Source organism: Liolophura sinensis, chromosome 8 (genome assembly GCF_032854445.1).
Source record: "Liolophura sinensis isolate JHLJ2023 chromosome 8, CUHK_Ljap_v2, whole genome shotgun sequence".
NCBI lineage: Eukaryota > Metazoa > Mollusca > Polyplacophora > Chitonida > Chitonidae > Liolophura > Liolophura sinensis.
The window spans coordinates 57,307,809-57,451,987 of record NC_088302.1 but is presented as its reverse complement, the minus strand read 5'-3'; the positions used below and the strand labels follow the sequence as shown (position 1 = coordinate 57,451,987).

The 144,179-nt window shown below is 42.4% G+C and overlaps 7 protein-coding genes across 8 annotated transcripts in view; 4 read left to right on the top strand and 3 right to left on the bottom strand.

The window, feature by feature from the left end:
* LOC135472659 (NF-X1-type zinc finger protein NFXL1-like) overlaps nucleotides 1-34,275 on the top strand; it is a 48,455-nt gene extending 14,180 nt beyond the window's left edge. Inside the window, 10 exon segments of the mRNA XM_064752264.1 lie at nucleotides 11,361-11,492; nucleotides 13,648-13,738; nucleotides 14,640-14,760; nucleotides 16,863-17,022; nucleotides 17,946-17,991; nucleotides 17,994-18,058; nucleotides 18,278-18,409; nucleotides 23,589-23,825; nucleotides 24,850-25,047; nucleotides 32,154-34,275. Coding sequence (XP_064608334.1) covers nucleotides 11,361-11,492; nucleotides 13,648-13,738; nucleotides 14,640-14,760; nucleotides 16,863-17,022; nucleotides 17,946-17,991; nucleotides 17,994-18,058; nucleotides 18,278-18,409; nucleotides 23,589-23,825; nucleotides 24,850-25,047; nucleotides 32,154-32,384 — 1,413 coding nt within the window. The 3' untranslated portion in view covers nucleotides 32,385-34,275.
* On the bottom strand, nucleotides 662-9,800 carry LOC135472660 (acetylcholinesterase-like). Its single transcript, XM_064752265.1, has 3 exons — nucleotides 9,429-9,800; nucleotides 3,085-4,638; nucleotides 662-1,355 (listed from the first exon to the last, which is right to left on the bottom strand). The coding sequence occupies exons 2-3, from the start codon at nucleotides 4,623-4,625 to the stop codon at nucleotides 1,046-1,048; spliced, it is 1,851 nt and encodes a 616-aa protein (XP_064608335.1). The 5' UTR covers nucleotides 4,626-4,638; nucleotides 9,429-9,800; the 3' UTR covers nucleotides 662-1,045.
* A 14,179-nt stretch (nucleotides 34,276-48,454) lies between the features above and the next one.
* LOC135472667 (N-acetyllactosaminide beta-1,3-N-acetylglucosaminyltransferase 4-like) lies at nucleotides 48,455-76,678 on the top strand. 2 transcript variants are annotated; one of them, XM_064752275.1, is made up of 2 exons: nucleotides 48,455-48,707; nucleotides 73,555-76,678. In XM_064752275.1, the coding sequence occupies exon 2, from the start codon at nucleotides 73,891-73,893 to the stop codon at nucleotides 75,352-75,354; it is 1,464 nt and encodes a 487-aa protein (XP_064608345.1). In that variant the 5' UTR covers nucleotides 48,455-48,707; nucleotides 73,555-73,890; the 3' UTR covers nucleotides 75,355-76,678. The 2 variants fall into 2 exon arrangements, with proteins under 2 accessions (XP_064608345.1, XP_064608344.1); XM_064752274.1 differs by lacking the exon at nucleotides 48,455-48,707 and adding an exon at nucleotides 63,879-64,009.
* LOC135472668 (beta-1,3-galactosyltransferase 1-like) lies at nucleotides 54,560-63,406 on the top strand. The gene is made up of 2 exons (XM_064752276.1): nucleotides 54,560-54,887; nucleotides 61,902-63,406. Exon 2 carries the CDS (start codon nucleotides 62,108-62,110, stop codon nucleotides 63,395-63,397), a length of 1,290 nt encoding a protein of 429 aa, XP_064608346.1. The 5' UTR covers nucleotides 54,560-54,887; nucleotides 61,902-62,107; the 3' UTR covers nucleotides 63,398-63,406.
* Nucleotides 76,679-81,091: 4,413 nt separating the features above from the next.
* LOC135472669 (beta-1,3-galactosyltransferase 1-like) lies at nucleotides 81,092-93,964 on the top strand. The gene is made up of 2 exons (XM_064752277.1): nucleotides 81,092-81,332; nucleotides 91,305-93,964. The coding sequence occupies exon 2, from the start codon at nucleotides 91,453-91,455 to the stop codon at nucleotides 92,680-92,682; it is 1,230 nt and encodes a 409-aa protein (XP_064608347.1). The 5' UTR covers nucleotides 81,092-81,332; nucleotides 91,305-91,452; the 3' UTR covers nucleotides 92,683-93,964.
* A 4,575-nt stretch (nucleotides 93,965-98,539) lies between these two features.
* LOC135472308 (interferon-induced protein 44-like) lies at nucleotides 98,540-121,449 on the bottom strand. Its single transcript, XM_064751756.1, has 7 exons — nucleotides 121,410-121,449; nucleotides 112,818-113,361; nucleotides 111,994-112,040; nucleotides 106,803-107,000; nucleotides 104,389-104,535; nucleotides 103,643-103,814; nucleotides 98,540-100,200 (listed from the first exon to the last, which is right to left on the bottom strand). Exons 2-7 carry the CDS (start codon nucleotides 113,326-113,328, stop codon nucleotides 99,908-99,910), a joined length of 1,368 nt encoding a protein of 455 aa, XP_064607826.1. The 5' UTR covers nucleotides 113,329-113,361; nucleotides 121,410-121,449; the 3' UTR covers nucleotides 98,540-99,907.
* A 4,731-nt stretch (nucleotides 121,450-126,180) lies between these two features.
* On the bottom strand, nucleotides 126,181-135,254 carry LOC135472112 (uncharacterized). Its single transcript, XM_064751469.1, has 4 exons — nucleotides 135,156-135,254; nucleotides 131,686-131,791; nucleotides 128,568-128,696; nucleotides 126,181-126,471 (listed from the first exon to the last, which is right to left on the bottom strand). Exons 1-4 carry the CDS (start codon nucleotides 135,249-135,251, stop codon nucleotides 126,200-126,202), a joined length of 603 nt encoding a protein of 200 aa, XP_064607539.1. The 5' UTR covers nucleotides 135,252-135,254; the 3' UTR covers nucleotides 126,181-126,199.
* Between the last annotated feature and the right edge of the window lie 8,925 nt (nucleotides 135,255-144,179).

Here is a 144,179-nt window from a genome sequence, read left to right as displayed (position 1 = left end):
TAGACTGGATGTATATGCATTATGTATACAACGTTGGTTGCCAGCAGTTTAGCTTACATAGCACTCCTAGACTGGGATGTATATGCATTATGTATACAACGTTGGTTGCCAGCAGTTTAGCTTACATAGCACTCCTAGACTGGGATGTATATGCATTATGTATACAATGTTGGTTGCCAGCAGTTTAGCTTACATAGAACTCCCTAGACTGGGATGTCTATGCATTATGTATACAATGTTGGTTGCTAGCAGTTTAGCTTACATAGCACTCCTGGACTGGGATGTATATGCATTATGTATACAACGTTGGTTGCCAGCAGTTAAGCTTACATAGCACTCCTAGACTGGGATGTATATGCATTATGTATACAACGTTGGTTGCCAGCAGTTTAGCTTACATAGAACTCCTAGACTGGGATGTCTATGCATTATGTGTACAATGTTGGTTGCTAGCAGTTTAGCTTACATAGCACTCCTAGACTGGGATGTGTAAGTATTATCTATAAAAAGGTTCATGTAGTTCAAACGTAAGTAGAGTTAAATCGGAAAACAAGGTATGTACAAGAACATAGAAAACAAGGTATGTACAAGAACATAGAAAACAAGGGTATGTACAAGAACATAGAAAACAAGGTATGTACAAGAACATAGAAAACAAGGTATGTACAAGAACATAGAAAACAAGCAGGTATGGACAGAGAAGATGTTATATTAAAGATCATCAGCTGAGTTACATATAAACAGGATATACAAAACTCTAAGTTTAAACTGTGTTTTAACAATCTGATTGCAAATGTAACTTTATGTAGCTCATTGATTGTCAGGTCTTGTACATTGATAGATTGTAGCAGATGTATAGCCTCATATTTGTATATCATATCTCCACCATGTATTAAATATTACTTTGCTCAGTTGAATTTGGGCACTATTAAAAATAATAATTTTTAATATCATTCATGAAAAACAAGTGAGGTTCCTAGAGGACTTGCAAATCAATCAAGAGGACTTCAGATTGCCTTTGCATGGTAGATAAAGGTATGGGATGCTATCTCCCTTGGAGTGAAGCTACAACGACAAAAGAGATGACCATGGTGAAGAGAGTGGCATGGGTGATGGAGCTTCTTGAAGGCTCCTTCTCACATGAGGGAGCTGGGGCCATCACAGACTTTAGACGTTCCAGTTCTGATGGAAAGTACTCTGTCCAAAAGGCCATACGCCTGGGAAACAGCCTGTGGTCAGCAGAGACATCGCTGGTGGGGATGTCAAGCTGGAGATACGTCTGGTTGTCTAGCTCAAACTGTGGCCATTGGACGAGGGAGGTGGCATTGACTCTGGTCTCGGGTGTGTTGGGATTCCTGTGGGGATAGAGATATGACATAATCCCTGTAGAGTACTTTTCAGTCTTTATCGTAATTATTGTAATGCTTTATTAAAATCGAAAAAATTTACATATTGAATGCAAACAATGTATGTGGAAAAGTCTCTTTTGTTAATGTTCTAGATGCTTTTGTCACCAGACCAGATCAGTGCATGTATGGATAAGAAAAAGATTTAAGATGGATTACAAATCATGACAAAATCATGCCTCTTTGACCCTCACCAGCTGAGAAGAGTGACCATCAGATGGAGCTGGCGTGCAATGAACATATCGTCAGTGTAGGAATGCCTGTTTACAGTTGATGAGTGATATACAGATGTAAGACTGAATGCTTAGATTAATTGGTGGTGGTGTCAGAAATGTGTGGTGAGCTATATCTGGCAACAAATCCCTTTCATGGGTCAGTTTTTTCTTTTAAAGATTTACATCAGAAAAATATATGGGGAAAGCAGGTTTAAAGGATACGTGAAAAAGTAATATAAAACGAAGTGTTTGAGGGAAATGAAAGCAGGCTTAAAGGATAAGGTACTATAAAATGAAGAGTATGGGGAAAAGCAGGCTTAAAGGATAAGGTACTATAAAATGAAGTGTTTGAGGGAATTGAAAGCAGGCTTAAAGGATAAGGTACTATAAAATGAAGTGTTTGAGGGAAATGAAAGCAGGCTTAAAGGATAAGGTACTATAAAATGAAGTGTTTGAGGGAAATGAAAGCAGGCTTAAAGGATAAGGTACTATAAAATGAAGTGTTTGAGGGAAATGAAAGCAGGCTTAAAGGATAAGGTACTATAAAATGAAGTGTTTGAGGGAAATGAAAGCAGGCTTAAAGGATAAGGTACTATAAAATGAAGTGTATGGGGAAAAGCAGGCTTAAAGGATAAGGTACTATAAAATGAAGTGTTTGAGGGAAATGAAAGCAGGCTTAAAGGATAAGGTACTATAAAACGAAGTGTTTGAGGGAAATGAAAGCAGGCTTAAAGGATAAGGTACTATAAAATGAAGTGTTTGAGGGAAATGAAAGCAGGCTTAAAGGATAAGGTACTATAAAATGAAGTGTTTGAGGGAAATGAAAGCAGGCTTAAAGGATAAGGTACTATAAAACGAAGTGTTTGAGGGAAATGAAAGCAGGTTTAAAGGATAAGGTACTATAAAATGAAGTGTATGGGGAAAAGCAGGTTCGAAAGCATGCGTGAAAGGTACTATAAAATGAAGTGTATCGTTTTAAGGAACATGGAAAAATGTGTGCCAAAAAATGAAATTTTTTTTTTCATTTTTGAGGCGTATATTATATTTCTTAATAACCTCTGTATTTTATGAATATTTTCTGTCAGTGGTTGGGAATATGCAGGAAATGAAGTCATTGATGAACTCACTGGCAATGGTGGACCAGCTTAACGCTCCAAATTCAAACTCTACAACCCTACAGAGCTGTTTTGACAGCTATCAACGTTGACGTCGCCTCAGCAGGCTACATAATTTTCGGACTTACTGTAATTTAAAGCCATTTCTACGCGTCAAGAGGACAGGACTTTTTGTAATTTTAATGGTAAGCCACATTATATACTACATATTAAGTAATAAATACCAAGAGTTTCGTGTATCCTTCAGTAAGTGTAGAGAGAGTTATCTATGTGTTGTTCTGTATTACTTAGAATGGATATGTACATGTAGCACAATTTATCACCTGTAACAAAGCTGAAGGAGCTTACCCAGTTTTGACAAAGTTTGTCCAGTACGTCATGATTGTCTGACTGAGAACGACCTCCTGGGCTGTAGCGTTAAGGGATGGGTATTCTATAGGGTTTCCAAAGACCAAGAAGAGGTCATCTCCATGGGCTGCTCCGTATTGCCACGGCGCCTGGGTCATCCACGAGGGACGATGCTGTAGAAGATAGAGATATGCCTGTCCTTTCTCCTCAGCAGGTACCTGGACTCTTGCATGCAGGTGAATATACTTTATCACACTGGTAATGAAGTAGTAATCTCCAAACAAGTCATTTACCTGCCTGGACCTGGCCAGAGTGTTCCCTGGCATCGTCCAGTCTGTATAAAGGAATCTTACGGATGGCAGAAGTTTTTCTATATAATCATAGTTTAGACCAGACATTTGAAGCAGCACTGTGATCATGCTGTCTGCAAGCTTTTGTGATACGCCTCCTTGGTCATCAGTATTGTTGATGGAGAATAGTTCAAACAAGATGCTTCCTTCTTGAGAATTGACCCCAATTAGAATATCGACCTTGGCAAGTCTCTTGGCGACATCAGAGCTCAGCTGGGATGTGTCCAGTTCTTCTTGGGTGTAGGGTATGACCCCACCAGAGCAGGCAGGTGCCCATGTGGTACCCTGGTACATTAACAACTCTTCCCACCTTTTAGACTTTAGGCACTCCACCATCTCCTGACTGGTTTGAGTAGTGCAGTTTACCTTTGCAGCCAGAGCCATGGTAGGTGCTTTGGGATCGGAGAGACAAGACCATGGGGCCTTCAAGCCACTGCTCTCTAGTATGGCTCTCTTAAAAAGCCCCTCAGTTAGAGGTGACGTCATCAGCTGGGCAACACTTGCTGACCCTGCCGACTCACCAGCAATGGTTATCATGTCAGGGTCGCCACCAAAGTGAGCGATGTTGTTGTTGACCCATTGAAGGGCAAGAACCTGATCGCGTAGACCAATGTCCATAACAACCGTGTCATCAGCAGTGTTGAGGAAGCCTAAGGCACCAAGGCGGTAGTTTGTCGTGACCAGGATGACCTCATAATCTGCGGCCAGGACGTGCCCAGAGGAAAGGCGCCCCGCCCCCGCGGTGTATCCTCCTCCATGGATCCAGAACATGACGGGAAGAAGGTTCTTGGGGCTGGCGGACTCGGGGACGTAGATATCAAGGTAGAGGCAGTCCTCTGACACAGTCCTATTGTCACTGACCAGATTCCAGGCCACTCTCTCCAGCTGAGTCAGGTGTATCGTGGACTGAGGACAGACAGTGTAGTCACTCTGCGTCCCATCTATCTTCACAGCTTCTCTTGTCTTCAGCTGGGCAGGTTTGAATCTGAGGTTACCTATCGGAGGTTCAGCATATGGCACCATTTTGAATTCCAGCAGTCGTTTACTCTTGTAGACAAGAGTTTTGCCGGTGACCATCCCACTGGTGGTGTTGACCGGAGACTGGATGCCTTGACCACTGCACAGCATGAACACGGTGGACATGGCAGCGCAGCACAGAAGCGGCATAGCTAGACAGGTTAATGCTGCCATGTCTCTGCTGCACCTGGAAGCAGGAAATGTGAATTAATTGCACAGCATCTCAGAGAGGTGAAGAGAAGTGAAGTGGGCTTTGAGAGTTCTTCAATGATGTACAAAAGAGTCTTGAAAAAAAAAAAATAGCTAAAACTTGGAAAGAAAATACATGTATGTGTATGTATTTCTCTTTTGTAATGGTTTTGGTTATAACTTTATTACTATTTAAATTAATTTTAAGTGTTCTTACAATTTCCAAGAATTGTAGGAAACTGTAATGAAGGTAAATATAAGCTTTTGCTGATTCTGTTTGTAGTATGATAAGATATCCTGCCGTGTACTACAATCTTGAGATTTATCTTGTCGCAGATAACCTTGTCACAGTGTACATGTGCTGCTTCTGGATGTGTGACTCTGATGTTTTCACAGTATACATGTGCTGCTTCTGCATGTGTGACTCTGATGTTTTCACAGTATACATGTGCTGCTTCTGCATGTGTGACTCTGATGTTTTCACAGTGGACATGTGCTGCTCCTGCATGTGTGACTGATGTTTTCACAGTGGACATGTGCTGCTTCTGCATGTGTGACTCTGATGTTTTCACAGTGGACATGTGCTGCTTCTGCATGTGTGACTCACATGCACAGACAAACCTTGTCTTCCGAGAGACTTAAAAGACACCAGAAGTCTTGTCCTAGTTTCTTTGTCTCCAAATCAGAGGATGACTTCATTGTCATGTCTGTTTGGCCATTATGAACATTTTTTTTGCAAAGGTACCTTCAGTGTTTACTCGTAAATAAATAAGAGCTGAATATGTCTTTTGTATTGAGGTTATTGCAGGAAGGATAAAATGATAAGCCTTGTGAAAGTGTTAAGTTTCATATGATCAGTCAAACAGTTGGGAAGCATCCAGTGATCATCTGATCAGTCAAACAGTTGGGAAGCATCCTGTGATCATCTGATCAGTCAAACAGTTGGGAAGCCTCCAGTGATCATCTGATCAGTCAAACAGTTGGGAAGCCTCCAGTGATCATCTGATCAGTCAAACAGTTGGGAAGCCTCCAGTGATCATCTGATCAGTCAAACAGTTGGAAAGCATCCTGTGATCATCTGATCAGTCAAACAGTTGGGAAGCCTCCAGTGATCATCTGATCAGTCAAACAGTTGGGAAGCCTCCAGTGATCATCTGATCAGTCAAACAGTTGGGAAGCCTCCAGTGATCATCTGATCAGTCAAACAGTTGGGAAGCATCCAGTGATCATCTGATCAGTCAAACAGTTGGGAAGCATCCAGTGATCATCTGATCAGTCAAACAGTTGGGAAGCATCCAGTGATCATCTGATCAGTCAAACAGTTGGGAAGCATCCAGTGATCATCTGATCAGTCAAACAGTTGGGAAGCATCCAGTGATCATCTGATCAGTCAAACAGTTGGGAAGCATCCAGTGATCATCTGATCAGTCAAACAGTTGGGAAGCATCCAGTGATCATCTGATCAGTCAAACAGTTGGGAAGCATCCAGTGATCATCTGATCAGTCAAACAGTTGGGAAGCATCCAGTGATCATCTGATCAGTCAAACAGTTGGGAAGCATCCTGTGATCATCTGATCAGTCAAACAGTTGGGAAGCATCCTGTGATCATCTGATCAGTCAAACAGTTGGGAAGCATCCAGTGACCATCTGATCAGTCAAACAGTTGGGAAGCATCCAGTGATCATCTGATCAGTCAAACAGTTGGGAAGCATCCAGTGATCATCTGATCAGTCAAACAGTTGGGAAGCATCCAGTGATCATCTGATCAGTCAAACAGTTGGGGAGCATCCAGTGATCATCTGATCAGTCAAACAGTTGGGAAGCATCCAGTGATCATCTGATCAGTCAAACAGTTGGGAAGCATCCTGTGATCATCTGATCAGTCAAACAGTTGGGAAGCATCCAGTGATCATCTGATCAGTCAAACAGTTGGGAAGCATCCAGTGATCATCTGATCAGTCAAACAGTTGGGAAGCATCCAGTGATGCATTAAACAGGTTGCTCTGTTATATCTCGACACATTCTTGTGTTGTCGTGTCTGTTCTTTGGCCCAAGATTAACACCCACTTTATTGAATGGCCATATACATGTATCTAAATCTACAGTCACATGTACATGACCCTATGGCCTCATCCATATGTATCCATAACAACAGGCACATGTTCTTGTACCGATGGCCTCATCCACATGTATCTGTAACCACAGGCACATGTACATGTATCTGTGGCCTCATCCACATGTATCTATAACCACAGGCACGTGTACATGTACATGTATGGATGGCCTCATCCACATGTATCTATAACCACAGGCACATGTTCTTGTACCGATGGCCTCATCCACATGTATCTATAACTTTAGGCACAGGTACCTATACCTTCATCCACATGTTTCCATAACCACAGGCACATGTACATGTATGGATGGCCTCATCCACATGTGTGTATAACCACAGGCACGTGTACATGTATCTGTGGCCTCATCCACATGTACATGTATCTATAACCACAGGCACGTGTACACGTATGGATGGCCTCATCCACGTGTCTATAACCACAGGCATGTGTAGATGTATGGATGGCCTCATCCACATGTGTGTATAACCACAGGCACGTGTACATGTATCTGTGGCCTCATCCACATGTATCCTCTTACCACAGGCAAATGTACATGTATGGATGGCCTCATCCACATGTGTCTATAACCACAGGCGTGTGTACATGTATCTGTGGCCTCATCCAAATGTGTCTATAACCACAGGCACGTGTACATGTATCTGTGGCCTCATCCCCATGTGTCTATAACCACAGGCATGTGTACATGTATCTGTGGCCTCATCCACGTGTATCTGTTACCACAGCCACATGTACATGTATTGATGGCCTCATCCACATGTGTCTATAACCACAGGCACATGTACAAGTATCTGTGGCCTCATCCACATGTGTCTATAACCACAGGCATGTGTACATGTATCTGTGGCCTCATCCACATGTATCTATAACCACAGGGACGTGTACATGTACATGTATCTGTGGCCTCATCCACATGTATCTGTAACCACAGGCATGTGTACATGTATCTGTGGCCTCATCCACATGTATCTATAACCACAGGCACGTGTACGTGTACATGTATGGATGGCCTCATCCACATGTATCTATAACCACAGGCACGTGTACATGTACATGTATCTGTGGCCTCATCCACGTGTCTATAACCACAGGCACGTGTACATGTACATGTATCTGTGGCTTCATCCACATGTGTCTATAACCACAGGCACATGTACAAGTATCTGTGGCCTCATCCACATGTATCTGTAACCACAGGCACATGTACATGTATGGATGGCCTCATCCACATGTATCTATAACCACAGGCACGTGTACATGTACATGTATCTGTGGCTTCATCCACATGTGTCTATAACCACAGGCACATGTACAAGTATCTGTGGCCTCATCCACATGTATCTGTTACCACAGGCACATGTACATGTATGGATGGCCTCATCCACATGTATCTATAACCACAGGCACGTGTACATGTACATGTATCTGTGGCCTCATCCACATGTATCTGTAACCACAGGCACATGTACATGTATCTGTGGCCTCATCCACATGTATCTATAACCACAGGCATGTGTACATGTACATGTATCTGTGGCCTCATCCACATGTATCTATAACCACAGGCACGTGTACATGTATCTGTGGCCTCATCCACATGTATCTATAACCACAGGCACGTGTACATGTATCTGTGGCCTCATCCACATGTATCTATAACCACAGGCACGTGTACATGTACATGTATCTGTGGCCTCATCCACATGTATCTATAACCACAGGCACGTGTACATGTACATGTATCTGTGGCCTCATCCACATGTATCTGTAACCACAGGCATGTGTACATGTATCTGTGGCCTCATCCACATGTATCTGTAACCACAGGCACATGTACAAGTATCTGTGGCCTCATCCACATGTGTCTATAACCACAGGCATGTGTACATGTATCTTTGGCTTCATCCACATGTATCTATAACCACAGGCACATGTACATGTATGGATGGCCTCATCCACATGTATCTATATCCACAGGCACGTGTACATGTACATGTATCTGTGGCCTCATCCACATGTATCTGTAACCACAGGTACCTGTACCTATAGCTGTACATGTACCTTCACCTATATTGGTAGGGAGTACACATGTACATATTACAGATTTGCAAAGACAGTAAATATTTACTTATGTACATGTAAGTAAAACTGAGTGTACAGTCATAGTTAATAAGGCACTTTGTTATCTTGTTTGCTTTGTAACAGAAATTTCTGTATTAAAGTGAGTGTGGCTGAAGACTGTATGAACTGAATGGTTGAGTAATCAGCATGTGACAGAGACAGTTTCTCCTCTGACCCCTTCCCAGTGCAAAAATGTTGGAGAAAACCACAAGTGGCTTCTCGTAATGCAGTATGTTAAGGTCTACAGCAGTACATCTTGCAGTCCACCTTCTAACAGAGAGTTATTCTGTATAGACCTTGCTCCGATGAAAAGTTGACTTGTTTACAATCATGATATGGTAACCTTTACCTTGCTCAATGGGGACTGCAATATTTTTAATCAGGAAAGCTCAGAACAGATCTGGTCAGACATGACATTAAACTTAAAAACTGCAACCCTTTGCTTGTGTTTTATTTTCTTATTTGTTTGGAATACATGTACCCACAGTGCAATCCACTGAGGCATAATATTATTTCTTGAGAATTACTCACAGTTATTTTGATATAGAGCTGTTCAATAAGCTGTTCAATAGGATGTTCAATAGGCTGTTCGGGTTTCTGCACTCGTGACTGTTCTTCACCCAGGAGGTACTCAAACTGCTCTGCTTTAGCACTATATGTCAGCTTGTTGACCGTGGATTTTTCAGTCTCTAACAGACATTCAGCAGAGTCATGCAGCACCTAGTTTATACGCTTGTCAATATAATAGAGTTTAGCCTACTCTGCTTCTCTACCTGGGGCAAGTGACCTACTTTCTCACACGAGTGTGTCACCCTACTGAGCTACCTGTGGCCAGTGTGGGTGGGGCAGTAGTTGTTGGAGTAGCATGACCATCACATAGTGTCTAGAAAATTAAGGCTACCCACAGTGTTGTGTTTTCAGTACACTTCTTTTCTCATCAAGATTGTTGAGTCTCAGCCAGTGTAGGCTGTCACCATGCTTCTACTGACATTCTGAAATCTAGCTTACAAGGTGGAATTTGTGAAAATACTTGTACGTGTAATGTATAGTGTTTTACTTTCAATATATCTATAGATGAATCCATATAGTTTGATGTTAAGGTCTGCAGCTGAAGTAATCAGTGAATCTCATTGGCCTGGAGATCATGTTGTATATATACTGTCTCTCCACCATATGATGGCCTTCACACACACACACACATACACACATACACACACACCAAGTCATCAGTAATCAGTGACTCTCACGGGCCTGGAGATCATGTTGTATCTATACTGTCTCTCCACCATATGATGGCCTTCACACACACACATACAAATGAAGTCATCAGTAATCAGTGAATCTCACGGGCCTGGAGATCATGTATCTATACTGTCTCTCCACCATATGATGGCCTTCACACACACACATACAAATGAAGTCATCAGTAATCAGTGAATCTCACGGGCCTGGAGATCATGTATCTATACTGTCTCTCCACCATATGATGGCCTTCTCACACACACATACAAACCAAGTCATCAGTAATCAGTGAATCCCCTAGGATTGACGCCACGCCCATTTGCTTTGCTGCCATATTGAGGAAGTTTCGCAAGTAAGCTGGTTCTGTGGTGCCCATCAGACTTGGCAATACTGCATCAGGTTTACTTGGTATGCCTGTATTATTTATTTGATCAGTGTTTTACGTCATGCTCAAAAATATTTCACTTATACGACCGCGGCTAGCAATATGGTGGGAGGAAACCTACAACCATTTGCAGGTTGCTGGAAGACCTTCACACATACGGCCAGCGAGACCACCTGTGTTAAAACCAGGTCACATATGTTAAAGTGAGACATTATCAAATAGCTCATAAAGCACCAATTAGAGCTACATGCATGCATGTACATGAACAACAGGCTGCCTGCTGGGATTGCATGTGGTTACTTAGTTTCTTTTGATTTCTTTTCTGCGTCTTCTCCTTTAATCTGTAACGTACTGTTACTTCAATCATCCTAGTGTGAGCGGTGCTGTGGTAATGGGGTGCTCATTTGGTAAGATTGAATGTACCCATATTGCTACATTTACATGTGCACAAATAAATTTACATTAACATTTTGATGCATTTTATGTATGAATAAAATTGTTTTTGTGAAACCTAAGAGTAGATTTTATTTCTTTTTTGGTTTGCCTGTCACAGTTCCAAATGGCGTTCTCTAACAATACATGTCTCTGCGGCTCAACTGTGAACTTCATAAGCCACAGAGAAACCGCTAGATTAATTCAAATCAAGTATTTTGTTCACTTTTGTCCACTTGTGTATCTTCAGTTTGTGTTGTTCGTTCACTTGTATATCTTTGATTTGTGTTGTTTCATTCACATGTATATCTTTTACTTGTATTGTTTTGTTCACTTGTAATATGTATTTGTTGTTTCCCTGAGAATTTATCTTTAAGTGATAGTCTCTGTGTTTTTTTTTTCAGTGCCGGCAAATGATCACAAAGAAATGTCGCTGTGGCCAGCGCCAGAAAGAAGTTCCATGCTGTAAGGAATTCCTTTGTGAAACAAAATGTACCAAGCAGAAGGATTGTAACAGGCACCAGTGCAAGCGTAAGGTAGGTCTTGCTAATACAATAGGATTAGTACAGGCACCAGTGCAAGCGTAAGATAGGTCTTGCCAATACAGAACGATTGTAACAGGCACCAGTGCAAGCGTAAGGTAGGTCTTGCCAATACAGAAGGATTGTAACAGGCACCAGTGCAAGTGTAAGCTAGGTCTTGCCAGTACAGAAGGATTGTAACAGGCACCAGTGCAAGTGTAAGCTAGGTCTTGCTAATACAGAAGGATTGTTACAGGCACCAGTGCAAGCGTAAGATAGGTCTTGCCAATACAGAAGGATTGTAACAGGCACCAGTGCAAGTGTAAGCTAGGTCTTGCTAATACAGAAGGATTGTTACAGGCAACAGTGCAAGTGTAAGATAGGTCTTGCCAATACATAAGGATTGTTACAGGCACCAGTGCAAGCGTAAGGTAGGTCTTGCTAATACAGAAGGATTGTAACAGGCACCAGTGTAAGATAGGTCTTGCCAGTACAGAAGGATTGTAACAGGCACCAGTGCAAGTGTAAGCTAGGTCTTGCTAATACAGAAGGATTGTTACAGGCAACAGTGGAAGTGTAAGATAGGTCTTGCCAATGCAGAAGGATTGTTACAGGCACCAGTGCAAGTGTAAGCTAGGTCTTGTTAATACAGAAGGATTGTTACAGGCACCAGTGCAAGTGTAACCTAGGTCTTGCTAATACAGAAGGATTGTTACAGGCACCAGTGCAAGTGTAAGCTAGGTCTTGCTAATACAGAAGGATTGTAACAGGCACCAGTGCAAGCGTAAGCTAGGTCTTGCTAATATAGGAGGATTGTTACAGGCACCAGTGCAAGTGTAAGATAGGTCTTGCCAATACAGAAGGATTGTTACAGGCACCAGTGCAAGTGTAAGCTAGGTCTTGCTAATACAGAAGGATTGTTACAGGCACCAGTGCAAGTGTAAGCTAGGTCTTGCTAATACAGAAGGATTGTAGCAGGCACCAGTGCAAGTGTAAGCTAGGTCTTGTTAATACAGAAGGATTGTAGCAGGCACCAGTGCAAGTGTAAGCTAGGTCTTGTTAATACAGAAGGATTGTAGCAGGCACCAGTGCAAGTGTAAGCTAAGTCTTGCTAATACAGAAGGACTGTAACAGGCACCAGTGCAAGTGTAAGCTAGGTCTTGTTAATACAGAAGGATTGTAACAGGCACCAGTGCAAGCGTAAGATCATTGTCGTATAAGTGAAATATTCTTGAGTACAGCATAAAACAACTAATAAATAAATAAATAAAGAGGCATTGGTGCAAGTGAAAGTTAGGTCTGCAGAGAACTGGCCTGTGCAGTCCGTTTCTAAACATTGAAGTTTAATGCAAACTTTATACCATGTAGCTAAATATGGAATTACAATTTCTAAATTGTACGTAAATTTGACTTTTATGAACTCCATTTCATTTGGATCCAGTTAAATATGTCAGATAGATCTACCTTAAACTGTGTATTAGTACTCTTTACTGATATCGGCATGACTGGAGGGGATGATAGAGTTACGCCTTCCCTGTCCATCTGTCAGTCTTTTACTTACCAGTTGTCCAAATGTTTTTTACAGAGCAGTTAATCATATTGAAATAAAACTTGTTAAAGATTTGGTTTGAGTTTTCGAAAAAGAAATTTTCTGTTTTTCTCCTGTTTTTTGGTAATTTATTTCGATTTTAATCTAGGTTCATGGCTTTAACATCAAAAATTAAGATCAGACTTACAGAATGCTTATTTAAGCATAACCTTTTCATTACTTCAGTGCACTTTTATACCCGTGGATTTGCTTCATTTGATTAAAAGTCATTAGTAGCAAAGCTTGTGTCTATTTGCAGGATTTTATTTGCGTTTGGAATGACTGTGAAACTGATTAATTGCATATGTTGTCAGCTTTGCTAGCTCTAGTGGGTATGAAGCTGAGAATTTCCAGTCTGCTGGCTTCTCTTTCCCTTTATTGTAAGACTCTTAGGCAGATGCATAGGATTCCATGAACCAAGAGTGATAAATACATCTCCAGTTTATATTAATATGGGCTTGTTCATAATGCTGAGTAAAATAACATAACATAACAACCCAGTAACATACATGTACAGTGAAAATGAACTTTTTCTTGAAGTTGTTGGCTGGTGTATATAAATGTTGTGTGTATTTGTTGCAGTGTTGCGATGGGAACTGTCCTCCATGTGAACAACAGTGTAACAAAGCCCTGAAATGTCGTAACCACAAGTGTGCCAGCCGCTGTCACAGAGGTAAATTCCTCTATCTTGTCTGCTAATACACCCTATAATGACATCATCCCTGCTCCCAACATTGGTACCCATCCATCATGTTTTCCCAAATTGGCTACAACTTTGCCTTGGCACAGTCACAGATCGCTTAATCCAGTTGTTTTCCACCAAAAGTAGCGTACCTGTTTAGGTGTTGTCTGCAGTTTGTTTATTTCTAAAAAGTCGGATCATTTGGAACCAGTAGGCCTCCAAGTTTAAACAGTGGGCATAGCTTGTGTTAAAGACTACATGCAGAAACCAAGATATGTTTGCAGGTTGCATGATATTTGATTTTAGAGTTAATATTTGAAACACAGTTTATTTGATTTACACCCGTTTAATTGTCCTGGTTGTTTCTCTGGTCTGATTTCAAAAAAAAAAAAGTAAGCAAAAGACAAAGAGTAGATTCTGATGACAGCATTACAATGATTTCAGCCTACATGTCAAATTTATATGTGGATGGAATTTTAAATTGGAAATCAGTTTCAGACTGAAAACCAATCAGAGTTGATGAAAGTTAGTTGAGATAGGTACATGTAAGTGTTCATTGTATTATAGTAGGTTTAGTCTCCTATTTTACTTATTTATTTATTTATTTAATTTATTTGATTGGGGTTTTATGCCATATTCAAAAATATTTCACTAACGCAACGAAAATATACCAGCAATATATTGGGAGGAAACCGGGCAGTCTCCTTCCATCATGAGCTGTTTGTCTGCCACTAAGATAAATAAACTAAACTTATGAGGCCAGCACTGTGTAGCTTTGATACATTTCCTGTTTTCAGCGGAAAATTAAGAGCCTCAAATATTATGTAAAGTTTAGGGTTGAGGAAGTAAATGTTGTTTGAGCTGCTCACAAGATTTTATATGTATGTTTCAGGTCCATGCTATCCATGTACCAACACTGTGGACATATCATGTTTCTGTAAGGCCACCTGCATGACAGTGCCCTGTGGCAGGGAAAAAAACACCAAACCACCTCGCTGTAACCGACCCTGTCAGTAAGTCATACTGTCATCACTCTTGTCTTGTGCCTGTGTCATTTGGCACAGCGTTGTCACATGTCACCTCACTGTAACAGACTTTGTCAGTAAGTGACACTGACACTGTTGTTCCTCCTGTCTTATGCCTGTGTGATTTGGCACAGCATTGTCACATGTCACCTCACTGTAACAGACTTTCTCAGTAAGTGACACTGACACTGTTGTTCCTCCTGTCTTATGCCTGTGTGATTTGGCACAGCGTTGTCACATGTCACCTCACTGTAACAGACTTTGTCAGTAAGTGACACTGACACTATTACTGCTCCTGGCTTGTCCCTGTGTCATTTGGCACAACATTGTCTCATTGTGCTGACCATTTGTGTAGGTACAAGTAGTGCCAGGTGGACTCTGATCGGGATAGGTGTGTTTGTCTGGCATCTGCTATTGTTCCATGACTGACTCTAAACCTTGTCTCTTTTTCACTGGTTCTGCTTTTGTTCCATGCCTGATACTGATCCTGACCCCTTTGTTTTTGTGGCTGCTTTGGTTTGGTTATGATTCTGACAACTGTGATTTTCTTGACTCGTATTATTCTATGGCAGACTTTGATCCTGACTCCTGTGTTTCTCTTGACTGCCTTGGTTTGGTTGCGATTATGACCACTGTGATTTTCTTGACCCGTATTGTTCTATGGCAGACTCTGATCCTGACTCCGGTGTTTCTGTGGATGCTTTGGTTTGGTTATGATTCTGACCACTGTGATTTTCTTGACTCGTATTGTTCTATGGCAGACTCTGATCCCGACTCCAGTGTTTCTCTTGACTGCCTTGGTTTGGTTGTGATTATGACCACTGTGATTTTCTTGACTCGTATTGTTCTATGGAAGACTCTGATTCGGACTCCTGTGTTTCTCTCAACTGCCTTGGTTTGGTTGTGATTATGACCTCTGTGATTTTCTGGACCCGTATTGTTCTATGGCAGACTCTGATCCTGACTCCGGTGCTTCTGTGGCTGCTTTGGTTTGGTTGTGATTATGACCACTGCGATTTTCTTGACTTGTATTGTTCTATGGCAGACTCTGATCGTGACTCCTGTGTTCCTCTTGACTGCCTTGGTTTGGTTGTGATTATGACCACTGTGATTTTCTTGACCCGTATTGTTCTGTGGCAGACTCTGATCCTGACTCCGGTGTTTCTGTGGCTGCTTTGGTTTGGTTGCGATTCTGACAACTGTGATTTTCTTGACCCGTATTGTTCTGTGGCAGACTCTGAACCTGACTCCGGTGTTTCTGTGGCTGCTTTGGTTTGGGTATGATTCTGACAACTGTGATTTTCTTGACTCGTATTGTTCTATGGCGGACTCTGATCCTGACTCCTGTGTTTCTCTTGACTGCCTTGGTTTGGTTATGATTCTGACCACTGGGATTTTCTTGACCCATATTGTTCTATGGCAGACTCTGATCGTGACTCCTGTGTTTCTCTTGACTGCTTTGGTTTGGTTATGATTATGACAACTGTGATTTTCTTGACCCGTATTATTCTATGGCAGACTTTGATCCTGACTCCTGTGTTTCTCTTGACTGCCTTGGTTTGGTTGCGATTATGACCACTGATTTTCTGGACCCGTATTGTTCTATGGCAGACTTTGATCGTGACTCCGGTGTTTCTGTGGCTGCTTTGGTTTGGTTATGATTATGACAACTGTGATTTTCTTGACTCGTATTGTTCTATGGCAGACTCTGATTGTGACTCCTGTGTTTCTCTTGATTGCTTTGGTTTGGTTGTGATTATGACCACTGTGATTTTCTTGACCCCGTATTGTTCCATGGCAGACTCTGATCCTGACTCCTATGTTTTTCTGACTGCTAGTTTTCCATGACTGACTCTGGCTGATCCTGAGTCCTGTGTTTATTTGACTCTGCTATTGTTCTATCACTGACTTTCATCCTGATTCCTGTTTTTCTCTGACTCTGCTATTGCTCCAGGACTCCATGAAAACCTATTGACTTTTACCAACCAACCTAAGAGAACATCGCTGTATTTCAGTGACTCTGCTGTTCCATAACTGACTCTGATTCTGTGTTTCTGCTATTGTTCCACATCTTAACAACTGTGTTTCAGAACACCTCCTGACTGTCACCACCCAGCCCGGGAGAAGCATCGCTGTCACTTTGGGGATTGTCCACCATGTCGGTTTGTCTGTCAGAAGTCTCTAACGGGTTGTCCTCACACCTGCCCATCTGTCTGCCACACAGCTGTTAGGACCAAGGTTCAGGAGAAGGTCAGGCAATAACTGTGTGACAAGACTCACCTAAAGCGGGAACCTTGTTCAAGTTCAGGGCAGACATTCAGCCCGTTGGCCAATGAGGTCGCAGGTTCAAATCCAGCATGCACGGTTTCAGATGCAAATTTAAGTCAGGAGGTTTGTCAGGTAACTGACAATGGTCAGTGGTTTACTTCGGTGACTCTGGTTATTTCCACCGGAAACCTCACTGTCAATATAGATGTATACATGTAAGTGGAAAATTCTTGTGCAAGGAGTTGAACAGACCAGGGAAAATTTAATCTCATAGCTATATAATGTTAATGATGGATTCCAGACATTTGACTCTGAACTTTTTTGAAGATTATTTTCACGTATGGAAGAAATTCTTTGAAATTCACTTGTGTAATATTTACTTGTGTAATATTTACTTGTATTACTTGTGTAATATTTACCTGTATTACTTTATTATGTTTACTTGTTGAAATAAGCTACATGAACATGCACATGCATTCCAACGTTAAATACGGTGTTTGAAATGAAGTAAACAGATTAGCCAATTATTATGACAGAATATGAACATTTTTCTTCGAATCAGAGAAAAAAACAACTGTAGGTAGCTTCCAACATTATGAATTTTCAGTGACACTTTATTTTTATTTTCTTTCAAGAGTAAGACAGCATAGGAGACCTTATGAAGGTTTGCCAGCAATGTCTATATGTGAACTGAAGCAGTCTGTCATACACTGTATCCCTGTAGTGCTGTATGTCATCTTCCTCAGCACTGTGCTTTCTGAACTGCTCATTTTCACTTCTTAGAATTGTTACACAGCTACATGTAAGTACATGCAATAACCCACTTCATCAAACAGATCAACACTTTATTTTCGCGAATTATTGCTAAAGGTGGGGTTTGGGGTGTTTTCAATTTCTCTGTACAGGTAGCTCGTGCTGGCCCGTGGGTGCCCCAGCCACAGGTGAGGGTGGAGACACTCAAAAGCCTTGCCCTCCCTGTGCTGTACCAGTCTCTGTCAGTTGTCGAGGCAAACATGAGGTGAGTTGTCTCCCCTTCTTTAGCAGGATTTTCGACTGCATTGGGACATTTCATAGGTGAATTGTGTAAGAACAATGTTCAGTACTTTGGATGTGTTTGAATGGGTACCAGGGAGAGCATGTTGCCATATTCAAAGTCATTGTTAAAGCAAAAAAAAACATGATTCGTTAATTATATTTTCATCTTAAATATAACAGAGGAATGTATGATTTTAACCAGGTGGGCAAATTCCCATGTGCTGAGGCTCGTCCCTACTCTTGTCATCGTCCTTGTGGACGACAACTGGCCTGTGGGAACCACACCTGTAGTCTACCTTGTCACGAGGTTCAGGGAGACCCAGACCCAGATCAGGTAAGTTAGGAGTAACCACACCTGTAGTTTACCTCGTCCCAAGGTTGAGGGAGACCCAGACCCAGATCAGGTAAGTTAGGAGTAACCACACCTGTAGTTTACCGTGTCCCAAGGTTGAGGGAGACCCAGACCCAGATCAGGTAAGTTAGGAGTAACCACACCTGTAGTTTACCTTGTCCCAAGGTTGAGGGAGACCCAGACGCAGATCAGGTAAGTTAGGAGTAACCACACCTGTAGTTTACCTTGTCCCAGGGTTGAGGGAGACCCACACCCAGCTTAGGTAAGTAAGGAGTAATCACACCTGTAGTTTACCTTGTCCCAGGGTTGAGGGAGACCCAGACCCAGATCAGGTAAGTTAGGAGTAGCCACACCTGTGGTTTACCTTGTCCCTAGGTTGAAGGAGACCCAGACCCAGCTTAGGTAAGTAAGGAGTAATCACACCTGTAGTCTACCTTGTTCCAAGGTTGAGGGAGACCCAGACCCAGTTTAGGTAAGTAAGGAGTAATCACACCTGTAGTTTACCTTGTCCAAGGTTGAGGGAGACCCAGACCCAGATCAGGTAAGTAAGGAGTAATCACACCTGTAGTCTACCTTGACCCAAGGTTGAGGGAGACCCAGACCCAGCTTAGGTAAGTAAGGAGTAATCACACCTGTAGTCTACCTTGTCCCAAGGTTCAGGCTTATGATTTCTTGAGATCTACTGCCTTCCATGCCCAGTAAAGATGAAGTTGGAGCAGTTACAGCTGTAGTTTGTTTAACAGCTAGATGTTACAGTGTAAACCATTGTGTAGTTTACCATCACATGGAGTTCATTGAGACACATTCTCTATTCATGTAGACTTACGTCATCTAGTCCATGCTTGACTACAGGAGTGACAGTTTTGGTGTTTTGACTATAGGACTGACAGCTCTCTGGGTGTTGTGATTACAGGACCGACAGCTCTGAGTGTTGTGACTACAGGAGTGACAGTTCTGGGTGTTTTGACTATAGGACTGACAGCTCTGAGTGTTGTGACCACAGGAGTGACAGCTCTGGGTGTTTTGACTATAGGACTGACCAACTCTGAGTGTTGTGACCACATGAGTGGACAGTTCTTGGTGTTTTGACTATAGGACCGACAGCTCTGAGTGTTGTGACCACATGAGTGACAGTTCTGGGTGTTTTGACTATAGGACTAACAGCTCTGATTGTTGTGACCACAGGAGTGACAGTTCTGGGTGTTTTCACCATAGGACTAACAGCTGTGAGTGTTGTGACCACAGGGAGTGACAGTTCTGGGTGTTGTGATTACAGGACTGACAGCTGTGAGTGTTGTGACCACATGAGTGACAGTTTCTGGGTGTTTTGACTATAGGACTAACAGCTCTGAGCAGTAACAGCTGTAGTTTGTTTAACAGCTAGGTGATGTTACAGTGTAAACCATTGTGTAGTTTACCATCACATGGAGTTCATTGAGACACATTCTCTATTCATTTAGACTTATGTCATCAGTCCATGCTTGACTACAGGAGTGACAGTTTTGGGTGTTTTGACTATAGGACTGACAGCTCTCTGGGTGTTGTGATACAGGACCGACAGCTCTGAGTGTTGTGACTACAGGAGTGACAGTTCTGGGTGTTTTGACTATAGGACTGACAGCTCTCTGGGTGTTGTGATTACAGGACTGACAGCTCTGAGTGGTTGTGACTACAGGAGTGACAGTTCTGGGTGTTTTGACTATAGGACTGACAGCTCTGAGTGTTGTGACCACAGGAGTGACAGCTCTGGGTGTTTTGACTATAGGACTGACAGCTCTGAGTGTTGTGACCACAGGAGTGACAGTTCCTGGGTGTTTTCACTATAGGTATGACAGCTCTGAGTGTTGGACCACAGGAGTGACAGCTCTGGGTGTTTTGATGATAGGACTAACAGCTCTGAGTGTTGTGACCACAGGAGTGACAGTTCTGGGTGTTTTGACTATAGGACTGACAGCTCTGAGTGTTGTGACCACAGGAGTGACAGTTCTGGGTGTTTTGACTATAGGACTGAGAGTTCTGAGTGTTGTGACCACAGCAGTGACAGTTCTGGGTGTTTGGACCACAGGAGTGACAGTTCTGGGTGTTTTGACTATAGGACTGACAGCTCTGAGTGTTGTGACCACAGGAGTGACAGTTCTGGGTGTTTTGACCATAGGACTGACAGCTCTGAGTGTTGTGACCACAGGAGGTACAGTTCTGGGTGTTTTGACTATGGGAGTGATAATTCTGGGTGTTGTTACTACAAGGACTGAGAGTTCTTGGTGTTTTGACTATAGGACTAACAGCTCTGAGTGTTGTGACCACAGCAGTGGACAGTTCTGGGTGTTTTGACTATAGGACTGACAGCTCATGAGTGTTGGTGACCACATAAGTGACAGTTCTGGGTGTTTTGACTATAGGACTAACAGCTCTGAGTGTTGTGACTACAGGAGTGAAAGCTCTGGGTGTTTTGACTATGGAGTGACAATTCTGGGTGTTGTTACTACAGGACTGAGAGTTCTTGGTGTTTTGACTATAGGACTCACAGCTGTGAGTGTTGTGACCACACCAGTGACAGTTCTGGGGTGTTTTGACCATAGGACTGACAACTCTGAGTGTTGTGACCACAGGAGTGACAGTTCTGGGTGTTTTGACTATAGGACTAACAGCTCTGAGTGTTGTGACTACAGGAGTGACAGCTCTGGGTGTTTTGACTATAGGAACTAACAGCTCTGAGTGTTGTGACCATAGAGTGACAGTTCTGGGTGTTTTGACCATAGGAACCAACATCTCTGAGTGTTTGTGACTACAGGAGTGACAGCTCTGGGTGTTTTGACTATAGGACTGACAGCTCTGAGTGTTTTGACTATAGGACCAACAGCTCTGAGTGTTGTGACTACAGGAGTGACAGCTCTGGTGTTTTGACTATAGGACTGACAGCTCTGGGTGTTTTGACTATAGGACTGACAGCTCTGGGTGTTTTGACTATAGGACTAAAACTCTGACTGTTGTGACCACAGGAGTGACAGTTTCTGGGTGTTTTGGCCATAGGACTAACAGCTCTGAGTGTTTTGACTACAGGAGTGACAGTTCTGGGTGTTGTGACTATGGGAGTGACAATTCTGGGTGTTGTTACTACAGGACTGAGAGTTCTGGGTGTTTTGACTATAGGACTGACAGCTCTGAGTGTTGTGACCACAGAGTGACAGCTCTGGGTGTTTTGACTATAGGACTGACAGCTCTGGGTGTTGTGACTACATGAGTGACAGTTCTGGGTGTTTTGACCATAGGACTGACAGCTCTGAGTGTGTGACCACAGGAGTGACAGTTCTGGGTGTTTTGTCCTTAGGACTAACAGCTCTGACTGTTGTGACTACAGGAGTGACAGTTCTGGGTGATTTGACTATAGACTGACAACTCTGAGTGTTGTAACCACAGGAGTGACAGCTCTGGGTGTTTTGACTATAGGAGTGACAGTTCTTGGTGTTTTGACTATAGGACTGACAGCTGTGAGTGTTGTGACTACAGCAGTGACAGTTTTGGGTGTTTTGACTATAGGACTGACAGCTCTGAGTGTTGTGACCACATGAGTGACAGTTCTGGGTGTTGTGACTACAGGAGTGACAATTTCTGGGTGTTTTGACTACATGAGTGACAGTTCTTGGTGTTTTGACTATAGGACTGACAGCTGTGAGTGTTGTGACTACAGGAGTGACAGTTTGGGTGTTTTGATTATAGGACTAACAGCTCTGAGTGTTGTGACCACAGGAGTGACAGTTCTGGGTGTTTTGACTATAGGACTGACAACTCATGAGTATTGTGACCACAGGAGTGACAGTTTCTGGGTGTTGTGACTACAGGAGTGACAGGTCTGGGTGTTTTGACTACATGAGTGACAGTTCTTGGTGTTTTGACTATAGGACTGACAGCTCTGAGTGTTGTGACCACAGGAGTGACAGTTCTGGGTGTTTTGACTATAGGACTGACAGCTCTGAGTGTTGTGAGCACATGAGTGACAGTTCTGGGTGTTGTGACTACAGAGTGACAGTTCTGGGTGTTTTGACTACATGAGTGACAGTTCTTGTGTTTTGACTATAGGACTGACAGGTGTGAGTGTTGTGACTACAGGAGTGACAGTTTTGGGTGTGTTTTGACTATAGGACTAACAGCTCTGAGTGTTTGTGACCACAGGAGTGACAGTTCTGGTGTTTTGACTATAGGACTGACAACTCTGAGTGTTGTGACCACAGGAGTGACAGTTCTGGGTGTTTTGATTACAGGAGTGACAGGTCTGGGTGTTTTGACTACATGAGTGACAGTTCTTGTGTTTTGACTATAGGACTGACAGCTCTGAGTGTTGTGACCACAGGAGTGACAGTTCTGGGTGTTTTGACTATAGGACTGACAGCTCTGAGTGTTGTGACCACAGGAGTGACAGTTCTGGGTGTTGTTGTCTACAGGAGTGACAGTTCTGGGTGTTTTGACTACATGAGTGACAGTTCTTGGTGTTTTGACTATAGGACTGACAGCTGTGAGTGTTGTGACTACAGGACTGACAGTTTTGGGTGTTTTGACTATAGGACTAACAGCTCTGAGTGTTGTGACCACAGGAGTGACAGTTCTGGGTGTTTTGACTATAGACTGACAAACTCTGAGTGTTGTGACCACATGAGTGACAGTTCTGGGTAGTTGTGACTACATGAGTGACAGTTCTGGGTGTTTTGACTATAGGACTGACAGCTGTGAGTGTTGTGACTACAGGAGTGACATCTCTGGGTGTTTTGACTATAGGACTAACAGCTCTGAGTGTTGTGACCACAGGAGTGGACAGTTTCTGGGTGTTTTGACCATAGGACTGACAGCTCTGAGTGTTGTGACCACAGGAGTGACAGTTCTGGGTGTTGTGACTAACAGGAGTGACAGTTCTGGGTGTTGTGACTACATGAGTGACAGTTCTGGGTGTTTTGACTACAGGACTGACAGCTCTGAGTGTTTGTGACCACAGAGTGACAGTTCTGGTGTTGTGACCACAGGAGTGACAGTTCTGGGTGTTGTGACTACATGAGTGACAGTTCTGGGTGTTTTGACTACAGGACTGCCATCTGGGTGCTGTGACTAAAGGAGAGACCGTTCTGCGTGTTGTGACTATGTGAGTGACCACTCTCGGTGCTGTTTTTTTCAGGCAGGTAGTAACTGCGAGGTATGTGAGAACCAGTGTGTAGCCCCACGCCCCGAGGGGTGCCAGCACAGCTGCCTGCTTCCCTGCCACCCAGGGCCCTGCTCGCCCTGCAAACAGATGATACGTAAGAAATGTCACTGTAAGGCATTCGTCCAGCATGTGGAGTGTAGCAGGTGGAACAGCAGCAACTCTGAAGGGAGAGCACAGCTGCAGAGCTGTGGAGGAGAGTGTCCTCGCTTGGTGAGTCAACATACATCTGTAGATAAGACACACACACACAAAAAGAAATAATTATTTCACCACAAGCTGTCTTTATGGATATTATTAAAAGCATATTGGAAAATAAGTACCTCAAAGAAAAAAATTGTCACATAAATGCAATGCATGAATGTTGCGATGTTTCCTGTTTCTGTGTTCTCGCATTCTTGTAGGGATATATTGTATTCATCTATCAGGGCCATATACAAAAGTTCTGCCCCCAGCTTTAAAGGTGACATTGTGACTATGCATGAAGACATTTTATAAAATTTCAAAATAATCTATGCTTTGTAAATCTGTGATTGTGATGAAATTGTATGAAGATTTTTTAATTGGTAAATCAACATATTTATGTTCAATTTACTTGCTAGTTTAATGCGGCTTGAATTGAATAGTTTTGGCTTCCCAGCAGGCTTGTAGCCCTAACATTTTCTGAAACTAAAATGACCCTAGATATGGCCCTGTCTTATCAATAACATGCAGAAGGTATAAAACAGTGGAAGTGAAAACACACCCAGACAGTGTCAAATTGTCTCTGTACGTGTAGGTTTGTGATATGTTAGATTTCCTTCTAAACTGAATGAATCATTTAATAGTGCTGGTTTTCACATAGGGGTGAGCAGTATTTCAAGCACATCTTCACAAGAAGAAATTATAGATTTCACAGGGTTGGCTACCAGTCATTAACAACTGTTGTGGTGTTTTTGTTTCTTTTTTATCCTAAAAGTAACACTTTTATCATCTTAAACAATAGCTTTCTGCATTGCAGTATTGTCATTAGAGGGCTATTCTTTTTGAGGCAAAAAAGCATCCATCAATTGAAATCAGATATAGTATGGTGCTGATATTATAACAGATAACACTGTTTACCTCAGTCTTTAATCAGCTGTTGTGATATCGGTATTTGATCAGCAAAAACCATTTGTCAGGAAGCCTCTCAACAGATCAGTAAAATATAGCGATATTTAGATATGGGTACTTCTGACTGGTGGTGGTGGTGTTGTAGCTGAGCTGTAGTCACCAGTGTGGAGCTGTGTGTCACGATGGAGAGTGCGCTGACCCAAAACAGTGTCAGAGAAAGGTGAACATCCGCTGTCCATGTCGCCGCAAGAAGAAAGACTTCCAGTGTAAAACTGTGCAGGGCGGGCTAGCCTCTGTCAGCTGTGATGATATGTGTGAGAAGGAGAGGAAGAGAAAGAAAAAGGCACGTATATGTACTACATACAGAAGCTTTGTAAGAAAAGCACAGCCTAATTAATATTTATATATATCATTGAAAAAGCTGGCCTTGCTCTATTTATATTCAAATGTATATTGCAATTATGAAAATCACTTGATCAAAGTAATGTTAATGCCATTTATCTGATGGAAGACACCCATATTTTAGGGTTTTTCTGTGCAAGGAGACTACAGTTTGTGCTGCCCATTTTATGTCAGCAGAAATTGATTTCATTGGTCAGTTCCATATATGGGCAAGTGATTGCTTGATGTAGATTTATACACTTGCTGTACATGTAGTCTGCTATACATGTAGTCAGGGGCCTCTGTGGCTCAGTTGGTTAGCATGCAGTCAGGGGCCTCCGTGGCTCAGTTGGTTAGCATGCAGTCAGGGGCCTCCGTGGCTCAGTTGGTTAGCATGTAGTCAGGGGCCTCCATGGCTCAGTTGGTTAGCATGCTAGCGCAACGTAATGACCCAGGAGCCTCTCATCAATGCGGTTGCTCTGAGTTCAAGTCCAGCTCATGCTGGCTTCCTCTCCAACCGTACGTAGGAAGGTTTGCCAGCAACCTGTGGATGGCTGTGGGATTCCCCTGCGCGCTGCCCGGTTTCCACGTATTATAACGCTGGCTGTTGTCGAATAAATGAAATATTCTTGAGTAGGGCGTAAAATACCCATCAAATAAATAAACAAATAAATAAATACATGTAGTCTGCAGGACTCATCTTATTAATAAGAACTAAAGTATATTTCTTGCTGTGGATAAAATAGTGTGGTCGGAAAAAAAATCATTAAAATTACATACTTGTTTAATTCTAACATAAAGGAAAGCTGCTTTCTACTGAAGGTCATAGCCAAGTAATATAAGGATGCACATTTCCTCACAATTCATTGCAGTGCTTAAAGTATGCTATGGGTGGCATTGGCTGCAAAAGATGCGCAAATGTCGTAGCCTACACGCTGACCAGGCAAATGTCTCAGCCTACACACTGACCAGGCAAATGTCTCAGCCTACACACTGACCAGGCAAATGTCTCAGCCTACACACTGACCAGGCATACGGCTGAGCTTACACACTGACCAGGCTTATATCTCAGCCTACACATTGACCAGGCAAATGTCTCAGCCTACACACTGACAAGGCAAATGTCGGTCTACACACTGACCAGGCTTATGTCCCAGCCTAGACACTGACCAAGCAAATGTCTCAGCCTACACACTAACCAGGCAAATGTCTCAGTCTACACACAGACCAGGCGCATGTCTCAGTCTACACGCTGACTAGGCAAATGTCTCAGCCTAGACACTGACCAGGCACATGTCTCAGCCTACACACTGACTATGCACATGTCTCAGCCTACACACTAACCAGGCACATGTCTCAGCCTACACACAGACCAGGCAAATGTCTCAGCCTACACACTGACCAGGCAAATGTCAGCCTACACACTGACCAGGCGAATGTCTCACCTTACAAACTGACCAGGCAAATGTCTCAGCCTACACACAGACCAGGCGAATGTCTCAGCCTACACACTGACAAGGTAAATGTCGGTCTACACACTGACCAGGCAAATGTCTCAGCCTACACACTAACCAGGCAAATGTCTCAGCCAACACACTGACCAGGCAAATGTCTCAGCCTTCACACTGACCAGGTAAATGTCTCAACCTACACACTGACCAGGCAAATGTCTCAGCCTACACACAGACCAGGCATATGTCTCAGCCTTCACACTGACCAGGTAAATGTCTCAGCCTACACACTGACCAGGCAAATGTCTCAGCCTACACACAGACCAGGCAAATGTCTCAGCTTACACACTGACCAGGCGCATGTCTCAGCCTACACACTGACCAGGCATAAGGCTCAGCCTAGACACTGACCAGGGAAATGTCTCAGCCTGCACACAGACCAGGCAACTGTCTACGCACTGGCTATGCACTGACCAGGCAAATGTCTCAGCCTACACACAGACCAGGTAAATATCTCAGCCTACACACAGATCAGGCAAATATCTCAGCCTACACACAGACCAGGCATATGGGTCAGCTTACGCACTGACCAGGCAAATGTCTCAGCCTACACACAGACCAAGCAAATGTCTCAGCCCTCACACTGACCAGGCAAATGTCTCAGCCAACACACTGACCAGGCATATGGCTCAGCCTAGACGCTGACCAGGCAAATGTCCAGCCTGCACACAGACCAGGCAACTGTCTACGCACTGGCTATGCACTGACCAGGCAAATGTCTCAGCCTACACACTGACCAGGCAAATGTCTCAGCCTACACACAGACCACGCAAATGTCTCAGCCTACACACTGACCAGGCCAATGTCTCAGCTTACGCACTGACCAGGCAAATGTCTCAGCCCTCACACTGACCAGGCAAATGTCTCAGCTAACACACTGACCAGGCCAATGTCCAGATATAGCAAGGGTTCACCTAAAGAGCACAAAATCTGTGGTATTGCCAAGGGATACAGTGCTTTCTAGGTCATCCAAAGTTTTGGGCCAATCACAGGGAAGACCAGTGAAGTCTGGTACCTCAAAGCTCAGCATTTTACTTACCTCTTCACAGGATAGTACATGGAGTTTTGATTTGTATATCAAAGACCTGACAGTGTCAATCTTCCTATTTTTGTATTTTGGTTTAGAGGTCAATATATGAATGTATCACATGACTGAATCTCTGAATGCCTTGCTGAGTAATCTCAGTTGTGCACCTCTGTGCCACATGATCACCAATCCTGTTCAGGGATTGGAGCTTCTTGATGTCTCCATAGGCAAGTAACTGTGAGTTAATGCTGGAGCTCAATTAGCATTGACAGGCTGGATTGTACCTGAGTGTGTTTGATGCTGGAGCTCAGTTAGCATTGACAGGCTGGGTTGTACCTGAGTGTTCCAGATACTGGAGCTCTGTCAGTATTAACAGGCTGGGTTATACCTGAGTGTGCCAGATGCTGTAGCTCAGTTAGCATTGACAGGCTGAATTGTACCTGAGTGTGTTTGATGCTGGAGCTCAGTTAGCATAGACAGGCTTAATTGTACCTGAGTGTTCCAGATGCTGTAGCTCAGTTAGCATTGACAGGCTGGATTGTACCTGAGAGTTCCAGATGCTGGAGCTCAGTTAGCATTGACAGGCTGGATTGTACCTGAGTGTTCTAGATGCTGGAGCTCAGTCAGCATTAACAGGCTGGATTGTACCTGAGTGTTCCAGATGCTGGAGCTCAGTGAGCATTGACAGGCTGAATTGTACCTGAGTGTGTTTGATGCTGGAGCTCAGTTAGCATTGACAGGCTGGATTGTACCTGAGTGTGCCAGATGCTGTAGCTCAGTTAGCATTGACAGGCTGGATTGTACTGGAGCTCAGTTAGCATTGACAGGCTGGATTGTACCTGAGTGTTCTAGATGCTGGAGCTCAGTCAGCATTAACAGGCTGGATTGTACCTGAGTGTTCCAGATGCTGGAGCTCAGTGAGCATTGACAGGCTGAATTGTACCTGAGTGTGTTTGATGCTGGAGCTCAGTTAGCATTGACAGGCTGGATTGTACCTGAGTGTGCCAGATGCTGTAGCTCAGTTAGCATTGACAGGCTGGATTGTACCTGAGTGTGTTTGATGCTGTAGCTCAGTCAGCATTGACAGGCTGGATTGTACCTGAGTGTTCTAGATGCTGGAGCTCAGTCAGCATTAACAGTCTGGATTGTACCTGAGTGTTCCAGATGCTGGAGCTCAGTGAGCATTGACAGGCTGAATTGTACCTGAGTGTGTTTGATGCTGGAGCTCAATTAGCATTGACAGGCTGAATTGTACTTGAGTGTTCTAGATGCTGGAGCTCAGTTAGCATTGACAGGCTGGATTGTACCTGAGTGTTCCAGATGCTGGAGCTCAGTTAGCATTGACAGGCTGGATTGTACCTGAGTGTTCTAGATGCTGGAGCTCAGTCAGCATTAACAGGCTGGATTGTACCTGAGTGTTCTGGATGCTGGAGCTCAGTGAGCATTGACAGGCTGGATTGTACCTGAGTGTGTTTGATGCTGGAGCTCAGTCAGCATTGACAGGATGGATTGTACCTGAGTGTGCCAGATGCTGTAGCTCAGTCAGCATTAACAGGCTGGATTGTACCTGAGTGTGTTTGATGCTGGAGCTCAGTTAGCATTAACAGGCTGAATTGTACCTGAGTGTGTTTGATGCTGGAACTCAGTCAGCATTAACAGGCTGAATTGTACCTGAGTGTGTTTGATGCTGGAACAGTCAGCATTCACAGTCTGGATTTTAACTGAGTGTGTTTGACGCTGAAGCTCAGTCAGCATTAACAGTCTGGATTGTACCTGAGTGTGTTTGATGCTGGAACTTGGTCAGCATTAACAGGCTGAATTGTACCTGAGTGTGTTTGATTTTGGGGCTCAGCCAGCATTAACAGGCTGAATTGTACCTGAGTGTGTTTGATGCTGGAACTCAGTCAGCATTAACAGGCAGGATTTTAACTGAGTGTGTTTGATGCTGTAGCTCAGTCAGCATGAACAGGCTGGATTGTACCTGAGTGTGTTTGATGCTGGAACTCAGTCAGCATTAACAGGCAGGATTGTACCTGAGTGTGTTTGATTTTGAGGCTCAGCCAGCATGAACAGGCAGGATTGTATCTGAGTGTGTTTGACGCTGAAGCTCAGTCAGCATTAACAGGCTGGATTGTACCTGAGTGTGTTTGACGCTGAAGCTCAGTCAGCATGAACAGGCCGGATTGTACCTGAGTGTGTTTGATTTTGGGACTCAGTCAGCATCAACAGGCTGAATTGTACCTGAGTGTGTTTGATTTTGGGGCTCAGCCAGCATTAACAGGCTGAGTTATACCTGAGTGTTCCAGATGCTGGAGCTCAGTCAGCATTAACAGGCTGAATTGTACCTGAGTGTGTTTGATTTTGGGGCTCAGCCAGCATTAACAGGCTGAGTTATACCTAAATGTGCCAGATGCTGTAGCTCAGTCAGCATTAACAGGCTGGATTGTACCTGAGTGTGTTTGATGCTGGAGCTCAGACAGCATTAACAGTCTGGATTGTGCCTGAGTGTGTTTGATTTTGGGGCTCAGCCAGCATTAACAGGCTGAGTTATACCTGAATGTGCCAGATGCTGTAGCTCAGTCAGCATTAACAGGCTGGATTGTACCGGAGTGTTCCAGATGCTGGAGCTCAGACAGCATTAACAGTCTGGATTGTACCTGAGGAGTGTGTTTGATGCTGGAGCTCAGCTAGCATTGACAGGCTGGGTTATACCTGAATGTGCCAGATGCTGTAGCTCAGTCAGCATTAACAGGCTGGATTGTACCGGAGTGTGTTTGATGCTGGAGCTCAGTTAGCATTAACAGTCTGGATTGTAACTGAGTGTGTTTGATGCTGGAACTCAGTCAGCATTAACAGGCTGAATTGTACATGAGTGTGTTTGATTTTGGGGCTCAGCCAGCATTAACAGGCTGAGTTATACGTGAGTGTTCCAGATGCTGTAGCTCAGTCAGCATTAACAGTCTGGATTGTACCTGAGTGTGTTTGATGCTGGAACTCAGTCAGCATTAACAGGCAGGATTGTACCTGAGTGTGTTTGATTTTGAGGCTCAGCCAGCATGAACAGGCAGGATTGTATCTGAGTGTGTTTGACGCTGAAGCTCAGTCAGCATTAACAGGCTGGATTGTACCTGAGTGTGTTTGACGCTGAAGCTCAGTCAGCATGAACAGGCCGGATTGTACCTGAGTGTGTTTGATTTTGGGGCTCAGTCAGCATCAACAGGCTGAATTGTACCTGAGTGTGTTTGATTTTGGGGCTCATCTAGCATTAACAGGCTGAGTTATACCTGAGTGTTCCAGATGCTGGAGCTCAGTCAGCATTAACAGGCTGAATTGTACCTGAGTGTGTTTGATTTTGGGGCTCAGCCAGCATTAACAGGCTGAGTTATACCTAAATGTGCCAGATGCTGTAGCTCAGTCAGCATTAACAGGCTGGATTGTACCTGAGTGTGTTTGATGCTGGAGCTCAGACAGCATTAGCAGTCTGGATTGTACCTGAGTGTGTTTGATTTTGGGGCTCAGCCAGCATTAACAGGCTGAGTTATACCTGAATGTGCCAGATGCTGTAGCTCAGTCAGCATTAACAGGCTGGATTTTACCTGAGTGTTCCAGATGCTGGAGCTCAGACAGCATTAACAGTCTGGATTGTACCTGAGGAGTGTGTTTGATGCTGGAGCTCAGCTAGCATTGACAGGCTGGGTTATACCTGAATGTGCCAGATGCTGTAGCTCAGTCAGCATTAACAGGCTGGATTGTACCTGAGTGTGTTTGATGCTGGAACTCAGTCAGCATTAACAGGCTGAATTGTACATGAGTGTGTTTGATTTTGGGGCTCAGCCAGCATTAACAGGCTGAGTTATACGTGAGTGTTCCAGATGCTGTAGCTCAGTCAGCATTAACAGTCTGGATTGTAACTGAGTGTGTTTGATGCTGGAGCTCAGTCAGCATGAACAGGCTGGATTGTACCTGAGTGTGTTTGATGCTGGAGCTCAGTTAGCATTGACAGGCTGGGTTATACCTGAATGTGCCAGATGCTGTAGCTCAGTCAGCATTAACAGGCTGGATTGTAACTGAGTGTGTTTGATGCTGGAACTCAGTCAGCATTAACAGGCTGGATTGTACCTGAGTGTGTTTGATTTTGGGGCTCAGCCAGCATTAACAGGCTGAGTTATACCTGAAAGTGCCAGATGCTGTAGCTCAGTCAGCATTAACAGGCAGGATTGTAACTGAGTGTGTTTGATTTTGGGGCTCAGCCAGCATTAACAGTCTGGATTGTACCTGAGTGTGTTTGATGCTGGAGCTCAGTTAGCATTGACAGGCTGGGTTATACCTGAATGTGCCAGGCGCTGTAGCTCAGTCAGCATTAACAGGCTGGATTGTACCTGAGTGTTCCAGATGCTGTAGCTCAGTCAGCATTAAAAGGCTGGATTGTACCTGAGTGTTCCAGATGCTGTAGCTCAGTCAGCATTAACAGGCTGGATTGTAACTGAGTGTGTCTCATTTTAATCACTCCTGTTGTGTTTTTGCTTTCAGGCTGAGGAAGAGGCTGAGAAGCTTCGCAAAGAAGAGGAGCTGAGAAAACAACAGGCTGAGCTAGAGGAATTTGAACGCAAGGTGAAGGGCAAGAAAAGGAGGGCCAAGAAACCACAAGAACAGGTGGTGGAGAAAACTTTCTGGCAGAAAAATAGGTTGGTTATAGGTGCAGTGGGCACCCTGGGTGTGATCATTGGACTGGCTGTTGTCTGGCTACATCTTGAACCTTAGGCATGATTACCCTCATAACAAGGTGATGATAGGTGCAGTGGGCACCCTGAGTGTGATCATTGGACTGGCTGTTGTCTGGTTACATCTTGAACCTTAGGCATGATTACCTTCATAACAAGGTGATGATAGGCGCAGTGGGCACCCTGGCTGTGATCATTGGACTTGCGGTCGTCTGGCTACATCTTGATCCTTAGGCATGATTACCCTCATAAAAAGGTGATGATAGATGCAGTGGGCAACCTGACCATTATCATTGGACTGGCTGTCACCTATCTGTCTACTGCTGGAACCACAGATATGATTACCCCCAAAATAAGGTGGTTATAGGTGCTGTGTGCACTCTGGGTGTGATCATTGGACAGGTTTTCAGTTCTTTTCAATACATTCTGTTGACATGATTGGGGTGAATAATTTGACAGACCTTAATTACCTTATGAGAGAATATTTTATGATTTGTAATAAGTTCTTATATACTACTTCAAACATTTAAAAAGGTGAAGGAAAAACATTCCATACTACCTGTGGTATTATTCAACATTGTAATCAAAATGTTAGGGAGTTTTGTATTTAAATGTTGATAGTTAATGTTATGCAATGCATGCTTAATGTTTACTCTGGTATTAAAATAAATTGACAAAATTTAACTGTTAATCATGTTAGCTAGCTGTCCGTCAGTGTTTGCGCAGGTACCATGCTGTTTTGGATGTTGTTGTTTTTTTAGATATGTGCAAATATTGTATATATGTGCAAAGGTGCTGTATAATATTTGCAATTATTGAAGATGTTTGCCGTAATTCTTAGTCTGTTGACAAATGGTTTACATGTAAACTCAGAGAGACAAGTGTAAGGGTGGTATCAACAGTCAGTTGTTTCACCTGGTACATTTTGTGGTACACTTTTAACTCTCTGAACCCTACAATGAATAAGGTTATACAAAGGAAAAGATTTTACATAAATATACCTAAAGAGCAATGCTCAGTGTGTCAAACTAGACTTCTTAACTTTTGAATTATTTCTTTGAAAACATTAAAAAGCATATGTAATTTTGATGTCCTGTTACCTTTTTCGATGTCACTGGCCACATTTCACTTTGCTTTTTTCACACAGAGAAAAGCTAAATCCTGTCCATTCCATCAGGGTCTATCAGAGTCTAATCATATCAGGGTCTATCAGGGTCTAATCATATCAGGGTCTATCAGGGTCTAATCATATCAGGGTTTAATCTTTCCAGGACTACATGTACATCTGTATCATTAGCTGTGGTTTCTCTGCCATCGCTTAATGATAAAGTTGCACATCTTTCTTCAAACACGCTGTCTTTATGTTGTGTTGTCCGAGATGTCAAGCGCAGTGACTGGTTATGTACAGCATGTGGAAGTATTAGACAATACATTTTAAATATAAAAACCAGGTAACCAAAAAAATCGTCAAGACTGGTAGAATGTGTTCATCAGTTTATGATGAAACAAGGATTCCAGGAAGAACAGTTCTAGTCAAACCAGACAGATGATATAGCCTAACATTTACTGGTCGTGCCCTACCACTGACAGTACAGATAATTCATGCAGAAAGTATGAACACAAATTTCAGCACTGGATTAGAAACCGCTTCAGTGCATTATGAAAGTCAAATGCAGAGTAGGTCCTAAAACGTGAAGGGCCAGTTACAAAGTCAAAAAGAGCTTAAACTGGGTACATGTAACAAAAGCATTTTAACAGCATCCTTACACTTCAGTTATATTTGAAGACACCAGCATATAAATTTCAGAAGTTTTATATTCTTGTATGATAATGAGCCACTTGGCGCACTGTTTTGTGAAAATTTGGTGCACTGCTTTGTGAACATTGTTGAGTAATGGTAAAGATTTATTCATTGTGTGTATAAAACATCATCAGTAAAGTTCTGCTATCATCATTCACAGGTAGAAAGTCATTTGTTTTCCATGGCCACTAGTCACTGTATATGTCATAAATATGTGGGTTAGTTATGCCTCATTGTTTTGCACCTGGAGAGTATGTGTGTATGTTTTTGTTGCTATGGTAACCAGCACTTGTAAGTATCTGTACCTGTGCGTATACAGTAAGGACGATGTTAACTGCCCTAAACAACTAAATGTCACAATCGAGATGTGGGTAAACACTGTTTTATGTGTGGGGAAGTGCTGGGGGTAGGTATTATGTCTGTGGGTCATTACTGGGGGGGCAGGGGTATTATGTCTGTGGGGAAGTGCTGGGGGTAGGTATTATGTCTGTGGGGAAGTGCTGGGGCTTGGTATTATGTCTGGGGGGAAAGTGCTAGGGATAGGTATTATATCTGTGGGTCACTGCTGGGGGCAGGGGTATTATGTCTGTGGAGAAGTGCTGGGAGTAGGTATTATGTCTGTAGGGTAGTACTGGGGGTAGGTATTATGTCTGTGGGTCAGTGCTGGGGGTAGGTATTATGTCTGGTGGTCAGAGCTGGGGGGTAGATATTGTGTCTGGGGGGTAGTACTGGAGGTAGGTACTATGTCTGTGGGTCAGTGCTAGGGGTAGGTATTATGTCTGTGGGTCAGTGCTGGGGGTAGGTATTATGTCTGTGGGGTAGTGCTGGGGGTAGGTATTAGGTCTGTGGGTCAGTGCTGGGGGTAGGTATTATGTCTGTGGGGTAGTGCTAGGGGTAGGTATTATGTCTGTGGGTCAGTGCTGGGGGTAGGTATTATGCCTGTGGGGAAGAGCTGGGGGTAGGTATTATGTCTGTGGGTCAGTGCTGGGGATAGGTATTGTGTCTGGTGGTCAGTGCTGGGAGTAGGTATTGTGTCCGTGGGGTAGTGCTGGGGGTAGGTATTATGTCTGTGGGGTAGTGCTGGGGGTAGGTATTAGGTCTGTGGGTCAGTATTATGTCTGTGGGGTAGTGCTGGGGGTAGGTATTATGTCTGTGGGTCAGTGCTGGGGGTAGGTATTATACCTGTGGGGAAGAGCTGGGGGTAGGTATTATGTCTGTTGGGAAGTGCCGGGGGTAGGTATTATGTCTCTGGGGAAGTGTTGGGGGTAGGTATTATGTCTGTTGGGAAGTGCTGGGTGTAGGTATTATGTCAGTAGGTCAGTGCTGTGGGTAGTTATTTTGTCTGTGTGTCAGTGCTGGGGGTAGGGGATATGTCTGTGGGTCAGTGCTGGGGGTATGTATTATGTCTGTGTCTAGTGCTGGGGGTAGGTATTATTTCTGTGGGTTAGTGCTGGGGGTAGGTATTATGTCTGTGGGTCAGTGCTGTGGGTAGGTATTATGTCTGTGGGTTAGTGCTGGGGTTAGGTATTATGTGTGGGGGGTAGTACTGGGGGTAGGTACTATGTCTGTAGGTCAGTGCCGGGGGTAGGTATTATGTCTGTGGGGAAGGGCGGGGGTAGGTATTATGTCTGTTGGGAAGTGCTGGGGGTAGGTACTATGTCTGTGGGGTAGTGCTAGGGGTAGGTACTATGCCTGTGGGGAAGTGCTGGGGGTAGGTATTATGTCTGTGTCTAGTGCTGGGGGTATGTATTATGTCTGTGTTTAGTGCTGGGGGTAGGTACTATGTCTGTGGGGAAGTGCTGGGGGTAGGTATTATGTATGTGGGGTAGTGCTGGGGGTAGGTATTATGTATGTGGGGTAGTGCTGGAGGTAGGTATTATGTCTGTTGGGAAGTGCTGGGGGTAGGTATTATGTATGTGGGTCAGTGCTACGGGTAGGTATTATGTCTGTTGGGAAGTGCTGGGGGTAGGTATTATGTATGTGGGTCAGTGCTACGGGTAGGTATTATGTCTGTGGGGTAGTGCTGGGGGTAGGTACTATGTCTGTTGGGAAGTGCTGGGGGTAGGTATTATGTATGTGGGGTAGTGCTGGGGGTAGGTATTATGTCTGTGGGGTAGTGCTGGAGGTAGGTACTATGCCTGTGGGGAAGTGCTGGGGGTAGGTACTATGTCTGTTGGGAAGTGCTGGGGGTAGGTATTATGTATGTGGGTCAGTGCCACTGACCCTGACATCAGTAATACTTCAAGTAACTACAGTGGTTGGCGCTAGAACTACACGACAAGAGCTGCCCTGGGAAAGATAGGAAGTTGAGACAACATTATTTACCAGAGACGACATCAACTGAGACATAACGATCTACACACCACTCTCTTGCATACATTGTCTTATTATTCAAAATAATCATATGAAGGCCCTGTCTTCGACAAACAGTATACACACATGTTCTTTTTATGAATACAAAGACAAAGTTTTCGTCGTTTTTTCCCTTAAGCAGCTTTGATAAAGAAAACAGGATATGTCATATGCTTAATGAACACGATCTTTATATGTCGGTGAAAAATATCACTAAGATATATTCAGTGATGGAAGCTAGGACTGTCGGGGATTAGTGTAGTTGTCAGTTTAGATCGATTTGCTTGCCACAGTTTGCAACTAAATGATCGACCCATCGCTCTCAGATTAAGCAGTGAGAGTGACTCCATTTAATTGCGAATGTGGTGACTAAAAAAAACGGAGAGTATTAGTGTGAGTATGGCGCTTCAGACGAAATGTATGATGTTAATTGGAAATCTCAGACGAAATGTCTGGTGTCAAATGGAAACCTCGGACAAGATGCATGGTGTCAAGTACAAACATCAGATGACTGGTTTCAACTGGAAACTTCGGACAGATGTATGGTGTTAACTGGGAACCTCAGACGAGATGCATGGTGTCAACTGGAAACCTTGGACAGATGTATATTTTCAGTTGGAAACCTCAGACAAGATGAATGGTGTCAACTACAAACATCAGACGAGATGTATGGTTTCAACTGGAAACCTCGGACAGATGTATGGTGGTAAGTAGAAACCTCAGACGAGATGCATGGTGTCAACTGGAAACCTCAGACGAGATGTATAGTGTCAGTTGGAAACCTCAGACCAGATGCGTAGTGTCAACTTGAATCCTCAAACGAGATGTATGGTGTAATGTGGAAACCTCGGATAGATGTATGTTTTCAGTTGGAAACCTCAGACAAGATGAATGGTGTCAACTACAAACATCAGACGAGACGTATGGTTTCAACTGGAAACCTCGGACAGATGTATGTTTTCAGTTGGAAACCTCAGACAAGATGAATGGTGTCAACTACAAACCTCAGACGAGATGCATGGTGTCAACTGGAAACCATAGACAAGATGTATAGTGTAGTGTGGAAACCTCAGACGAGATGTATGGTGTCAATTGCAAACCTCGGCTGAAATGTATGGTGAGAATTAGAAACCTCAGACAAGATGTATAATATCAACTAGAAACTGCAGATGAGATGTACGGTGTCAAATGGAAACCTCAGACGAGATGTATGGCGTCAATTGGAAACTTCAAGCGAGATGTATGGTGTTAATTGGAAACATCGGATGAGATGTTTGGTATCTGTTGGACACCTCAGACAAGATGCGTGGTGTCAATTGGAAACCTCAGACGACATATATAGTGTCAATTGGAAACCTCGAACAGATGTATGGTGTGAAATGAAACCTCAGACAAGATGTATGATATAAACTGGAAAACAGGACAGGTGTAAAACAGACGAGATATAGAGTGTCAATTGGAAACCTCGGACGAGATGTATGGTGTCAAATGGAAACCTCAGACAAGATGTATGGTGTCAAATGGAAACCTCAGACGAGATGTATGGTGTCAAATGGAAACCTCAGACGAGATGTATGGTGTCAACTGCAAACCTCGCACAGATGTATCGTGTCAATTGGACACCTCAGACGAGATGCATGGTGTCAAATGGAAACCTCAGACGAGATATATGGTGTCAACGGCAAACATCAGACGAGATGTATGGTGCCAATTAGAAACCTCAGACAAGATGTATGGTGTCAACTGCAAACCTCGGACAGATGTATCGTGTCAATTGGACACCTCAGACGAGATGTATGGTGTCAATTGGAAACCTCAGACGAGATGTATGGTGTCGAATGGAAACCTTGGACAGATATATGGTGCCAATTAGAAACCTCAGACAAGATGTATGATATCAACTGGAAAACTTGGACAGATGTATCGTGTCAATTGGAAACCTCAGACAAGATGCATGGTGTCAAATGGAAACCTTACGGCGTCCATTGGAAACCTGAAACGAGATGTATGGTGTTAATTGGAAACCTCTGATGAGATGTATGGTATCAATTGGACATCTCAGACGAGATGCGTGGTGTCAATTGGAAGCCTCAAACGAGATATATTGTGTCAATTGGAAACCTTGGACAGATGTATGGTGTCAAATGGAAACCTCAGACGAGATGTATGGTCTCAAATGGAAACCTCAGACGAGATATAAGGTGTTAACTGCAAACGTCAGACGAGATGCATGATGTAAGGTGGAAACCTCAGACGAGATGTATGGAGTCAATTGGAAACCTCAAACGAGATGTATCGTGTAAATTGGAAACTCGGACGAGATGTATGGTGTCAAATGGAAACCTCAGACGAGATATATGGTGTCATCTGCAAACATCAGACGAGATGCATGATGTAAGGTGGAAACCTCAGACGAGATGTATGGAGTCAATTGGAAACCTCAAACGAGATTCATCGTGTTAATTGGAAACCTCGGACGAGATGTACGGTATCAATTGGACACCTCGGACGAGATGTATAGTATCAATTGGACACCTCAGACGAGATGCGTGGTGTCAACTTGAAGCATCAAACACGATGCATGGTGTTAACAGGAAACCTCATACGAGATATATGGTGTCAACTGTAAACATTAGACGAGATGGATGGTGTCAACTGGAAACATGGCACAGATGTATGGTGTCAAATGGAAACCTCAGACGAGATATATGGTGTGAATTGGAAATCTCAGACGAGATGTATGGTGCCAAATGGAAAACCTCAGACGAGATATAAGGCGTCAATTGGAAACCTCAGACCATATGCATGGTGTAATGTGGAAACCTCAGACGAGATGTATAGTGTCAACTGGAAACTTCAGACGAGATGTATGGTGTCAGTTGGAAACCTCAGACGAGGTGTATGGTGTAATGTGGAAACATCAGACGAGATGCATGGTGTCAATTAGAAACCTGGGACGGATATATGGTGTCAACTGGAAACTTCAGACCAAATGTAAGGATTCAATGTTCCCTGGAATTTTTGACTTAGGTGAAAACCGCCTTCAAAAAGGCGTCTTACTAACTGTTTATCCTAATTTACAGCAATGTGCAGGTGTGTATATCACACTATCTATACAAATCGTGAAGTGAATCCCTCAAGTTTCTGGCAAGTTTGGCAAGTTTCTAAGGATCTTTCCTATGTGTGATATACAAACGTCGACACCGTTTTGGTGGTTTTCAGCAAACGTCATATAGACTGTGAAGACATAGACAGCCTAACCAGCGTCGTCGATCGCTCCCCCCCATTACGATACAGGGTAAATTAGGTACCGATATATTGCTCTTGTTGCCAGTAAAAATAGACATGGCTTCACAAAACAATTGCTTAGTTACTACCCCCCTTATCATTTGCCATTCATACCGCTCCCCTAACCATTAACCCACCTCCCGCTCCCCTTACCATTCACCACTCATACCGCTCCCCTTACCATTTACCATTCATACCGCTACCCTAACCATTCACCCATCTCCCACTCCCCTTACCATTCACCATTCATACCGCTCCCCTTACCATTCACCCACCTCCCGCTCCCCTTACCATTCACCATTCATTCCGCTGCCCTTACCATTCACCCACCTCCCGCTCCCCTTACCATTCACCATTCAAACCGCTCCCCTTACCATTCACTATTCATACTACTCCCCTTACTATTCACACACCTCCGACTCCCCTTACCATTCACCCACCTCCCGCTCCCCCTACCATTCACCATCCATACCGTTCCCCTTACTATTCACACACCTCCGACTCCCCTAACCATTCACCCATGCCCTGCTCCCTTTACCATTCATACACAACCCGCTCCCCTTACCACTCACCCACGTCCCACTTCCCAACCACTCACCCTCGCTCTCGTCACATTCTACTTACCACTCACCCACATCTCGTTCCCCTCACCACTCATCCACGTCCTCCTCACCTTACCACTGCCCAACTGCCTTTACCATCCAAGCGCCCCTTCCCTAAACACCCATCTACATGATTGGCAAACGCCACCTGTTGCCGATGCAATAGTCACCATTTCTCTTTTTGTAGTTTACCGCATTTGCCGTCTGTTTGTGTCCACATCTTTTTTTTTTTCCTGCCAAAAGTTTGAACAGCTGTACTTTTTTGACAAACATCCGAGACACTAGTTCACTGGGCACTCTGCCCAGGTTTTATCAATGGCAATTTTCGGCCTATTTCGATACTCCTCGCCTTGGGGCTGCTGCTGAAAACGCCCATATGTGTCAAATTCATGTGCAAGTCCAGCCCATGCTGGCTTCCTCTCTGGCCGCGCGTAAGAATGTCTCAGCAACCTGCGGACGGTCGTGGGTTTCCCCCGGGCTCTCCCCGGTTTCCTCCCACCGTAATGCTGGCCGTTGTCGTATAAGTGAAATATTCTTGAGTACGGCGTAAAACACCAATCAAATAAATAAATCAAATCCATCCATAATGCGGATTATTAAAGCACATTTCTGTATCACATAATAACTAGCGACGTTCATTGAAATCGTCACACATGCAACAACGGAATCCAACAAATGCTATAAGGCAGCATATGTACTCACCATATGCAACACCGTTCGTTATAGGAACTAGGAAAATTTTACAATGTCAAAGTTGAAACTATCCCTCTTGCCGTAAAATCTGTGAGAGAGGAAACCGTTACCAGTTACCTAATTGACTGATCCTACTCTAAACCGTGTCTCTGACAATGCCATATTTGAAATCATATAAATCATACAAACGGTTAAACAAAATATGGGAAGCTGAATGCCCAAACCTGACGGAAATTCCACTGCTGCAGTACAGGATTAGCAGTACAGAATTAGCAGTCAAATTTTAATTACGTTTAGTTCGGATTACAACTTCATGCCAAAGGCTGAAATCGCTTTGTACACGAGTCCCAGTATGTAGGCTACACGTGTAGAAAGGCCCGGTGCTGTGTGATTGACGGGTGGGCGTGAGAACCTTTCCACTCTTATCAAGTTAACTCGATTAATGCTAATTCGTTGACTTCACTTCACAGAGAATCGCTGAGATTAACAAATATGTACAGTATAATTTATCGCCCAGCAAAAGTATGCAATCCTCGCCAGTGGATATTTACACAGGAAAGATATATATACACTTAGCTAATTATATGTTAAATATTCGCGCGTTTAAACGTATTTAATTTATATCGCGCATTGCCCACATTGTCCGCGTTAACGGCTCATCATTTATAATACGCATTGAGATAGTACACAGTTCAGACGTGAAAAGGGTGGGGAAGGGGGGGGGGGGAGTCAGGTGGCGGAGGTGGAGGAGGTTAATTGCTTTTTTAGGTAAGCGCAGACTGCATAAATAATCCTAGCACGATTTGGTGGTGAAAATTGTCCCGTCAGCTGTGCTCGTAGCGGAAGGTTGTCGTGTCATGGTAATGCTGTTTTAATATTATGATTATTGTTTCATTCATTAAACGTAGGTTTACCAAAGATGGCGAAGTCAAGAAGAATTAATAGTAGCTGAAATAAGATCTTCGCATGGGACTTGCGACTTCATAACGAGTAAGGGAATGTACATCAAGTATATGACGTAAGTTAAGAGCAAATTCTTGGAAACTGTCAGTGGTAAGAAAAAAAGAAAAAATGTTATGAAGATAAAACAGATCATTGGATAAAAACCAAAAACGACGCACTAGTACATGTAGAAACTATATATTTAAATGGAAACCAAATGCTTGACCACGCGTTTTATCAATACTATAGATACGGTTGAGGCAGCTCGTCTACCGGTCAACCCACACGCAGTCTCTCCACTTGACAAGAAAGCAGCTTCAGCTACAACAGTTAACTACCTTGTGTTCTCTGCAGCCGAGTCAAGTCATTGATTGGTCACGTGCCGATGAGGTATTCGGCAATCGATCGGCACGCGCGTGTATATACCAGCGCTACAGTTGAGATATGCACGAGGCAGGCTTCACCTGGTCGCCAAGGATATCAGGTAAATCCAAGCGCCGAGTATGGCCATGCCAGAACTCATGGCAGAAGTCGCAATTGTTCCTATGGCGTAGGCGCAATTGGGACCTGGGCTTTTTCGTGATCGTTGGCGTGGATTGAAGGTTAGTACAGAGCTTACATTCCATCAAACAATCTGTGAACGTGTGCGGAACGCTGAAGAGCGAGTCCATGGTGTTGTATTATGGTACATACATGTCGCATCCAAATGGAATCCATCAGCATATGCAATGATGGTACTCAAGCATTATCGATGTACTGGAATACACTGGTTACGTGACTTATGACTGTATAGACTACACATGGTCACCACGGCAACGTCCCCACAAAACCCAGCAAAACCCGAGGCCGGCCAACACCTTTAGAGATCATCTTCTACATACCTGAAGTTTTATTTAATTAATTATTTTATTTATGTCATTGGTGTTTAACACCATACTAATACGATGGCAATCAGTTTTATGGATGGAGGAAACCCGAGTGCCCGGGCAAAGCTCCAAGCTTTAATCACGTGTGACGTACAAGTGACATACAGGTATGCGCACCATATTGGTGGAAGGCAAGGACAGATGATCTTCAACAACCGTTAGACTGCACAAACGGTCACACAAGAATTGTCGAGCGCGTATCGTGACCAAGGCCGAGTGGCAGTGAGCAGGGGTATCGATACAATACATCTGTGCAAGAACGGACAATAATATCCAGACAAGTGGGGACTGTTTGAAGTGAGACATCCTTCGGTATGCTTAGTCTGTGGACGTGTAGCCTACCAGGCTGTAGCGGCGGGCAGGTGAGAATTCTATTCACTTCGTATTTAACTACTTTCCATTATGCAGAAATCCAAACCTTCAGCTTCGAGAAGTGACAAATCTTTCTGCCCTGTGATCAGAGAAAAATAGATAAAGGTATTATCACAAGATTTCCACATCGCAAACCTTTGACAAACTGTCACGGTTCCTTTGTCCCTAAGTACTTTTATTTAAATATTCTCTACATTTATGAAAGGTTCATCTATATATTTGTACCGTGGTCAGAATGAATATATGTTTGACTGATCACCAGAGATCGGTATAAGACAAGTCCAGACCTGTGTTCATTTTGTATACATGCAGGTTGCATTATTTATCCAACAGACCTGTCGTTAGGGAGATGTATGAGGTTTGCGTTGTGAGGACACCCACAGTTTCATCTCCTCGTGAGTTGTTGTCTGGCAGAAAATATGAAAGACATTAAATATAAGCAAAGCCCAGACTTACATTATTAATTTATTCCATGGGTTTGTCACGCTTTTCTCGGGTATATGTCATGTATTTGAATGCCGGCAAAGCATACTGTAGGGGAGACGGGGAGATTCCATGGAAGACCATGGGGGACCATGCAGAGAATTACTCAGTGTTTCCACCTCACCAGCCATTATTATAAGACGCAACTTTCCAAAAACAAAAATACTTTTGAGAGTATAATACAATAAAAGACGTATAGAATAAAGTCAGACCAGATCAGCGACGACTGTAGTCTTAAAGTCTACCAACCTCTGCTGAAACACCCTGCAAATCCTTCTACGGGAGAGCTGGAGACCGCTAATAAACATTTGCCAATGAAAACGAGCCTGCTAACACCTAGCAGAAAAGGATTGTTGTTGTTGTTTCATATCAGAGGTCTGTTTGGCTCAGTTAAAAAGTTTTAACCACTGGATTACATGTATGTTCCAAGACGGTTTACGAATGCCCGTTGGTTATAATTTTTTTAACATGAGTTGGGGATTCTGAGGATGGGCTCTACCTTAGAGATCTGAGATGCTTGGCGAACACTACCGTACTCAGCAATGTCGTGCCGCTACACCGAGCTTTGCCAAGGGCGGGCCATCATCGCCGTCTGTCAAAGGAACTGTATGCTTACAGTTCTGGCAAACCGTTAATGTTTCAGGCAAATTCACCGCAGATATCGCTACTAGCAACAATATGGTCGAGGCAGAATTTATGGTTGTGGATGGCCAGGGTGAACCGTTACTAGGCCACACGACCGCAGTTCAGTTGGATGTTCTAAAACTCGGATCGATTTAAATGCCGTACAGACTGACATTAACCTTTTGAATAAATTTAAGTGATGTTTTGAAGAACTAGAGAAACTTAAATGCAATGTAGCGAAAAAACGAAAGTGGGCACGAAGCTCAAAGAACTTGAAGACATTGACATTATCGCCGACGGCCCAAGTCACTATGTTAGCCGTGGTCATACCAAAACCTTCAGTCGAAATCTGATTATGCTTAGATATACGACGCGCGAACGAGGCTGTTATTTGTGCGACACACAATACCGACAGTAGAAGAGGTTCTCCACAGTATGAACAGCAGCAAAGTATTCAGTAAGTTAGACCTGAAGTCGGATTGCAATTAAATGGTGTTAGAAGAAGGGTCACGTGACAACGATTTTCGAGACGCATCGCAGATTGTACCGATACAGAAAGCTGACGTTTGAGATTAGCTCAGCCAGTGAGCTGTATCAGGACATTATTCAGCAGTTACTACAACAATGTGAAAGGGCTCAAAATGTGCTTGACGACATCGTGATTGCAGAAATCCAGAAATGCCAATTTGACAGGTCAGAACTAACTTTCATGGGAAACGAACTGTCCGAAAAAGGAGCTGACCCGACTCGCGCGAAAGTTGAAGCAGTCGCAAACGCGAGACGCCCCGCGAAAGCGTCGGGGATACGTAGCTTCCTGGGCTTGGTTAATTTCAGTGCACGGTTTATTCCTGATGTTGCGAAGGTGTCCGAACCACTGAAACTGTTAACCAGTGAAGACGTGTCGTTTTTCTGGGGAGAGAAGGAACAGAACGCATTTGACACGTTGAAGCAGAGACTTTCTGAAGCAAAGACGCTTGCGTATTAGGGACCCCCCACCCCCATCTCCACCACCACACACACTCACACACACAAACTTTGAACGCTCTAATTTATCAGTACAAATTCCAAAGTGTGGTTACAACGACCTTCCATAGAAATGTGATCTGCGTGTTTAGGGGACTTCGTCGAGAGAGAAGAAATAAACTATCCTGCGAGAGCTTTTTGCAGAGGCCACAAGCCATGCAGGCGAACATGTGACACATCCAGGATGTCATCTCACATTACACAACTTAAATATTGATGTGTGTACATAATGTGTGGACTACAGACGTGTAAACGAAACAATTAACCAAATATATATTATTATATTTAATAAAATTTATGCTGTTGTGATGTACAAATGTCGCACAATGGCTATACTTATACACGTGGAGAGAATATAAAATCCATAGGAGGAACAAACAACCAACCAACCAAATGAAGGATGAATCAAAGTCTTTTGTGTATACATAACGCGTGTACATTTCACGGTATAGGCCTTCGTGATGATGTGCGTCATATGGAAACAGTGACTGGCCAGAAAGCCTATAGAACTGTACCGGTATGTGTAATGTTCGTACCAGTATATTATACTCGGTTTTGCGCATTCTTTGTAGCTCTACGTGCTGTCAAAGTTTTGTTTTGGTCAACGTTTGTCTTCATATGTAAAACATAAATTTTATAAAGTGATTAATTTTGTTTTATTTTGGCAAGTTTAAAAGTCCGTATTTCCGCCACCGTCTATCAGGCATACTTCATAGTACAGTGAACTAACTGAAGAAAACAGGTTGCACCGCAAGGAAGAGTTCGAATCTTTGTTGGTCTTTTTTCCTTTGGAAACATATTTTGGTGTGAATAAAGATATAGGCCGTCGTGCATGAGACAGGTGTTATCATGAGTGAGTGAGTGCTTGGGGTTTAATGTCGTGCTCAACAATTTTTCAGTCATATGACGACGAAGGAATCCTTAGAGTGTAGGTAATGTACCTCCTTGTTGCAGGACGGGTAACCATCGCTCTTTTATCTAGTGCTGCTTCACTGAGACCGAAGGCAAGTAAGTCGCCCAGCCCCAATATACTGATACGGATCAACCAGCCGCTGCACTCTTCCCTTCATGGTGAATGTCAAGCAAGGAAGTTTGAGAGTCTCATGTTTGCCAACTAACAGGAACAGAAGAGTAAAACATCTGAAAAAAGAAGTGGCCTTACGAGTGTGTCTGCAGTTGTCACTCACAGCTAGTCAGTTTCGATTGTTGAGGTGCACTGGGGCCAATTCCCTGCCTTAGCATACCAGGTCCTTTGTTTAAATGAAGAATAAACCAAATACCAGATTCCTACCACCAAGCAGTACTGAAATATGGCGTAGTCAAGATTAATAGAACAGACACTGATGGAAGGAAAAGCGGTCACCGTGTATACCCAAACATACATCCTTTCCCAGCCAGATTATGTCGCTACCTTGCCGTCTCGCATCATTACCACGCTGCCTCGTATCGCTACCTCGCTACCTCGTATCTTGTTACCTTGCTTCGCTACCTCGTTACCGCACTGCCTCGCCCTGTAGTAGAAAGATCGAGGTAGCGAAGTAGCGAGATGTCCTCTATGGGCGGCGTTCGTGGGGGTCTGATGACACTAAACGCATTCCTGCGTGTCTAGTCACAACAAACGGTGGGCGGCGTTCTTGTGGGTCTGATGAGAACAAGCGGTGGTCGGCATTTGTGATGGTCTGATGAGAACAAGCGGTGGTCGGCGTTTGTGCGGGTCTAGGCCCACTTTCACAAAACGTCCTTTATCAAATTTCCGTAATTTTTCTCGTAAATGACGTCGCATTTATGGCACTATAACCTGGACAACGTCTTTTGCTAGCAAAGGTATGAGAAATATGACTTATAAAGTTTTGTAGAAATGGTCCCTGGTAATAATACGCGGCCGTGGGTGTCAACAAGCAATGGGCGGCGCTAGTGGAGGTCTGGTGACAACAATCAATGGACGGCATTAGTGGGCGCCTGGTGACAACAAGCAATGGACGGCGTTAGTGGGGGTCTGATGACAACAAGCAATGGACGGCGTTAGTGGGGGTCTGGTGATAACAAACAATGAACGGCGCTACTGGGAGTCTGGTGACAACAAGCAATGGACAGCGTTAGTGGGGGTCTGGTGACAACAAGCGATGGGGGGCGTTAGTGAGGTCTGTTGATAACAAGCAATGAACGGCGTTACTGGGAGTTTGGCGACAACAAGCAATGGACGGCGTTAGTGGTGGTATGATGACAACAAGCGATGGGCGGTGTCAGTGGGGTCTGATGACAACAAGCAATGGACGGCGTTAGTGGGGTCTGGTGATAAGCAATGAACGACGATAGTGGGGGTCTGGTGACAGCAAGCAGGGAAGGTCTTGCAGCAACCTGCAGATGGTCGTAAGCTCTGCACGGATTCCTCCTACCATAATGCTGGCCGCCGTCTTATAAGTGAAATATTCTTGAATACGGAGTAAAGCACAAATAAAATAAATAAAATAAGTAAATGAAAACAACAACAACAGCAAAAACACCTTAATTGTTTTTAAGGAAGATTTTAACAGCAAATTTTCAGCGCATGAATGCTGACTGGATTTCATTATGTAAACATCAACGTTAGTTTCTTCCCAAGTTATATGTATTTGTTTTCTGGATGACTACAATTCTTAATGAACCTAGACGTCCTCAGTTAATGGTGGTATAAGAACTCCATGGCGAACTCCATAGTATGTTCCAAGGGTAAGCTCCATGGTAAGTTCCAGGATAAGCCTATCTATAGCGCCTATACAACTGTAACACACTCATGAGAGACTTGATATACTAAAAACGTGTTGTCAGAGCTTGTGAAGGTAAGTGGTGTCTAGTATCGACAGAGCGTGCAGCGTTGTATGTACATGGTCCTACTAAAGCCTCATCTGCCGTGAAAAGAATTCCGGTTTGGTGAAATCCCAATTCTCAATAGAAATGGGGACGGGTTTAGGGCTGGAATGGAGGGTGGGGGGGTGGGAGGGCGGTCACACCCGCCTTTGGTTGGAGCTAGGTGATGCATTGTGTATACTGGAAACTGGGCCAGGCAATGGTGAGCAGCGCTCAGTACACTCACTGTTTACCAAGCAGACTGGCCCATAACCGCCTGATTGCAAAATGTCACTGCTCCGTTTTTAGTGTGGATTACTTTTGCATTCCGTGCAGGTGAGGGGAGTCAGTTGGACGTGAATCGGGAAAGGATTCTCACGGGGAAGGCGTCCTCAGATACTTCACACTTCATTTTCTGTAGCGCTAATCAGGTAAGTAATATCTTCTTTTTAGTACTAGTACTAGCCTACCTGTGACTGGGCCTTAGTACTCTAAAACAACGCAGATATCCGTTTCAGTAATCCATTTGACCCAGATTGACCTGAGACATGTGACGTCAAACCTTGATCAAAGGTTTGATGCTGAATTGGTAAACCCCAAAACATTCTCCTAATACAGTTAACAAAGGTGTGTCTGTGGGTTAAGAGGCCCTTTCCCAATCCGGAATATTCTATCAGTATTTGTTCATTCAGGTGTGTTTAATCTTGAAGTTGATAATATGCGTGCTTCAAGACATACAGGCAAGAAAACCATTACTATCCTTTTCAAGCTACTCAAAGATGAAAAATGTTACTAATTCACATCTTGCTGTATGTAATGTGAAAATGTACAATGTAGCGTATAAAAATATATAATGTAACTCTACAAATAAACAGTGTAGTGTATAAAAATGTACAATGTAGTGTATAAAAAATGTACAATGTAACGTATATAATGTACACAATGTAGTGTATAAAATGTACAATGTAGCCTATAAAAATGTACAATATGGCGTATTATATATTAAACCATCTTCCACAGACTTAAGGTGATTACATCGTTACGGTATACTGCATTTCTAGCTGTGTTAAAATATCTAGATTGATTTTTTTTTCTGAAGTGACTGTGATCTTTTATTCATAGTTCATGGCACAGTAGCAGTAAATAAGTTAATTGATTTTTCATATAGGCTACCTTTTATGACCGCTGAGACACAATTACTTTTCTGAATAGACAGAGTGAGTGAGTGAGTGCTAAGGGTTTCTGAACAAAAAAAATAACCGGTACGTTAGAATTGGGCGAGGAATTTAGTGAAACCTTAATGAACTAGGCATGCCAGCAAATGTGTAAATTCTAAACATCTACTGTCACCTATAGGCGTTCACAGTTTAGTGTATATGCCATGCCTTTTGTAAATTGCATTCACCTGGGTCTCTTCATTTCACTGCATTCATTCGCCATATAAATATGACAAAATCATTAACTTACATTAACTTTCTGCGGGAGTAAATTACAAGGACTTGAAATACAAGGATGATTTGTTCCACCCTCGTGGACACTTATTCTTGTGATGTGTAAATTGACAATGTGGAGCTAAAATTTGCTTTGTGAAGATTATAGTACAGAATTCATGTTGGGTAATTGTGGATATCGAATTGGGTCGTGTAAAAATACTTTTAAAATTGACAGGCAGTTGTTCCGGATGAACGAAGCGAAGGCCATGAAGAATACAAGCAAATTGATTGAACTTAAATATATTCAAACATTTTAGTTCCTTGACTAAGGGATCAGTATGTTTCAACTTGCCGGATAGAGTAATGACAATGAGTAATGGGAAAGAATAGCGGTTGTAAGCTTGTTAAAAATGTATTGCCCCGTAATGAATTGACATGTTATAAATATGGGAATATCGTGGAACAGTAAAATAAGAGAGATTTTTTTAATATATATTAAGGTTGTGTTAAATATGCAGAATAAGCCCGATATTGTTAGACACTGATATGAGTAGCTGCTTGATATGAAACACCCAGAAAAGTTCATCGTTAAAACTATTTCAAATAAAACTGATGTCAGATAGATGCACTTTTATTTTGTCACGTTTAAGAGCTATGTAGGGAAGATCGGATGGACGCGCTTTTCGAGCAGGTTTTACAATCAATGGTTTCACAACATTTATTTATTTATTTCATGTGGTTTTTACGCTGTATTTATTCAAGAACATTTCATTTATACGACCCAGATCTTTAATAAGAGCGTATTTGCATATAACAATGAATTTTGCACTTTGTCAAGGATTTTGTTTTATATTTTTCTGCTGTTATCAGCACAGGACACAAGTTCAGTGGACTATAAAAGAAGTAATTATGTCACTGAAATAAATCAGAAATAGTACTGGACCTATAATGAAATTTTTTGTGTCTATATAATGTACGTGTTAATACATGTGAGATTTTAAAATCATACTGAAACAACATGAGAAAGAAAACAGCCTTGAAACTGTGTCAGGTTCAGCTTATAAAGTAGTGAGTGGTACTAGATGACATTCATGACAAACGCTGAAAAGCTTTGCACAATTTTACTCTGAAGTTATTATCATTTTTTAAAGCGCCGTTGAAAGCTCAATTCATTTTCTGTTCCTGGTCGTATAACTCACGTATATTGTAAACACAGTCTGGGCTTTAGCAGTACACAGTCCAGCCTGCACACAGCTCAAGGAAGTAAGCTCTGAGTAAGTTTATTGTTAACCCTTTCTGGGTTGGGTGTCGGGGTGGGGTTGGAGGGGGTGAAGTAATGGCTGATACAGTCTGAGACGAAAGACAAGGCTTATTGCTAGCTTACTTGTAGTAGAGTGTCTTATGTAATGTACCGGTAACTCCCTTCTGTGACTGACTGAAAACAAAATGTCTTACACAAAGGACTGTACATATAGTGTGTACACAATTCATCGATTATGCAATACCTGTTCAGTACATATAGACGTGTGGGTTCAGGAATTGGCCTTTCCAGGGTGACCAGTGGGTTTTACTTGGCTTGTACATCATCACGTCCTCCAGCTGCAAACATGTACAACGCATTAGCTCATACAACCGGTCTATTTCAAATGCATTATGATCTCTTAACCATGGTCTTAATCCACATAGCGCTCGTGGGTTAAGGGGAGTGTCACCACGTTACCATGGCAACACATGTCAATTATCTATAATGTTGGTATAGTTACAATCAGCCTAAACAACGACTGCTTATAAATACATGAATTAGTTGAACGCGGTCCCCCATTGTAAAATAGATCATTTATTTACGGTGTCAAATCTGTTGTTCTCAGTTGTGAACACGTACTTTTGTTTTGAAGAAATGCTATTTTTTTATTGACACGAGGCTATTGGCATTAGAATAACGGAGCTATTGTGGATGATACCCACACATTATAGAGCTGTACACATTATAACCACAGAGCTGTTGTGGATGATGCCCACACATTATAGAAGTGTACACATTATAACCACAGAGTTATTGTGGATGAGGCCACAAATTATAGAGCTGTACACATTATAACCACAGAGCTGTTGTGGATGATGCCCACACATTATAGAAGTGTACACATTATAACCACAGAGTTATTGTGGATGAGGCCACACATTATAGAGCTGTACACATTATAACCACGGAGCTATTGTGGACGATGCCCACACATTATAGTGCCTTACACATTATAACCACAGAGCTGTTGTGGATGAGGCCACACATTATAGAGTTGTACACATTATAACCACGGGACTGTAAGCGGTGTATTTACCTCCATGTTATAAGCTATACCAAACGCCAACATATAGCCACGGTCCAATTATTATACATACTGCTTTAGATTTATTGATTGAAAGGTTTACTTTTGTTGTATATTTTTGGCCAACAACTTTCGGCCAACAAAGTTCAGTGTTAAATTTTAGGGCAGCAACGTTTACCAGTTGTACTAAGATCGTGTGTAAGAAATATTGCCATCGTTTGAAACAGTTAAAAATTTCTCACATGCTTAATTTTGTTGAGGGCAAAAACCGATCTCATGAATGTTCATAGAAAAATGCTACTAGACATTTGACCCTCAGGTAAATATTTGGCTTTGACACTGGCCTTATCTGGCTCTGCAATCTTTCCCCTTTGAGCCGGCCCATCCCCGTGTACGTTTTTAAGGCCAGTCAGAGTATGGTCCACGCTTTGTTCCGGCTCTGACTAGCCCTGTTACAGGCCCCTCATAACGTCGTCTACACAGGCAACCATGCATCTGAACACGCACCAGCACTTAACCCCTTCATTCGGCTTAACAGTCTGACCAAACACACACGTACCCCACCAGGTATTTACAGAGTGTAGCTATTAAAGAGTAAAATAGACATCTATCCAATGAGCCAGGGCTACTTCCACGTTGATCGCCTTTTGTTGACTGTCCTCTTAAATATATATACTCTCTATCTTAATTCACACGCAGCTCAACCAGGCAGAACGCTTCATCAGACGATTCGATGACATTTCAAGGCAATAATATTGAATATGAAAGACCGCAACGGCTAAATCCTGTTTAAACTAAAATTCTGTTTCCTTTTGAGAGAATGTTGTGTCTTTTATTTTGGTATGCGCCGGTACCATATTAAACCGTACCACAGTAAACGTGGTGGATTATCAGTAATTGAACTGGATTATCAATAATTCTAGTGGATTAGGCTTTGTAATCGTGCTATGTACCCTGGTATGTGTTTATGTATATATGTCCGTGTGTGGAGTGCGTGTATAAGTAAATGTGCTGATGCACGACGAATGTGTTCGTCTGGGAATATAGTGGCGTATAAGTGCCTTGGTGATTTCAAAAACAGCAAAAAAATTATTGCTCCGTCCAAACAGACTTGTGCTTAGAATGGTTATTGTTGTAGACATGTATTCGTGCGGTAAAAATCCTAACGTGTGTTATGAATTATTGTTTAGTATGGTAATTCATTACCACATTAGGTCTGTCAGATTTTGCCTTCCAGAAAGGATTACATGCTGAACATTTTATTTTGATAGACAAAGAATTCATTGCTGTATTCAATCTGAATTTGAACTTTGGTGCTGACCGTTTAGATTTTATTTTGATGGGTATAGACGTTTGCCTTAACATTTTAAATTTTTTTCAAACAATGCAACATTCAATTTAGGATTAAATTGTGATGGAGAACATTTTGATTTTATAAGACAAAGCGTCCAATTCTGTATTCACTCTAGATTTGAAGAAACACAAAATTTTATTTTCATTTTGATAAATAAGCCAGATGCTATTGTATGTAATCTAAATTCAAAGTAATGTGCTGAACATTTTAATTTTTATTTTCGTAGGCAAAGCATTCCTAGATTTAAACTACTAAAACAGTACAATGTGAGTTTATTTTGATAGACAATTATTTCAATGAGGCTGCGAACACTTTGAACGTAAGATGTTAACTGTAAATGGGTAGATACAGGCTACGTAAAGAAATATCGGCTGGTCATTTGAATGGTCAGTAAGACCGGGTGTAAGAATGTAAGATGTGAGCTTAAATGTGTAGGTACAAGCTACGTAAAGAAATATCGGCTGGTCATTTAAATGGTCAGTAAGACCTGGTGTAAGAATGTAAGATGTGAGCTTAAATGTGTAGGTATAGGCTACGTAAAGAAATATCGGCTGATCATTTGAATGGTCGGTAAGACCAAGTGTAAGAATGTAAGATGTGAGCTTAAATGTGTAGGTATAGGCTACGTAAAGAAATATCGGCTGGTCATTTGAATGGTCGGTAAGACCGGGTGTAAGAATGTAAGATGTGAGCTTAAATGTGTAGGTACAAGCTACGTAAAGAAATATCGGCTGGTCATTTGAATGGTCGATAAGACCGGGTGTAAGACTTATAGGTTGTTGAAAATGTTTCCAACAGTAGGCCAGGAGGACAAAGTTAACTTCAGGGGAAATCTTGCTCCATACTTCACCTGGGTATGACAAGGTTTTAGCTGTACCCCTTATGTCGAGCTGTACATGTTTGAAAATAGGGCTCTATTTCTGACAAATTCGTCACGATTTGCCCTCAGGCGCCGCCAGAGAATAATTCGTCTTCATATCACAGGTAATACAATAATGTAAGTGTTCAAAGAGAACAGTTAAGAATAAATAAGAGGGAATGTATATTCATAGCTTATCCGATACTAAAAATAGACAATGTGTCGTTTAACCAGCACGAGGGACCACTACACTGTAACGAATGGGCGTAAGTCCGGAGCAGACGTGTTTTAGCGCGAGGTATGTAAGCCGCCTATATATTGTCAAATATCTCGTCATCCGACGTCACGGATTATCGAACTATAGTTTGTGGAATGTTGTTGTTTGGAGGTGGTGAGAACACCTCACCACCTCACTACGGTGGTAGACAACAGAGAGTTGTAGATCGCATTACTCTTATCAGTCCGTCTTGTCGCTGATAAGTATCGGTGTTAGGCACGCGAGGGCGTTGTATACCGATGCTGATCCGGTTAAGTCAAAATACGTGGGCTCGTTAAACACAAACACAGGTTGTCCGTCTTTACAGTTGTTGTCTTCTGGATTACTCTGTTTTGGATCACTGATTAGGGACTACGATATGGTAAGCTATATTTGTATATCACAAAATTTGAATAGATTGTTTGAATTTAACTTATTTCACAACGACATCAACAAATGGCTGTAAATATTTCATTTTCGGCGGAACCAAATTACATTTTCTCTAGTTTTTAGTTCACTCCAGCCTTGAAGTCAGTTGTATGGGGCCATGTGACGTGTTATTTGTTTTGATGATGATTAATGTTGTATTGTATCTAAATTCAAAATAATATACTGAGCATTTCAATTTTATTTTGATAAACCAGGCGTTAAATGCTGTATTTTGTATATATTTAAACTGAATTTAGCTTATTTCACAACGACCGAAACAAATCGTTAAAAATGTTTCACTTTTTAACGGCGCAAATAACAGTTTTTCTAGCTTTTAGCTGGCTTTACATGTGTCTCAATATAGTTATGTCAGTTACATGTGATCATGTGGTGTGTGCTAATTCCAATTTGTGGCCTTCTCAATAAAGCTTACACACCATGTATATTTAAGTGTTATCACCCGATGTCGGTTTCATACACGATGTTTTTTCCCATCGTTCTCTGGACTATGCTGATTTGTGCGTTTTTAAGTATGACTTCATGCATGGAAGTTAGTTATAATTTGTTTCGGCTCAGCAACTTGGGTCCCTTCCCCTGGTATAGCTGATTATCTGCACGGATTAGTGGTGAAGGAGCTCAGGTCGATACGGGAAGCTATGTGCCATCACTTGTTCGTTTAACCATTCACTATTTAGTTCGTAGGTTCATAACTCTGTTCGAATTGTTCCATAGAAACATTTTATACAAAATTTTACACTTGGTTTAAAAATTCATTTTTGAACCGTATATAGCAGTTAAAATTGTGTTTTACCAATCATAATTTGGACTTGTGGGTCTAAAGTTAGTACTTTGTATTGAATGTTTTTTAGTTTTGACTCCGATAAATGACGTCTTTCACTCTGTTTTGGAGGTCAGCTGTTGTTGTAGCAAGCCTCCATGAGCACAAGGATTGAGTGCGAACTAATCCTCGAGAACTTTGGATAGCAAGTTAAGATTGTTTGAGGCAAACACAAACATTAACAATACCTTCTGTTTACCAATGTTTGATACACAGTACATATAGAGAGAACCAGTCTATGTATAACTAAGCCAATTCACGAACAAACCAGCCTTCAACGAATTGTGCATTTATGTCCAACTGTATATTTTAGACGTAAATTCATTTTTTTTATTTATTTCATGGGTGATTACGTGATTGTTTATTACATGTGATAACAACGCAGCATTTTTTTCATGGGTGATTACGTGATTGTTTATTACATGTGACAACAACGCAGCATTTTTTTCATGGGTGATTACATGATTGTTTATTACATGTGATAACAGCGCAGCATTTTTTTCATGGGGGATTACATGATTGTTTATTTCATGTGACAACAATGTAGCATTTTTTTCATGGGGGATTACGTGATTGTTTATTACATGTGACAACAACGCAGCATTTTTTTCATGGATGATTACGTGATTGTTTATTTCATGTGACAACAACGCAGCATTTTTTTCATGGGTGATTACGTGATTGTTTATTTCATGTGACAACAATGTAGCATTTTTTTCATGGGTGATTACATGATTGTTTATTACATGTTACAACAACGCAGCATTTTTTTCATGGGTGATTACGTGATTGTTTATTACATGTGACAACAATGTAGCATTTTTTCATGGGTGATTACATGATTGTTTATTACATGTGATAACAACGCAATTGCTGTTAACATCACTGCATGTTTTGTCACCTCATTCTGATTATAAGCCTAAGTACTTGGGGTTTAAGCTGCTAGTAATTAAGCATTTACACAAACAGTTAAAACAAAGGCCTAACTAAAGTAAACAGACAAGAGGTTGTAATTCACCGGTTGCTTGTGACCATTTACGAGCCTTTACACCGTTATTAGTTCTCTGCCTTTGCTCATCATGCTGTATTCTTCTGATGTTATATTTAACGCCGTGCTTAAGAATGTTCCATTTATGTAATGTTGGCCTTGTTAATGAGTGGAGAAAACCATTGTGCTCATAATAAACCGGAGCTCCTATAATAAACCGGAGCGGTTAGAATAAACCGGAGCGGTTAGAATAAACCATAGCGCTCAGGAAAAAAAACCATAGCGTTCAGAACATACCGGAGTGGTCAGAATAAACCGGAGTGGTCAAAATATACCGCAATGGTCAGAATGAACCGGAATGGTCAGAATAAACCATAGCGCTCAGAATAAACCGGGGCGCTTAGAACATATCGGAGTGGTCAGAATAAACCGGAATGGTCAGCATAAACCATAGCGCTCAGAATAAACAGGAGTGCTCAGAATAAACTGCAATGCTCAGAATAAACCAGGGTGCAGAAGTTCAGCATGAACCTTTTATGCTTAGAGTGACGATTATAGGAGATATTTACATTGTCTGACGGTTTTAGGTATCTCACTGTAGGTTCTTTCAGGTGTTCCAGTGTACTGACAGTTAGCATTTATCCCACCAGAACTCGTACAAAAGTACAATTATCATAAGTAAAAGTGTGTGTTTTAAGAGCTATGCCCGCTGTAGTAATCGTTGATGTGGTGATCCAGTCATTCCCTGACAGTTAATGTATGTCCATGCATAATTAACCACATATTAGTATTCCAAACAGCGCCGCGCTGTCATGGCCGTGATCTACTAGGGGCTAGCTAGGACAATTTGGATTTTGCTCTATTATCACCAAAATTCCGTTTTCAAAGAGGATAACTAAATATACATGTGTATGAATTTGATAATTAAAGAAGGAAGCAGCCTATTTAAAATATTGTCAAAGTGAGAATGTTTCACGTGGTCTGAAATGTATGTGTTTAGAGACCCGGGGCAGAATTACGTGTAGTATTGGGTGCGGTACAAAGAATGGTACATTTTAAAAGCATACGGCATACACCTGCATATATGTAGAGTTAAAGGGAGAAAAAGACACGATTGCTCAGCGCATGATCGTCAATATGTCCATCCACTGAACGCGTCGTTTAGTCCAACTTAATCTAACGAACATACTAAGCAAACTGCTATGGGGTGGATTACTGTTACTGTTGCTGCGCACCAATTTTGTAGCTTGTGCAAACAGACTGGGAATCTAGTTACATGGAAGTTTTAGAGGAGTGTTCATAAAAGAGGTTGCAACTGGCATTACTACACACAGGCCTCATCAGCTGTCAAGTTTGTAAATAATCGGGTATAATCCGTTACGTGTTCAGTTATGGATTAAAACACGGTTACTTAACTTTGCGGGTTTGAGGAACATGTTTCTCTATTTATAGTGTGAAATATGAGGATGAAAACGATAGTGAAATCCGGGGGTTTTCCGTCAACAACCATAGCGGCCCTTCGTTTTTCCGTGATTTCCTCTGTACAAAAACAAACAAAAATTTTTCTTCTAAATGTGTCACTACACATGACTTTTTGTCAAGTTGTTTGGGGAATTGTAGCTCTATCAAAGTACAATGGCATCAGTCATTGCATCAGCCGTGTCTCATGACCTACATGTATATTGCGAACACCTTTGGTTAGGGTTAAAAGTCGACTTATCGGAACAAGATATGATTAACACACCTTAATCATATATACTGAAACGTCATACTTAAAAACTTGTTTGTTATCTGTTATAAGCCACAGTTTACTATGACCCAACTATTTATGAGAAATACAAAAAGAGATAAAAATGGCACCTGTTGTGAAGCTCACCCACTGAATGTATGTAATACATACACTCAACAACTGTGGCTAAGCTGAAGGGTTAGGTGTACCAGATTTTGAGTCTGAGACTCCAAAAACTGTTCCCTGCTTTTGATGCAAATGGCAGGAATTGTTATAGTTTTAAACGGTTGAGCTCCCGATTGACCTTAACCTGTTGATGTTTTGTTACAGTTACCTGGCCAGAAGGCTCCCCATTTAACCGATCACATGAAAGCACTCCGTATTGTTCAGTAACTCACTCATCAGTAGATGTGGACTGATTGATATATCTAGCGTGGGATCTTGCTGTATATATATATATATATATATATATATATATATATATATATATATATATATATATATATATATATATATATACAGCAAGATATATATATATATATATGTATGTATGTATTTGAAGAAATAGAGAAAGATCCCCTGGTGAGGAAAATTTACATAAGAAAAAAAAATAAAACGCCTTCTTAACTTTCTACATTCTGTTATATTCCAACTGCAGTTTCAAACTTCATGTTATTTTCATATTCCATCAAATCAACAGCTCATGAAAACGCCATTGTTTCTCTTTCCGCTGTGTATGTAGAACTAAGCTACATGAATTGCCCCCACGATTAACCTAAATTCCCACATAGAAACATACCTGTCTAATTAAAAATCACACATAAAAATCAGACACTAAGTCTATATCTAGTATGTGACATACTATCTTTGGGTTATGTGAAATTAATGCCCATGTAGCACTGTCACGTGATATGTAAGATTCAATGCATGATTTTAATCTTTTTGTGTTGTCTGTTATATAATCTCATATAGTGTGACCACGTGTTGTCTGATATATAAATGTCATATAGCATGTCTTGTGTGACACTAAAGCCAAAAGTAGGATACCCATGGGTTGTGTGACACTAAAGCCAAATGTAGGATAGCCATGGGTTGTGCGACACTAAAGCCAAATGTAGGATACCCATGGGTTGTGTGACACTAAAGCCAAATGTAGGATACCCATGGGTTGTGTGACACTAAAGCCAAATGTAGGATACCCATGGGTTGTGCGACACTAAAGCCAAATGTAGGATACTTATGGGTTGTGTGACACTAAAGCCATATGTAGGATACCCATGGGTTGTGTGACACTAAAGCCAAAAGTAGGATACCCATTGGTTGTGTGACACTAAAGCCAAATGTAGGATACCCATGGGTTGTGCGACACTAAAGCCAAATGTAGGATACCCATGGGTTGTGCGACATTAAAGCCAAATGTAGGATACCCATGGGTTGTGTGACACTAAAGCCAAATGTAGGATACCCATGGGTTGTGCGACACTAAAGCCAAATGTAGAATACCCATGGGTTGTGCGGCACTAAAACCAAATGTAGTTATTTATTTATTTGATTTGATTGGTGTTTTATTGTACTCAAGGGTAGTTTAGAGCTTCTAGCTTTACATGAAAGCTTCTGTGTGTGCTTGGCACAGCGACAGCCTTCTAGCTTTACATCCAGGCTTCTGTGTGTGCTTGGCTTGGCTAAGTGACAGACTTTTAGCTTTACATGAAAGCTTCTGGGTGTGCTTGGTTAAGTGGCAGGCTTCTAGCTTTAAACCTAGGATTCTGTGTGTGCTTGGCTGAGTGACAGACTTCTAACTTTACACAAAAGCTTCTGTGTGTGCTTGGCTGAGCGACAGGCTTCTAGCTTTACATCCAGGATTCTCTTTGTGCTTGGCTGAGCGACAGGCTTCTGGCTTTACATGAAAGCTTCTGTGTGTGCTTGGCTGAGCGACAGGCTTCTAGCTTTACATCCAGGATTCTCTTTGTGCTTGGCTGAGCGACAGGCTTCTGGCTTTACATGAAAGCTTCTGTGTGTGCTTGGCTAAGCGACAGACTTCTAGCTCTACATGAAAGCTTCTGTGTGTGCTTGGCTAATCGACAGGCTTCTAGCTTTACAACCAGGCTTCTGTGTGTGCTTGGCTGAGCGACAGACTTCTAGCTTTACATGAAAGCTTCTGTGTGTGCTTGGCTAATCGACAGGCTTCTAGCTTTACAACCAGGCTTCTGTGTGTGTTTAGCTGAGCGACAGACTTCTAGCTTTACATGAAAGCTTCTGTGTGTGCTTGGCTAAGCGACAGGCTTCTAGCTTTACAACCAGGCTTCTGTGTGTGCCTGGCTAAGCGACAGTCTTCTAGCTTTATAACCAGGCTTCTATGTGTGCTTGGCTGAGCGACAGTCTTCTAGCTTTACAACCAGGCTTCTATGTGTGCTTGGCTGAGCGACAGTCTTCTAGCTTTACAACCAGGCTTCTATGTGTGCTTGGCTGAGCGACAGATCTGTAGCTTTACATCCAGACTTGAGTATGTTTGTGTTCCCTTGTAGTTGACCTATAGTTGACCTTGTAGTGTTTGGTGGGTGTGGAATACTTACTAAGTAAGCCACACCTTATCGGTGTCATATCTTGTAAAGCCTCTTACTTTCCACTGATGTTGCGCTTTTATCGTCTGAGGTTTCTTTCCCTCACTTTTAGTTTATCCAATGTTCACTTTGTCACTGTCAAATCTAATGTTCTTGTTTACCTTTCTTTAACTTTTGTTTTTTACGAATGAGTGTTACATGTGCTCTACAATGTTATTTATCTCATAATCTGATACATCTGAAATAGTATCGGTTGTCTGCTTAGAAAAGCACCCAGACAATGTATTATGCGACACCAAGTTCATTATCCTATGAACGCTGCTATGGATTTCTGTTATGGCATATGGTTTACACCCGATCTTCTATATCCTATTTACAACCTAATTATGGCAGTCTGGGGTTAATCGTTACCACTGAGCGAAAGATAAGCGGCTAAGTGCCCCGGGGCTATTTATTTCTGTGCAGGCACACGGCTATGGCAGTTGACCCCATCCTTTGCACACGAACTAAGCGTTTTGCCCCAGTAAGTCCGATCCCAAGCTGGGGTAAGAGGGATTAGATATGTGATGCGCATGCGCAATTTATCGCAAATATCGAATTTTCAAATGCTGAAGTGTAAATGCAAATGGGCCTGAATGTTGACAAAATAATTTATGTTTCACTTTGATTGACTGATACAATTCACTGCTGTTTAACTTCCTTGTACTCTTTCCTTTTTAACAGCTGTCACACGGGCACAGCATCTTCCTGTTATCATTAGGTAATATTTCTCTCCATGATAAAGTAGTAGAGCGTTAATCCTGGAAATGGTCATGTAGTCTGCACACTCACCATCAACTTTTGCGTTGCAGATTTCCTTCGACTCCTTCTGTCGACAAAAAAACTGGCCAAACCGGAAGCTGATGGTGAGTTGTGCAGACGGTATATCAAGCAGAGGCTGGTGAGTCTTGTTCCGGAGTGACGCCACGTCATGTGACAGTGCCCTGACTGATGTTTGGGGATTAAAGTTAGAAAGTGACACCGGGAAGTCGGCCTGGGTGTCGGTTTCGGTGTCAGTATGGCGGAACGGTGTCGTTACGACCGACTGAAGGGTCTAGAGAGGACGTTCACTATGATAATCCTGCTGGGTTGTTTGGTGTCGCTATATCTCTCTACAATTTCCAGCCCTGCCTCCACACGGCTGACCGTCATGGGTACAGGATACATTGTCCGCGCAAGCAAAGGCGAGACCAGGAATGGCGTCTTCGGACAAATATTCGGGTCCCACCGTCATCGCAATATATTTCAAGAAAATAATCGCATGTCTTATAAAGGCTCTGAATTGCAGGAGAGATTGTTCAGCAGATCAAGCGAAGCCAGCTTGACGACTATAGCAACGGACGACACGGATCAGTGGTTCAGACCGCTTTCCGCCAAATCAAGAGAGCTGAGCTGGAAGCACGAGGTTCACCCTCACTTTAGAGACTTCATTATCTCCAGTAAATCTGTCTGCAAGGACCAAAGAGTGGACATATTAGTTTACGTCCATAGTGCGACCAGAAACTTTCAACGCCGTCGTATCTTGAGAGAAACATGGGCGAATAAATTCATTTTTAAGAACATAACAATGAGAACAGTCTTCATGTTGGGCCGCACACATGATTTTATGGAGCAAATGAAAATCAAAAACGAAAATTTGGTCTATGGTGATATTGTGCAAGGAGATTTTCTTGACACTCACCAGAATTTGACCGTCAAAGCCATCATGGTGACCCGATGGATCGCGGAGTACTGTGCACATGCGCGGTATGTCATTAAAGCGGACGACGACATATTTGTGAACATTTTCTTATTTGTTGAAAAAATAACATCAACTATGTCGAGTCGCCCGAAAACTATTGCATGTCATTTGAAGAAGAACGGAAGTACCCCTATAGTTAGAGACCAAAGAAGTCAGTGGTACGTTTCCAAGGAGTTATTACCAGGAAAGAGGACCTACCCTCAGTTTTGTCCGGGCTACGCTTTAATGTTCACGGGCGATTTGGCTCCCATCATGTACACAGCGTCTTTCACCAGCACATACATTCCCATTGACGATGTCTACATGTTCGGACTTCTGCTGGAAAAAGAGAAGGATATCACCTTCATTAACGTGCAATCTAACTTCACTCTGAACCAGAAACTAGCTCTGGATGAATACACCGGCAACAAGCCGATAACTCATGTCGCTTCAAACGCTTGGGAATCCGGTGCCATGGAGAAGTTCTGGTTTTCTGCCTTAGAAAGATTAAGCCCGTGGGCTTTGAAACACTCCAGTTATGCAACACTTGAGAAGCGCATACATTTATTGAATGCTTCTATTGTATAACCTTGTAGAGAGGGCATGTTTTAACTCGTGATTTTCTGATAAGGTTGTCACAAGCTTTACATTATTCTAACCTTCGTTTAAGGCTTACATGTTGATGTGCCAGTATGTATAATTATTTTAGCAAAATGGGACAGCGTTAACATTAACTATCAGCGGGGCAATAGAGGTGTTTTACGCACTAAACATACTTTAGGGTTTTAGAATAACTAAGCTGGATGTTTGGCCGGAGTTGATAAGTCAAGTATTTGTCCCATATTATTTGTCAAGTATTTGTATATCACATATGATCAAATCATTTATTCACATGTTACATATTTTCATCTGTATATGTCCGTCAGTTCTATATATAGTATATTGTTTCATCATTTATTACTTACATAAACAATTGTTAAGTATTTTGCATGTCTTGATATGAAACACAGGTTCTTTTCACAATTTAAAAAATTGTATGTTAAAAGTCAGCTTATTTGGCTGCTTGTATACACTGTATCAGCTTTAATGAAAGTACTGTATATGAGTAGGTCACTCAGCAACCTGCAGATGGTCGTTGGTTTCTCCCGGGCTCTGTACGGTTTTCTCCCACCATAATGCTGGCCGCCGTCATATATACATGTAAGTGAAATATTCTTGAATACGCCGTAAGTCACCAATCAGATAAATAAAGTAATGAAAACGTGTTTTGGAATTTGGCATTATTGGAGAAAATAAAGCATTGTCAGTTTATGGACTGAAGGAAGTGAGATGGTAGGTTGGAGGTTTAACCCATCCCTGAAACGGTGTGTCAGACTGAACGGGGAGTCAGACTGAACGAAGCGTCAGATTGAAGGAGAGCAGATTCAACGCAATCTACTGTCCATCATCGGCTGACCGCAAACTGAAACATTGGTCATCAGACAAAGGAATGTGGATTACAAACATACACATTTTTGGAATCAATGCAAAAAAATAAATTTATCTTATGTCCTAAATTACCCATTTATTAATATACATAAAATAAAAAAAACAGCAAAACATGGTCGTACTCGAACCCACGGACAAAACAAAACAAAACAAAAAACAAAATTAAGACTGTACAGACATACTAGCTAACTACCACACTACAGCCATAAAACACGTCAGCTTAGAATTTCTTCACCACCAGCGTGTCAAAGAGTTGTGTAAAATAAAAGACAAAGTTGTTGGTTTAAGTATGGCTGAAGTCGTGCCCTAAAATGTTCAAAAAACACACATAATGGTGTTCTATGGCACAACTTCCTTCATCCTGAAGTTAAAACTTGAAAGTATCCTAAACTGCATCATGCTGACCAAAATGAAGATTGGGGCATTTTCAGTCGACTGTAGCATCTAAAACGACACCGAGATTGACACTATACTGCAATCATATATACACCCATATATCATATGTTTTAAAATCGTAAAAAGAAAAAGAAAAATGGGCCAAACCCCCACTTTACCATCTCAGTTTGTTTGAAGTTACAATCTTTGTTGAACCTGACATAGCAAGTAGATATATCTACTGCATTTCCACTTCACTGATATTTTAAACCGGTGTCACATAATGGAGTATGCTTCTAACTTTTGGTAAAACATCACTTTGCTAGTCTTTGATTTACATGGACATTATTTGTGTACAAACAATGATTAGATCATTAGTTAGTTAATTGTCATGACAATGGATTAGACGGACATGTCGTGGGCTGCATGGCTTGGGCTGCATGGCATGGGCTACATGGCGTGGGCTGCGTGGCTCGTGGGATGCATGTCGTGGGCTGCATGGCATATAGTTCCTGTTCATATAGTTTGGTTGAGTTTGCTTTTTTCCTTTTTATACATACTGTTGCATTTTGACTTCAGAAAAGAAACTTGATTTTGACACAGTATCATATATAAACAATTCACTTTTATGTAAATACATTGTGCTGTAAGTTCTTGGCATTTGGTCTTGATAGTCAAATACCAGTGTGGGGAGTAACTCGAGCCAATAACCATGAGCTTGGGTCACGCAACCGTGGAACCTGGGATGTTGGTGGAACTTTATACTGACACTTCTGTTAATAGAGCAGGGCATCAGAATACTTATTGATCGGCTACAGGACGTGGGCTTAAGCCATTTACAAGGCGATTTTGGGCTTTTTCCTAATCAAATGATAGAATTTTGATCACCGATTTTATACTTTGAAAGTAAAAAAATATATTTAGTAGAAAAGATTACAATATTGGAACTTAGCCCTAATTACCTTTGCGAAACAGACACGTGGAGAATAGACACAACGCAGAGATTGCGACTACTCAAGCATTTTATATCAGGTTTTACTTGAGATCTCCTTTCTCCTGTGTCAACCAATAAATGAGGTTTGTTAAATGTCATGTGACTCTCCGAGATGTAATTATGAAATTCTTTTCGACTGGCTGTGTTGTGAACTTTTAAATTATGCTTTCTTCATGACAATTCCATGGGTACAGTTAGAACAGTCTACTCTTCACGGTGTAAACATACATGATTATTCCATGGGTATTGTTAGAAAGGTCTACTCTTCACGGTGTAAATATACATGAAAATTCCATGGGTATTGTTAGAAAGGTCTACTCTTCACGGTGTAAACATACATGAAGATTCAATGGGTATTGCTAGAAAGGTCTACCCTTCACGGTGAAAACATACATGAAGATTCAATGGGTATTGTTAGACAGATCTACTCTTCACGGTGTAAACATGGATGAAGATACCATTGGGTATTGTTAGAAAGGTCTACTCTTCACGGTGTAAACATACATGAAGATTCCATGGGTATTTCTAGAAAGGTGTACTCTTCACGGTGTAAACATGGATGAAGATTCCATGGGTATTTCTAGAAAGGTCTACTCTTCACGGTGTAAACATACATGAAGATTCAATGGGTATTGTTAGAAAGGTCTACTCTTCACGGTGAAAACATACGTGAAGATTCCATGGGTATTGCTAGACAGGTCTACTCTTCACGGTGTAAACATGCATGAAGATTCAAAGGGTATTGTTAGAAAGGTCTACTCTTCACGGTGTAAACATACATGAAGATTCCATGGGTATTTCTAGAAAGGTGTACTCTTCACGGTGTAAACATGGATGAAGATTGCATGGGTATTGTTAGAAAGGTCTACACTTCACGGTGTAAACATACATGAGGATTCAATGGGTATTGTTAGAAAGGTCTGCTCTTCACGGTGAAAACATACGTGAAGATTCCATGGGTATTGCTAGACAGGTCTACTCTTCACGGTGTAAACATGCATGAAGATTCAAAGGGTATTGCTAGAAAGGTCTACTCTTCACGGTGTAAACATACGTAAAGATTCCATGGGTATTGTTAGAAAGGTCTACTCTTCACGGTGTAAACATACATGGAGATTGCATGGGTATTGTTAGAAAGGTCTACTCTTCACGGTGTAAACATGGATGAAGGTTCCATGGGTATTGCTAGAAAGGTCTACTCTTCACGGTGTAAACATGCATGAAGATTTCCATGGGTATTGTTAGAAAGGTCTACTCCTCACGGTGTAAACATGCATGAAGATTCCATGGGTATTGCTAGAAAGGTCTACTCTTCACGGTGTAAATATACATGACAATTCCATGGGTATTGTTAGAAAGGTCTACTCTTCACGGTGTAAATATACATGAAGATTCCATGGGTATTTCCAGAAAGGTCTACCCTTCACGGTGTAAACATACATGAAGATTCAATGGGTATTGCTAGAAAAGTCTACTCTTCACCGTGTAAACATACATGAAGATTCCATGTGTATTGCTAGACAGGTCTACTCTTCACGGTGTAAACATGGATGAAGATTGCATGGGTATTGTTAGAAAGGTCTACTCTTCACGGTGTAAACATACATAAAGATTCAATGGGTATTGTTAGAAAGGTCTACTCTTCACGGTGTAAACATGGATGAAGATTGCATGGGTATTGTTAGAAAGGTCTACTCCTCACGTTGTAAACATCCATGAAGATTCCATGGGTATTGCTAGAAAGGTCTACTCTTCACGGTGTAAATATACATGAAGATTCCATGTGTATTTTTAGAAAGGTCTACTCCTCACGGTGTAAACATGCATGAAAATTCCATGGGTATTGCTAGAAAGGTCTACTCTTCACGGTGTAAACATACATGAAGATTTCATGAGTATTTTTAGAAAGGTCTACTCTTCACGGTGTAAACATGCATGAAAATTCCATGGGTATTGCTAGACAGGTCTACTCTTCACGTTGTAAACATGCATGAAGAATTCCATGGGTATTGTTAGAAAGGTCTACTCCTCACGGTGTAAACATGCATGAACATTCCATGGGTATTGTTAGAAAGGTCTACTCTTCACGGTGTAAATATACATGAAGATTCCATGGGTATTGTTAGAAAGGTCTACTCTTCACGGTGTAAACATACATGAAGATTCCATGGGTGTAAACATGCGTCACGGTGTAAACATACGTGAAGATTGCATGGGTATTGTTAGAAATGTCTACTCTTCACGGTGTAAATATGCATGAAGATTCCATGGGTATTGCTAGACAGGTCTACTCTTCACGGTGTAAACATGGATGAAGATTGCATGGGTATTGTTAGAAAGGTCTACTCTTCACGGTGTAAACATACATAAAGATTCAATGGGAATTGTTAGAAAGGTCTACTCTTCAAGGTGTAAACATACATGAAGATTCCATGGGTATTGCAGGACAGGTCTACTCTTCACGGTGTAAACATACATGAAGATTCCATGGGTATTGCAGGGACAGGTCTACTCTTCACGGTGTAAACATACATAAAGATTCAATGGGAATTGTTAGAAAGGTCTACTCTTCACGGTGTAAACATACATAAAGATTCCATGGGTATTGCAGGACAGGTCTACTCTTCACGGTGTAAACATGCATGAAGATTCAATGGGTATTGTTAGAAAGGTCTACTCTTCACGGTGTAAACATACATAAAGATTCAATGGGAATTGTTAGAAAGGTCTACTCTTCACGGTGTAAACATACATAAAGATTCCATGGGTATTGCAGGACAGGTCTACTCTTCACGGTGTAAACATGCATGAAGATTCAATGGGTATTGGTATTGTTAGAAAGGTCTACTCTTCACGGTGTAAACATACATAAAGATTCCATGGGTATTTCCAGAAAGGTCTACCCTTCACGGTGTAAACATACATGAAGATTCCATGGGTATTGCTAGAAAAGTCTACTCTTCACCGTGTAAACATACATGAAGATTCCATGGGTATTGCTAGACAGGTCTACTCTTCACGGTGTAAACATGGATGAAGATTGCATGGGTATTGTTAGAAAGGTCTACTCTTCACGGTGTAAACATGCATGAAGGTTCCATGGGTATTGCTAGACAGGTCTACTCTTCACGGTGTAAACATGGATGAAGATTGCATGGGTATTGTTAGAAAGGTCTACTCTTCACGGTGTAAACATACATAAAGATTCAATGGGAATTGTTAGAAAGGTCTACTCTTCACGGTGTAAACATACATGAAGATTCCATGGGTATTGCAGGACAGGTCTACTCTTCACGGTGTAAACATACATAAAGATTCAATGGGAATTGTTAGAAAGGTCTACTCTTCACGGTGTAAACATACATGAAGATTCCATGGGTATTGCAGGACAGGTCTACTCTTCACGGTGTAAACATACATAAAGATTGCATGGGTATTGTTAGAAAGGTCTACTCTTCACGGTGTAAACATACATGAAGATTCAATGGGTATTGCAGGACAGGTCTACTCTTCACGGTGTAAACATACATAAAGATTCAATGGGTATTGTTAGAAAGGTCTACTCTTCACGGTGAAAACATACATGAAGATTCAATGGGTATTGCAGGACAGGTCTACTCTTCACGGTGTAAACATACATAAAGATTCAATGGGTATTGTTAGAAAGGTCTACTCTTCACGGTGTAAACATACATAAAGATTCAATGGGTATTGTTAGAAAGGTCTACTCTTCACGGTGTAAACATGCATGAAGGTTCCATGGGTATTGCTAGACAGGTCTACTCTTCACGGTGTAAACATGGATGAAGATTCCATGGGTATTGTTAGAAAGGTCTACTCTTCACGGTGTAAACTTCCATGAAGATTCAATGGGTATTGCTAGACAGGTCTACTCTTCACGGTGTAAACATACATGAAGATTCCGTGGGTATATCTAGAAAGGTCGTCTTTTCACGGTGTAAACATACATGAAGATTCCATGGGTATTGCTAGAAAGGTCTACTCTTCACGGTGTAAACATACATGAAGATTCCATGAGTATTTTTAGAAAGGTCGTCTTTTCACGGTGTAAACATACATGAAGATTCCATGGGTATTGTTAGAAAGGTCTACTCTTCACGGTGGAAACATACATGAAGATTCAATGGGTATTTCTAGAAAGGTCTACTCTTCACGGTGTAAATATGCATGAAGATTCCATGGGTATTGCTAGAAAGGTCTACTCTTCACGGTGTAAACATACATGAAGATTCCATGGGTATTGCTAGAAAGGTCTACTCTTCACGGTGTAAACATACATGAAGCTTTAATGGGTATTTCTAGAAAGGTCTACTCTTTACGGTGTAAACATACATGAAGATCCCATGTGTATTGTTAGTTGGTATTGTTTCACGGAGGGCCTCTGTGGCTCAGTTGGTTAGCGCGCCAGCGCAGCGTATTAAGTGAGTGAGTGCTTGTGGTTTAACGTCGTACTCAACAATTTTTCAGTCATATGACGACGACGCAGCGTATTGACCTAGGAGCCTCTCACCAACGCGGTCGCTGTGAGTTGAAGTCCAGCTCTTGCTGGCTTCCTCTCCGGCTGTGGGAAGGTCTACCATCAAGCTGCGGATGGCCGTGGGTTTCCCCTGGGCTCTGCCCCGTTTCCTCCCACCATAGTGCTGGACGCCGTCTTATAAGTGATGTATTCTGTCTGTTAGAGGCCTTATACTGAGACTACCACTCACCTCGACATTGTCTGTCTCGACGACATCTAGACGTTGTTGCTAGGTTTCATAAAGTCGACCATGCTAAACGGATGAGCCATTGTCGCTGAATGTGCTCACTTATCTCTACTAGAGACTGTCAGTGAATTTCAAGCACACACTTGGGTTTTCCTTGGTTACCAACGATTCAGGGTGATGAAACTATCAGAGTATAGCCTATGTGTTTCAACGTCTAAAACTGTAGGTTTAATGAAAAACATGGACAAAATTTGATAGATCTGATAGTTAATCTGTATTGATTTAATAAGAAGCTTTGCCATAAACAAAATCTTATAAAACATTTACCTTCTCAATGCAAGAATAAATTATTAAATAATTTAAAATACGCCATGAACTGTTAATTGACGCGGACTTTATTTGAGGTTATGAGCGGGGTGAAAGAAGGAGACAACTTATCTCTTATATACATGGATTTCTAAAAATGTGATCATGTTTGGCGTTGTTTGAATGGATTCAAACACGTGATAGACAGCCTGGTCACGCTCCTGTAGCCTGCCTTACTGGTTAGTCCGGTGTAGATAGGAAATATACTTCAGTTGATAACGGCAAGGGCCATATAATCCGCTCAACTGAAATAGCTGAACGATGTGTTTATCTGCAATAAACTTAACCTTCTTGGTCACGGCGACACGTCGCGTGTTTCAACGGGTCCCATAAATGTTCAGTGGGATATCCTGGGAATGTGGGCGTGCATTGTCGTCTATACAAAGAAATCCATTGCCATCTTGAATCTGTAAAATATCATTTGGGCACCCTCATTGGAGCACATCTGTATCGACAGAGTAATCATTGCTACCATGTGTTGATTTGATTACGGAAATAATGTGTGCAAAATGCCATGGGGCAAATATTTTGGTAAATGTCAAACAGTTTGGGCGGAAACTTACATATGATGCATTGTTTAGTTAAGGCTATAAACTGAATCGGAAACTACGATTCTAACATTTAAGAGAATAAAAACTATGTCTAACAACGTTACCACTTTCTTGTCCGGCGAGGGACAATGAAGAAATTCTTGTGCCTGCCTCATTATAGTGTCTGGGCGCTCAGGTATTTGCATATAAAGTTGTATTTATGGTGTGTAAGAGCTACACACATTCTTAAGATTGCGAGAAAATGTAGGCATGGAATGTATCACTGTCGTTGTCCAGTAACCTTTGATTAGGCATGTAATGTATCCCTTAGTGTTGTTGCCGAGTAATCTGTGACTTGGCATTGAATGTATCACCCAGCGTCGTTGTCCAGTAATCTGTGACTAGGCAATTAATGTATCGCCCAGCGTCGTTGTCCAGTAATCTGTGACTAGGCATTGAATGTATCGCCCAGCGTCGTTGTCCAGTAATCTGTGACTTGGCATTGAATGTATCGCCCAGCGTCGTTGTCCAGTAATCTGTGACTAGGCAATAAATGTATCACCCAGCGTCGTTGTCCAGTAATCTGTGACTAGGCAATGAACGTTTCGCCCAGCGTCGTTGTCCAGTAATCTTTGACTAGGCATTGAATGTGTCGCCCAGCGTCGTTGTCCAGTAATCTGTGACTTGGCAATTAATGTATCACCCAGCGTCGTTGTCCATTAATCTGTGACTAAGCAATGAATCTATCGCCCAGCGTCGTTGTCCAGTAATCTGTGACTAGGCATTGAATGTATCGCCCAGCGTCGTTGTCCAGTAATCTGTGACTTGGCATTGAACGTATCGCCCAGCGTCGTTGTCCAGTAATCTGTGACTAGGCAATGAACGTATCGCCCAGCGTCGTTGTCCAGTAATCTGTGACTAGGCAATTAATGTATCACCCAGCGTTGTTCTCCAGTAATCTGTGACTAGGCATTGAATGTATCGCCCAGCGTCGTTGTCCATTAATCTGTGACTAGGCATTGAATGTATCGCCCAGCGTCGTTGTCCAGTAATCTGTGACTTGGCATTGAACGTATCGCCCAGCGTCGTTGTCCAGTAATCTGTGACTAGGCATTGAATGTGTCGCCCAGCGTCGTTGTCCAGTAATCTGTGACTTGGCAATTAATGTATCACCCAGCGTCGTTGTCCATTAATCTGTGACTAAGCAATGAATCTATCGCCCAGCGTCGTTGTCCAGTAATCTGTGACTAGGCATTGAATGTATCGCCCAGCGTCGTTGTCCAGTAATCTGTGACTTGGCATTGAACGTATCGCCCAGCGTCGTTGTCCAGTAATCTGTGACTAGGCAATGAACGTATCGCCCAGCGTCGTTGTCCAGTAATCTGTGACTAGGCAATTAATGTATCACCCAGCGTCGTTGTCCAGTAATCTGTGACTAGGCATTGAATGTATCGCCCAGCGTCGTTGTCCAGTAATCTGTGACTAGGCATTGAATGTATCGCCCAGCGTCGTTGTCCAGTAATCTGTGACTTGGCATTGAACGTATCGCCCAGCGTCGTTGTCCAGTAATCTGTGACTTGGCAATGAACGTATCGCCCAGCGTCGTTGTCCATTAATCTGTGACTAGGCATTGAATGTATCGCCCAGCGTCGTTGTCCATTAATCTGTGACTAGGCATTGAATGTATCACCCAGCGTCGTTGTCCAGTAATCTGTGACGAGGCATTGAATTTATGGTTTAATATCGTTGCTCAGTAATATCTGACAAGGGCTTGAATGTATCGCCCGGTGTCATGTCCAGTCATCTGTGAAGTATAGGATATATCGTTCGGTGTCGTTGTCCATTAATCTGGGATTAGACATTAAATGTATCTAGGGTAGTATGTGTCTAGGGATTGAATGTATTGCTCAGTGTCCACAGGTGTTGATATATCATGAGGGAATAGGTGTTGGTATATCACATGGGAATACCTGTTGGTATAGCACGTCAAAATTGTTGTTGGCACATCATGTAGGAATTGCATATGCCCTTTGATCATTTGGTGTACACGCCCTATTGAGGAAGATGACATGTTCACAAATTGATGTGATGATTAGCTTATACGTTTAGCTTAGACGTTTAGGGTATTTTGTGTAGACAGATGTTAAAAAATGCGTGTGTGTATGGGGGTGGGTGGGGGTTGGGTTGGGGGATGGTTTAATTGTAGTGCATAACTGTAATCTGATGTGTAAACCTTGGCTACATCCAAAGTGTTTGATCTTTTCACAGCGGGTACAGGAGTGACCAGTCAACAAGTCCACATGGGAACCGCGGACAAAACTTGGGCTATGGGATGTATTCATATCCTTCCCCGGCTTCTTATCTTTTGGGCGGAATAAGAGCAGTAACATTCTCAGGAACGGGGAATCTGTTCTTACATTGTGGCAACTTAATGAAGAACACCACGTAGTTATCACAAAGGCAAAAGCTGTCAGAAACACCAGCACTTCCCGCACCGGAACTTGGTCCCATTTTGCCGTCACCCTCCTACATTGGCACATCTTAAACTACATCTCCCACCCAAACTTTCCATCACGTTGTAAACAAGAACCACTTGCGTTCGTGATGGATGGGGAATCGACCTTTCGGCGGAGGAAGGCACCAGAAAAGTCTTCCCTCGTTTACTTGGCGTCTTGTTGTATTGTTCTCGCCTGTTGGTTTCTTTTAGTTTTCTGGAGCCCCAGGACGCCGATAAAGACCTTCCTTAAGTTACACGACACACGAGTGGCGGCCCATATCAAAGACGTTGTTGAGCACGCCGACGGTTCCGTGGATGTTGTCCTTCACTTGGATGAAACGAATGTTGATGTGCGTGCGCTGCGAGAAAATATGTCAATGGAACGAAGTAGTGCTGAACATCGGCGTACCTTAGCCACTTTACCATCCACTCAGTCGAGGTCTATGAGGCCGATCATCACTAAAACGCATTATCCGCTCACTCTAACATCCCCTTACGTGATCAACAACCCTGACATTTGCACAGGGGCTGCTGATTTGACCTTTTTGATAATGGTACACAGTGCCCCCAACCATTTCGGACGGAGAAGGTCCCTGCGAGAAACTTGGGCGAATAAAAACATCTTTAAAGACATAAAAATGAGAATAGTGTTTTTGTTCGGACTGGCTTCAGACAGGAAAACTCAGGTGTTCATCGAGAACGAGAGCACTGTATATAAGGACATTGTTCAGGGAAACTTCAAAGACACGTACAGAAATCTCACACATAAAGGTGTCCTGGGCTACAGATGGATTTCTGAGAATTGCAATAGTTCTAAACTGATTATAAAAGTGGATGACGATGTTTTTGTCAATATATTCAACGTCATTGACTACTATTTGCCGAAGTACGGTAAGAAACCCAAGCAGATACTCTGTCATGTTCGCAAAGAAGGTACAAGTCCTATCCTACATGGAAACACCAAGTTAAAATGGGCAGTTGGCGAAGACGATTTCCGGGGACACAAGTTTTATCCCACATATTGCAATGGGTACGCTGTGTTTATGACACCTGATCTGATAACGGGGATGTATCGAGCGGCCTACCTCACACCGTTCTTCTGGGTGGACGACGTGTATCTTTTCGGGCTGTTGCCGAAGAAAATAGGCGGAGTGACTTGGGAAAGTGTTGTGAGCAATTTCACTTTGAATCAGAAAATAGGACTGGAAAGTTACGAGTCCAAAGGGCCCACTAGATTTGTAGTTTGCTCAGCCTGGGCAGACGGTGTCATGGAGAGACTGTGGTTTGCAGCTTTATCGCGAATGACCGATTCAAACCGGAAATTAATTAACGATGACCTGATAATGGCAGTGGACGAAATGGTGAGACAAAAATCTGCTAAGGAAGCTTCGGAAAAGCTCGCTGCCGCCGCAGTTGCCTCTGTAGACAAAAAAGTTGATGCCTCTAAGCGGAAAGGCGAGCCTGTGGCAGCGGTAAAACAGGCGCCACCTCAACCTGCCCTGGCTAAAAAACCAAATCTGGAAGGCGCAAACAATAAAGGAGCTGTTGTTGCTAGGGTCGACAAATCATAGGACGCAAAAGCAGACACCGTCACGGGAGATAGTGCCAATATTCAGTTCATCCACCATCTGAAAGGTGTTTGTGCGAATGTGAAGTGTGACAAAAAGTTTGACGTTCTCAATGTATGGCCAGTTGCTTTGTGATTTCACCGTCACTCATTACGGCCGTGGTTGGCTAATGTATGTATCTTGATTATCAGGGCGCGATAAACTCTCAGTTGAATTTTTTTATATATGGGAGAAAAAGAATTTTGAATGTTAGTGTGATTGCTGTGGGGTAATTCCCATTTCATTATTAACGGCCCTATCATTAACCACAAGGACTTATCACGATCAAGATCTGACTTAAATGACATTGCATATTGTCGCATACTTAAGTAGATTGATTACGGCCAGTTTGAACAATGATGCCACAACTAGTTCTAGGAGAGAGTTACAATTTTACGCGAGACATCCGACGTCTCATTTGGATAGATTGGTTTGTACCAAGCTGTCCAAATTTAGGAAGCGTGCATCGTACACAAATCACACACGTAGTGCGGATTTAAAACCGGTCTTGAACAGGAGTCTGTATGTTATATTACTGTATGTTATTATATGGCCCTCTGTAGTCAAATGTCAAAACTTTTACTAAGTCTGACCAGGTTGTGACCATTGTGGAACAACGACTGTGGAAGGAAGAGTGAGGCCCGGTGGGTGGGGAACGAAGCCAATGCTTCTGGGTATGCAAACCACTTCCACTTGACGTTACTTTCTTTTATATATTTATTTGTTAGGTGTTTACGCCGTGCTGAGAACTATTTCACTTCTACCATGGGAGCCAGCATTTTCCCGGGGAAAACCAACCACCATCCGTAGGTTGCTGCAGACCGACACTTTTAGATATTCCCGGGTAGTACAGGAAAACAGGCGTAAACGAGCATTGCGGGTAGTACAGGAAAACAGGCGTAAACGAGCATTGCGGGTAGTACAGGAAAACAGGCGTAAACGAGCATTGTGATTGCAAAGAAGATATAATTGAAATATAAGCGCGTTCACCTATTTTAGTCATATCGGTATTTGAACAGCCTCTGATAAAAGGTCACAACAACATCTGAGGCAATGTTGGGTAGTTTCGATTGTTTGTTGCTTAGTGTGAAAATTCCTGTCCGTACCCGAGGGGATCAGCGGATTGTACCTCGTCGTAATTTATGGAACTTCCTAAAGCAAACAGTTGAATTGTCTTTTTTTTATTTTTACGCTGTATTTATGGCTTTACCAGAATGTTCACGTGACGCCATTGCGATATTTTCAGGTACTTTGAGAGACCTGACTGTGGACATGCGATATTTTATAGGGAGATGTTATCGGTTATATCGGTTATATATATATATATAGATATATATATATATTGAAAACTTTATAAATTTATGAACATGGAAAATTTGCTTGAATAAAAACTCATTGTTTTAATATGTTTCATAAACTGCACTGTCCTAATTATGCCTGTATTAATGGATTAATTTGATAACCGCTGTAGGTGAGAAAGTCGTCCATTTTATACATGCCCGTGACACTCAAGATACAAGACTGATTTTTTTTGGAATGAGAAGAAACGCTGGATTAGACTATTTTTGTAGGTGCTTTCATTGACGTTTATAGCGCCCTTTTGATTCATATACGGTGTTCAACTGGTTAGACACACGACTCTTGACCTCAGGCACACGACCCTTGACCTCAACCACACGACTCTTGACCTCAGGAACACGACCCCTGACCTCAGGCACACGGCCCCTGACGTCATGCACACGACCACTTACCTCAGACACACGGCCTGTGATCTCAGGCACACCCCCTCTGACATCAGGCACACGACCCCTGACCTCAGACACACGACACCTGACCTCCGGCACACGGCCTCTGACCTCAGGCACACGACCCCCTGACCTCAGTACGTCATCGAATAGCAGGAATCCGCCCACTGACCTGTTATTACATAAGCTTATGTCGGCTAATGTTAAGTACGTCATAGAGTACCATATACCCGCCCGCTGACCTGTCCATGTTCAGTGTTTGTTATTACACACAACTTATGTAAGCCAATGTCAGGTACGTCATCCAATACCAGGCACCCGCCCGCTGACCTGTCCATGTCCAGAGCTTGTTATTACATACAGCTTATGTAAACCAATATCAGGTACGTCATCTAATACCAGGCACCCGCCCGCTGACCTGTCCATGTCCAGTGCTTGTTATTACACACAGCTTATGTCGGTCAACATTAAGTACGTCACAGAATACCATATACCCGCCCGCTGACCTGTCCATGTCCAGTGCTTTTTATTACATACAGCTTATGTCAGCCAATGTCAGGTACGTCATCCAATACCAGGCATCCGCCCGCTGACCTGTCCATGCCCAGCGCTTGTTATTACATACAGCTTATGTAAACCAATATCAGGTACATCATCTAATACCAGGCACCCGCCCGCTCACCTGTCCATGTTCAGTGCTTGTTATTACACACATCTTATGTAAGCCAATGTCAGGTACGTCATCTAATACCAGGCACCCGCCCGCTCACCTGTCCATGTTCAGTGCTTGTTATTACATACAGCTTATGTAAGCCAATGTTAAGTACGTCATCCAATACCAGGCACCCGCCCGCTGACCTGTCCATGTCCAGCGCTTGTTATTACATACAGCTTATGTAATCCAATATCAGGTACGTCATCTAATACCAGGCACCCGCCCACTGACTTGTCCATGTTCAGTGCTTGTTATTTCATACAGCTTATGTCGGTCAAGGTTAAGTGAGTCACACAACACCAGGCACCCGCCCGCTGACCCTGTCCATGTTCAGTGCTTGTTATTACATACAGCTTATGTCGGTAAACGTTAAGTACGTCACAGAATACGATATACCCTCCCGCTGACCTGTCCATGTCCAGCGCTTGTTATTACATACAGCTTATGTCGGTCAACGTTAAGTACGTCACAGAATACGATATACCCTCCCGCTGACCTGTCCATGTCCAGCGCTTGTTATTACATACAGCTTATGTCGGTCAAGGTTAAGTGAGTCACAGAATACCAGATACCCGCCCGCTGACCTGTCCATGTCCAGCGCTTGTTATTACACACAGCTTATGTCAGCCAATGTCAGGTACGTCATCCAATACCAGCCACCCGCCCGCTGACCTGCCCATGTTCAGTGCTTGTTATTACATACAGCTTATGTCGGTCAACGTTAAGTACGTCACAGAATACGATATACCCTCCCGCTGACCTGTCCATGTCCAGCGCTTGTTATTACATACAGCTTATGTCGGTCAACGTTAAGTACGTCATAGAATACCATATACCCGCCCGCTGACCTGTCCATGTCCAGTGCTTGTTATTACATACAGCTTATGGCAGCCAATGTCAGGTACGTCATCTAATACCAGGCACCCGCCCGCTGACATGTCCATGTCCAGCGCTTGTTATTACATACAGCTTATGTCGGTCAACGTTAAGTACGTCACAGAATACCATGTCCATGTTTATTACTTTTTACTACATACAGCTTATGTAAGCCAATGTTAAGTACGCCACAGAATGCCACCCGGCCGCTGACCTGTCTATATATTCAGTACTTCGTATTATGGGTCTACCTGTTTGATGACAAGTTAGGAGCCTTTCGTTAAGTAAGTACGCTCCAAATACCCTTCTCTCCTACGTATCTTTCTCGAAAATTTCTCGACACCTCCTCCTCCTGTACACAGTATGCTGGATAATATGGCACCAGGCCCACGGTATATACAGGGCAAGGACACGAACAACAGAGGCCAAATACACCGAGATTGGTCACTGGGTGTACAGAAGGTTGGCGTACATAGTGGATTAGAAGAGTTTCCACCACGTGTGAAGCACTAAACATAAGGCGGAGAGAATATTTGCATAAACAGTTTACACTCCGATAAAAATACAAGGGCCCATGTTCAAATGCGCACTTTACTGTTAACTAATCAAACTGGTCCTTTCATGTATGACAATGCCTTATATACCAGTAAAAGCATTTTTACCAGTTAAGTTCAGCACGTTCAGAGAGAGATCACTACACAAGAGCTTGAGAGATCACTACACAAGAGAGCAAGGATTCCATTGGCGAATCCTTCTGTCAAAAACATAGTTTTTATACTTCCCTAATCAAAGCACACGGGCTCCACTCATCTTATGTCTTACATAAAAGTCTTAACATATATCGCTATGACTGGCTATTAAGACCAGGTTTTATGAATATATCTTAAGTTCGTATCACTACATTAAACGAACCATTGTGACCTACCTAACAAAAGGGAATTCCGTATCCACTTATGTTTGTTAGATATGACCTTGGAAGGGCATGGGAGGAAATGACAACGCCAGCAAGTCTAGCGGCTCAGACATATCAGAATAGCCCCCGATCTATTGCCTGGCCTAACTTCACACATCGGTGACTTTTGTACTGTCTGGCGTGATCAGTATTTCTCCACAGCCAATTTGAATAATACTGTGGTGTTTCCGATACGACATGGTGCTAACCGAAGCTAAATAAGCATGCGTCGATGTCAGGGACACTGAAGCAAAGTGGAATCAAGCGTCACTTCGATTACTGTCGCCATAGATATGCTTTGAACACGCTTGAACATGAACTAAAAGGCAATGCATTTTTTTAATCGACTACATGGGTCTAACACCTTTGACGCTACGGCGATCATGTGTCGGCAGTTTGCGAAGAAATCACCTTTAGCTGTCAATACCGATACTTTGGAATGAGTCCAGTAAACCTCTGAATGTTGTCTAGCGGAATTTTCATTAATAAACCGTGGCCAATGGACGATCGTCCCAAACTGCCAACATCTTAAAGTACGTTTGCTACGTATATTGGGATAAGTTCGCACTTGCGCTGGTGCTCCTTACAGGGCATGCGTTGCCTTCTACGCTCGCTTTACAGCACTGTCATCACTAGACAGTCTCGATCTGTTGGATCCTGTAGGATGCACCTGTGTCTTTCCCGTTTGTCTCATTAATACTGTCCTCCCACAGACTTATAGTCAGCAGTTATAAATCAACTTTTTGAGTATCCGTTGGAACAATTAATGTTGTGCAGACTTTAGGTAAAATAAATGTTTGTATTCAGCCTTAATAGAAACAAACTTCGATAAAGACATTTTGTTTATTCTCAATTCTCAGGTCTCTGCTTTATCATTCTAACCACAGTGACACTGGCATTGTTCAAGACTTAAATGAAAAAATTGTCTGCTGTGTGAAAGGAACAGTATACAGAGTGGCGTGTATGACTCGCGCTAAATCGTGGCACGGTGCGAGGTATCTCTTCCGATGTACTGTTCGCGGCTCGAGCGAGCGAGGTCATTAACTGAAGCACGGGTTCAAACCTGTCTTGAACAGAGAGAATGTCCGCATTTCCTAACTCTCACTGGCATTTGTTGACTATAGTTTGGCCTTTGTACGGTATGCATATCTGTAAGCCACGAGACAGACATTTCGTTAGTAACTTTCCAAAGGTCTGTGGTTTAAAGCGGCCACTCGGGATTCCTGGCTCAACCTAAAATGACAGCCTTATTACAAGTGAAGACTTTCTGAGTATGGCATTAAACAAGTGTCAAATAAATAAAGAAATAAAATTTAGGTCTAGGTCATATGTGGGATAACTTTGCAGAATAGGACATCCTTTCTGCACCTGTTTACAGCACAATGTTGTTGACTTTGTTTTAGCTCACAGAGATATTACACCCATATATAGGTAACTTTCATTTTCTGAGTAGTGGCTCAATGATAACGCCCAAACAAGTTTTTTTTACTCGTACAACACCGCACTTTTCGTATGATGGAACACTATAGTTCAGGTCAAACTATACATGACTATATCTATGTGTTTGTCCAACCATGACCTGCAATTCTATACCGAAAATACCACAGAAGAATAATGGGGCGCTGTGCAACAAGATGTCGGACCGTCCTGCGCAGTGAGTATAAACACATATTGAACTTGAAGAGTTCCTTCGTGGTAAGAACCGCATCTTACTACGACGCCACGTGCCGCAAATATGACAATACCCTAACGCAGCTATTTTAGCAATTTTAAAGAAAGGAGCGAGTATGAGGTCTAGAATAAATCGACAGAATTATAGAGAATTTCAGGAACTGCGATACGCCAATTAGAGCAAGCCTGTAAAAGGCTGAATGTTTGGGAGGTGTAAGTTATATTAAACAGTGTCGGAGCTATATTAAAAAACACTTGGTACTTAGGCGTTTTACATTTATACGGGAAGGTGAATACAACCCACCCAAGCAAGACAAGACACGTCAAATCGGAGGTTAAAGCCTTTGGGTCGTAAAAAGCAAATGTAATATACAGAGTTGGTGATGCATGCTGTGTACAGACAGTGAATTCTTCAGTTAAAATCTCCATTCTGCCGATGTCTTCATCACCATATAGGCCTACGCTGTAAGTGTGTGTGCAGGTAGCGGTATATGATGGCGTTGAGGGTGAGTGTGCGCCTACATCCATTCTCCACTCTGCCGATGTCTTCATCACCATGTACCCTGTGAGTATGTGTGCAGGTAGCGGTATATGATGGCGTTAAGGGTGAGTGTGCGCCTATATCCATGCTCCACTCTGCCGATGTCTTCATCACAATGTACCCTGTAAGTGTGTGTGCAGGTAACGGTATATGATGGCGTTGAGGGTGAGTGTCGCCTACATCCATGCTCCACTCTGCCGATGTCTTCATCACAATGTACCCTGTGAGTGTGTGTGCAGGTAGTGGTATATGATGGCGTTGAGGGTGAGTGTGCGCCTATATCCATGCTCCACTCTGCTGATGTCTTCATCACATTGTACCCTGTGAGTGTGTGTACAGGTAGTGGTATATGATGGCGTTGAGGGTGAGTGTGCGCCTACATCCATGCTCCACTCTGCCGATGTCTTCATCACAATGTACCCTGTGAGTGTGTGTGCAGGTAGCGGTATATGATGGCGTTGAGGGTGAGTGTCGCCTACATCCATGCTCCACTCTGCCGATGTCTTCATCACATTGTACCCTGTGAGTATGTGTGCAGCTAGCGGTATATGATGGCGTTGAGGGTGAGTGTGCGCCTACATCCATGCTCCACTCTGCCGATGTCTTCATCACAATGTACCCTGTAAGTGTGTGTGCAAGTAACGGTATATGATGGCGTTGAGGGTGAGTGTCGCCTACATCCATGCTCCACTCTGCCGATGTCTTCATCACAATGTACACTGTGAGTGTGTGTGCAGGTAGTGGTATATGATGGCGTTGAGGGTGAGTGTGCGCCTACATCCATGCTCCACTCTGCTGATGTCTTCATCACATTGTACCCTGTGAGTGTGTGTGCAGGTAGTGGTATATGATGGCGTTGAGGGTGAGTGTGCGCCTACATCCATGCTCCACTCTGCCAATGTCTTCATCACATTGTACCCTGTGAGTGTGTGTGCAGGTAGCGGTATATGATGGCGTCGAGGGTGAGTGTGCGCCTACATCCATGCTCCACTCTGCCGATGTCTTCATCACATTGTACCCTGTGAGTGTGTGTGCAGGTAGTGGTATATGATGGCGTTGAGGGTGAGTGTGCGCCTACATCCATGCTCCACTCTGCCAATGTCTTCATCACCATGTACCCTGTGAGTATGTGTGCAGCTAGCGGTATATGATGGCGTTGAGGGTGAGTGTGCGCCTACATCCATGCTCCACTCTGCCGATGTCTTCATCACATTGTACCCTGTGAGTGTGTGTGCAGTTAGCGGTATATGATGGCGTTGAGGGTGAGTGTGCGCCTACATCCATGCTCCACTCTGCTAATGTCTTCATCACCATGTACCCTGTAAGTGTGTGTGCAGATAGCGGTATATGATGCCGTTGAGGGTGAGTGTGCGCCTACATCCATGCTCCACTCTGCTGATGTCTTCATCACATTGTACCCTGTGAGTGTGTGTACAGGTAGTGGTATATGATGGCGTTAAAAGTAAGTGTGCGCCTACATCCATACTCTATTCCGCCGATGTCTTCATCACGATGTACCCTTTGAGTGTGTGTGCAGATAGCGGTATATGATGGCGTTGAGGGTGAGTGTGCGCCTACATCCATGCTCCACTCTGCTAATGTCTTCATCACCATGTACCCTGTGAGTATGTGTGCAGATAGCGGTATATGATGGCGTTGAGGGTGAGTGTGCGCCTACATCCATGCTCCACTCTGCTAATGTCTTCATCACAATGTACCCTGTAAGTGTGTGTGCAGGTAGCGGTATATGATGCCGTTGAGGGTGAGTGTGCGGCTACATCCATGCTCCACTCTGCTGATGTTTTCATCACAATGTACCCTGTGAGTGTGTGTGCAGGTAGTGGTATATGATGGCGTTAAAAGTGAGTGTGCGCCTACATCCATACTCTATTCCGCCGATGTCTTCATCACCATGTACCCTTTGAGGATGTGTGCAGGTAGCGGTATATGATGGCGTTGAGGGTGAGTGTGCGCCTACCTCCATGCTCCACTCTGCCGCTGTCTTCATCACAATGTACCCTGTGAGTGTGTGTGCAGATAGCGGTATATGATGGCGTTGAGGGTGAGTGTGCGCTTACATCCATGCTCCACTCTGCTAATGTCTTCATCACCATGTACCCTTTGAGTATGTGTGCAGATAGCGGTATATGATGGCGTTGAGGGTGAGTCTGGGCATACATCCATGCTCCACTCTGCTAATGTCTTCATCACCATGTACCCTGTGAGTGTCTGTGCAGGTAGTGGTATATGATGCCGTTGAGGGTGAGTGTGCGCCTACATCCATGCTCCACTCTGCTGATGTCTTCATCACCATGTACCCTGTGAGTGTGTGTGCAGGTAGTGGTATATGATGGCATTAAAAGTGAGTGTGCGCCTACATCCATACTCTATTCCGCCGATGTCTTCATCACGATGTACCCTGTAAGTATGTGTGCAGGTAGCGGTATATGATGGCGTTGAGGGTGAGTGTGCGCCTACATCCATGCTCCACTCTGCTAATTTCTTCATCACCATGTACCCTGTGAGTGTGTGTGCAGATAGCGGTATATGATGGCGTTGAGGATGAGTGTGCGCCTACATCCATGCTCCACTCTGCTAATGTCTTCATCACCATGTACCCTGTGAGTGTGTGTGCAGATAGCGGTATATGATGGCGTTGAGGGTGAGTGTGCGCCTACATCCATGCTCCACTCTGCTGATGTCTTCATCACATTGTACCCTTTGAGTGTGTGTACAGGTAACGGTATATGATGGCGTTGAGGGTGAGTGTGCGCCTACATCCATGCTCCACTCTGCCGATGTCTTCATCACCATGTACCCCGTGAGTGTGTGTGCAGGTAGCGGTATATGATGGCGTTGAGGGTGAGTGTGCGCCTACATCCATGCTCACTCTGCCGATGTCTTCATCACATTGTACCCTGTAAGTATGTGTGCAGCTAGCGGTATATGATGGCGTTGAGGGTGAGTGTGCGCCTACATCCATGCTCCACTCTGCCGATGTCTTCATCACCATGTACCCTGTGAGTGTGTGTGCAGGTAGCGGTATATGATGGCGTTAAGGGTGAGTGTGCGCCTACATCCATACTCTATCCCGCCGATGTCTTCATCACGATGTACCATTTGAGTATGTGTGCAGGTAGCGGTATATGATGGCGTTGAGGGTGAGTGTGCGCCTACATCCATGCTCCACTCTGCCGATGTCTTCATCACCATGTATCCTGTGAGTGTATGTGCAGATAGCGGTATATGATGGCGTTGAGGGTGAGTGTGCGCCTACATCCATGCTCCACTCTGCTGATGTCTTCATCACCATGTACCCTGTGAGTGTGTGTGCAGGTAGTGGTATATGATGGCGTTGAGGGTGAGTGTGCGCATACATCCATGCTCCACTCTGCCGATGTCTTCATCACCATGTACCCTGTGAGTATGTGTGCAGGTAGCGGTATATGATGGCGTTGAGGGTGAGTGTGCGCCTACATCCATGCTCCACTCTGCCGATGTCTTCATCACCATGTACCCTTTGAGTGTATGTGCATATAGCGGTATATGATGGCGTTGAGGGAGAGTGTGCGCCTACCTCCATGCTGCACTCTGCCGATGTCTTCATCACATTGTACCCTGTGAGTGTGTGTACAGGTAGTGGTATATGATGGCGTTGAGGGTGAGTGTGTGCCTACATCCATGCTCCACTCTGCCGATGTCTTCATCACAATGTACCCTGTGAGTGTGTGTGCAGGTAACGGTATATGATGGCGTTGAGGGTGAGTGTGCGCCTACATCCATGCTCCACTCTGCCAATGTCTTCATCACCATGTACCCTGTGAGTGTGTGTGCAGGTAGCGGTATATGATGGCGTTGAGGGTGAGTGTGCGCCTACATCCATGCTCCACCCTGCTGATGTTTTCATCACAATGTACCCTGTGAGTGTGTGTGCAGGTAACGGTATATGACGGCGTTGAGGGTGAGTTCTGGAGACGAATCTAGTTCTATTTTTTTCTACAACCAATAGTTTTCCTGCACATTGCAATTAAAGATTGCAGATGTGCGTTGCTATTGATTATCCAAGGTTTCATTACAGGAAACCATTTATTGGTAAGTAGATAGACCAACTATTGTGCTTCTTTTCTGTTTCATGGAACTATATCGCTACGAGTGATAGTTTTGTCGTAAAATATGTTTCAAAATTGTTACATTTAGCGCTTTTTACTGATGAAATTGTGCCCAGCTCACCAAAGTAACCTAAGCGCACTAATGTCACTGACCCCAACCTGAATTCTTCTATATTAAAATGGTTCTGACTGTGTTTAAATATATTCTCCACCGAAATCCCACCTGTATATAGTAACTGTGTACTTGTACGGAGTAGGCCGTTAGATCAAAGTCAGCTGCAGGTAGCAGTTAGACGGCTGTCTGTCTTAATACCGACGACGCTGTACTATATTAGTCCTGTTACTATGGAGACAATTTATAGGTTATTTTGAGCAATCATGATGTCTGATATTGCTGAAGTTGGAAATACAAGACTTCGTTGGAAATACAAGAGTTGGTAGTCGGCACCTCCACTTCGAGTTGGCAATTCGTACTCGTTAGCCAAGGTGATAGTACTTTGCTCATACGAGCACTTCATTGTCTGTCGTGAAGAACGTATTGCACAGATTAGTCTTAAGTAGACGTGAAAAACCTTGTGTACAGATCGTTTTGTAAGCCGTAAGGCGTGACAAACTTAACATTGCATTAGAAGAGTCCTTGTTTTTGTTTTTTTTACAAAAGTAATATATGAGGTGTTCATAATGTAAAGCATATATTCAGCATAATTCAGATATCGCTGTCCTGCAGTGTAGAGGGCTGCTAGACATGTACAATCGATAAACAAAATGCAAGTCGCATGACACGACACTGGCAACCGAAAACATCCGGCGACTTTTGCCAGATGGGTATGTCGTACTTATATAGATCCAGCTGATTTACTTGAGGATATACCGATGACGCCCAGAGTAAACCCGAATCTCAGGCTGAAATTCCGCAGCAACTTTGAAAGTGAGAAACTGAGATATTATGGCAATGCCGGTTTCCAGAAAATAGACACAGAAAGGTATATAGGTCTACCACCTGATTCCCTGGTCACCTCAGCAGGATACACGGCATAGAGAGTGACTCGGGTGATTATTATTTATTCACGTTCATCAAACTGCAGCAAAATATTGCCATCGACTTTTTATTCCACTGCCAGAAAATTTCTAATCTTTTTTGTATAAATATTGAAATAATTTCTCATACGTTTCGTTGCTTCAAAATAAAATAAAATGTTCTATAATATCAAGGTGTCAAAAGAAAAGTTTGCCTGTCAATAATGACAAGGTCAGTTGCATGTCAACAATGACCAGGCCAACTGCATGTCAATAATGATCAGGCCAGTTGCATGTAAATAATGACAGGGCCAATTGCATGTCAATAATGACAAGGACTATTGCATGTCAATAATGATCAGGCCAATTGTATGTCAAGTATGACAAGGCCAATTGCATATCGATAATGATCAGGTCAATTGCATGTCAATAACGACAAGGCAAGTTGCACGTCCATAATGACAAGTCCAATTACGTATCAGTAATGACAAGGCCAACTGCCTGTCAATGATGACAAGGTCATATGCATGTCAAAAATGACAAAGCCAATTGCATATCGATAATGACCAGACCAACTGCACTTCAATAATGACAAGGCCAATGTCATATCAATAATGACAAGGACTATTGCATGTCAATAATAACACGGCCAATTACATGTGAAAAATGACAAGGTCAATTGCATGTCAATACTGACAAGGTCAGTTGCATGTCAACAATGACAAGGTCAATTGCATGTCAACAAGGCCAATTACACGTTAGGAATGATCATGTCAATTGCAAGTCAAGAACGACGAGGCCAATTGCATATCACTAATGACTAGGTCAATTGCACCTCAAAAATGACAAGGGCAATTGCATGTCGATAATGACAAGGCCAATTGCACATCGATAATAACCAGGTCAGTTGCACGTCAATAATGACAAAGGTCAATTGCATGTCAATAATGACAAAAGCCAACTACATGTCGATAATGACAAAGCCAATTGCATGTAAATAATGACAAGGCTAATTACACATCAATAATGACAAGGCCAATTTGCATGTTGATAATGGCTAGGTCAATTGCACGTCAATAATGACAATGCCAGTTGTATGTCAATAATGACAACAGTAATTGCATGTCGATAATGACAAGCCCAATTGCACATCGATAATCACCAGGCCAATTGCATGTCAGTAATGACAAGCCCAGTTGCATGTCGATAATGACAACGCTAATTGCATGTCAATAATGACAAAGCCAATTACATATCAATAATGACCAGGTCAATTGCACCTCAATGATGACAAAGCCAATCGCATGTCGATAATGACAAGACCAATTGCATATCAACAATGACAAGGCCAATTGCATGTCAATATTGACAAATTCAATTGCATGTCAATAATGACATGGCTGATTGTATATCAAGAATGACAAGCCCAATTGCATGTTGATAATGGCCAGGTTAATTGCATGTCAATAATGACAAGGCCAGTTGCATGACAATAATGACAAGGCCAATTGCATATCAATAATGACAAGCCCAATTGCATGTTGATAATGGCCAGGTTAATTGCATGTCAATAATGACAAGGTTAATTGTATGTCAATAATCAGAAGGCCAACTGCATGTCAATAATGGCAAAACCAATTTCCTGTCGATAACCACAAGGCCAGTTGCCTGTCAATAATGACAAGGTCAATTGCATGAAGATAATGACAGTGTCAATTGCATGTCGATAGTGACAGGACCAATTGCATGTCGATAATGACAAGCACAATTTTATGTCAATAATAACTAGGTCAATTGCATGTCAATAATGACAAGCCCAATTAGATGTTGATAATGACAAGGCCAGTTGCATGTCAGTAATGATAAGGCCAATTGCATGTTAATAATGACATGGCTAATTGCATGTTAATAATTACAAGGTCAATTGCATGTCAATAATGACGAAGCCAATTGCATGTCGATAATGACAAGGTCAATTGCATGTCAGTAATGACAAGGCCAATTGCATGTCAATAATGACAAGGTCAATTGCATGCCAATAATAACAAGGTCATTTGCATGTCAATAATGGCAAGGCCAGTTCCCAAGTCAACGTTTACTGCACAAACCACCTATGACCTAAGAAAGTATATGAAATAGGTAAGTTGTCGATGATCAATCTATGTATCTAAATTGAGCTTTGACGGCAATTGTTCATATATTTAATCTGGCGATCTAATTCCATGGGATTAATATACAGCCCTAAGCCCGTCGGTCTACTTCAACACAATGAGTATTCTGTCCCTAGCCCCGGTTCAAGCGGAATTAGATACAATTGTTTAACAAAGTGCCAGAGATTCTGAACACTCTGTCCATATTGACTTACAGGAGAATTATACTCATTGTACGGCAAAAGAAACGTAGAATGAAGACGTTTAGTGATGGAATAGTTTTGTACAGTAATAGCTATCGTGTGTCGGCACTACTATGATCTGGCGTTTCATGGTGGAATACTTTTGTTCAGTAATAGCTAGCCTGTCTCGGCACTAGTATGATCTGGCGTTCAATGATGGAACAGTTTTGTACAGTAATAGCTAGCGTGTCTCGGCACTACTATGATCTGGCGTTTCATGGTGGAATACTTTTGTACAGTAATAGCTATCGTGTCTCGGCACTACTACGATCTGGCGTTCAATGATGGAACAGTTTTGTACAGTAATAGCTAGCGTGTCTCGGCACTACTATGATCTGGCGTTTCATGGTGGAATAGTTTTGTACAGTAATAGCTAGCGTGTCTTGGCACTACTATGACCTGGCGTTCAATGATGGAACAGATTTGTACAGTAATAGCTATCGTGTGTCGGCACTACTATGATCTGGCGTTTCATGGTGGAATAGTTTTGTACAGTAATAGCTAGCGTGTCTCGGCACTACTATGATCTGGCGTTCAATGATGGTGCAGTTTTGTACAGTAATAACTATAATGTCTTGGCACTACTATGATCTGGCGTTTCATGGTGGAATATTTTTGTACAGTAATAGCTAGCGTGTCTTGGCACTACTATGACCTGGCGTTCAATGATGGAACAGTTTTGTACAGTAATAGCTATCGTGTCTCGGCACTGCTATGATGTGGCGTTCAATGATGGAATAGTTTTGTACAGTAATAGCTCGTGTGTCTTGGCACTACTATGACCTGGCGTTCAATGATAGAATAGTTTGTACAGTAATAGCTAGCGTGTCTCGGCACTACTATGATCTGGCGTTTCATGGTGGAATACTTTTCTACAGTAATAACTAGCGTGTCTCGGCACTGCTATGATCTGGCGTTCAATGATGGAACAGTTTTGTATAGTAATAGCTAGCGTGTCTCGGCACTACTATGATCTGGCGTTTCATGATGGAATACTTTTGTACAGTGATAACTAGCGTGTCTCGGCACTACTATGACCTGGCGCTCAATGATGGAACAGTTTTGTACAGTAATAACTATAATGTCTTGGCACTACTATGACCTGGCGTTCAATGATGGAATAGTTTTGTACAGTAATAGCTATTCTGTCTCGGCACTACTATGACCTGGCGTTCAATGATGGTGCAGTTTTGTACAGTAATAGCTAGTGTGTCTTGGCACTACTATGACCTGGCGTTCAATGATGGAATAGTTTGTACAGTAGTAGCTATCGTGTCTCGGCACTGCTATGATCTGGCGTTTCATGGTGGAATAGTTTTGTACAGTAATAACTATCGCGTCTTGGTACTACTATGATCTGGCGTTCAATGATGGAATAGTTTTGTACAGTAATAGCTAGCGTGTCTTGGCACTATTATGATCTGGCGTTTCATGGTGAAATAGTTTTGTACAGTAATAAATATCATGCCTTGGAACTACTATGCTCTGGAGTTCAGTGGTGGAACAGTTTTGCACAGTGATAACTATCATGTCTTGGCACAACTATGATCTGGCGCTTAATGTTTTTAATGTACATTGTTTTAAACTATGGTAACAAACCTGAACAATTCTGCTTGTCAGGTGTTCTCCCATTTGACGTACACTTTTTGGCAAAGTGAAATCTTTTCAAATTCTAGGTTGTTTAAGTTTTCTTTTATAACGTCTGAAGTGTCTTTTTTATCGCAGCATCTCTCCATCGAGTACAGACAATAGAGAACTAGAGTCCCTTCCCTCGCTAATATATGTACCAGCCTTGTGGTAGCCGGCCTACCCTCGGGCAGCGTAAAAGCACATAAATACCATTCAGTCGTTTTACTAATGAACATTACAGCTAATTAAACCCTCAATATTTTTCAGATGCCGAGGAACTGAGGATAAAATGGACAGGAGTTAAAAAGCTGATAAGACGTTTAAGCGGTGGATACCATCATGTTGGCGACAGAATGATCCAGACGAGAATTTCGCATCAGCTCTCTTCTTATGTGGCTCTTATGTTACAATAGGCATGCCTTCCCCACAACGGACGTCAAAGGGAGGTAACCGGGGCATTAACCTGGAAACCATCTTCGCCTCTTTGGTTGTCTCAGCCTGCTTGTGTTCGCTTCTTATTGCTCATTTGTCTCGCCCGAACGTGGTTTACGTAGCAACGAGGAAGCTTCAGTTCAAAACAGCTGTCCCAATTAATTCTTTTCAAGGCGGAATACATCAGGTATCCCTTGAAGCAGACGACCCTCGTCCTCGTCACGTGATACATGATAAAATCGAAAGCGAGGTTGCCTCTAGTGGTGTTCTTCCGTGGTTCAAGCCCGTTCCCAGTCCATCCATCGCCCCAGGTGTTCAACATCCGTATTTCGAAGGCTACATCATAGAAAACAAGGACATCTGTAAAAACCAAAGAGTTGATATTTTGATTTATATGCACAGCGAAGTAAGTCACTTTTCTTCCAGAACGATTTTGAGAGAAACTTGGGCCGGTCTAAACAATTTTAAAGATATTCGTGTAAAAACAGTGTTTTTCCTGGGTGATGCAGCTCACCCTGAAGACGGCCCCGGGGTGGGCCTTGAACAGTCCACATACAACGATATAGTCCAGGGGGATTTTGTAGATGTGTTTACCAATTTAGGAATCAAAGCCGTTATGGTCAGCCAGTGGATAAGCCGACATTGTGCACATGCACGATATGTTATTAAGGTTGATGACAACATATTTTTGGACATTTTCCGTGTTACCGAATTGTTTATACCACAAATCTGGCATAGCCCCACAACATTGATGTGTCATTTTCAGAAAGGTGAATCTCGAAAAATCCAGCGAGACCCTCATAACAGATGGTACGTCCCTGTTCATCTGCTAGCCAACAAGACGTATTATCCGGAATTTTGTTCTGGTTATGCCATTCTAATGACCACTGATGTCATGCCGATTTTGTACCAGGGTAGTTTCAAGGCTCCACTGATAGCAGTGGACGATGCTTTCTTGTTTGGATTGAGCGCGCCCACTGTCAAACCTCTGAAGTATGTAGACATCTCACGTCACCTTAGCCTTCAACAGGATGTCCAGCTGGGGGAATATACCAGTGGAGCACCTATTACACATACGGCGTGCAAAGTGAAAGACTCAGCCGGGTACCGGTCTCTGTGGAACGCCACCTTGAATCGTCTGACAGACTGGGCACTCCAGCATGCGAGTGTACATGTCCTCAAGCAAAGACAATCCCTGGAAAGAGGCACATAGACAGACATACGAGGCTTCAATGTAGTCAGTGAGGATCATAGTGGCCCAAGGGTCATAGGTTACACGAGCGCATTGCCGAGGGTTATAGGTTACACGAGCGCATTGCCAAGGGTTATAGGTTACATGAGCGCATTGCCAAGGGTTATAGGTTACACGAGCGCTTTCATTTTTCCTTATTGTTTATGAAGTAAAGTTTTCAACTTCAACCTCAAACATATATATCACCTGCCATGCCATACCACCACATGTAGCTTGAACTTTTCTCGATAACATATCAAAAAATGACCTAGATTGACCACCATTATTTTGAGCTGTGGTTGCTGGAAGTAATTGTCTGTGTGGCAGTATAACCCAATCAGTGATCCTTCACGCTTCAGTTCGGAGGCAAATCTTAGACCAAATTGCCCGGATTGCACATGTCAAGACATTATACAGGCTTCAAATCTCAGCACGTGTATGTACATTAAAATCATTAATCAAGTTATTCAGAGGATGGGAGAAAATTACTGTGTGAAACTAAAAAGTTGTCAAGTTCTCCTCAAAATCCTCATTTTCGTTTCAAATATAGATTGTTTTTCTTTGTAAAAAAAGTGTAAATTTAAATGAACCAGGTAAAGTGTTTTTGGTAAACGGTTTTGCCTGTAAGTTGGACGGACGGATCGTTGTTGTTGATCGAGTCTTGTACCATGGTCCCAATTTTGACATGGGTCCAAGCTGTGTACTTAATTGTAATCCGCCGCTGTATCTGAACAGTTGTGTTTGTAAAACTGGTGTGTAGTGGCACAAGCTCTGGGACAAGCACTGAAGGCACAACAGCACAGAATTGCTTGTTTTCACAGAGCTTGGAACCGACTTAGTGAACCGATTTAGGCGAGAAATGCTCTGAAACTTTATTTCTGCCGCGGTTAGAGGGGGTTGATTTATTAGACAACGTCAGTGGAAAGCGGTCATGATCATACACGTCTGGCTCTGCGTTTATAACCAGCAAATTACCGAAGGTCGTGGGTCCCCCCCCACCCGCTCTGTCCGATTTCCTCCAACATAATGCTGGCCATCGTCGTATAAATGAAATATTCTTGAGAACGACGTAAAACACCAATCAAATAAATAAATCTGTTTATAGTCATACACAAACTGTAGTGCATATCACACGTGGATATACACTTTTCCAAACATACCATTTATTTGCCGTACACAATATCCTTCCATAATACGTGTGCTGCGCATGACAAAATGTAAATAAGGCACATGTCAGCCAAACGAGTGTTATATCCGCGTTATAGCGATCGCGTCAAAGTACATGTAACAAGAATTTGGAACTGTAATAGAACTGATGTATTAGTCAAGCAAATTTTTGCTGTTGTTTCTCTGGGTTTTTGTCTCCTTACATGTAGCGTACGTATGAACAACTATACTCAGTAGAAACACTGGAGACTGCTTTGGACATTGGCCGTTACAAAACGTTGATACATCTATGTCTGCTGTAACATTATTCAAGCCGCGGACTCATTTCAAGCACTGGACCTCGAGTGTTTCTCATTTGTTCATCAAATACTTTTTAAATTGGTGTTTACCACTTGTACTGCGGACTATTTCACTAAAGCCACCTCTGACAAATTTACTTGAATCTTTGAGTCAAAACAGATATTGTATATACCAGACGTCAATCAAGATGGACGTTCCAGGGTCACAAATCGCATGTTATTTCCCCAAATCGACGTTTCCCTCAAACCACAAAGAACTAAGAAAGTATACAAAGTATGAAAATAGGACAGAATCATTCAAAGGAAGCAGTTAACAGTTTTCAATGATGCTGGCAGAACGCAAGGTATGTTCTATGTGACTGGGTGAAAATAGCATTCAAATCATGCATTTGAAGCTTTTCTACCGAAATCAGGAATCGTGTGGGCAAGAGACAACATTGCTCAAAGGCCTACCGGCTGTGATATGAGCTGTATTCTTCTCTCCATTTCATACACACCTGTAAATACACATGATTGATCACAGCCCTATCCTCTGTGACATGAGCGGTATTCTTCTCTCCATTTCATACACACCTGTAGATACACATGATTGATCAAAGCCCTATCCTCTGTGACATGAGCGGTATTCTTCTCTCCATTTCATACACACCTGTAGATACACATGATTGATCAAAGCCCTATCCTCTGTGATATGAGCGGTATTCTCTCCATTTCATACACACCTGTAGATACACATGATTGATCACAGCCCTATCCTCTGTGACATGAGCGGTATTCTTCTCTCCATTTCATACACACCTGTAGATACACATCATTGGTCAAAGCCCTATCCTCTGTGACATGAGCGGTATTCTTCTCTCCATTTCATACACACCTGTAGATACACATGATTGATCAAAGCCCTATCCTCTGTGACATGAGCGGTATTCTTCTCTCCATTTCATACACACCTGTAAATACACATCATTGCTCAGAGTCCTATCCTCTGTGACATGAGCGGTATTCTTCTCTCCATTTCATACACACCTGTAAATACACATCATTGCTCAGAGTCCTATTCTCTGTGACATGAGCGGTATTCTCTCCATTTCATACACACCTGTAAATACACATCATTGATCACAGCGCTACCCTCTGTGACATGAGCGGTATTTTTCTCTCCATTTCATACACACCTGTAGATACACATCATTGGTCAAAGCCCTATCCTCTGTGACATGAGCGGTATTCTTCTCTCCATTTCATACACACCTGTAAATACACATCATAGGTCAGAGTCCTATCCTCTGTGTAATAAGCGGTGTTCTTCCCTCCATTTCCTACTCACCTGCAGATACACATTATTTGTGAGAAGCTTATCCTCTGTGGCACGAAAAGTATTTATCTCTCCATTTCATACAAACCTGTCAGACTTTACTGGGCACAGTCCTATCCTCAGTGACATGAGCCGTATTCTTCTCTTTATTTCATACACACCTGTAGATACATTTCATTGGTGAAAGATTTATCCTCCGTGGCATGAGATGCACTCATCTCTCTATTGTATTCACCCCTGCAGATGCACATAATTGGCCAGAGGCCTATCGTCTGTGACACGAGAGGGATTCATCTATCCATTCCATTTACACCTGGAGATACTTATCATTGGTCAGAGGGCTATCGTCTGTGACATGCGCAGTATTCATATTTTCATTCCAGTCAAATCTGGAGGTACTTATCATTGGTCAGAGGCCTATCGTCTGCGACATGAGCAGCATTCATATTTTCATTCCAGTCACATCTGGAGATACTTCTCATTGGTCAGAGGCCTATCGTCTGCGACATGAGCAGTATTCATATTTTCATTCCAGTCACATCTGGAGATACTTCTCATTGGTCAGAGGTCTATCGTCTGCGACATGAGCAGTATTCATATTTTCATTCCAGTCACATCTGGAGATACTTCTCATTGGTCAGAGGGCTATCGCCTGCGGCACAAGCGGCATTCATCCCTTCATATCTAACCTAAAGTCACAGATGGAACTTATTTACCTTAGGAGCAGATACAGCAACAGGAAGAGCAGCCCATAGGCCCAGAACATGTGTCCGATACGGCTAGATCGTCTACGGGACCCTGGAGTCCACTGCGTGTGAGGCCATATCAACTGTGAAGTTTACACACAGTCCTCCGATACGGCTAGACGTCGTCTCCAGTGCTGTGTCCCACTTGTATTGTTGTGTTCACACAGAAGCCTTGGTTGCGGCGTCAGACAATCACAGTGCTTACTGTGGTATACAATGACGCTGATTGCTGTGGTATACAGTCACGCTGATTGCTGTGGTATACAATGACGCTGAATACTGTGGTATACAGTCACGCTGATTGCTGTGGTATCCAGTCACGCTGATAGCTGTGGTATACAGTTACGCTGATTGCTGTGGTATACAGTCACACTGATTGCTGTGGTATACAGTTACGCTGATTGCTGTGGTATCCAGTCACGCTGATAGCTGTGGTATAGTCACGCTGATAGCTGTGGTATAGTCACGCTGATTGCTGTGGTATCCAGTCACGCTGATAGCTGTGGTATAGTCACGCTGATTGCTGTGTCATACAGACATACAGTGCAATGAACAGGATAACTTTTCAAAAATGAGGGTTATTTTGTGACCGTACAGCGTAATAAGTTAGTGAGTGCTTAGGTTTTAACGTCATAGTTGATAATTTTTCAGTCATAGGGCGCCGAATTAGTCCGTAGAGAGCTAGTACGTGTAGCGTGCCTCACTGTTGCATGACTGATTTCCATCGCTCTTTCATCTAGCGCTGCTTTACTGAGACGACTTACCGAAGTAAACAGCCCCACCTGAGCCATTATACTGATACGGATCAACCAGTCTCTGTACTGGCCTCGGACCCCCATTAATTTTCCATAAGCGACAATGTTAACGTCTAGTGCTGTAGCTCAGTCCCAAACATTCCGTGGCCAATAAGCTTTGGTGCATACCTGGCCCAGCCTGTGAGAAAGAAGCCATAAAAATCTCGACATAGGTTGACCGTCAAAATCTGGACCTTTCCATGCCGGCAGCTGGGAGGCGTGCCTAGCAACGCCAAGGGGACGTCACTCGCAGCCTCATCACTAGGCTACCTCACACCTTGTGTCCTCTCACCCAGAATTTCAAACTTTCATCAATAAAGCTCATACCTCCTCAAAGTTTAGACAGTTTCCTGCATTTTAATACCAAGCATGCACCTGTGCACCAAAAATGGACGCCTGGGAGCAAAAAAAGACTTTATACCCTAAAATTCACAGAACTACAATCGTCCCTACCGAAAAACGGAAGTTGTAATGGGGGTCTGTGTCCTACTATCCCCTTACGGGGCCTCCGTGGCTCAGTTGGTTAGCGCGCTAGCGCAGCGTAATGACCCAGGAGTCTCTCACCAATGCGGTCGCTGTGAGTTCAAGTCCAGCTCATGCTGGCTTCCTCTCCGGCCGTATCTGGGAAGGTCTGTCACCCACCTGCGGATGGTCGTGGGTTTCCCCCGGGCTCTGCCCGGTTTCCACCCACCATAATGCTGGCCGCCGTCGTATAAGCGAAATATTCTTGAGTACAGCGTAAAACACCAATCCAAAAAAAAAAAAAAAAGGAGGTCGACCTCCTCACAAGCGTACACTGTACCAACGTAGCCAACGAGGTCGGTTACAGTGTAATGAAGAGGTTAACTTATCACAATAGTGTTATCTCCTTTTGACTTAATACTGTACATAATAAAGAGTATAACGTTTCACAATGGGGGTTATCTCCCTTTAACACACTGCTGTGTCATACAGCGTCATGAAGAGGATAACTTTTCACCATAGGGGTTATCTCCCTTTGACACACTACTATGTCATACAGACATACAGCGTAATGAAGAGGATAACATTTCATATCGGGATTTATCCTCCATTTAGAGACTACCGTGAATTTTGAATTATTTGTGATACAATTCAACTGCCACTTTTAACTCTTCAAATTACATCGACAGGTGTAATGACGTCTTAGACGCTCTATAAATTGGCCGTTCTGTCGGTGAAATTCGGCCTGAGTGCAAAACGAAAGCGGTTATCACAACTGCCAATTTACACTTCTTTTCCATTACGTAAGTGATTAGACGAGGTGAACCATCCGGCGAGGTTGTAATTTTGTTTAACGAGTTGAAAAAAGTAGACTTCGTTCATCGATTTCATCACAATGTCAGCTTATCCTTACGTCGCATTTGAGAGATGTTAACAGTTAGTGCTAGAGGATTGTGGCTATATATAAATAACGACTGACTGTCTTTGTATAGCATGAGGTCTTCACTAATATAGAAGAAAAGAAAACAACACTGTTGATTCAAACGAAATGCTGCGTTTTACCTATAATCGTGAAAATATATTCTAATAATGAAATTACACAAAAAGCATACTCAAAGTCACATAAATTTATCTGCTAATTAATACTGAAACTTATACATTAGCAATAATTAAAGAAATATACTCTATATAGCACTCGCCAAAACAAACTACTAGGCACTGCAAAAACCGAAATTATAACTTAAAAGATGAGAATATTGCATTAACAAGGAATCCAGTGAAGTACACACAGAGGGAAATGTACGAATGTTTGAGAATAACATTCTCTAGCATTTGTTACTTAGATAATGAATCATAGGCGATAAAAATCACCATTATGAAGTAAATAAAAGCCGCAATGGTAATCCCATCCCCCAGCTAAAGCAATAATAGAAAAACTAATAAAAGCGTACACATAGGCCTAGTATTACTTACTTAAAACTGAGCCTCTCCATCTGAATACCAAATATGGTGTACATAGTTTCATTTGGGCTGAAAACAGCAGAGGCCTTGAGCCATGTATATATGGGAACGTTGCCCTGTCTTCCTTAGTAGTGAGAACGATATGTGTAAGTTCTAGACTTATTGTTAAAACAGTCTATGTAATGACACTAAATGTAACATCTACAACAAGTCCGCAAGCAAATAAAAACACTGCTGTCCACTCAAATGTGACATCTATATCAAATACAAATCCGCAAGCAAATAAAAACACTACTGTCCACTCAAATGTGACATCTATATCAAATACAAATCCGCAAGCAAATAAAATCAATGCTCTTCACTCAAATGTGACATCTATATCAAATACAAATCCGCAAGCAAATAAAATCACTGCTCTCCACTCAAATGTGACAACTATGTCAAATACAAATCCGCAAGAAAATAAAATCACTGCTCTTCACTCCTATGTGACATCTGTATCAAATAAAATCCGCAAGCAAATAAAATCACTGCTCTCCACTCAAATGTGACATCTATATCAAATACAAATCCGCAAGCAAATAAAAACACTGCTCTTCACTAAAATATGACATCTATGTCAAATACAAATCTGCAAGCAAATAAAACCAATGCTCTCCACTCAAATGTGACATCTGTATCAAATACAAATCCGCAAGCAAATAAAACCACTGCTCTTCACTCAAATCACAGAATAATCTGTCAAATCCTCGAAATTCTCGAATTTTCATCTTCGGTGCTAAGATTGTCATTTAACTTTTATCATTGCACTGATTTTATACTGAATGGTGGTATTCTCAACGTACAATGCCAGCTTTAGACTACCACCTATAACACTTTGTAGCCAAGCTGTTATATTATTAAGTCTAAGGCAGCTTCAATATTTCAAGAGCTGGGTGGGGGGCACACTGCCTATAACCACAGTTAAGAGTCCTCCTCTTTTTGGAGGAGGTCCGCCTGGTTACACAGGTAGTCGTCTGCAAACCACAGCATCTGGCGCAATCCCAGAAGTGCCAGGATGTTGACGTTAACATCTAACTCAATTTCACTCTCGTAATTCTTGATCGGAAGCACATGGGAACGTGGTACTCCCACCAGCTCCGCGGTCTTGTCCACCATGTTCTTGACAGCAGTACTTCGAAAAGTGGCGTCTACATCCTCAAATACCATGGGACACAGCTGGTCTACTTTGGTCAACAACACCACAATAGGGATTGCTATAAACAAGAAGATCATAAAACTTTTATCATGTACTCGAACATACATGCCAAATATAAGATGAGAGGTAACGGTTTACAAGTGAGAGTCAGAATGATTCTTTTGGCAGACCTATGGCAGTTCTCGTACGAACGCTAGTATATTCAACAGATCTTCAACAAAGAGTTCAGACTCAAACTTTTTCATTCACTATGGATGATTTGTTAGAATATAACTTTAAGCAATCCGTATAGAGCAATGGCCGCGACAGACATATATTGTGAATCCGCTATCACAGGATTTAGAGGAAAGTACAGGCTCTCCAGATGGTACGTCTTACATGGACTTGAATTTGTACGAGGAGGACAGCGATTTCCTGTCTCGTTGACTTTTTGCGTGCTAGAGCGACACAGTGACCCAGGAGCCTCTCACCAATTCGTTTGCTGTGAGTTCAAGTTCAGCTCATTCTGGCTTCCTCTCCGAACGTAGGTGGGAAGATCTTCCAGCAATATGATGATACATAGACTCACCTCTCCGGTTGATATTGTGCCGGATAGACTCACCTCTGTGGTTAACATGGTGTTGGACAAACTCATCTCTCTGGTTGATATGGTTCTGGACAGACTCACCTCTTTGGTTGATATAATGTGGAATGGACTCGCCTTTTTGGTTGATATGATGCCGGATAGAGTCACCTCTCTGGTTGATATGGTATTGGACAGACTCACTTCTCTGGTAAATATAGTCCTGGTTACACTCACCTATCTGGTTGATATGATGCCCAATAGACGCACTGCTCTGAATAATATGCTGCCAGATAGATTCACCTCTCTGGTTAATATGGTTTTGGATAGACTCACCTCTCTGGTTGATATGATGCTGGATAGACTCACCTCTCTGGTTGATATGGTGTTGGACAGTCTCACCCCTTGCGTTGATATGGTCCTGGTTACACTCACTTCTCTATTTGATACGGTGTTGGACAAACTCACCTCTCTGGTTGATATGATGTTGGATAGACTCACCTCCCTGGTTGATATGATGTGGAATAAACTCACCTCTCTTGTTCATATGCTGCCAGATAGATTGACTTCTCTGGTTGATATGGCGCTGGACAGACTCACCTATCTGGTTCAAATAGTCCTGGTTACAGTCACCTCTCTGGTTGATATGATGTGGAATAGACTCACCTCTCTGTTTGATATGGTGTTGGACACACTCACCTCTCTGGATGATATGATGTGGAATAGACTCACCTCTCTGGTTGATATGATACGGAATAGACTCACCTCTCTGGTTGATATAGTGTTGGACAAACTCACATCTCTGGTTGATATGATGCGAAATAGACTCACCTCTCTGGTTAATATGGTCCTGGTTACACTCACCTCTCTGGTTAATATAATGCAGAATAGACTCACTTCTCTGGTTGATATGGTTTTGGACAGACTCACCTCTCTGGTTGATATCGTCCTGGTTACACTCACTTCTCTGGTTAATATGATGCGGAATAGAATCACTTCTCTGGTTAATATGGTTTTGGTCACATTCATCTCTCTGGTTGATATGATGCTGGATAGATTCTATTCTCTGGTTGATATGGTCCTGGTTACACTCACCTCTAGTTACACTGGTTAATATGGTGCCCAATAGATGCACTGCTCTGGTTAATATGGTCTTGGTCACACTCATCTCTCTGGTTGATAGGATGCAGAATAGACTAACTTCTCTGGTTGATATGGTGTTGGACAGACTCACCTCTCTGATTGATATGATGTTGGATAGACTTATCTCTTTGGTTGATATGGTGCCGGATAGACTCACCTCTCTGGTTGATATGGTGTTGGACAGACTCACCTCTCTAGTTGATATTATGACGAACAGACTCACCTTTCTGGTTGACATGATGCCAGATGGACTCACCTCTTTGGTTGATGTGACACCCAATAGACTCACCTCTCTGGTTGATATGATGCCGGATAGACTCACTCACCTCTCTGGTCGATATGATGCCTGATAGACTCACCTCTCTGGTTGATATGGTGTTGGACAGACTCACCTCTCAGGTTCATATGGTGTTGGACAGACTCACCTCTCAGGTTCATATGGTGTTGGACAGACTCACCTCTCTGCTTGATATGATGTGGGATAAACTCACCTCTCATGTTGATATGATGCCCAATAGACTTACCTCTATGATTCATATGGTATTGGATAGACTCACCTCTCTGGCTGATACTGTGCTGCTTCTCTGGTTGATATGGTTTTGGACAGACTCACCTCTCTTGTTGATATGGCCCTGGTTACATTCACCTCTCTGGTTGATATGGTCCTGGTTACACTCACCTCTCTGGTTGATATGATGCTGGATAGACTCACCTCTCTGGTTGATATGGTCTTGGTCACACTCAACTCTCTGGTTGATATGATGCCGGATAGACTCACCTCTCTGGCTGATATGGTGCTGGACAGACTCACCTCTAAGATTCATATGAAGCTGGAAAAACTCACCTCTCTGGTTGATATGATGCAGGATAGACTCACCTGTATGGTTGATATGATGATGGATAGACTCACCTCTCTGGTTGATATGATGTTGGATAGACTCATCTCTTTGGTTGATATGATGCCGGACAGACTCACCTCTCTGGTTGATATGGTGTTGGACAGGCTCACCTCTATGGTTGATATAGTGCTGGATAGACTCACCTCTCTGGTTGATATGATGCTGGATAGACTCACCTCTCTGGTTGATATGATGTTGGATAGACTCATCTCTTTGGTTGATATGGTGCCGGACAGACTCACCTCTCTGGTTGATATGGTGTTGGACAGGCTCACCTCTCTGGTTGATATGATGCAGGATAGACTCACCTCTCTGGTTGATATGATGATGGATAGACTCACCTCTCTGGTTGATATGTCAGACAGACTCACCTCTCTGGTTGATATGATGCAGGATAGACTCACCTCTCTGGTTGATATGTCAGATAGACTCACCTCTCTGGTTGATATGATGCCGGATAGACTCACCTCTCTGGTTGATATGATGCCAGATAGACTCACCTCTCTGGTTGATATGATGCTGGATAGACTCACCTCTCTGGTTGATATGATGCCGGATAGACTCACCTCTCTGGTTGATATGATGCTGGATAGACTCACCTCTCTGGTTGATATGATGCCAGATATACTCACCTCTCTGGCTGACATGGTGCCAAATAGACTCACCTCCCTGGCTGACATGATGCTGGATAGGCTCACCTCTCTGGTTGATATGGTGCTGGACAAACTCTCCTCTCAGGTTGATATGGTGTTGGGCAGACTTACCTCTCTGGTTGATATGATGCCAGATAGGCTTACCGCTCTGATTGATATGATGCCAGATAGACTCACCTTTCTGGTTGATATAATGTGGAATAGACTAACCTCTCTGGTTGATATGATGCCTGATAGACTCACCTCTCTGGTTGATATGATGCCGGATAGACTGTATCTTCAACAGTAGTTTCTCCGACATCGCCTCTACCTTGGTGCTGTTCAGTACAAATCCCACACAGTGAATTTTGTCTTTTAGCTGTGGGCATTTATTGAAGTCTGGGATCTCTGGTGTCACGTGAGATGCTGGGTTGAACTAAAACAGAAAAGAATAAGAAAAGGAAATTCACACAAGATCGTTATTAATCTGGAAATGTCAGCACCCTGTTTGTTGACTATATTTCAAAAATATTATTACTATTTGAGACCGCGAACATCGGGGCACTTTACTCGCCTGAAGCAGTCAAGCAGTCGAAGAGGCCAACGAAAACGTGGGAGGTTATGGGGAAATGGACAGCAATTTCTGATAATCTGAAAATAATGGCTAATAATAAGTGGACAGCACAATATGACATAAGTACAGTCTGCGCTGCGTAGGTACATCGTGAACGTCAACAAAACCTTGTGATGGACATACATGTACAAGGCCGTGAAGCACAGTTTTGTATTAGCGCTCCAGCATTCGGACAATGTTTTCACCGCTTTGTCTATGCGAGTAAAATGTGTTGATGCGAGTAAATGTCCCCAGTATCGAATTTACATGTTTAGGCTTTCTTCAACAGATTTGACAAAGACATGTTGAACCAATTTACTAAACTAGTAACCTTCATGATTTTAAATCTGAAATGTACAGAAAAAAACGAAAAACAAAACAAAACCTTCTGTCTTACCCGGTACATATCTGGTACATTTCCATCCAAGATAAAAGGGACATCTACTGAATCAATCCCTTGTCCCTCCTCCAGACCCATAGTGTCACACAACCGGAAGCTTGTGGGCTTCCCAGCATCCCCCACTAGGACTCTGTACTTCCGGAACTGCAATCGACAAACTTCTTCACTATCATGGTGCATGTTGTGTTTATTTACATAAAACTTATATTCCTGAAAGTGTATGCTTCCAAGAGATGCAAAAGACGCCTAAAATCATCACACCACATTTCATTACACCACAGTTCATTACAACACAGTTCATTACATCACAGTTAATCACACCACAGTTCATTATACCACAGTTCATCACACCAGAGTTCATCACACCACAGCTCATGACACCACAGTTCATGACACTTCAGTTCATGACACCACAGTTCATTACACAACAGTTCATGACACCAGAGTCCATCACACCACAGCTCATTACACCACAGCTCATGACACCACAGTTCATGACACCACAGCTCATTACACCACAGCTCATTACACCACAGCTCATGACACCACAGTTCATTACACCACATTTCATTACACCACAGCTCACTACACCACAGTTCACTACACAGCAGGTTATTATATCATAGTTCCTAAAGCCACAGTTCTTTTCTTCACAGTTCATTAAATCAAAGTTCTTTATTCCTCAGTTCATCACTCCACAGTTTGTTACACCACAGTTTATTATGCCACAGTTTATTACTTCACAACACAGTGGAAGCAGCACTGAAGCACGCAATCAGTTAGTACAATAACGCATTAGTGACCATGACACTTTCACTGTTTATTTATTTGATTGGTGTTTTATGCCATCCTAAAGAAGATTTCACTTATACAACAGAGGCCAGCGTTAAGGTGGGAGGAAACAGGGCAGAGCCATGACGCTTTCACACTGACAATAACACCATCACAGGGACACCTTCACATTGAAAGTAACATCTTCACACTAACACTTTCACACTGACACCTTCACAATGGTAAGGACACCTTCACAATGACAATGACACAGTTACAGTGACACCTTTACATTGAAAGTAACACCTTCACACTGACTCTTTCACACTGACACCTTCACACTGCTAATGACACTTTCACACTGCTAATGACACCTTTACACTTACAATGACAACATCCCAGTGACACCTTCACGATGAAAGTAACACCTTCACACTGACACCTTCACACTAAAAATGACACCTTCGTAGTGATAGTTTCACCTTCACACTGACCATTAAACCTCACTGAAAGTAACACCGTCACAGCGACACCTTCACAGATGACAGTAACTCCATCACAGTGAGACCTGCATATTGACCTTGACACCTTTACAATGACAGTGACACCTTAACACTAACAGTAACACCTTCACATTGACAGTAACACCTTCTCACTATCAAAAACATCGTCACAGTGACATGTTCACAATGACAGTAACACTGTCACAGTGATCCCTTCACAGTGACAGTGACGCCTTCACACTGACAGTGACACCTTCCAGTGAAGTAACAATTTCCCAGTGACATCGTCACAGTAACAATGACACCTTTACACTGACAGTGACACCTTCACATTGAGACTAACACCTTCATAATGAGAGTAACACCTTCACATTGAGAGTAACACCTTCATAATGAGAATAACACCTTCACATTGACAGTTACACATGCATACTAACAGTAACACCATCACAGTGACACCTCCACAATGTAAGTGGCACCACCACACTGACAGTGACACCGTAACAGCAACACTTTCACACTGATACCTGTATACTGACAGTGACACCGTCACAATGACAATGACACCTTCACACCGTCACAGTGATAGTTTTACAGTGACAGTTACATCTTCACAGTGAAAATGACACCTTCACATTAACAGCATCACCGTCACAGTGACACAGTGACAGTGACAGGTTCACGGTGTTACAGTTTTTAACGTCAAGACGATGTTACTGTCCAACTCGCACATAACCATGTGATCTGCCCACGCAATATCTAGAAGCAGATGTTAGGTTAAAATGATGACACTCAAACAAATAATCGCATAAGGTAAATAATGACGCTGGCTGGCATCATACATGTATAGTAGATTTTGGATTTGGCATGGTCGGTCGTGTGAGTGACAGTCACACACATTCATTACTTCCAGTTAATAAATTACTTATGTACAAACAAACAATACAACAAATACAACAAAACAATATTTTTTGGAAATGCATCAAAAATAAAACATTTTCGCTTGACATAATCAATTTGCTTACACAGTTTCACTTATACACATAAACAAATGAATAACAGAAAATGCAAATGGAGCTCCTGTCTTCCCAAATAACAACATATACTACCAGTTCCAGGAGCTGGTTCAGTACTCACCTGACTGGTCAGACTGTGTTCCACGCTGCCCGCCGGGGCCTGGCTCGATATCCGACCTCGGAAGATGGAACTGATGGTGTTGTAAAAGCTTGACTTGCCCGATCCAACCGGACCGATCATTAAAAGATTAACAGTTTTCAGCTTCAGACCTTCGTAAGGTTTGTAACATTCAACTGCGCCCTTCAGAGACGTCATCAGCTACATGTAAAGAGAACAGTGTACAAAGTGTACATCGATGACATATCGTCTTCAAAGAACCCGTTGTCACCGGATCATCATCACCCGGACACTGTCACCCGAGTACCGTCGCCCGGGCAACGTCACCAGGGCATTGTCACCCGAGTACCGTCACCCGGGCAACGTCACCAGGGCATTGTCACCCGAGTACCGTCACCCGGGCAACGTCACCAGGGCACTGTCACCCGAGTACCGTCACCCGGGCAACGTCACCAGGGCACTGTCACCCGAGTACCGTCACCCGGGCATCGTCACCAGGGCACTGTCACCCAAGTACCATCACCGGAGCATCATCACTCGGACACTGTCACCCGAGTACCGTCACCGGAGCATCATCACCCGGACACTGTCACCCAAGTACCGTCACCGGAGCATCATCACTCGGACACTGTCACCCAAGTACCGTCACCAGAGCATCATCACCCGGACACTGTCACCCGAGTACCGTCACCAGGGCACTGTCACCCAAGTAGCGTCACCCGACCATCGTCACCCGGGCACTGTCACCCGAGCAACGTCACCAGGACACTGTCACCCAAGTACCGTCACCGGAGCATCATCACCCGGACACTGTCACCTGAGTACCGTCACCCGGGCATCGTCACCAGGGCACTGTCACCCGAGTACCATCACCGGAGCATAATCACCCGGACACTGTCACCCGAGTACCGTCATCGGAGCAACGTCACCAGGGCACTGTCACCCAAGTACCGTCACCGGAGCATCTTCACCCGGACACTGTCACCCAAGTACCGTCACCCGGGCATCGTCACCAGGGCACTGTCACCCGAGTACCATCACCGGAGCATCTTCACCCGGACACTGTCACCCGAGTATCGTCACCGGAGCATCATCACCAGGGCACTGTCACCCGAGTACCGTCACTCGACCATCGTCACCAGGGCACAGTCACCCGAGTACCGTCACCCGGGCAACGTCACCAGGACACTGTCACCCGAGTACCGTCACCGGAGCATCATCACCCGGACACTGTCACCCGAGTACCGTCACCGGAGCATCATCACTCGGACACTGTCACCCGAGTACCGTCATCGGAGCATCATCACCCGGACACTGCCATCCGAGTACCGTCACCCGACCATCATCACCTGGGCATTAGGAGCCGAGGATCAAAATTTCAGGTCTAATCCTGTTCAACACCCCTACCTCAAATATTCGGGTTTTACGCTGCGAAAACACATATCCTGTCATCCCAGGTCAGGGTTTTACGCTGTTACAGTGAGGACATACCTTGTCAAACCAAGTCGATGTATTACTCTGTGACAAAGAGGACATACTGGGCTTTGAAGTTTTACGCTGATACAATGAGGACATACCATGTCATCCAAGGTTGGGGTTTTACGCTGTTACAAAGAGGACAAAAACTGTCATCCCACCTTAAAGTTTTACGCTGTTACAATGAGGGCATACCTTGTCATCCCACCTTGAAGTTTTACGCTGTTACCATGACGACATGCCTTGTCATCCCAGGTCGGTATTTTACGCTGTTACAATGAGGGCATACCTTGTCATCCCACCTTGAAGTTTTCCGCTGTTACAATGACGTCATACCTTGTCATCCCAGGGTGGGCTTTTACGCTGTTACAATGAGGGCATACCTTGTCATCCCACCTTGAAGTTTTCCGCTGTTACAATGAAAGCATATCTTGTTATCCCAGAGTGGGCTTTTGCGCTGTTAAAATGAGAACATACCTTGTCATCCCAGGTCGGTATTTTATGCTGTTACAATGAGGACATACCTTGTCATCCCACCTTGAAGTTTTACCCTGATACAATGAGGACATACCTTGTCACCTAAGGTCAGTATTTTACGCTGTTACAATGAAGGCATACCTTGTCATCCCAGGTGAGGCTTTTACGCTATTACAATGAGGGCATACCTTGTCATCCCAGGTTGGGCTTTTACGCAGTTACAATGAGGACATATCTTGTCATCCCACCTTGAAGTTTTACGCTGTGACAAAGAGGACATACCTTGTCATCCCACCTTGAAGTTTTATGCTGACACAATGAGGACATCCCTTGTCATCCCAGGCTGGGGTTTTACGCTGTTACAATGAGGACATACACTGTCATCCCACCTTGAAGTTTTATGCTGTGACAAAGAGGGCATAACTTGTCATCCCACTTTGAAGATTTATGCTGTTACAATGAGGTCATACCTTATCATGCCAGGTTGGGCTTTTACGCTGTTACAATGAGGGGAATCCGTGTCATCCCACCTTGAAGTTTAACACTGTTACAGTGAGGGCATACCTTGTCATGCCAACCTGAAGTTTTACGCTGTCACAATGAAGGGATATTTTGTCATCCCACCTTGAAGTTTTACACTGTTATAATCAGGGCATAGCTTGTCATCCTACCTTGTAGTTTTACGCTGTTACAATGACAACATACACTGTCGTCCCACCTTGAAGTTTTACGCTGTTACAATGAGGGCATACCTTGTCATCCCACCTGAAAGTTTTGAGCTGTTACAACGAGGACATACACTGTCATCCCACCTTGAAGTTTTACGACGTCACAATGAGGCCCTAACTTGTCATCCCAGGTTGGGCTTTTACGCGGTTACAATGACGTCATACCTTGTCATCCCAGGTTGGGTTTTTACGCTGTTACAATCAGGACATACCTTGTCATCCCACCTTGAAGTTTTACGCTGATACAATAAGGGCATACAATGTCATCCGAGGTTTATGGTTTACACTTTTACAATGAGGACATACTTTGTCTTCCAAGGGTGGGGTTTTACGTTGTTACAAAGAGGACATACCTTGTGTTCTTAGGTTGGGCTTTTACACTGTTACAATATGGACAAATCTTGTCATTCCAGGTTGGGCTTCAATGCTGTTACAATAAGGATATATCTTGTCATTACACCTTGAAGTTTTCCGCTGTTACAATGAGGACATACCTTGTCATCCCACCTTAAAGTTTTACGCTGTTACAATGAGGGCATACCTTGTCATCCTAGGTTTATGGTTTACCCTGTTACAATGAGGACATACCTTGTCTTCCGAGGATAGGGTTATACGCTGTTACAAAGAGGACATACCTGGTCTTCTCAGGTTGGTGTTTTACGCTGTTACAATGAGGGCATACCTTGTCTTCCGAGGGTGGGTTTTACGCTGTTAGAAAGAGGACATACCTGGTCTTCTCAGATTGGGGTTTTACGCTGTTACAATGAGGACATACCATGTCTTCTCAGGTTGGGCTTTTACGCTGTCACAATGAGGGCATACCTTGTCATCCCAGGTTGGGCTTTTACGCTGTTACAATGAGGGCATACCTTGTAATCCCAGGGTGGGTTTTTACGCTGTTACAGTGAGAACATACCTTGTCATCCCAGGTCGGTATTTTATGCTGTTACAATGAGGGCATACCTTGTCATTCCACCTTGAAGTTTCACGCTGTTACAGTGAGGGCATACCTTGTCATCCCAGGTTGGGCTTTTTCGCTGTTACAATAAGGGCATACCTTGTCATCCCAGGTTGGGATTTTACGCTGTTACAATAAGGGCATACCTTGTCTTCCGAGGGTGGGGTTTTACTCTGTTACAATGAAGACATACCTGGTCTTCTCAGATTGGGGTTTTACGCTTTTACAATGAGGATATACCTTGTCTTCCGAGGGTGGGGATTTACGCTGTTACAGTGAGGACATACCTTATTATGTGAGGTTGGGGTTTTACACTGTTAAACGGAGGACATACCATGTCATCCTAGGTTTATGGTTTACGCTGTTACAATAAGGACAAAACTTTTCTTCCAAGGGTGGGGTTTATCTCTTTTACAATGAGGACATACCTTATCATCCCAAGTCGACATTTCATTCTGTTACAGTGAAGACACACCTTGGCATCCCAGCTTGGGATTTAATGCTGCTACAATGAAGACATACACTGTCATCCCAGGTTGGGGTTTTACTCTGTTACAATGAGGACATACCATGTCATCCTAGGATGGGATATACGCTATTACAATGAAGACAGACCTTATCATTCCAAGTTGAGGTTTTACGCTGTTACAATGACGACATACCCTATCATTCGAAGTCAACGTTTTACTCTGTTAAAATGAAGATATACACTGTCATCCGAGGTTGGGGTTTTACGCTGTTACAATGAGGACATAACTTGTCTTCTCAGGTTGGGGTTTTACGCTGTTACAATGAGGACATACCTTGTCTTTCGAGGGTGGGGTTTTACGCTGTTACACAGAGGACATACCTGGTCTTCTCAGACTGGGGTTTTACGCTGTTACAATGAGGACATACCTTGTCATCTCAGGTCGGTATTTTACGCTGTTACAATGAGGACATACCTTGTCATCCCAGGTTGGGATTTTACGCTGTTACAATGAGAACATACCTTGTCATCCCAGGTTGGGATTTTACGCTGTTACAATGAGGACATACCTGGTCTTCTCAGGTTGGGGTTGTACGCTGTTACAATGAGGACATACCTTGTCATCCCAGGTTGGTATTTTACGCTGTTACAATGAGGACATACCTTGTCATCCCAGGTTGGGATTTTACGCTATTACAATGAGGACATACCTTGTCTTCTCAGGTTGGGGTTGTACGCTGTTGCAATGAGGACATAACTTGTCATCCCAGCTTGGGCTTTTACGCTGTTACAATGAGGACATACCATGTCATCCGAGGGTGGGGTTTTACGCTGTTAGAAGGAGGACATACCTTATCATCCCAAGTGAACGTTTTACTCTGTTACAGTAAGGACACACATTGTCATCCCAAGGCGACGTTTTACTCTGTTACAATGAGGACATACCTTGTCATCCCATCTTGGGGTTTTACGCTGTTACAATGAGGACATACCTTATAATCCCAGGTTGTGGTTTTACACTGTTACAATGAGGACATACCTTATAATCCCAGGTTGTGGTTTTACGCTGTTACAATGAGGACATACCTTATCATCCCAGGTTGGGGTTTTACGCCACTGGTCGGTAACTGCATCTGAAATAAGAAATGAATCAACTGTAAAGTACACCAGTTTCTTCTGTTTGTATTCATTAATTTTACGGATTATCTGACTTAAGGGTCAGGATAAAAACAGACCACTTCATCATCACAACCCGAGAGCCGTACCAACGTAAAATTGAGACGACCGCTGTATCACCAACCCGAGAGTAGACTAGTGGTTTAACCCCTGGGTAGGACGAATTTTTCCGAAATCTGGAAAAATGAATGTTGGTTGCATCATTTTGAACATCTACACTCTGAAAGATTTTGAATCAGGCACGTTTTGTTTTCTGAGGTTGAAACCATGTAAATGCGTGCGTGCGTGCGTGTGTTTTTCAGAATAGGAAAAACACCTAACACAAGCTGCAATACAGCAAGGCTTCTGTAGTTTTCATATAAGCCTGGAATGTAGGTTGAGCATCTTGTATGCCGCTGAGAGATATATAACTCTCTCCGATGTTGTCAAAAACATTGTTGTCAATGGCGATTGAAGGAGTAAGGTGGGTTCTGTTGATTGCAAACATATATTGAAATCTAAAACATCACCTCAGGGAAAGTGTTTCAAGGTTTCTCAAACAACTATGTCATTTTACCATATACACAATACTGCTCGAGGGGCTTATGTCCGCCAAAATTTTGTCCGCCGGAGGATTTGTCCGCAGTGCTTTTGTCTGTCCTCCAGGGAGGCCATGGAATAGAGCGGCATATGATTTGAAGGCTTCTGTATTAGTAAGTCACTATACCCCAGTAAAAGGAGTACTTGAGCCTTACCTGTCAGAGCGTAAACCTCCAGCTCAGAGACCTTGTACACACCACCTGTAAGGTTGTTGATGCTATGTCCGTGTGATGTATAAGAATTGCCGAAACTTGATTGTGTGTTTAGCGTGAAGACATTTCTGACATTCTGGATGGTGCCAGTGAAAAAGAGTAGGTCATGTCCTCCTCCAAATGTAGGTCCGTAAGACGTGTTGCAGTATACAGATTTGGCGGTGATGTTCACAGGGTATTTCTGTGGGTTGGTCAGAGAAAACAAGAAAGCCTTGCCATCTTGGACGTATGTTCCACTAGACGTCCACGACTGACTGGTGTAACCACCATAGATATAGCCGGAGGTGTTATAGGCCACAGTGACCGTCGGCCCTTGGTTATTACATTTCTGGTGGAAGACATCTGCAGCACAGCCATCCCTGGATATCCTGTACAATAAGCGGAAACCTTTACTTTCTTCTCCAATCCACTGTTTCAGCTGAGTTCTCTGTTCAGCTGTTAGTTTTCCGTTCATGGTGCTTAAGTTGTTCTCGTGGCTGTTGTTTTACTGAAACAGGTAACAAGTAACAATGTGACTTGATACTGAATGTTTAGGTTCTTGTACACACCGTTAAAAGTGTGCTGAACGTCTTCTACATATCGTTAAAAGTGTGCTGAACGTCTTCTACATACCGTTAAAAGTGTGCTGAACGTCTTCTACATACCGTTAAAAGTGTGCTGAACGTCCTCTACATACTGTTAAAAGTATGTTGAACGTCCTACACATACCGTTTAAAGTGTGTCTAACGTCCTACACATACTGTTTAAAGTGTGTCTAACATCCTGTACCCCTTAAAAGAGTGTGTCTTTAATTATATTGTATTTTGCATAACCTAGGATTCTAACCGAGCAAATGAAATATGGAGGTGGGTGGGGTGGAAGGGGAGGGGTTAATATGAGACAGGCGAGCGTCCAGGGACACCATCTAGCCGTTCGTTTTAGGAGGGACAAATATAAAGATTTCCAACCGCCAGAATTAACATGCTGTATATGGAAATACAGCAGAGATATCCACTGTGTGAATTGCAAAGCGTATACTCAAACGTGACGAGGGAGCCCTTAGACTGAACAACGTTTATTACATATCTATGTAAGCTGCGTCCATAGAATCAACTGACTCTTAAAAAAATGTGTTGCCAGTTGGAAACTCATGCGAGATTCAGCGTTCACTGACAAAAACTCACTCAAAAAGGTTTATTACTGACTGATTTTCTTGTATTCCTACTGGTACATATATGCCCTATACAAACAGGTCATACTATACAAAAGTGAATGTGCGTATAGGTGAATTCATATCCAACATTATGACACGCTAGCTGGATTTTTGTGTGCTAGAAAACATGCAGATATGGCTCCATACAACCTTCTATCACTTTGATGAATATTGGGGGAATACAGCATTTTGATGGAGTTTTGTTGGTGCATCAGTTTTGATGTATTAAAGGTGTAGATCATCTGGCGGCGTTAGGATCTCCGTGATTTTTACTCCGGTTAAATGCTGGATTACATGAAACGATATTAAAAATTTTACAAAATTTTATAATAAACCGAACGTCATCATTGCTTTTACAGACACTAAAATATCTGATCATTTAATCTTTATGCCCTGGATCCTTGATTTATCTGAACAATTTCAACGAATGTACACATGTAATTGATCTTGATAAATTCCACAACAGTAAGTCAACTTGCGGATGCATGGTCGTGGGTTTCCCTCCAAACATAATGTTAACAGAAGTCGTATAAGTGAAATATTCTTGGGTATGGCATAAAGCATCCATCAAATAAAAAACATATAACAGAACAGAATATTTTGTGTAGTGTAATTTCTAAAATATGGCTGAGCCATATTTTCAAGTTTGACATTGTCGGAACACTTGCTCCTTTCACTCTTCAACCCACCTCCGTACCCCCCTTTCTAAAGGACCATCATTCCCGACTCACCAACCCAGCTTCCTACACTTCAGTTCATGGTGGTATTCCACCCCCAAGCTGGTGCATCTGTTTTCACCTATCTTCTGGGTTTAAGCCTAGCCGCACAATTCCTATTGCCATGACTCGTTAGGCTCATCTCCATAGGGATGTGATTGCATATACTATCACAGCACTGTCTTGTTCCAAAAGCTTAGGGTGAATACCTTTGTACTCCCATCTCAAAATACCACAGCGCTGTACGCCTAAAAAAAGTGTCACTCTCTAGTCTGGGTCCATCGGGGAAAATAGTAATATTATATTAAGGACGCCACGGAGAGTATATGTATAGGTGTTCAAGGTGGTAAGCTCATAAAACAAGAGAGGGCTGTAAGTGTAAATGTATACGTAATCACAGTCCTACACAACAAAACAGGGCTGTAAGTGTAAATGTATACGTAATCACAGTCCTACAGAACAAGGCAGGGCTGTGAGTGCAGATTTATAGGTAATCACAGTCCTACACTACAAGACAAGGCTCTGAGTGTAGATGTATACGTAATCACAGTCCTACACATAACAACAGGGCTGTGAGTGCAGATTTATAGGTAATTACAGTCCTACACAACAAGACAGGGCTGTGGGAGTAGATGTGTACGTAATCACAGTCCTACACAACAAGGCAGGGCTGTGAGTGTAGATGTATACGTAATTACAGTCCTACACAACAAAACAGGGCTGTGAGTGTAGATGTACTCGTAATCACAGTCCTACACAACACGACAGGGCTGTGAGTGCAGATTTATAGGTAATTACAGTCCTACACAACAAGACAGGGCTGTGGGAGTAGATGTGTACGTAATCACAGTCCTACACAACAAGACAAGGCTGTGGGAGTAGATGTATACGTAATTACAGTCCTACACAACAAGACAAGGCTGTGGGAGTAGATGTACTCGTAATCACAGTCCTACACAACAAAACAGGGCTGTGAGTGTAGATGTACTCGTAATCACAGTCCTACACAACACGACAGGGCTGTGAGTGCAGATTTATAGGTAATTACAGTCCTACACAACAAGACAGGGCTGTGGGAGTAGATGTGTACGTAATCACAGTCCTACACAACAAGACAAGGCTGCGAGTGTAGATGTCCTACACGACACGACAGGGCTGTGAGTGTAGATGTACTCGTAATCACAGTCCTACACAACAAAACAAGGCTGTGAGTGTAGATGTACTCGTAATCACAGTCCTACACGACACGACAGGGCTGTGAGTGTAGATGTACTCGTAATCACAGTCCTTCACAACAAAACAAGGCTGTGAGTGTAGATGTACTTGTAATCACAGTCCTACACAACACGACAGGGCTGTGAGTGTAGATGTCCTACACGACACGACAGGGCTGTGAGTGTAGATGTACTTGTAATCACAGTCCTACACAACAAAAGAAGGCTGTGAGTGTAGATGTACTCGTAATCACAGTCCTACACAACACGACAGGGCTGTGAGTGCAGATGTACTCGTAATCACAGTCCTACACAACAAGACAAGGCTGTGAGTGTAGATGTATACGTAATCACAGTCCTACACAACATGACAGGGCTGTGAGTGCAGATTTATAGGTAATTACAGTCCTACACGACACGACAGGGCTCTGAGTGTAGATGTATACGTAATCACAGTCCTACACAACACGACAGGGCTGTGACTGTAGATGTACTCATAATCACAGTCCCACACAACAAGACAAGGCTGTGAGTGTAGATGTACTCGTAATCACAGTCCTACATAACATGACAGGGCTGTGAGGGTATATGTATACGTAATCAAGGCCCTAAAAAACAAGACAGGGCTGTGAGTGTAGATGTATACGTAATCACAGTCCTATAGAGCAAGACAGGGCTGTAAGAGTACATGTATACGTAATCTCAGTCTCACAGAACAAGACAGGGTTGTAACAGTACATATATGCGTAATCTCAGTCCCACAGAACAAAACAAGGCTGTGACAGTACTTGTATACATAATCACTGTCCTATAGAGTAAGACAGGGCTGTGAGGGTAGATGTATATGTTATCACAGTCCTAGAGAACAAGACAGGGCTATAACAGTACATGTATACGTAATCACAACCCCACGGAACAAGACAGGGCTGTAAGGGTACATGTAGACGGAATGACAACCCCACGGAACAAGACAGGGCTGTAAGGGTACATGTAGACGTAATCACAGCCCTACACAACAAGACACGGCCGTGAGAGTAGATGTATTCATAATCACAGCCCCACAGAACAAGACAGGCCTGTGAGGGTATCAGACCTCTCAACTCTCACGCATTCGGCGTGAGACTCACGCATTCGGCTTCAATCTCACGCTCTCACGCAGCTACTTTAAAATCTCACGCATTCTGAAGGTTTAGGGTAAAAAATAAAAAAAAACACTGGTAATTGTTGGTTTGCTTATGATATTCAACTGACCAAAGTAGGGGTCGTGTCTTCAGTCATCCGAGGGAATTTCGCATGTTTATTTTTAACCTCCCTAGAGTTGTCGTTCCTGCTTCACCTACTGATTGAAAAGGAACGATAACTCTGGATAGAGATTGCGACGACATTTCAGATACACGCAATATCTGGCACCACGTGATCTGTCAAAATGTCAGACACGCGGCACAGTTCAGATTCCGATTCCACCTTGGACGACATTCTACCCGTAAAACGGACCAAATATACAGGAACCGCCACTTACAAAAGCAAATTCAATAGAGAATGGATCAAGAAATATCCATTCATCAGCGCTGTGGAAGGTGACAGTTCTAAGTTTTACTGCAATATTTGTACTCGAAATTTGTCCTGTTCCCATCAAGGGGAAACTGGTGTAAAACGTCACATCAGCAGTGATACCCATCAGCAATTTGTGAAGACGAAGAGCAAACAACCTACAATTTCCAGTATGTTTGCTGGCCAGTCATCTGACCTGAATACCAAGGTGATTTTTAATTCTAATCTTTTGAAGCTTTATTTTTTCGTTGTTTTTCAATACCTCTGTTATCGATAGGCCATTATCATGTTATATATAAACTTGAGCATTTGCATCGAAGGTATTATATACCCTTGAAGTACCGGTGCTGTATATTATTATCGTTAGATATCAGTATGAACGTACAGTTAGGGGCCTACCGATAAATTACGTTGACTGCCGAGTGTTGAGAAGGACATTAGTAGGTTTATCTATTATTTGTTTGTTTTTGCGATGTATCTCCCTTATTAAAACCATTATGTAATGATTCTCACACTCACCTACTACCCTCGAAAACAAAACAACGCTTTTCATTAAGACCATTCCGTGCCCGAGCGGTTACCGTGCAACGCACAATGATCGCTGAAGGCGCACACCAATGAGGTTGTGAGTTCATATTCAGTTCCCGTTGACTTTGTCTCCAGCTTTACGTGCGAATTAAGGTTTGCCAGCAACCTGCAGGAGGTTGCGGGTTCCTGCCGGGCACCGCCCGGTATCCTGCCACATTAACGCTATCATATGAGTGAAATAATCTGGAGCACGATTGGAGAACTCCAATCAATCAAACAATCATTAAAACCATGGACATGCTATTATTGTTTTCATATAAGTGCTGTGCTTATTCAAATATCAATGTATTTTTATATTACAGGTGATTCGTGCAGAAGTTAAGATGGCAACGCTGTTGGCCAATCAAAACATTCCCTTGGTATTCTCAAATCATTTAAGTCCGCTTTTCTCAGATATGTTCCCCGATTCTCAAATTGCGAAGAAGTATGCATCGGCAGCAACAAAATCAACGTGTATGATAAACGGTTCCATCGCACCTTATTTTCTGAGGGAACTTGTTGGTGTCATGAAGAACAACCCTTATTCGCTACTTACGGATGGCTCCAATGATGTAGGTTTAGACAAAATGAATCCCGTAACAGTGCGGATTTTTGATGTGAGCTGCGGCAGAGTGGAAAGCCGATTTTTGGACATGTGTGCCACTAAAGGATTCAGCGACCGCTCAAGCGATATTCAATAAAATCGACCAGGTTCTAAACTCAAATGGAATCCCGTGGATCAACTGTGTTAGCTTTGGTGTCGACAACAACAGTGTTAATCTTGGGGTTAGGAACTCTATATTTACAAGGGTAAAACAACAAAACGCTGATTGTTATTTCATGGGGTGCCCATGTCATCTTGTGCACAATGTGGCTTGTAGGGCATCTAGTTCATTTTCTGACTTTTCTGGTTTTGACGCTGAGGATATGTGCATTGATGTCTTTTATTATTTTGACAAAAGTACAAAAAGAAAGTCAATGTTTGTTGAGTTTGCAGACTTCTGTGATGTCAAGTATCGTCAAGTGATAAAACATGTTAATACACGTTGGCTAAGTCTGGAAATAGCTGTGAAGAGAATTCTTCAAATGTACCCCGCCCTGAAGAGCTACTTCCTCTCAAACAGTGAGAGTATACCTCGTTTCAAACGATTGAAAGATCTGTTCAATGATCCAATGACAGAAATCTATTTACTGTTCTACAACGTTGTCCTGCCAACGTTCACAGCCGTGAATAGGTTCCTTCAAAGAGAAGACCCTTGTATTTACGCAATCTACCACCAGCTCCGCAGATTTCTGATGAAGTTGATGGGGAAGTTCATCACCATTCATCATATGAAAGCTGCCGGGATTGATCTGATGAGTGTCAACTATTCTGAGACAATGAATCAACTGAAGGATGATCAGCTCTTGATTGGTTTTGTGACAAAACAGAAAGTTCAGAAGTTGTTGAATGATGGTGACGTATCACCAAGGGAAGTTACTGAGTTCTATTTGGCAGTGCGTCAATTCTACATGAAAGCTACAAAAGAATGTCTTGCAAAACTTCCACTAAATGACGACCTGCTTCTGCACGCCCAGTTCGTTGATTTCTTCAGGAAAGATGAGAGTGGATTTGATGATATTGAATTCTTCGTTAAAAAAATTCCACACCATCTCCCCTCAACAACGAATGAGATCGAGAAGCTCCAAGAAGAGTTTGTGGAATATCAAATGCTGGAAAAAAGTCACATTCCAGGACAAATCTGGGACAGCGCCCGCGTCAAACCTACTGAAGATGATAATGACCAGGAACTGGACGAGACTTCGTCTTATTTCCGGATGGATGTCATTTGGGGTCATCTTTCCTCTCTTAAATTAGTAGACGGCAGCTCTAGGTTTGGAAGGTTGAGTAAAGTGGCTAAATTGATACTTATCCTACCACATTCCAATGCTGGCGAGGAGAGGGTATTTTCAATGGTGAGAAAAAACAAAACTGCTTTTCGAGGATCGCTGGGAGTAGAGGGCATGCTGTCCTCTTTGATGACCATCAAACTAGCGAACTGTCACCAATTTGAACCACCAAGTGAAGTCTTAACCAGCGCCAAGAAGGCCACTCGTGAATACAACTTGTTACACAAGAAAAAATAATCTTTTCAAATAATAAAGGAGCACTCACGAGTCACATTCTTGTAACCACTGGCAGTGTAATTGTTTTACCACTAGACCTACCTCCGATCGATGATTCATCGGGCGTCGCCACCTGATTATAAATCTGTGTGCCACGTCACCTTATAAGGTTATAAACAGTCACAATGCCGTCTAGCTAGTGTAAATTGTTGCAGACTACTGGCTAATTACAAAGTGACTAATCTGATTATATTTTCATAAATATTTTATGAAGCCACTCCACGGTATTTAGATCATGTCATGCATTGTACATTATCTTCGGTTTGTTGTGTGTTTGGATTGTTTCCACAATTTGAATAATTTCAGGGAAATACAGTTTCCAATATGACAAATGGTGTTGGTTATTAGTATTGATTTTCCCCACAAAATCTGTATAGATTTGCATCAAAGCGCCTAAAACGAGATCCAAAACGAAGTAGAATACGGAAAGTTTCCACATTGTAATAGGGCCTACAGTAAGTTCACTCTTGGACTTCCAGTTTATTGTCTTAAGGAGAGAATAATATCAAAAGCAGTCCATATTTGCTGATAAATATGATGGTTATTCTTATGTAAAAATGGAAGATATTGTAAAAACCGTAAGTTAACATTGTCTAATGATTTGCAGTTTTATTCTCCGGAAATGAGCTAGAATGCATCTCCGGCAATCTAGAACCCCAGAGCTTCCAGGGGCCTAGGCCCCTCGCCTAAATGGCTGGGATAGTAACCCAATCTCACTCCTTGGGAACATTTTAGGTTGAGAGGTCTGGGGTATATGTATACGTAATCTCAGTCCTACAGAACATGACAGAGCTGTTAGGGTACATGTATGCGCAATCACAGCCCCACAGAACAAGACAGGGCTGTCAGAGTACATGTATACAACCCCCAAAACAAGACAGGGCTGTGAGAGTACCCCCTACACTAAAGCCTGAAAGGAGACCGCCTCATACTGTGATCCTGGACAAGAATCATGTAAGGCCCACAAATTTGTTGTTGTTGTTTTATTTGGGATAAAGTTGCTCGACCTGTTAAACAATGCACCTCGATATAGGGCTACAAAACGTATCTTGCTTTATCATATGCGTTATCATGTGACGATGAATGTATCAGTGTTATAGACCTTTGTATTCCGAAGTAAAAACCTCACCTGATTTGGCAGCGCTGGACGAGGCCGATCACGTTTTCTCTCACAGTGAGGATGCGAAAGTGAAAGTACACAAGCGCAGCTGTTAACTTTTGCAATGGTTATCTCCCCTGATTTGGAGTAGGCCTAAGCGAAGCGTGGGGGTTTCTGTTCATTTCATAGCTTCTGCTGGCTGGTATTAATAGTGGTCCTTACTCTACTTGATATCAGCTCAGCTGGATAAAATGAACGAATAAACCCTCCACCCCGCCATCCCCCACCCCATCCCACCCACTCTTTCTTCCCAGTTCCTCGGCCCCTGATATACACATGTCCATTGTAAGCTTTAAGTCCATATCTTTGTAATGTACGCCTATTCACTGCAGGTCTCGGGTGTATAAAGCTGTGGGTCTCCGCCACTTGTATGGCCTTATCCAATGCGTGAGGTCATGTGTTCGAGTCTTGCTCTGGCTTTGGGACGTCTTTTTCAGCTGGGCCTGAACATGTGCCAGGGGAGAGTAGGCCTACTCCCGGACCCATAAAACTGAGTAAAAATCGTCAGCACTAGTTGATCATCCATCAATCAGTTAATGATCGAATCATGCATGAAATCAGTGAACCATTTGTTTGTAACTCTGACACAGGATACATGCTCCTTACAGTTCATCTCAATTCTGATACCCTTTACTTGCAGGGGGAAATCAAACTAACAAACAACTCTGCCGATTCTCGAGTTAATTCCTGAATAATGTTGATATTATTTATTCTTCTATGGGGAGGAACAAATCAATTAATAGAAAGTACATGTGTTAATTACATTTGGTACTCTGGCACAAGGGCAGGGCCTGAAGGAGTGGTTAAGGAGCTGGTTCTTTAATCGCCAGGATGTGCGCACGGTTTGATGGTTTAAACCCAGCCTTGGACAAAGGTTACTCCCCGAGATTCTCCTACCTTCACTATTTCCGGGATCAGTTTCCAGCGGTTTACTCTTAATCAAAACTGATGTGAGCATATGCTTAACTCACTGTTCCGCTAGTGATAGCTATACGTAAGTACACACTGATCCAGTAGTGACAGATATATATAAGTACATGCTGTTCCACTAGTGACAGATATACATAAGTACACACTGTTCTACTTGTGACATATATACATAAGTACACACTGTTCCACTAGTGACAGATATACATAAGTACACACTGTTCCACTAGTGACAGATATACATAAGTACACACTGTTCCACTAGTGACAGATATACATGCGTACATACTGTTCCACTAGTGACAGATATACATAAGTACATGTACACACTGTGCCAGTAGTGACAGATATACATGAGTACACACTGTCCGGCTAGTGACAGATATGCCGTTAATGACAGATATACATAAGTACACACTGTTCCATTAGTTACAGATATACATAAGTACACACTGTTCCAGTGGTGACAGATATACATAAGCACGCACTGTTCCACTAATGGCAGATATACACAAGTACACACTATTCGTCTAGTGACAAACATACATAAGTACAAACTGTTCCATTAGTAACAGATATACATAAGTACACACTGTTCCATTAGTTACAGATATACATAAACACACACTGTTCCAGTAGTGACAGATATACATAAGCACGCATTTTTACACTAGTTATAAATATATATAAGCACATACTGTACTACTAGTAACAGAGATACTTAAGCACGAACTCTTCCACTAGTAACAGAGATACATAAGCACGCGTTGTTCCGCAAATTACAGAGTTACATAAGTACACACTGTTCCACTAGTGACTGATATACATAAGTACATGTACACACTATGCCAGTAGTGACAGATATACATCAGCACGCACTGTTCCGCAAATCGCAGAGTTATATAAGTACACACTGTTCAACTAGCGATAAATACGTATAAGCACACACTGCACTGCTAGTGACAAAGATACATAAACACGAACTATTTGACTAGTGATAGAGATACATAAGCACGCACTGACAGGGGCCTCCGTGGCTCAGTTGATTAACGCTCTAGCGCAGCGTAATGACACAGGAGCTACTCACCAGTGCGGTCGCTGTGAGTTCAAGTCCAGCTCATGCTCTCCGGTAGTACGTGGGAAGGTCTTCTGGCAATCTGCGGATGGTTGCGGTTTTCCCCCCGAGCTCTGTCCGGTTTCCTTCCACCACAATGCTGGCCGTCGTCGTATAAGTGAAATATTCTTGAGTACGGCGTAAAACACCAATCAAATAAATAAATAAATAAACACGCATTGTTCCACTAATGACAGTGACACATAAGTACGCACTGTTCCACTAGTGACTAGTGACTTTCCCGCGAATGATAGATGTACATAAGTCCGCATTGTTATGCTTGTAGCTCTATCAAGGGACGACCAGTTTTGACAGTGTTCGCAATGGTGCCGCCATTCTGTTTGGACTGGCTCCTCTAGCTCATGGGTCAATAAAATATCTATCATTTATGAAGTAAATAACGTTTCATTCCATTACTAGCATTGATTAGGTGCCATTCAGATGATCGACCCAACCTTCCCAAGACTGTGTTCAGCTTCGAAAGCCTCCAGAGAAACAAAAGATTTTACTCCAAGAGAGCATTGATTTTATTTTTGTAGCCGAACACCTGGAGAAAATAGACGAAGAAAGTTTCTCATTTAAGCCTAAGTTCTAAGATCATATCGGGAAATGCTTTTGAAAGTTACTTTGTGGTGGTATTGACAAGTGCATAAGAATATTGACTTGCCGGACCTGTCAAACAAACGTATCGTTAAACAAACGTATCATTAGCTCTCTGAGACTGCTTCAGCACTGGGTCTTAATTAAAGCTTGTTCGCTAGACCTCCAATGCCGACAAGACCAGCCTCACTATACTGTATGTGAGCGAAATCATGAAAGGGCCCAGGATAAGTTTTTCTGTATGGATAGATTATCTGGGAATATGAAATAAAAGTTAAAGTGTGACAATCTCCATAATTTGGTAATCTCATCAATACATGAGCGGGCCGATTTCGAAAGACAAACTTAAACTAGGCTCTGAGGGAGATTGCTCATGGTCATTTTTCGAAACGTTATGCAGTTAAAGTTTTATGATAACTGTGATATCGCAAATGCGCATTCTAACATAAAAAGGACGTACAACATGCTGTTGCGTAGAAATTGCATCTCCAGCATACATGGACATGCCTTTGACCAAGGCGAAGTCGAAATCGAGGCGTATATATGACTTCAGTCACTGATAGGAACTTTGAGCTATTTAATATGCTGCTGGATATCATATCGGAAGAAACAGATGTAGCTCGAGTAGCTGAGATCTGTAACAGTGGGCACATTTCTATTTCCCGAGTATATACCGGAAATTTTACTGTAAAAGTAAATACCCTGTTTCTGTTTAACACGCGTCTGGATGAATGAAAGGCGTGGACTGCTGAAGCCGATGTATTTCACTAAGTTTTATTGTCAAAAAAAAGATAAAAAAGGATAACAAAGACCTGTTGATTTTGTACTTTCCAGAAGCATTATCAAAATGCAGAGATCCTTTACATACATCGAAATATAGAGAGCTTTATGTTCCATGAGTTGATGACCTTACTTTGGTTGAGCACAAAGTGGAGATTATAAGCTGCTCTTGACGGTTTTGCGTGGAACGTCGAAAAGAATAGGATATGATATATGAGTGGAAAATACGTAGTTTAAAATTAAACTTAGAAATTAGAGCTGTTTCCAGAGAATTTTTGTAGAAAAATTTAATTGAGTAGTTTTCATCTGTTTGTTCAGAATTTTGCATCTTTTTAACGTACATATATCTTTGAAATGTATAAGCAACATTACATCTTAGTATGTACGGGATTTCAAGAAAGCTGCGCTTTTTGCCCTCATGAGCAATTTTAAAAAGAAACAGTAAATACATGCAGTATTCTTTTTACACCGGTATGAAAATTTAAATAGACGGATTGTACAACTTTTTTTAAAGCATAGTGATGACTGACTATACGTGGTCCTCCTACTGCGTCCACAACAAGATAGGTCTTTACAATAAAAACCAGACACGCTTCTTACACTGACAGACTGATAGCGATGTCAACACTTTCTGACAGTACCGGTAATGCTATGGTGATTAAAAAACTTTCCTCTGTCCTTAAATCACACGGAACTGAAATACAGTTGAAATTACCGCATTCTTTCTTCTTTTCATATTTACCTTTTCCTAAAACTGACCACAGTAAAAGGCATTGACAATTAACAATTTGTTCTACCACGTATTATGACACGTGTTCAATTTCAATACGATAAGCGATATATTGGAGCCATACACCATATACAAACTTGGTGATTGGCAAATTATTGTAAACCCTCATGTGATCATAGGCTGTTTATCAAACCCGAACGATTGATTAAAAAAGTTTGGAATGGACTGAAACGTCCTACCAAAAGTGATTCAAAGCTGTTCTAGATGACCTCCACAGAAGATGGCCAATGTTCAACAATTAGTTTCATTCCCATTTTAAGTCTCAGGTGTGCTTATCACAATTATTTCTGAAAGCATAGACATGCTGCGGACTTCATGCGAAGGCAGTTACATGATATGTGACACTTCCTTTGAAGTTACATTCACCTTCTACACTAACCGTCACTATTCACAAAAAATAAATCTTCTTCTTTGTTAATCGATTTTCACACCTTTACTCTGGCACTGTTTATAGGGACTGATCACATTTTACAATTTGTTCTCCATTCTTTGAATGTGTGTTCTTTTCCCGCTATTGTGTAATAATCGTTACAGTCGTGATGTGATTGGCTAATAAATTTCAGGATAATGGTGTAATATCCAGTCCGGATCGGTCTTCACGGCGCTGACGTCCATTGGTGTACAGTTCATCACGTGACAATTGGGCGTTGTCCCTGACAGCACACGTGCGACGTTGAAGGCGAGCGCTACGCCGGACTGGAGATATCTGGCTGCACACTCCACCGGAGACGTGACAGTATAGGATTCAAGCTGACAGCTCGCATCATCAAGGCGCTTCCCATACATAATTTCTAAACCTTGTGAGGACCTGTGATAAAGGGCTGACAAGAGAAAAAGACAAGTCTTGGCAACAGATGTGCTGTTAAAACAATTCAAAACTAAAAAGTAGAATGCAAAAGCATAGATAATCCGAAAAAACGTTGACGTTTCAGTATTTCGGCCAAATTGTATTTGTCATCTTCACTATACGTTAAAAGTCACATAATTAGCTGGTATGTATACCCAGTTTAGTTATGTAAACAAACAATAGACGGCTTAGCAGATTTAGAAACCGGCAGGATAATTAAATGCCAAAACTACACATCCCTCGACGAAAGAAGCAATGCGGTTTACCGGTTTGACTGTCCCGATTGCAATCCCTCTTACATTGGAAAAGATGAACTGCCTTCTACCTTGCTCCAAAGAGCACCCATTCTCACAAGTTTGTATTTTTGTGAATCATTCCAAGAGTACATAGATCTACTGGACCTCCCTGACTGAGTAATAAGGCTGTGAGTCCTCTTTATGCAGCCATTCTCCTGAATGCCAGGGTTATTGACACCTCGGACAACTGGAATGTACTTTCACTTAGGGAGGAACTAACCATCCAACGAAATAACCGCCTTCTAAACAACCACAATATTTTTTCTCTTCGTTAATATTTAGGACATTGACAAAATATAAGTGTTAAGCTTTGTTTCCCTTTTTTACTTAAGTTAATTTGCTGACATTATACTTGCCATAGACATTTGTATTTTATCCTCTACTCATTGCATTGATACTACTGTACTTATCTCCAGGTTGTCTGAATTGTGTATTTCCATTCGCTGTGTGTCGTTAGGTTGCTTTTACAGTACATTTATATTTACTAGCCTAATCCTCTAATCCCATTAGTATACCCTGTTACCAGTTTTTTTTTTGCCTCATTTCGATGAAAGACTGTTAATTCTAACCACCATATAGTTTGTCAGTGTCTACAGAATACCTGTTACTGTCAGCGGGGCCTCCGTGGCTCAGATGGTTAGCGCGCTAGCACAGCGTAATGACCCAGAAGCCTCTCACCAATGCGGTCGCTGTGAGTTCAAGTCATGATGGCTTCCTCTCCGGTCGTAAGTGGGAAGGTTGGCAGCAACCTGCGGATGGTCTTGGGTTTCCCCCTGTTTTCTTCCACCATAATGCTGGCCGCCGTCGTATAAGTGAAATATTTCTTGAGTACGGCGTAAAACACCAATCAAATAAATAAATATGTTACTGTCACCCACCCCCCACACCCCCTCTTCCCCAACTTAACAGCCCCCTATACCTATCGCTCTTGTTCACTGACTACATCCACTAAATCATTCATCAATCTAAATCTGCTATTGTTTGTTTGCATAACTAAACTGTGTATACATACCACCTCATTTTGTGACTTTTGACGTATTCTGAAGATGACAAATAAAATTTTGTCGAAATTCAGAAATGCCAAACATGCCACTTCCCGGGGTTTTCGGATTATCTATGGTTCTGTATTATGCTAAGCTTATTGGTGGATCAACACACTAAAAAATAGACAGTTGTAAGAGTCAGTTCAAATGGAGGTTCAAATCTACCTCAATGATACATCCCAAATGCATGGACAAGATTTAACATAACACCTGTAATATAGGCAACGTAACGGAGACATAAAATTGGTCGAAACGACAGCTTTTTCGTTGCAGCAAGTTAAGTATAGGACTGAACCAACAGTAGAATAGTCACAGGTTGAAAATTATCGTCAAAGATTCGTTTTTCAGTTTACAAAATTTTTAATTTTTGCATAAAAGTATGATTCCATGAATCAGAATTACATTTTGCAAACAGTTTCCTAATATCTGCGTGAAAACTCCCAAAAGGATTTGACTTCAGACGTCATATACATGAATTTGCACAGATAGGATTAATGGTACTGAGATGATATTTCGTAGTCAATTGACGTTTCATTAGGCAAGTGGTGTTTGTTTGTTATTTTGGGGAAAATCTTTATAAATGAATACAATTTCACGCGTCTATATAAAAGTTGGTTCTGACTCGGTGCTTAGCATGGTTTAAAAGCTAACACCCTGCAGCGCCCATTTTAGCCTAATAAAAATCTTCAAATCAATCGAAAGAAGAGATCTATTGTTAGGCTTCCACATACCCTTTTCACAAACGAAAGCGTCGGTTTTGGTGTTGGTGCAGGCTTGATCTTTCCACAGGCCCGATTTTGCCAACAGGCACACACAGTTTTCAGGAATAGGAGATCGTCCTCCATTATCGGGGTCGGGAACTGGGGAAAACAGGCCATTACCATTTTATTGTTACTTCAGCTCAGATAATTTTTGTGAATGGTGTATCAAGCCTCTCGACTAATGAGAAAAGAGAAAAATTTCACTTACACGTCAGCTTTCAACCTTTGCCACCACACTTTGCCACCACACTTTGCCACCACACTTTGCTACTACACTTTGCTACTACACTTTTCCAGCGCACTTTGCCACCACACTTTGCCACCACACTTTGCCATGTAGCTGACTTACTTGATTAAGAGCTGGATTTGAGAGAGCGACGTAATGTGGCGAGATGAATGTTTTAGACAATCCTTGCCAGGGTAACTATGACCTGACTTTCCTGGTTAAGAGCTGGATTTGAGAGAGCGACGTAATGTGGCGAGACGAATGTTTTAGACAATCCTTGCCAGGGTAACTATGACCTGACTTTCCTGGTTAAGAGCTGGATTTGAGAGAGCGACGTAATGTGGCGAGACGAATGTTTTAGACAGTCCTTGCCAGGGTAACTATGACCTGACTTTCCTGGTTAAGAGCTGGATTTGAGAGAGCGACGTAATGTGACGAGACGAATGTTTTAGACAATCCTTGCCAGGGTAACTATGACCTGACTTTCCTGGTTAAGAGCTGGATTTGAGAGAGCGACGTAATGTGGCGAGACGAATGTTTTAGACAATCCTTGCCAGGGTAACTATGACCTGACGTTCCTTGATAAGAGCTGGATTTGAGAGAGCGACGTAATGTGGCGAGACGAATGTTTAAGACAATCCTTGCCAGGGTAACTATGACCTGACTTTCCTGGATAAGAGCTGGATTTGAGAGAGCGACGTAATGTGGCGAGACGAATGTTTTAGACAATCCTTGCCAGGGTAACTATGACCTGACTTTCCTTGATAAGAGCTGGATTTGAGAGAGCGACGTAATGTGACGAGACGAATGTTTTAGACAATCCTTGCCAGGGTAACTATGACCTGACTTTCCTGGATAAGAGCTGGATTTGAGAGAGCGACGTAATGTGACGAGACGAATGTTTTAGACAATCCTTGCCAGGGTAACTATGACCTGAATTTCCTGGATAAGAGCTGGATTTGAGAGAGCGACGTAATGTGGCGAGACGAATGTTTTAGACAATCCTTGCCAGGGTGACTATGACCTGACTTTCCTGGATAAGAGCTGGATTTGAGAGAGTGACGTAATGTGGCGAGAGGAATGTTTTAGACAATCCTTGCCAGGGTAACTATGACCTGACTTTCCTGGTTAAGAGCTAGATTTGAGAGAGCGACGTAATGTGGCGTGACGAATATTTTAGACAATCCTTGCTAGGGTAACCATTGCTTACTCAGACAATTAATTGTCTATATGTACAAGCTGTGAATGCAGAAAGTACAGAAGAGTGTGGTATGGCAGTGCCATCAAAACACTTTCTAGATTTTAGACCACAATATTTCTGTAAAAAATTTTTTTATCAGGACATTACCCCTAGATGCCGGAAAGGTTGAATTTTGTGACATGAAGTGTGTTTTTAGGTGCACTGGACAAGTAGGGCATTGCGCCCTGATGTGACAGCAGTGTGTATGTTCTAACTTGGTAGATGAGAAAAGCAGGGTATACAGTTATGGTGGTGGCCGGTGTGTACATGCTCTGACCTCCTGCTGTTATTGTGGCGGGAGTATGTATGCTGTGACCTACAACTATCGTCATAGCGAGAGTTTGTATGTTTTGACCTACAACTATTGTGGTGGCGGGAGTGTATATGCTGTGACTTACAACTATTGTGGTGGCGGGAGTGTGCATGCTGTGGCATACAACTATTGTGGTGGCGGGAGTGTGTATGCTATGACTTACAACTATAGTGGTGGCGGGGGTATGTATACTGTGACCTACAGCTGTTGTGGTGGCGGGAGAGTATATGCTGTGACCTACAGCTGTTGTGGTGGCGAGAGTGTGCATGCTGTGACTTACAGCTATTGTGGTGGCGGGAGTGTGTATGTTGTGACTTACAGCTGTTGTGGTGGCGGGAGTGTATATGTTGTGACCTACAGCTGCTGTATTGGCGGGAGTGTATATGCTGTGACTTACAGCTATTGTGGTGGCGGGAGTGTGTATGCCGTGACTTACAGCTGTTGTATTGGCGGGAGTGTATATGCTGTGACCTACAGCTGTTGTGGTGGCGGGAGTGTATATGCTGTGACTTACATCTGTTGTGGTGGCGGGAGTGTGTATGCTGTGACCTACAGCTGTTGTGGTGGCGAGAGTGTGTATGCCGAGACTTACAGCTATTGTGGTGGCTGGAGTGTGTATGCCGTGGCTTACAGCTGTTGTGGTGGCGGGAGTGTATATGTTGTGACCTACAGCTGTTGTATTGGCCGGAGTGTTTATGCTGTGACCTACAGCTGTTGTATTGGCGGGAGTGTATATGCTGTGACCTACAGCTGCTGTGGTGGCGGGAGTGTATATGCTGTGACCTACAGCTGCTGTATTGGCGGGAGTGTATATGCTGTGACCTACAGCTATTGTGGTGGCGGGAGTGTTTATGCTGTGACCTACAGCTATTGTGGTGTCGGGAGTGTGTATGCTGTGACTTACAGCTATTGTGGTGGCGGGAGTGTGTATGCTGTGACATATAGCTAATCGAGGTATGGAAACCGTTATCCTCACACTCAAAGAAGTTATCAAAAACTTTGGTTTTAACTTATTGTAGCTTTCATCAGTTGTAAAATCTTACAACAACAAATCTCTAGTTTTAAGGCTGTATTAAATATTTATGGACGTATGTTTTGGAAATGATATGAAGTGATTTAGATCTATCGAAGGAGGGCCTCCTAGTGAGACCTTTTTCGACCTCACGTGTTAAGAGTCGATAAGAACGCTTTACATCAATGAGCTAGCGAGAAGACTTAATTGTGTGGTATGTGTGGTAATTACGATGCAGGACTATAGCGGAAAACGCTACTCAATATCACAGTAGAGACAAACTGAACAAAAACTTACCTTTAAAGTTTTCGTAAGGAATCTGTTCTCTCCGTAATGTCTGGAATTCTCCTTCAGACCAAAAGTCAGTTATTCCCATGAAACAGCGAGATAACTGCTTGGAATTCTGTGGGAAGAAATCAAAGTTCAACATGCCTCGACAAAGGAAGGTTACTTAAATGACCATAGCGCCGTTTTACGAGATTCAATATTGAGCCATGACGCAGCCTAACATTCTACATTTTACTAATATAATGAGATATATCTGAAGTAAAAGATTGTAAAAGTAGTCAAGAGTTCGTGCAGTCTGGGGGCCTCCGTGGCTCACAGGGGGCCTCCGTGGCTCAGTCGGTTAGCGCGCTAGCGCAGCGTAGTGACCCAGAAGCTGCTCACCAACGCGGTCGCTGTGAGTTCAAGACCAGCTTATGCTGGCTTCATCTCCGGCCGTACGTGGGAAGGTCTCCCAGCAACCTGCGGATGGTCGTGGGTTTCCCCCGGGCTGTGCCCGGTTTCCTCCCACCATAATGCTGGCCGCCGTCGTATAAGTGAAATATTCTTGAGTACGGCGTAAAACAACAATCAAAAAAAAAAAAAAATCGTACAGTCTGAGGTATAAATATTTCTGTCAGTTTGGGGATTGTCCTGTAAATGATAACCGTTCATACGGTCTGAGATATGACTCATTCTGTCAGTTTGTGGATTGTCCTGTAAATTATAACTGTTCATGCAGTCTGAGATATGACTCATTCTTTGACTTTGGGGATTGTCCAGTTATGAATAGCCATTTGTACAGTCTGACATATGACGTTATGCCAGTTTGGGGACTGTCATGTACGTGATAGCTATTAGGGCAGTTCAAGAAATGACTAGTTCTGTCAGTTTGGGAATTGTCCAGTTATGAATAGGCATTCGCACAGTCTGAGATATGACGTTCTGTCAGTTTGGGGACTGTCCTGGTAATGATACCTGCTCTTAACATCTGAGGTATAACTAGTACTGCCAGTTTGGGATTGTCCTGTAAACGATAGCTGGTCCTGCAGTCTGAGATATGACTAGTTTTGTCAGTTTGGGGATTGTCCTGTAAACGATAGCTGGTCCTGCAGTCTGAGATATGACTAGTTTTGTCAGTTTGGGGATTGTCCTGTAAACGATAGCTGTTCGTAGAGTCTGAGATATGACTAGTTCTGTCAGTCTTGGGATTGTCCTGTGAATGATAGCTATTCTAGAGCTATCTACGATCTACGAGCTGTCTAAGATATGACTAGTTCTGTCATTTTGGGTATTGTCCTGTTATGAATAGCTATTCGTACAGTCTGAGATATGACTAGTTCTGTCATTTTGGGTATTGTCCTGTTATGAATAGCTATTCGTACAGTCTGAGATATGACTAGTTCTGTCAGTCTGGGTATTGTCCTGTTATGAATAACTATTCGTACAGTCTGCGATATGACTAGTTCTGTCAGTTTGGGGATTGTCCAGTTATGAATAGCTATTCGTACAGTCTGAGATATGACTAGTTCTGTCAGTCTGGGTATTGTCCTGTTATGAATAACTATTCGTACAGTCTGAGATATGACTAGTTCTGTCAGTCTGGGTATTGTCCTGTTATGAATAACTATTCGTACAGTCTGCGATATGACTAGTTCTGTCAGTTTGGGGATTGTCCTGTTATGAATAGCTATTCGTACAGTCTGAGATATGACTAGATCTGCCAGTTTGTGTATTGTCCTGTTATGAATAGCCATTCGTACAGTCTGAGATATGACTAGATCTGCCATTTTGCGGATTGTCAAGTTATGAATAGGCATGCGTACAGTCTGAGATATGACTAGATCTGCCAGTTTGTGTATTGTCCTGTTATGAATAGCTATTCGCACGGTCTGAGATATGACTAGGGATGTCCAGTTATGAATAGGGATGCGTACAGTCTGAGATATGACTAGATCTGCCAGTTTGTGTATTGTCCTGTTATGAATAGCTATTCGCACGGTCTGAGATATGACTAGATCTGCCATTTTGCGGATTGTCCAGTTATGAATAGGCATGCGTACAGTCTGAGATATGACTAGATCTGCCAGTTTGTGTATTGTCCAGTTATGAATAGGCATACATACAGTCTGAGATATGACTAGATCTGCCATTTTGCGTATTGTCCAGTTATGAATAGGCATGCGTACAGTCTGAGATATGACTAGATCTGCCAGTTTGTGTATTGTCCTGTTATGAATAGCTATTCGCACGGTCTGAGATATGACTAGATCTGCCATTTTGCGGATTGTCCAGTTATGAATAGGCATGCATACAGTCTGAGATATGAGTAGTTCTCTCAGTTTGCGGATTGTCCTGTATAATACACTAATACACTATCAGTATTGTCTATAATATTATATTATATATTATTAATGTCTTTATATTGTCTAGAAACACTGTCAATACGCTCGAATATGCTTTACATACACTCTAATATTCTGCCAATACACCCTAAAACATTTAGAACATTATTTCTAATACTCTGCCAGTACACTCCACTACCAATGCACTCCAATACACTACCAATGCACTCTAATAAATGTACATTGTCTCTAATACACCGCCAATGCACTTTTATACACTTTTTCTCATACATCGTCCGTACACTATAATACACTGTCAATACACTCGAATACATTGTAAATACATTCTAATACACTCTAGCGCACTCTCCATACAGCATAATATACTCTCAATAAAATCTCAATGCACAGTAATACATTGCCTCTGTGCGACGTCAGTAACCTCTGATACTCAATCAGTCAATACGTTCTAAAACACTCTCACTAACATACTGCTCATGTATTTAATACAATATCTCTAATAAACTGCCGTTAGAATCGAATGCACTGTCTGTAACACAATGTTCTTCACGATAAGGCTGAAATATTGGCGATGTGATATAAGGCCATAATCGTTCATTCACCCTAATTCACTGACTTTCTTACATAAATATGTGAAGGTAGTCGCCGTGCAGACGAAGCCGTGTGGTCCATGAGTTTTGTATAAGACAAAAAGCCTGCTCACAGCTTTTTGCACATAAATATTTCACCGTAATGCAGGGGTCAACTACACAAAGTCATGTCAAACTTCAAACATGGTCACAATGCTTAATGTTCTGTACAGAAATCTGATATTTTCACACATTCAACTTAGATAACATTTATAAGGTGGCTACAAGTTTAATTTTCTAAATAGGCTATAAAAATCTGATTTCGAACACCGACTCAAGTAAGAAATGGAGTTGCGGAATCGGTCTTAGTTTTCTAAAATCAGTTATTTTTTTGTTCCTATTTTTTGTTCTTGTAAACCATGACGTCTTCATGACTTTAATGTTTTACCAAAGTGAGACAGGTAGTGTGTCAAACTACACATCAGCCGAGCTGACATTCTTCATTGATCTTAAATAATATTACCCACACAGACAAATTCTAATGTTGGTTGTACACTATGGTACTCACGTTTAATGCCACCTGAATAAAGTAGTTTTCCTCCGGGGTTTCCACTGTGACAACATGGGCTCCGCGAGAGCGACAGAACCGGATAGCGTTGTTCATACTTCCGACCAATCCTTGATCAGTATATATCCCATAACAGCTCCCCTTGTACTGCAGCCACCCACTGTCACACAAACCTGCTAACAAAACACCACGGGTTATATTTTGCAGTGCTGCGTCTCCTGATATTTCATCCGATAAATAGGCCTATCACGTGCTCAATGTTCCAAACCTAACAGAATGGGTTACATACCGTTTATTTTTCCAGGCGTGGAAACAGACCATCGTATACTAATCGTGAATCCTCGAAACAAACCACCCGATAAATAAGAAAAGTATATAAAGTAAGAAAAGAGAGCGTATTCATCAAAGAAGAGCCAATTTTTTTAATGGCACCACAAAGACGCCAGGATTGTTCTAATGCTGTAAGTTTATCCAGTATTCAGAAATGGGACGTATCAAAAAAAAAAGTATGTGATACGAGGATTTGATAGACTCAGTCTATCCTATACAATGACTTAATGTAATACCTTGTCGGAATTATTACACACAAATAAATGTTCGATGTAAATAAATTCACTGTTACACTATGAAGTGATAGTAGTAAAACATAACAATGTTGACGTTAGGATCGTTAGGTGAGGCAGTGTGCGTTTATATACAGAGGACTAAGTAAATATGGGTTTGTTTAAATAACATGGTGTGCTAGTTACAGATGCAAGCCTATGGTCATGCCCAGGTTCCGCTTTGACTGGAAGTTAGTAGGGCAGCGTTAATTTAAGATCCGGCTGGGGCAAATGCGGAATATGGTCAACTTAAAGAAACACTTTATTGAATAGCCATGCAATCACTCCACTCAGCGCTATTCTTCAAATATTGCATGTTTTGTTGGGAATCTTTCAGAAAAGCCGAAGTGAAACTCTTGACGGTACTTAAAATACAGGTAGACGATATTGTGCTTGTAAGTTATTCTTTATTTTAGGGATGAAAGAGTAAAGAAACACCGTGATGTTTTAGGCCCGAAATGTTTGATGTAGTGGTCGGTACCATGAACTATACGCAGAGACAGATGATATCGTGTTACTATGTGAACTAGGTTTACGAATAAATACGCTGTGATTTCAGCCGAATAATATTACTAAAGTGTAAAAGGTTGGACCCCCCCCCCCCCCAAAATAAATAAAAATTAAGACGAAACCTGTGCGCAAAACCACCGCAGAGACGCCTTACAAATAGGCACACTGCTTAGGGCGGATCGGATACGCGTTTTGTCCATCTGCGAATGAAAGATAAAATATTAACTAATTATCGACTTCAGCAAATGCAGTTCCATGTGGTACAGTTTACCTCTTCAATATTTAACAGACATAACTTCAGACAAACAATTTAGTTTGCTACCGTCAAATTCAGGTTTACCTCAGACTAAACAGATGTGGGCATCCTATAATAGCCGGAATGTCAGGCTGTTTGCAGGGCGTAGATCAATGTAGATTACGAATTCGATAGTGTAGATGGTTAAAAGGATCATTTCTTCAGCAACGATTAACATTGATAAAGAAAAAAATTAGCTGTGGAGGACACAGGCTCCGTACATTGGCTCTGTGCGCAGTGCATAAATTATATTGGTAATAGTAATGATAACTATGGTTAAAAGGACAAGAAGAAAAAAAAACGAAAAGGGGTGTCTTGGATTTGAAACCGAGAACCCTAGACAGGTATCACGTACAATGGAATTATTACTATAGGCAAACATAAAGATTAAGTGACATTGATCCTCTGCTCATAGCCAAACACAAAAGACTTAAAATAAATACACTGCTGCAGAGCTTGATGCCTGTTCCGACAGGTAAGCTGCAGTAATCAGTTTCAGGCAGCCTTGCACGAAGTCCCCACCCCCAGTTTACATAAATGAGAGATTTTTGAACAGTTTTGAAAACTTTTGTTGCTGTGACAGGTATCACGTATGAAGGGATTATTACCATAAAAACATAGAGATTATGTGGCCCTGATCTTCTGCTCATAGCCAAATGCCTGTTCCGACAGTAGTCTTGCACGAAGCCCCCCCCCCCCCGCACCCCCCTTCCCACTTTACATACATGAGAGAATTTTTGAAGTGTTTTGAAGTCAACAGTTTTCGTTGATGATTTTTTGAAACCTAGACAAAAATGGAAAAACATTGAGAGCAGAATGTAAATTAGCGGCCTACAGTCCCTAAGTGTGACAACTCGTCAAGGTTATATAAAAATTCAAAAGTTTTTGTGATGTCAAATGTCCAACCAATGGCGAGCATTAGAAGTTGCATACGAAATTCAATGCCTTTCTAAAACTTTATGTACTGCTGGTCGGTCTACAAAAATATAAAACTTTATAGCAATCGCTTTATTATTCCTTGAGAAAAAGGCGTTTAACAAAGGTCTTGGTTTCACGAAATAGAAAATGACCTCCAAACCACGCTACCAACTTTACTCCGTATTTACACGTCACTGTTTTTAAGCCGCCCACAAAACATACTTAATTTCTTTAAAATCGGATGGAATTTATTACCACTATTGGTAAAATAAGACGTAAGTTTTACGTAGGCCTTACACAAAGCCTGCTTGGTAATTTTTGAAAATTTTGGCAATTCCGTGAAACCACAGTTTGAACTGGAATAATTCATTACAATTCATGATCCTGAGGTGAGGGAAGTCTCAGAAATATTTTAGTTCAATCCAGTTGCGCAGTTTTTACAGTTGACTTACTAGCGTCCTATTTTCATTGGTCCACCCAAGCCTAATTTACGTATTAAGAAGTTTTGATTGTCACCCAGTTATAGTCACAAATGCCAAATTGGAAAAAAATCTGTTCGTGGCTCTAGAGAAGAACATTCTTAAAGGGTTTTCATATAAATCCAATATGGCCGCCAAGTCATGTGACATGGGGCAACATATTTTGTATATGCACTACTTCAGATCCCATATCTGCACGGTATCCTAACACCATTTTAGTGGCCGTCGTCGTATAAGTGAAATATTCTTGGGTACGGTATAATACACCAACAAAAGATGAATAAACACTTTATAGGCAAGAACCGTGTTAAGTTTCTGCACATTTGATCTGGCTTTTTTCTCTGTTACGGGCCCACAAAATTATGGTTAATAATCCTGACAATGATGATTTCTTACCTGTAGCTATGACAGTCTGACAATGTTGTCAATGATGATTTCTTACCTGCAGCTATCACAGTCTGACAATGTTATCAATGATGATTTCTTACCTGTAGCTATCACAGTCTGACAATGTTATCAATGATGATTTATTGCCTGTAGCTATCACAGCCTGACAATGTTATCAGTGATGATTTATTACCTGCAGCTATCACAGTCTGACAATGTTATCAATGATGATTTGTTACCTGCAGCTATCACAGTTTGACAATGTTATCAATGATGATTTCTTACCGGCAGCTATGACAGTCTGACAATGTTATCAATGATGATTTCTTACCTGCAGCTATCACAGTTTGACAATGCTGTCAATGATGATTTGTTACCTGCAGCTATCACAGTCTGACAATGTTATCAATGATGATTTGTTACCTGCAGCTATCACAGTTTGACAATGTTGTCAATGATGATTTCTTACCTGCAGCTATCACAGTTTGACAATGTTATCAATGATGATTTCTTACCTGCAGCTATCACAGTTTGACAATGTTATCACTGATGATTTCTTACCTGCAGCTATCACAGTTTGACAACGCTATCAATGATTATTTCTTACCTGCAGCTATCACAGTTTGACAATGTTAGCAATGATGATTTCTTATCTGCAGATATCATAGTTTGACAATGTTATCGATGATGATTTGCTATGTACGGCAATCATAGTCTGACAATGTTATCAATGATGATTTCTTACTTGCAGCTATCACACTCTGCCAATGCTATCAATGATGATTTCATGCCTACATCTATCACAGTCTGACAACCTTGCAACGGCTGTCACAGTTTGAAAATGATGATTTCTTACCAGGTGATATCTTAGATTGACAATGAAGATTTCTTACATGCTGATATCATAGTTTGACACTGACGATTTCTTACCTGCTGATATCATAGTTTGACACAAAGTGAGAAGGAGAAGGCAGTAGATTCCACACCTGACGAATAGCAGCGAGCTGACCATGGTGATATCACGTTCCCCTGCTACTGCTGATACTCGCCTAATTTTTGCTCTTCCGAATGCTCAGTGTTATCACTCCATTGTAAGTTATGTTACGCCTAGCACGGCAACCTAACACGCACAAACTTAGATAGTCAGCTCGTACATACAGGCGCTTCCTCGATTTTAATATCCGCCTTAGCCAGCGCTGACAAAGTCAGATAATTTCCGGACACAATGGACTCAGTCAGGATACTTCTGTTATTTTAGCGACAACATTCCTCAATTCTATTGATTGGTTATATAAAATGCAATTTTTCGTTGTCGATACATCGAACAATTCGGTACGTAATAGCTCTGACGTGCAGGTATCACTGTACCTAGTCACGAAGCCTTGTCCGTCTCTCCGGCTCTTCTCAGCACTTTGCCAATGTATCCACTCCAGATGATCACGAATGTAACCGAAGTAAGGCAGTCAGTCGCTATCCCCTTTTACGCACTAAATCTTCCACTCACCCACCACTGATTAAACGAACGTGCGGATATGTAAGGCGTGGGTATCCGAAATTTGATCCCTTCTCCATGTTTAGACAGCGTTCAATTTTTGCCTTTGCTTGTGGACAATCGATTCTCCTGACCTGAGACTCTCTGACAACCAATAAGTAGCAAAGAGTTCACTCTATTCGCCCAGTAAACATCGGTCTCCTCATATATACCAAGGCAGTTATGGCTACAATGAGAACAGCAAGATCAAACCGTCACCTGTACATGAAACTCTAGCACAGCCATTGACAGTCACAATATTCCATAATACGGAGTCTGTTCTAACGGTTCGATACAAACGCATTTGAAAGCAATGAATGTTTAATCGAATAATTTGTATTATTCATTTTATTTCTTCTTTAAACGCTTAATGTACGCCGACAATTACCCTAGTAAACACATATCTCGCCAGGTAAAATCTGATGTTAAAGGAAATGCTGTTGCTTCTTGTGTGAAAACGTTGTAATAATTACATGGCGTCCTTTATCGGCTTCTTACAATTTTAATGGACTTTTGTAAAATCAGAAACCCGTTAAGCCTAATACAGCAAATGTTGTCTTTTTGTATGCCGTTTCAAACAGAGGATTTCTGTTCTGTTATTTTACTATCATCTGGATACTTGTTAAGTTTGTATAATACCTGTAATTAAAGTTAAGCTTTTTCAGATGTAGGATATGGTGGAAGCTAGTTTCTTGTAGGCCTTACTATACGGTAGATGTCTGTAATGGTGGAGGTTTGTTTCCTGTAGGCTTTACTATACGGCAGATGTCCGTGAGGGCTTAAGCTAGTTTCCTGTAGGCTTTACTTTACGACAGATATCCGTAATCGTGGAAACTAGTTTCCTGTAGGCTTTACTCTACGGCAGATATCCGTAATGGTGGAAGTTTGTTTCCTGTAGACTTGACTTTACGGCAGATGTCCGTGATAGTGGAAGTTAGTTTCCTGTAGGCTTTACTCTGCAGCAGATGTCCGTAATGGAGAAAGTTTGTTTCCTGTAGGCTTTACTATATATACGGCAGATGTCCAGGGTGGTGGAAGTTTGTTTCCTGTAGACTTTACTTTGCGGCAGGTGTCCCTGATGATGTAAGCTAGTTTCCTGTAGACTTTACTTTACGGCAGATGTCCGTGATGGTGGAAGTTAGTTTCGTGTAGGCTTTACTTTGCGGCAGATGTCCGTAATCGTGGAAGCTAGTTTCCTGTAGACTTTACTATACGGCGGATGCCCGTGATGGTGGAAGTTTGTTTCCTGTAGGCTTTACTATACGGCAGATGTCGGTGATGGTGGAACCTAGTTTCGTGTAGGCTTTACTTTGCGGCAGATGTCCGTAATCGTGGAAGCTAGTTTCCTGTAGACTTTACTATACGGCAGATGTCCGTAATGGTGGAAGTTAGTTTCCTATAGACTTTACTATACGGCGGATGCCCGTGATGGTGGAAGTTTGTTTCCTGTTACTATACGGCAGATGTCCGTGATAGTGGAAGCTTGTTTCCTGTAGGCTTTACTATACGGCAGATGTTCGTAATGGTGGAAGTTAGTTTCCTGAACGCTTTATTTTACGACAGATATCCGTATTGGTGGAAGTTTGATTCCTGTAGACTTTACTCTACCGCAGATGTCCGTGATGGTGGAAGTTTGTTTCCTGTAGGCTTTATTTTACGACAGATGTCCGTAATGGAGGAAGTTTGTTTCCTGTGGGCTTTACTTTACGACAGATATACGTAATGGTCAAAGTTTGTTTCCTGTAGGCTTTACTATACGGCAGATGTCTGTAATGGTGAAAGTTTGTTTCCTGTAGGCTTTACTATACGGCAGAGATCCCTGATGGTGGAAGTTTGTTTCCTGTACGCTTTACTCTACGGCAGTTGTCTGTAATGGTGAAAATTTGTTTTCTGTAGACTTTACTTTGCGGCAGATGTCCGTGATGGTGTAAGCTAGTTTCCTGTAGACTTTACTTTGCGGCAGATGTCCGTGATGGTGTAAGCTAGTTTCCTGTAGACTTTGTTTTACGGCAGATGTCCATGATGGTGGAAGCTAGTTTCCTGTAGACTTTACTTTACGACAGATATACGTAATGGTGGAAGCTAGTTTCGTGTAGGCTTTACTCTACGGCAGATGTCGGTGATGGTGTAAGTTTGTTACCTGTAGACTTTACTTTACGGGAGATGTCGGTGATGGTGTAAGCTAGTTTCCTGTAGGCTTTACTATACGGCAAATGTCCGTGATGGTGGAAGTTTGTTTCCTGTACGCTTTACTCTACGGCAGTTGTCTGTAATGGTGGAAGTTAGTTTCCTGTAGACTTTACTTTACGACAGATGTCCGTGATGGTGGAAGTTAGTTTTCTGTAGGCTTTACTATACGGCAGATGACCGTGATGGTGGAAGTTAGTTTCCTGTAGACTTTACTTTACGGCAGGTGTCCCTGATGGTGGAAGCTAGTATCCTGTAGACTTTGCTTTAGTTTCCTGTAAGCTTTATTTCACGCTCCCTATTTTTATTATCTGTACAGCACAGAGTCTTATTATTATACATATACACAATTATGCTTTTTTTAAAAACAAAAGTGCGGGCAAAACATTCCTTGTTGTATAAATTAATGATGAAAGAAATACCAAAGTTTACACGAATATGGTACAAACTGCAGGAAATATGTGCAGAGTTACAAGGCTATTGATGATTTTTCGCTTAAATAAGCCTGGTTTGTCTTCACTAGGTAACCAGTGACCCAATGTACAACCCGATCAATTCCTGTCCATCGAACGTGACCTCACATCAATGTTTTAGCTGTAACGCCATTGTCCCCCTCGCTCGCCATCTCGATAGCTACTTACAATGCTTTGTTGATATTCCATCTTATCACGAAGGTTTGGTTAAGCCCCTTCTTGTTTCTTTTCGGTCCGGTAGGTTTGCCGACGGCGTTAAAAATGTGTGTTACACGCCCATCCAATACATCAAAGAATATTCAATATCGATAAATATATCGACTGGCACAACTACAGGATTGGGACGTTTGTTTGGCTCTATTTCATGGCAATGGGCACAAGAAAATGCCACTTTGAGTGGTGTTCATGGTGATGGACGTAACAGAACGCCATTTTGACCGGTGTTCATTGTGATGGACGTAAGAGAACGCCACTTTGACAAGTGTTCATGGTGATTGACGTAACAGAACGCCACTTTGACCAGTGTTCATGGTGATGGACGTAACAGAACGCCACTTTGACCAGTAACAGAACGCCATTTTGACCAGTGTTCATGGTGATGGACGTAACACAGTGCCTCTTTGACCGGCAACAGAACGCAAATTTAACCAGTCTTCATGCTGATGGACGTAACAGAACGACACTTTAACCCGTAACAGAACGCCATTTTGACAAGTGTTCATGGTGATGGACGTAACAGAACGCCACTTTGACCAGTGTTCATGCTGATGGACGTAACAGAACGCCACTTTGACCCGTAACAGAACGCCATTTTGACAAGTGTTCATGGTGATGGACGTAACAGAACTCCAGACAGCCCTTCCTGCGTATACGCATATCGATGCACCACGCAACGAAGCGCCACAGAACGAAGGATCACACAATGAAGCACCACATAAAGAAGCCCCACACAACGAAGCCCACACAGCGAAGCAGCACATAAAAAAGTCCCACGTAATGAACCATCACACAATCAAGCTCCACATAACGAAGTACCACATAGCGAAACACCACGTAACAAAGCACCACGTAACGAAGCATCTCATACTGATTTTATTTGATCTGATTAATTTATTTCATTAGAATTTACGCCGTACTGAAGGGTATTTCACTTATACGACGGCGGCTGAAGCACATACTGAAGCACCATCACACAACGAAAGGCCACAAATGCTCTCGGACATCAGCCAAAACATGACAGAAAAAAAACTGATTACTTGAACTCTAAAACTGGCCATTTACGTTGGTCTTCAGCTTTTTGTATGGATATTTTCTTTTCGGCGATAACTGCGGCTTTATCATTGGTCCTGGTTGACAGTGCAGAATAGCCAAGAGGAAAATTTTGCCTGGTATTCAAGAATAATTCAATACTAAAGTTTCTTTCCCTCAAACGACTTCAATCTACTGTACATACCATATTGATTAACATTTAAACTAGAGTATGTCACTTATGAGGCATGGGCTTATGGACAAGAGAGCCTGAGGTTCCTGTAGTTATCGTCGACTTGGGGCCATATCTATAGATATCACGTGATATTTATAAACTGTCAATAATGTTCTGTTTAAATCGAATTTAACTGCCTTGGAAGTGTAGATATTCTTT

What these genes read in the sequence shown, in the direction of transcription:
- LOC135472660 (XM_064752265.1), bottom strand. Translation starts at nt 4,625, where the DNA reads ATGGCAGCATTAACCTGTCTAGCTATGCCGCTTCTGTGCTGCGCTGCC. An exon ending in ACAAACTTTGTCAAAACTGG is followed by an intron (nt 1,356 to 3,084) that starts GTAAGCTCCTTC and finishes CTATCCCCACAG; the next exon opens with GAATCCCAACACACCCGAGA.
- LOC135472308 (XM_064751756.1), bottom strand. Translation starts at nt 113,328, where the DNA reads ATGAACGGAAAACTAACAGCTGAACAGAGAACTCAGCTGAAACAGTGG. An exon ending in AACACAGTCTGACCAGTCAG is followed by an intron (nt 104,536 to 106,802) that starts GTGAGTACTGAA and finishes TGTCGATTGCAG; the next exon opens with TTCCGGAAGTACAGAGTCCT. An exon ending in GCATCATATCAACCAGAGAG is followed by an intron (nt 100,201 to 103,642) that starts GTGAGTCTATCA and finishes TCTTGTTTATAG; the next exon opens with CAATCCCTATTGTGGTGTTG.
- LOC135472668 (XM_064752276.1), top strand. Translation starts at nt 62,108, where the DNA reads ATGGCGGAACGGTGTCGTTACGACCGACTGAAGGGTCTAGAGAGGACG.
- LOC135472669 (XM_064752277.1), top strand. Translation starts at nt 91,453, where the DNA reads ATGCCTTCCCCACAACGGACGTCAAAGGGAGGTAACCGGGGCATTAAC.
- LOC135472112 (XM_064751469.1), bottom strand. Translation starts at nt 135,251, where the DNA reads ATGAACAACGCTATCCGGTTCTGTCGCTCTCGCGGAGCCCATGTTGTC. An exon ending in TTATTCAGGTGGCATTAAAC is followed by an intron (nt 131,792 to 135,155) that starts GTGAGTACCATA and finishes TTCTTCCCACAG; the next exon opens with AATTCCAAGCAGTTATCTCG. An exon ending in CGCTTTCGTTTGTGAAAAGG is followed by an intron (nt 126,472 to 128,567) that starts GTATGTGGAAGC and finishes TTCTCTTGTCAG; the next exon opens with CCCTTTATCACAGGTCCTCA.
- LOC135472667 (XM_064752275.1), top strand. Translation starts at nt 73,891, where the DNA reads ATGGATGGGGAATCGACCTTTCGGCGGAGGAAGGCACCAGAAAAGTCT.